Source organism: Phodopus roborovskii, unplaced genomic scaffold, assembly GCF_943737965.1.
Source record: "Phodopus roborovskii unplaced genomic scaffold, PHOROB, whole genome shotgun sequence".
Classification (NCBI taxonomy): Eukaryota; Metazoa; Chordata; class Mammalia; order Rodentia; family Cricetidae; genus Phodopus; species Phodopus roborovskii.
Genome location: NW_026126571.1, coordinates 25926034 through 26070212, shown reverse-complemented (window position 1 = coordinate 26070212; position 144179 = coordinate 25926034). Strand labels below are relative to the sequence as shown.

The 144179-nt window shown below is 41.7% G+C and overlaps 1 protein-coding gene, 1 long non-coding RNA gene and 1 other non-coding gene across 5 annotated transcripts; 2 read left to right on the top strand and 1 right to left on the bottom strand.

Moving 5' to 3' along the window:
* Positions 1-233: 233 nt before the first annotated feature.
* Positions 234-304, top strand: LOC127235900 (small nucleolar RNA SNORD93). Its single transcript, XR_007835740.1, has one exon. It is a non-coding gene; the product is annotated as a small nucleolar RNA SNORD93 (small nucleolar RNA).
* Positions 305-39111: 38807 nt separating this feature from the next.
* Hycc1 (hyccin PI4KA lipid kinase complex subunit 1) lies at positions 39112-132646 on the bottom strand. 3 transcript variants are annotated; one of them, XM_051202889.1, is made up of 12 exons: positions 132500-132646; positions 104992-105070; positions 98388-98489; positions 92227-92406; positions 90689-90769; positions 90059-90174; positions 88899-88994; positions 86348-86464; positions 81323-81410; positions 80672-80831; positions 67391-67686; positions 66422-66570 (listed from the first exon to the last, which is right to left on the bottom strand). In XM_051202889.1, exons 2-11 carry the CDS (start codon positions 105040-105042, stop codon positions 67418-67420), a joined length of 1260 nt encoding a protein of 419 aa, XP_051058846.1. In that variant the 5' UTR covers positions 105043-105070; positions 132500-132646; the 3' UTR covers positions 66422-66570; positions 67391-67417. The 3 variants fall into 3 exon arrangements, with proteins under 3 accessions (XP_051058847.1, XP_051058845.1, XP_051058846.1); XM_051202890.1 differs by lacking the exons at positions 66422-66570; positions 67391-67686 and adding an exon at positions 39112-39320; XM_051202888.1 differs by lacking the exon at positions 67391-67686 and having other exon boundaries at positions 62047-66570.
* LOC127235560 (uncharacterized) lies at positions 39721-43421 on the top strand. The gene is made up of 3 exons (XR_007835724.1): positions 39721-40999; positions 41598-41707; positions 43232-43421. It is a non-coding gene; the product is annotated as an uncharacterized LOC127235560 (long non-coding RNA).
* Positions 132647-144179: the final 11533 nt, after the last annotated feature.

Sequence of the window (144179 nt, the reverse complement as noted above, 5' to 3'; positions counted from 1 at the left end):
AAATGTGAAGATCACAGCCTGTATAGGAGTGTTGTTCAGGGGCAGCTAGGGGCTCCAAGAGAGGTTGTGTGTAAGGAATAGACAGCTACTGTCTGGTACTTAAAACATTGTTGACTGTTGACTTTTTTTAAAGCAGGTGCTGTGGTGCTTCTCCCGGGATGTTAATGAACACAAGGTATGGGTTAAATGAACTAATTTGACTTGTCCCAGCACAATTCCAGGAACAGAATTCTTGGCCAAGGATGAGAACTCTAACCTGATTGGATACACTGCTCTGATGGGTTAAAGGATTTACCTGAGGCCAACTTAAAGGAATTTAATGCAGCCACACCACCCCTATAGATAAGGGGGAATGTATACTGAGAAGGCTTAGCAGTGCCCACCCTCACTACCTTTGGGTTTGCTGCTTGGGCCCTATGTGGTAGAGAGAACCAACTTAGAGTTACCCTTGGGCTTTCATGTGTTCTGTGTGCGTACACAAAACAAATGGAGAGTTGGTCAATGAAATAATACAGAGAAAGATAAGGCTTTGCATTTAAAACTGGAAACACTACTGAATAGATGAACCAAAAGTACTGGGTAGTAAGTACACTGGGGATCGTAGATGTAAGATAGTTATTGCCTGCATATTACTATCTAATGGTTACTGGTCTAATTACCTCTGGTTATTTTCTCTTGCAGCTCTAATGCTTGAGATGATGAACTAGTGTACCTTGGAGAAGAAAAGGTATGTAATTGTATTTATGAATTTTCTGCCTGTAGAATTTATTTCCATTATTTTAACGAGTCATTCCTACCCTGAAACTTGTCACGGTGCTGACACAAAATACTTTTGAATTTTTTATTTATTTTTGCCTACATGTGCCAGGACCATGTGCTTTCAGTGCCTGAGGAGACCAGAAGAGGGCATCAGATCCTCCTGAAGCAGGAGGTACAGTTGTGAGCTGCAATGTGGGTGCTGGGAATTGAAACTAGGTTCTCCAGAAGAGCAACCAGCTAGGGCTTTTAACTGCTGGACCATCTCTCTAGCCCTAAACTTTGGCAATTCAGAATTGTGCCCTTGGGAGAGTGAGGCGTTTGATGGGATCCATTTGTGTCTTGGCTCAGTGCCTGCCCTGTTAGTCTTAATTGTCTATAGTGGAGACGAGCAGACCACCTTTGTGTTTTCCACTAACAGATACTGCATTATGCTCAGATGCCTTGTAGAGAAAAGAAGCAAGTTGAAAGTTAACTGGGTTTTTTTTTTTTTTTTTTTTTTTTTTGGAGAACTTGATACTCATCCAGGGTGATGCACTCCCAGACATAATTGGAATAATTGGACAACCTCCATGGCTTCTATGGGTCTGTTCATGTGCGGTTGGGGTGACCAATCTGTCCCTCTCAACATCTCCACCCAACTGGCAGACACTTCAGGAGGCAACCTGGGCCTCACAACTGACTGCTCCAAAAGCAGCTTCTGTCTCTGGCAACATGGGCCAGAAACAAAGGGCTCCCAATTTACTGACATCAATACAGAGAATCACAGGCCTCTTCTCAAAGAAGAATGCTGTTATTATTTATAGAAACAAGTCTGGCTCAGGGGAAGAGAGTATAAAACAACTTAGTAGGCCCACAAACTAGCCAACTCCAGTGTAAGAATCGTCCTGGTTTATTCCCCTCCTCAGCCATGGGTCTCTTAAGTCTCACAATAAATGTTCTTTGTTTCTAGGTTTTTCAGCAAAGCGGCAGTGGCATTACCTGAGGGTGAGTATGCCAGGCACCTGACAGTTGCCTCAGGTCTACCATCACATGTCCCCCTAACCTGCTTTGTGCCCCTTATAATGCACTGTTGCTGCCTGAACTTAACCACAGCAGATAAACACCCCCCCCCCCAACTTTTCTCAGAGTCTGTTTCACATTCCTCCCTAAATGGCCAACTCACTGGCAGGGGACGATCATAAACAACCAAACTAGTTACATCAGGTGCAGACCCCTCCCGGGGGCCTGGCTAGGGCTTCTGTTGCCCATAAAGAAAAAAAATTCCCCATAAGAAAGGAATCTGCCTAAACCCTTCAAAGTTCCTAGAAAACCTAACCTGCCCTCAGCTCTGGTGGCAGCCCCAACAGCTGGTTTCCAATAAACTTTTCTTGTCTGGAGTGGTCTTGTCCTGTGGTTTCATTATGTCAACATACAAGTTCCAGGGGATTGGATGTCTTTCTGCGCCCCACCGCACAACAGGCATATTGGAGATGCATATACAAAACACTGATTAACAGAGTTTTAATGTGTATAACTTGTCTACATATATGACTAGCACCTTTAGAGGTCAGATGGTATTTTGTTTGCCCTGGAACTGGAGTTAGCAATTGTTAGCCACCTGTGGGTGCTGGGAACCAAATCTGGGTCTTCTGGAAGGCAGTGCTATCTGCTGAGTTCCCACTTTGGAGGGTCTTAGCTTAAACTATAAGACAAATTGGCAAATACTTGTCTTGTGGTAAACTGCCATCTGAGAGTGCCACACAGCCTTTTGGCCATGTAAGGTGGGGTCAGCAAGCCAACATTTACATACAGACTTGTTAAAAGGGATAATTTTACTTGGGTTTTGGTTCATGTGAAAGGTTCAATTGTGAGGAATGAATTCCTAGTTATGCAGCTTCCATCACATTCTCACAATAGCTTGGGATGGTTTATCAACAAATACTCAACTGTAATTAGAGGGAATGAAAGCCCAAGGAAATCAATTAGGTTTCATGGCTCTGAGCTTCCTCAGCAAAGAGACCGCTCTCAACCGGCTGTGACAATGGAGCATCATTTCAAAGCAGCCGGGAGTAGCCAATCTACACTAGACTTCTCAAGAAGATACCTTCCCCTGTGATCTTGAGCGCTGGATAACTAGAGGATCTAGAGAAAGTGGAGATGGTTGCATTTGACTCAGGGCAGGGAGTCAAAGGATTGTAGGAAGCCTGAGTCCACTCAGCTGGATACCAAGCTGAAGAGAGGCAAAACGTGGGACTGAACAGGAACAGTGGGGTATGCTTGAAGAGTTTGCTTTTATTCTGTATTCAGAAAGATTGCCTTTGCAGGACTTTTATTTATAATCTGAAGAGTTCAGAACCCAGTATTGTATGATATAGCAGTGGTTTATCATATGAACCAATGTTAAACAGCAACTGCAAGAAGCCAAACGTCCACGTCCTGGCCCTCCACTGACAGTCTGCATCCCCAGGACTCCAGTCTGTTTCAGAAACAAAGATCAAACTCAGAAATGTTCGGTGTGTGTCACCTTGGTGTGATTTGCATTGTATTTCTACTGAACAATACTGGTCTAAGATACAAAGCAAAAAAAAAAAAAAGTTGTGGCCCACAGTGTAACACAACAATGTTGCTGTTCTACCACGCTGAACCCTAAGGAATGATAAATTAGCACTTAAGAAGGACTTCCAGGGAAGCAGCTGTCTTTTCCCATGGGAGAATTTGAGAGAATTTGTGAGGAGAGGGAGCCAGTACTGCTTGGCACAAACCATTTCATGCAGCTTGTAGTCCTGGAGATGTTAAATAAAAGACTTAAGTATATTTGTTAAACAATCTTTTGTCCTCACCCAGTCTGCATAAACATTTGTGTTCTTGTTAGGGAAATCAAGAGCCAACATTTAATGCATGACGCCGCTTGAAAGTACAAGTTTCCCTAGTGAAAAACAGATGCAGGGTCATTCTGGTCCCTCCATTTACTGTGTGTGTGTGTGCGCACGAGCGTGTGTGCGTGCGCGTGCGTGCACACTCGTAGTAATGTAGTCTTCCAGGCATTTTTACAGAAGGAGGGAAATTGGGGGAGGTGGTACATTAAATATCACCAGGACTTGTAGAAAGTTTTTTTTGTTTTGTTTTTTTGTTGTTGTTGTTGTTGTTTTGGCCTTATGTTAAGCAAAATGCTTCACAAAAAATCTCTTTCCTTCATTTTCACTTAACTACTCCAAAAAGCAGGCCTGTGAAGAGTCCCTTTTGTAGTTTTCTTGCTACTAATGACATTTTGTTTTCTTCTGCAAGATGGTAAGAATAAAACCCCAGGGCTCCAACCAGGCATGGTGGTTCAGCTCTAATCCCAGCACTTAATGGAAGAGGCAGGTGGATCCCTGAGTTCAAGGCCAGCCAGGTCACAGAGTGATTTCCAGGACAGCCAGGGCTACACAGAGAATCCTGTCTCGAACCGCTGTCTCTTCCTGAAAAGTGACTTCCCATGGAGTTAACTCTCAGCCTGTCATTCTCTAACAGTGAGAGAATTCTTTGGTTTTCACATATTATTAAGGGGTGGGGGGGGGGGGAGGCTCTTAATTGGGGAAATGCTTGGTAATATCTGGAGGCATTTAATTTTCGTAACTGGATGAGGGGTGAGCATCTATAGGGTAGTGACCAGAGGTGCTACCTATGGTTGGAGGCAACCCCTACGACAAAGGATGGTCTGACCCAAGATGTCAATAGTGCAGAAGTTGATAACTGCTGTTTTAGAAGATGTTGCTCCCCACCCACCTGCCTAGGTGCTAATGTTACAGGTGACTCCTGCCATAGAGAGAGGTTCCCTGAAGTGTGAATCCTACGGGACTTTATTGCTAGCCACATTGCTTTCACTTCCAGATGACCTTATAGTGCATAACACATAAAACTGTAATTAATCACTATTTTTAAAAAGACTTGTTATGTATACAGTGTTCTGTCTGTAGGCCAGAAGAGGGTACCAGATCTCATTACAGATAGTTGTGAGCCACCATGTGGTTGCTGAGAATTGAACTCAGGACCTTTAGGAAGAAGAGCACAACCAGTACTCTTAACCTCTGAGCCATCTCTCCAGCCTCATTAAACACTATTTTAAGCCTAGAGATATACAGGGGTTTTTCTAGTTTCCTCAAAAAGCTAGCATCAGTGTTGATTAAATAAATGGTGACTAGAAATGTCCCATATTCACTGCAAACTACATGGTTTCTTACTCAAAGCTGATCTTAGCTTGATTGTTGAAGTGAGGCTTGTTCAGTCCAGCAGACTGTTAGGAACAGACAAAAGAAACCTAGCCGAAGCGCTGCCATTTTGTTTCAGACTCCATTGTAATCATAAGATCAAGTTCCTAGGCCCTAGGGGAGCAGGGGACTTTGAAGTAATTGACCAGCTTCTTCATCAAACAATAATAGCCCGCAAAAGCTCCTTATTCTTCAGTTGTTCCTTACGAATAATAGATGTTTCTAATGACAAAAAGCAAATAAACTTGATTAGTTGTACATTTGGCATAGATCAGCCACATAAGGAAAGTTCCTAATCCCTGGATTTTGATTGGTGGAAAATTGTAACTGTTACTTGGCACAGATGGTTGTGGTTTTGTGCTTACACACCTACTGAAATGAACGCGTGTGAACACAGTTGGCTCCCAAGTGTGTGCCGTTGTCCCTAGATGGTCAGTTTCTTTTCCCTTTTCCTTATTTTCCTGCTGCCCAAATCAATAAAATCTTGTTTTGTGTGGACTCTGGTGCCTGCTTGGGTTATTTCGGATTCTTGAACCCTAACAAGACCACCAAATCTCTGGCTTAGCCCAAGGTTTGTAAGCCAGGCAAAGATTGCTTTTGTCTCCAGAAAATAGCATTGCTTCTTGAGGCACACTTAGCCAGAGAGCCCACCAGCCAAGGGGAACAGCAAACTCTTATCTAAATAGCCAAGACCAAACATCATTAGCTGTATCCTATGTCTGGCTAGAACGTGGGCCAGAACATTCTGATTGATTTAATATGAAAACACCGAGTTCCCCCCACACACAAAGTAGGGTCTCAAGTAGCCTCACATGATGTTGAGCTCCTGTGTAGCTGAGGTTGACCTTGAATTTCTGATCTTCCTGCTTCTACCTCCCAAGAACTGGGATCATAAGCATATACCATCACACCCATTTTCTATTTTACCTATTTTTATTGAAACAAGGTCACTCTGTACCTCTGGATGTCCTGGAACTCACTCCTGCCTCCCTAAAGCGTGTGCCACCACACTCAGCCACACCCAGCTTTTAAGTGGGGTTGGGGATTGAACCTAGGGTTCCATGGGATGCTAGGCAAGCACTCTTCCAACTGAGCCCAGCCCTGACACTGAATTTTTTTTTTCTTATTCTGGCAGAATTAAAACCAGTCCCTTGAAGGAGCTGATGGGAAGATCTTTCTGACTTCCATCAATGGGTGCTCCTCAAGTTGTCCTCCTTAAGCCTCCCACTCCAGGATAGTGCCAGGAAGACAGCCAGAAGCAGGTGACGTCCTGGGCAGAAAAGGACACGTTTGCTCTCAGCTGTTGCAGAGACACTAGAGGTACACAAAGCAGTTGCAAACGCTGTGTAGGAGCTGGATGGAGGCTGCCCAGCCCACTAAGGAGTGCTGCCTACCTCTCAGGTGGGGGTGTCCACGTGCCTTTCCCAGACGCCTTAGTCACTTAGTCTTACACTGAGGCACAGTGAGGTCAAAGGACCAGAGGCCTACAGGGCAGCCATGCAGGGGGCGAGTAAGCATGAAGATGTGTCAGAGCCCAGTAAGATTGTGGCTTTGGAGTGAACTAGCATTGTTGCATTCCGGAGCTTTCTGCCGCTATTCTTGATCTGTGAGATAGAGGTCTTTCATACAGTAGCCACTGGACAGTTCCATGAAATCGCACAGTGTGGCATGCTGCCTGCTTTCTGTGCTTGGTAGGTTCTATCAGGGTCTGAGGTGGCATCACTATTAGTTATTGGTGGTGGTATTTTCAGATAGGGCCTCACTGTGTAACCAGGAAGGCCTCAAACTCACAATCCTGCCTCAGCCTCCCAAATACTAGAATTAATAGCCCTGAAGCACCGGGCCACAAAATGCTTATTTACCCATACCTGGACATGGCCTTACCTAACCTGCAATTGTTTGTCAAAGAATAAAATGGCTTCTGAATAGAAGTTTCGGTTTGATTCACCTTCACAATAGCACCATCAGTTACATTGTAACTTCACCTTGCATGTGTTTCTCTATGTCCCAGAGTACAGCAAGGACTGTATAGCAGAGAGCAGTGTTTCCTGCTCTCCCCCTGGGATAGAAGGAGGATCTGGCTTCTCTCTTCCTGAATTTTAACCATAGAGGAGATTACCTTCTCCCTTCCCCCAGGCAGGCTTTCTCTGTGTAACAGTTCTGGCTGGCTTCCAGCTCACAGAGATCCGCCTGCCTCTGTCTCCCAAGTGCCGGGACTAAAGGCATGTGCCACCTGCACCCAGCAAGAGATCAGACTTCAGAAGCAACCTGGGGGCCTGATGTTCAGTCATCCAACAGGGTCAGAACCACTAACTGCACTGCTGCTGCTGCTGCTGTCCCTGAGCAGCCACAGCTCTTGCAGGGCTCTGGTCCTTTCCCCTTTGGAGACTGCCATTCAGCTCCTGCCACCATTGTTGGTTTCCCAGTCAGTTAGTTACTTTCTGGATTCTTCCCTGACACTCAGCATTGTCTCTGCAGAGGCTTCCAATCTGCCACTATCCCAAATGTCGGGTTTAGCTCTAGACTCAAAAATTACATGACATAATGTTCCATGCTTTCTGTTGTCTTCGTTTGCAGACCCTTGCTCAAGCAGGAGTTCCTAGGCTGGGCTGCCCTAGTCATGTTGATATGACACAGGCTCTGATGTTCTCTTCCTCCCTTTGGGCTGTCCTGATTACACTATATGACCTCTAGGTCCCTCAAAGCTTGTTGGACAAGGGCATCACCCAGGGCTGGACTATGGCCCAGAGCTCCATCTCCCTGCCTGGCCCTCAGGGAAAAAAAAAAAAAAAAAAAAAAAAAACACTCACAAAGACAGAATTTGTAAGATGCTCCAGCAGCACAATGTGAAGCGTGGGCTAATTATACACTGAGAATTAGTTCTAAATTAAGGGTGCAAAGAGTTACAGTTCTTAGGCTTTAAAAAGGGAAGCCACTTGTGCTGTTTTTCTTTCTTTTTCTTTTTTGTCAACTTGACATAAGCTGAAGTTATCTGAGAAAATGGAGCCTCCGTTGAGGAACTGCCTCCATCAGATTGACCTTTAAATCTGTGGGGCATTATCCAGACTGACTGATGTGGAGGGCCTGGCTAGGCAGGTGTTCCTTAGTCATACAAGGTAAAGTGAGCAAGCCATGAGAGTAAGCCAGTAAGCAGCATCCCTCCATGGTCTCTGTTCCAGTTCCTGCCTCCAGGTTCCTGCCTTGGCGTCCTGCCTAGCCTTCCTTCAGTAATGGACTGTAAGCTGTAAGGTAAAATGAACCCTTTCCCCCTCTACGGTGTTTTTGGTCATGGTCTTTAGCAATAGAAAGCAAGTTGATACGCCATTGCTAAGTAACATGCTGGATCTGGCTGTATGCATAGTTCTGTGAGTTGATTTCTTTTGAAGTGGGCACATTTATTGAATAAATGCCTAAGACAGACCATTTGCTGCTCCCAGCAAGGGGGCCACTCATACTGGCTACCAGGTTTGACCATAATAACCATACTAACAGAGGCCTGTATGTCCTTCTGGACAGTGTTTTTTTTAAATTCTATAGTTCCAAGACCATACCATCAACTAACACCAAGGTTAACTGCAACCCTAACAGGAATAAATGTAAATGGTACTTGATAGCATTGGGTGGGCAGAAGTCAGGAAGCCTCAACGTAATCACTAAGCCCTGTGGTCCCTATGTCTTGCTACCCACCTCACACTTCACCCTCATATCACAGCACTCATGAAAACACTAAAATCACAGCCAAAATATAGCCGTGACAATGGCGACCAAGACGAGAGTTAACCATGGTTTCAAAACTGGCCCCATTGCCTACAGAAGTTACCGCAAGCCCTCCCTGCTGGGGAGGCACCATTGTCCCACTTACAGACCAGCAGACAGTAACTAAGGGGCCTTGCCAACACCACTGGACAACCAGGTTCTAGTAACATCCCCCAAGAGAGTCAAGACAGCTCTAGAACCCTCATCTGAGATACAGTGAGAGAAATGTCCCTGCCTCAGGCTTCCAGACTTTGCAGATGTATGTTAGCATTTCCTCCTCATCAGGCAAGCCCAGTCATTCCTGGTACACAGGAGTTGCTGGGAATGTTTAGTTTTGTTTTGTTTCAATTTTCAACTAAATACTTATCACAATGTGTTATGATACTCTTTCCTGGGCAGACTTCTCTCAGCTTGTGTGATGAAAGGGTAAAAATGGATGTTAAATAAAAGGTAATTCACCTGTCAGGCATCTAGCTCAAAATGCTTGAGGTCAGATAATGTCTAGACGGAAGAATTGGTTTGTTGTGGTCTCTGTGTAACCCTGACTACCCTGGATCTCATCATGTAAAGCAGACTGACTTTTCACTCACTAAAATCTGCCTGCCTTTGTCCCCCAAGTGCTGGGGTTAAATGTGTGCACCACCACACCCAGCAAAAACTGATTTCTAAATCAGTTGTTTGGAAGCAGAAGCATACTGTCCTTCTTCTGCATATATGTTACATTGGAGGAAGGAGGTTCTGGAGCTTGCAACCTGCAAGACTCATTTCTTCACTTTCAATATTCCCAAGCTTTAGCAGAGTGAGGGGTTCCTGGAATCCAAGACAGAACTCGGTAGCAACCATCGCAGTCCCCTGGTCCTACCCCACCAAGGCCCTAGAGATGATGTGATGCTCTTGGGACCCAAAAGGGCAGAGTCTTTGCTTCAGTTCAGTCCCTGAAAAATGTGGTACCCAGGAGAGGTCTGTGCAAAGAAACAAGGAATTTGGTTTTTGATTCACATCTTCTACTCACTGCCTTATGTCCCATCCCCCTAGTTTCCCTGATAGGGACTGGTCTGGGCTTTGAACATGATGACTTTACATTTGGAAACTGTTGCGTTTGACAAAGAAACGGCCCTGCTTGCTTGGAAACCCATTCACAGGGATCCATGTCCCAGACTCTATCTATACAGCTAGGAAACTGCAGGTCTAATGACAAGGGCCAAGGTGTTGCTAATTGTTTTCTGTCACCGTCATCCCTGTTCTACAATGACATTTTAGGGTTGTCAGCATCAAAAGACCAACATTTAGCTATAATAAACATCCTAAGAAAAACAGGTATGCTCTTATTGTGAGGTATGAATGGCATGGTGAGATGACAAAGCACAGATAACTGTGTGGGGACAAGAAGGTTGTAGAATCGTGGTTAGCCCCACCCCCATCTCTGGGAGGGGTGCCCCAATGCTCCCCGATGAAGTTACCACCTCTCCTCCTACTTCATCTCTGTTCTACAGAGAAGGGGTTCAGTGAAAACATGGCTTTCCTGTACATACTGTCTGTATGCACGACTCTCAGGAAATAACTAGCATTTCCACCTCCCCAAATCTTGAAGTGTTTACTTTTCAAACTAGTCTTCACCCCACTGTTCACCATCTGGAGCAGCCATCCCTCTCCATGGCATGAGTCTAGCTTTATCCTTGGGAGATCTCTAGCTGTGCCTTCCTAGACAGAGACTTCCCTAGCCCCCGAGACCAGACCTGATGTCCTTCATGTGTGTTCTCAAGCTGCCTGTTCTGCCCTATTTTGATCCCTTGGACGCCCTACCTATTTGTAACCATTTACTTATTGCCTCCCATTGAGACTATCACACCATGGGATGAAGGCTTTTGTCTCATCAAGTCACTCTTGTATCCCCACCCTCCAGGGCAGTTCTTGACACATAAGTTTTTGATGAATGATGCTGAAGATAAGTACAGTGGCTTAATGGAGGGGGGGGGACCAATGCTTCTAAGATTACTTATCAATACCATGTGCTCTAGAACCCTATACCCCATGTGATCTACTGCTCACCAATTCTTGCCAGGATCACACCTGAGAAGAGCAAGATGATAGAGATGTAAGAGTCAGGCTGCTCGGGGTCCTGCTGGCCATCAAACAGGACTGTGCTATTGGTCCAGTGGATAGGAGAGCTGTTGGGGAAAATGGGTTGATTGAGGCTTCTTCCAAAGGTGTAAACATGTACCTGTTCATCTTTTAGCATCTCATGATTTGAAGAGGAATTCTTGCTTAATGGGAGGGAGAAGGTAGCCATATCAGAAGGACTTCTGGGAGCAAAGACAGAAAGCACACAGAGTGTTAGGCTACCTACATGGAGCCAACTGGGAATGATCCCTGTGGTGACCAAGCCATAGAGCTTCCGGAGCCAGGGGAAGAGAATTGTTCCCATTAGGCCAGGTACAGCTGAGAGGGCTGTGAGGATGCTGAGGAGGGAGCCTCCATCTCCCATCTCCATCTGGGTGATGCAGTCAAACCCCAGAACTGTCATGTAGAGGAAAGCCAGGCCTAAGCCAGCCAGGAAGACAGTCTGTCGGCAGTATGCTTCCCATCCCTCCCGGCATGTGTGGAGCAGCCTGCGGGTGTTTTACAGGCATTGGAAAAGCCCTTTGGCTGTGGCCTATTGCTCTTCAAGGCTAGAATTGTGGCCCTTTGATTTTTCCACAGTTCTGGATTTGTTGATGAATCTGTCCATGGTTTCCCAAAACTCTGTTTCACCTAAAATAAAATCCAGATAAGCTTAAACTCAATACACAACCATCTCCCTCGGCTGTCCACCCCAGACTCCTCTGCTTCCGTGCTGGACAGTTCCTATGGATACCCCTAGCTTCCCTCTCTCAGGCACCTGGGACTTGTTGCTGATGCTGGAATGTGAGTGGTATTCTGTAAGTTCCCTAGAGAACAAAGCTCACCAATGAGTGACAGAAGTTGCTGGATGAACACGCCCAGTGTGACAGTCCTGGGGTACATCATACACAGAGTGTCTGCAGGCCCCTGATTCTCTCTGCGGGCCCCTAATCATAGCCTTCCCTTCATCAGCTTTTCTCCCTGCCCTCTCCTGCCCCACGTCCTCTGCCCTCTTTCCTGGATCACATTCTAAACAGATGACTTTTCACCCTAGGGTCTTGTATCAAGATGTGCTAAGCTAAGGCACAGGGCAGGCATGGAGGTGAAGGCTGGTTCAGGGAGTACACAGACAAAATGCCACACACTTGAAATGTGAGGATGAGCGCCTGGAAGTCGGTGTGGGTGCTTGCTTTCCAAAGAAGTAGATACTTGAGGAGGTGGATTAGAAATACACAACTATTTTAGAACTATTCAGCACAATGAAGACAAGTCTTGCAAAGGTGTAGAGGAGCTGAGTAGGGCTCTGAGGGAACAAGAGGGGCTGGGGCAACAAGTCACAGGACAAGAGATGGGAGTTTTCCATTATACAACCACTGTCAGGCAACTAGAAACAATGATAGTAAGACAACAATGGAAATACAGCCAACACTGACTTCAGCCTTTCTATATGGGAGGGGATAAAACTAGGCTTTGAATAGACTGCCCTACTCATAGTATCCTGGTGAAATTAGTTCTGTAATCGTTCTTACTTTGCAGAGAGGCAAAGAATATGAAATAAACTGCCCCTGAAAGATTACACAGGCAGCACACCCCACCTATTGACCTACCAATTACGTGTCCATCTAGCCATTCACCATCTAACTACGCAACTCTGTGTGTTTATCTCTCCAAATACATGCATTTTGTTCATGAATTTGGTCTAGTGGTCTTTATCTAAAAAATAACTTGAGAAAAATGAGTACTGGTCATAAACACATAAAGATAACTGGATCAACTAGTCAGATGGGCGATATTGTCAACAGGTGAAGATGGCTCTTATTGGATAAGAGTGAAGTCATGTCTACTGACATGTTCATCCCCTGCTCATCCTCACATACTTTAAACAAACACCGCAGGAATACGCTATATTGCCTTGATCAAAGGATAGCCCGTACTCCTTGACACATTTGCTTTGAGGAATGTGTTCATGAGCAAGGTGGGAAGGAGTAATTTGTCTCCCGAGATGGTGGGATAGGCTTATGCAGGTTGCATGCTCCATTCCCATGGGAGTGCTACTTACACTGGACCATCTCTGAATGGAGTTCCCGAAGTTATACACAATCCATTAAGCTGTACAAAGTAACCCTGTCTGCCACCACCAATGTGGTCAAGCCATGTGAACTTCATGGCCATTGGCACAGTTGCAGCCCTCTTGTTCATTATTGTTTTTAGGTATGCTTGCAGACAAGATATTAAGATTGTGGTTGGACACTGGGTCTGGAAAGAAGAAATGAAACACTAACATAGAAGGAGTAGCAAGAACAAGAAAGAGCTCCCTCTTCGTCTGCTTTACCTTGGGTGTGCACAGCCTCCTGCTGCCTCTCTAGGAAGCACCCTGCTGTGTGCTGCTGGGGTTTCACAGCCAATTGGGGAACTAGTTGATAAACCCTGGACAGAAATAGAAACTCTACAAGAAGTGAAACCAAGTTCCATCCAAGAATGAAACCACAACCAATCACATGAGATGCCCATGTCATCACCTGGCCCACAGAAAGGGGCACAAATATACTGATGACCTCACTGCTGCACTCATCCCTGCAAGAGAGAGGAGACACTGAGATGCAGTGGACGGATACCTCCTTCTTTCTGGTGAACATGACTCCCACTGAGATACCGGGCTTGACGCTCAGCCCAGTATCAATGCTAGGGACAGCAGGTTTGTCTGCGAGCAGTGGCCTTTTCAACCTGGAAAACAACTGCAAGAGCAGCTATAGTGGAATGTGAGTGATTGGATTAGTAACCTGACTAGGTTACCCATGGTCTTCACTATGCTAATAATATTAATGGCCAATAATTAATAACCAGTGGTGTGGGAAGGGGGTAGTGGAAGGATAGAGGAGAGTGGGTTGAATTCTTTTTGTGGGGGCATTTTTGAGGCAGGGTTTCTCTGTGTAACAGTTCTGGCTGTCCTGGAACTCTTTGTAGACCAGGCTGGCCTTGAATTCACTGAGATTTGCCTGCCTCTGCCTCTCAAGTGCTGGGACTCCAGGTGTGTGCTACCAGGGACTGGCTGAATTCTTCATTTATGATAGGCATACAGTCCCGAGGCATATACCTACACTCATCTCTGTTAATCCTCACAATTCTCCTTCCATGTTACAAGTTAGAAGACCAAGGCACACAGAGGGGAAACTCTTTTCTCAGGATTGCAGAGAAAGAACATTATGGATCTGAGACTCAAAATCCAGCCAGTCTGATTCCAAAGCTTATGGATTCTACCACCATTGAAGAAAATGGTCACAAGTTCACCTTCAAACTTGTAATAAACTTGAGTCAAAATCTACTTTACCTTGAGGTCTTTTAAAATGAATTAACAAAGAACAGGAAAGTTTTCTTGACCCCAAGACAAGAGGACACATTGAAGTGTCACCCTGCTTTTATACACATGGCTCTTATCTTGGGTGACATTATTGAAGCCACAGTACATCCAAATGGGTGTGACTTAAAAGGAAACATGACGATAGGGCTTCTTCTCTGCAAGGCGTGTATTTTAGACTCCTTAATAGCTTCCTTTATCTTGGCCATCAACACTCAGGCTCTGCAACTGCTCAAGTATAGGGTACTGTGAGATCTTCAGCTCTAAGAGGGCAATTAGAACACACTGCAGCAGGAGCTGTGCACGCTTTGTAAATGGGAGAAAAAGACAAGGTGTCAGGGCATGCCACGGCACTCCTTTACTAGGAAGCTAATTTCTGCTTCTACTATCAACCATAACCAATAGTTACACCTGGAATGATTTGTGTGTGGCGGATGTGGGAGGTTGTCACGGGTGAGAATTTAGAGATCTTTTCATTCAGTTACTGTCTAGGTCTAAAATGGCTCCAGACCATCTGTATGAGAAGCTCCCCCAACCCACCCACCATCAACCTGTGCATTGGGTGAGAACAGCAATGGTCATTTCTTAAGGGTTCTTTCTGTGCAGATTTGTGCTAAGCATTCACAAAATCTGGATTTTATGAAATCCTTCCTTCCCCAAAGTGAGCTCAGAGAGAATGCATATGTAGTATGTGGACATGGAAGCATGTATGCATGTAAGCACCGGTGCGTGCGTGCATGCGTGTGTGTGTGTGTGTGTGTGTGTGTTATGTGTGTGTGTGTGTTTTGGTGTGCATGCAGGCATGTATTTTCCCCATGCCACAGATGAGGAAAGTTGAATTCAGAGAGGTTAAGAAATTTGCCCCAGTACACGCAGCTGATAAGAGAGAGAGCAGGTTTCAGCTGAATTCAATCCCAGATCTGGTTGGTTTCAAATTCCCTTCTACAGGCTAGAATATTGCCTTTCCTAGAGCCCTGAATGGCTTGTCACCTCTGCTTCTCTGCCCGTCAGAGGACTAGTGAGGGTGGCACTGCTTACCAGCCAGCTGGCCTCTGTTGTACCCTGTGAGGCTCACAATCCAGGCTCTCTGAATGGTGATAGTCAGTGCAGTGCCAGCCAGGTTGGCCACAGCTGCTAGGGTAATGACCACTGCAGAGCAGACCACCTACCAGAGGAGGGAAGAAGAGGTTGGAAGGAGGCCAAGAATAGACCTCTGGCCCAGGGTAGAACACAGTTATTTATCTGACAGCTTGAGAAACATATAAATGAGTCCAGTGACCTTTGAGAGGAAACCGCTCTGTGTTAAGTCTAAGCCAAATGCACTTTCTTCCTCTCACCCTGTCAGCATCAGATGAGATGCTAATTTGTACCTCGAAGACAGATGCTGCTGATCTACTGCCATGCTCTCTGTGGGGTTCAGAAATCAGGGGCTAAGAGTACTGGGATTAAAGACAATGAGGGAGCTAGGTGGAGAGCACCTCTCAGCAGGCACTTGGGCATGTTCATGATGTGCATTCTAAGAGGCAAATGGAGAGAGCAGACACAATGAGCCAGCCATGCCAGATTTGCTCTGTCTCCCTCCTGTAAGAGAACACCAGCATCAGGACCACACAGCAGGCAGTGACGCGACGGAGGCATTCTGAACGAAGAACGAGGCATGAGCAACTGCAAATGGAAATGCCCAGGGCCCGGCATTTACTGTTGTTTTAAGAGGCAGATCACAGCTGCATCACACCTGAAGCAGAGTCATTGTGTTTGACCATGTGCTGGTACCCACCAGGCTCATCATTTCCACCAGTGGTCCCAGGCCAACCAGGCAAAACCAGAGCTGAACTTTGCAAGTGAAGGAGAGCACACTTGGCAAGAAATGTGACGAAAACAGAACCAACCAACCAACCAGCCAGCCAGCCAGCCAGACAACCAAACACAAAACTAGGTCCCAGCTCATTTAAATAACTTAAGTAAGCCTTAGGTCCAGGCTTATCATCTGGACCTAAGGAGTAATACTCTAGGTTTTAAAGAATTGACTTTTTTATGATCTATCTCTTCAATTCTGCTGTGTGTGATTAAAAAAAAAAATGGCTTTGCTGACTAGTCATCAAAACAGCAGGACAGTTTAGGAAGGTTTAGGCTTTTACTGGGCACAGGAGATTTTATGAAGGTATTATCACTAAACACTAAAGGAGAGCTCCATTTGAGCAAATGAGTCTTCTGATGCTGAGGCTAGATATATGGTACAGGGGAGATCTTTTACACATAGAAATTGTCCTGACTAAAATAACACAGGTACTGACTGCACAGGTAATGCTACAATATTAAAAGGAAACATGCTTCCCAGCAATCCAGTACTAAAAAGTTGTACTTAGTAAGAATCCAAAACCCAGGTTGGGTGTGCTGGTACATGTCTTTAACCCCAGAATTCGGGAGGCACATGCAGGCAGATCTCTGTGAGTTCAAGGCCAACTTGGTCTACAGAATGAGTTCCAGAACAGATTCCAAAGCTACTGAGAAACCCTGTTTCAAAGGGAAAAAATTAATCTAAACCCCTTAGTCTGTCAGTGGTATTGCATGCCTTTAATCCCAGCATTAAGAATGAATTTCTAGTTTACAGAGCAAGTTCCAGGACATGGAGAAATACTGTCTAGCAAAACCGAAACCAAAACCAACCTACCAACCAACCAAACAAACAAAAATCACCCCCCCCCAAAGAGAAAAGGCTGTTTTTTTAAATATTATTTTTTTAATATTTATTTTTTTTAATGTTCAAGGGCTCAGGGACTCAGGCATGCAGCTCTGTAACCATGCTCCTCCAGCACATGTGAAGCTCCATGCCTGATCCACAGCACTGAACAATAATACCAACTAACTAAATCATATCGATGCCTTTAAAATGAAGAAATCAAGAATGTGACCCAAAGCTGAACAACTCTTTCCATGGAGCTTTTCAGTTAAGCCCCATTGCTATTTAGCATGGTTTGGTGATTTTATCTCATGATGCTGAAGCTAGTGAGGTCATAACTGGCCACATGTCATCTTGCATCCCCCCAAAAAGTGTTACCTTTATTTCTTGGTTTCCTGTCGATCCAGTCACCAATTACAACCCCAAATAATAACACAGAGCCAGCCACCACTAAGCCAAACACAGCTGTAAGGAGAAGATTGTGTCCATATAGCTCTATCAGGAACACAGATATAGCAAAGTGCCACATTCCTTCTCCCTGCAAGACAGAAAAGGCAAAGCTTTAGTCATTGAGAAAGGTGGAGGAAAATTAATTCCAGAAAGATTCATCTGTCCCAAAGGGAGCACCAACTTTAAAAACAGAGTGTCAAAAACATACTTTTACGGAGAGTAACTATATAATCTTATGTACTGTACTTAGAACCTTAAGTATATTTTAAAAAAATCAAAAGCATAAAAGAACAAATGAGCTAATGAGACCTCTCCTTAGACCTGGATTAACCAGTGCTCACCAGCATTGTCATTCCTACTTAGGCAACTGTAGCCTAAAATCAGGGACAAATAGCTTGCACCCTTCATGCATCTGAGAAGAGGCAACTACCAGCTTTCTAAAAGAAAAACCATTGCTTTAGGCGCCAAAGTTCTCTTGCAGTCATTTTTAAACAGACTGTCTGGCATATAGTCCAAGATAGCCAGTCAGAGAAGGCAAGGAAAACACTGCAGATGAAACCCACACTAAGCAACAGCAGAGACAGACTCACATCTAGGTCATCAACCACAGGCTGTAAAACAATGGTTATTCCATCAAAAACAATGCTAAACCTGACAATCTGAGCAGGGGGTCAGAAAGTATTATACATAAACAAACAAATAGAGCTAATAATAGGACAATAGGAAGCCAAAATGAAAAACTCAATTGTTAGCAACTAGATATGTTGACCCACTTGTAATCCTCAGTCTTAGGAGGCAGAGGCAGGAGGATGGAGAGGTAGTAGATTAGATATAACTAAAGTTAGTTTAACTGCTGGTATGTCTGAAGAAGCAACTTATAATGAAGCATGGAAAGATAAAATGATAAGGAGAGGAGAGGAGAGCAAGAGATACACAATAAGCCAGGTAGAAAGAAAACAAAGTACATAGCATACTCAAATAGAACATTAGCTACTGTTAAGTCTCAAACCTGGGACAAATGGCTGAGATGCCCATTAACATAACAAAGCCAACCTTGCTTCCAGGTTCTCCCAGTATCCCTCAGTCTCTGCTTTTTACAGGGTCCTCTTGGCTGGCATACCCTGCCCCTTAGCAAGGTATGAACTCTCCAGCAGGGCTGGGCTGCCCTTCCCCCAGCTGTTCTTCCCTATACAATCCAGCCATTTTGGCAATGCCAGTCCTTTTTACCCTTCCCTGGTCTCCTGGCTCTCTCCTCCCTGTCCTCCACCTCACATGGCCAGACTTAGGGTCGTGTTCACTCTGGTCTCTCCCAGATGTCTCTGCCTCTGCCTATGTTCTCCCTAGTATCTACAATAATACTTCTCCACCACACCTAGGAGCAGTCGTATCCTACCTTTTTCTTTCTTTCTTTCTTCCTTCCTTTTTTTCTTCCTTTCTTTCTTTCTTTCTTTCTTTCTTTCTTTCTTTCTTTCTTTCTTTTTTCATTCAGTTACCTGAAAACCAGTGCCTTCATCTTAGGCTTAAAAGCCATGTCATACTAAAGACAAACTATGTTCATTCCTGTTTATGATTGAACCTCTGTTTCTCAAGGATTGGGCTATTCCCACACAAATGGTTCTGTACTGAATGAAGACAATCATGTGTTTGTTTCAAAAAGTTGTTTATAAACGTCTTGCAATCCTACCCTTGGTTCAAAAGATTATGTGACCACCTATGACTACCTTTTTCTGACCAACTGTTGTGATGCCTACCTTGTTATGACCTCCCACTGTTATGACCATCTTGTTATGACTACCAGTTGTTATAACTACCTTGTTATGCCTACCTTATTATGACTACCTTGTTATGCCTATCTTGTTATGACTACCTTGCTATGACTACCTTATTATGACTGTCTTGTTATGACTACCTTGTTATGACTACCTTGTTATGACTGTCTTGTTATGACTACCTTGTTATGCCTACCTTGCTACGACTATCTTGTTATGCTTGCTTTACAACCATGTCTTTGACTCAGGAGGTTGTTTTGACTAACTTGTGATGTTCTGCTCCTGTAACCCTGCCTATTTTGCCTGCCAAATCCTCATTTGGAAACCCACTACCCCTGAGCTATAAAAGTCTTGTCTTCCTCACAACCAATGCCCACATACCACACTGTTATAAGCAGTTTCCTGCCAGCTTGGTCCCAGAGCTGCATCAGTCCCAAAATAACATGCAGTGACACTATATTAATTATGAAACTGTTGGCCAGTTACTAGCATTTCTTATTGGCTAGCTCTGTCTTAAATATCAACCCATTTCTATCAATCTAAGTGTTTCCACGTGGTCTTCTCTTACCAGAGAGAGGATCCTGACCTCTTCTCTCACATCCTACATCTTGACTCCTCTCTACTACATCTCCCAAAATCCTCCTTGTTTCCTAGCCTCACCTATCTTGCCTTCCTATTTTCCAAAGGGGCTTTATTCATTAACCAATAAGAGAAACGCATTTACAGAATGACATCTCCCATCACCCCACCTTAGGGGAAGGCAGCCTGTACATACCCCCCCCCAAAAAAAGCTTGCTTTAATTAATTGCTTGCTTTAATTAGTTTGGCCATGATGATTTGGGTCAGTGGTCTTTCTCCTCCTATCTTTGGGATTAGCATAATAACCAGTAAAGGTGAACTAACTATGCTAGTTAAAGGCTAAAATTGACAAATTGGTCTTTACAATATAATTATATTCTGTACAAAGACAAGTATTTCTAAGAAAAAAGAAAAGGCAGAAATAAAAGCATGAGTAATAACATAGCATGTAAATGCTATCCCAAAGAAATACACATCACTAAATTCACATCAGGCAAAGCCTATTCCAGAGGTAAAAGCTTTACCTGAAACAAAGGGAATTGCTTTATATTGATGAAAGATTAATTCACTAGAAAACTATACAAATTCCAGTTTTCCTTGTATCTATAAACAAGGGCTCAAACACATGATGGAAGGATGTACCAAGTTAAAACGGGAAACAATCATTGGAGGCGTTGTTAAGTCCCTATCTACTTCTTCCTAATTGATAGAATAGAAAAGTAGATAAATATGTATTAAATGTTTATATTGTATGTCTGTATGTGGTCAGCCTAAAAGTCATAACATGAACAAATTCAGAATACACACCATCTAAAGCACATGCAGCATACTATGAAATTAGTCATACGATCTCCATGTTCCCTGATCTTAAAGCAATTACAGTAATTGCTTTAAGAGCCAGAAAACTCTCATAGGCTTATAAATTAGTTTCTAACAAGCCCATAGGTCAAACCAATAACAAATAATAATAAATATCCTAGCAAACTATATTAGAACCTGTCGCATCCATGGTTAGAGGAATTTGTGATCTTCCACGTTTCTATTAGAAAGGAAAGTCAAATTTTAACAAGCAAATTATGTATGTTTAGAAGTTAGAAGTGGGTGGGACATGATGTTCATGTTTGTAATCTCATTTTTTTTTTTTTTTTTTTTTTTTTTAAGGCTGAAGTAAGAGGATCATGAGTTCATGGCCAACTTAAGCTACATAGAGTCAGCTGAGAGCCTGCCACAAGAGAAAAAAAAAAAAAAAACAAGTGAAAAACTGAACAATAAATGAATCTCTGAGGAAGCAAAAGACAGGTAAAAACAAAAGGAAGACATGTAAGCGTAGAGGGCTAGAACTCTTGCTCAGTGGCAGAGCAGTTGCCTTGTGAGAGGGACACTGGTTTCTGTCTCAAGCACAGAAAGCAAACAAGCAAGCAAGAGAGAGGGAGGGGCAAGGGAGGGAGAAGGAAGGGAAAGAAAGGAGAGGGGAGTGAAGGGAAGAGGGAGACCAAATATAAACACACAAAGGAGAGCATATGAAGCTGGGCGAAGGAGAGAGGATCTGGAAGGAGTTAAGGGCAAATACTATCAAAACACGTTACAAGACATCCCCATTAAAAATAAATTAATTTTAAAAACCAACACAGCCCAGAGCTGGCTTTTGAGAACCTCCTGATGAAGTCAATTGTGCTATGCTATGCAAGGAAATAGACACAGTAATGAAAAGTTCCAGGGCTGCTTACGACAACATAAGCATTAGGAACATGATTGTGAACAAAAGAAGATAGAACATACACGGTAGGATTTCATTTTTATAAATTTCGAAGAGTAAACAACGGCATCATTGAGGGTTGTCTACACCAGAGCTACTCTGGGAAAAAAGAAAACCAAAACAAACAAAAAGCTAGGAAAATGCCATAAAACAAGACTTGCAGCTACTTCTCGTTGGTGAGGAAGGGGAATGGCTGAGAACATCCTTGAGAGATGGCTTTGGAGCTGGCTGCACCCTAGCTACTCCATGGGCTTTCATGTGACTCTATAATTGTTTTCAATCATGTTTCTACATACGTTTTGTGCATTTCCTCTATTCATTCTATAGTTGGTCATTTAAAACATTTTTTAAACAAACATTTATTTTGCACCCATTATTTTGAGACATTCCAGTATCTTTAATATATAAACCCTCTTAACAGTGTAAAAACATTAACTTCATGATTCGTCTTACCCATATTGACAAGACACAGCTAACATAAATCAAAAATCTTGGACTCATGAGGTAGATCAAAGTTGCTCCTGAAATGCAGATATCCAAATCATTAAGATTATTAAATTTGGGCTGGAGAGATGGCTCAGAGGTTAAGAGCACTGGTTACTCTTCCAAAGGTCCTGAGTTCAATTCCTAGCAACCACATGGTGGCTCACAGCCATCTGTAATTGGGTCTGGTGCCCTCTTCTGGTGTTGAAGCAGACATGTAAACAGAGCATTGTAAACACAATAAATAAATCTAAAAACAAAAAAAAATTATTAAATTCAAAATGAACATATATTCAAAGCAAATTTGCTAGTAACTCTGAGAGAGCAAACTGTTGCTGAACATGACTATGCTTTCAGGATCAGCCTAGGTAAAATAAAAATGCAGGCAGAAGAAAAATATAAGGAATATATATGAATTAGGGAATTCCCAGAATTTTTTCCCATTGGCATAAAGTAGTCATTTCTCCTTGTTCTGAATGCACTGTGGAAATATTCAGCCATGTTCCTTTCCTCAAGTGCACAGAGAAGAGAGCAAAGCCTGATGCTGTACTCCCTATTTCAAAGGAAGTGGCCCACTGGATACCTTTAGTAGCTTCAGCCAGCCCAGCCTGGGGAGGTAGAACAGGAACCTTGGGTTGTATTACCCCTGGACAAAATCAGAGAGCATGAAGGAGATGAGCTAGGAACAGTACTAGTGTGGGCCTAGCTCTGGTGTTTGCAGAACCGTGGTGCAAGGGTCTGGGAAGAGAGACTCTAGAGGTTCAGGTGTGCGGTGCATATTGTGGATGACGAGGGACCGGTGTGGTGCTTGCTCTGCAAGCCCCTCACCCAGGAGGCTGGGGCAGGAGGGTTGCCACACGGAAGGGAGAAAGACAAAAGGAGAGAGAAGGGGCAGCATGTCTCCCTCTGGATGAGGACAGCGGTCCCCTAACTCATCCCCACTTCACCTCAAGACATTGTTGGTCTCTCTTCATCACTGCAGCCAGGGTAGTAGAAAACCAGGTCATAGACCTCTGTTCAAAGACCCTAACACTGGCGTCCTTACCGTAGCTCAAAACATCCCATCCCTGACTCTTCCCTCACCTTTCATCACCCTGCTCCCTTTGATGACACTCATCAGGGTGTCATATTCTTGCAGGGACCTCATATTCTTGCTTTGGACTCTTCCATTTGCTGCTTCCTCTGTCTGGAAGGCTTCTTCAGGCCGGGCACATAACTCCACCAGACTCTAACTTCTTCATCTCCTTATTTAAAAGTCTTCTTTTCAGTAGGTCATCTCCACCCACCCAACCTGAAAAGTGTAACTAGATCTGGGCAGAGTGGCACAGGTCTATAGTTCTGACTACTTGCGAGCCCAAGGCAGAAGAAACATCTGTATCTATCAGTTTGAGACCAGCCTGAGCAGCAAGAACATCTGACCCAAGGAAGGAAGGAAGGAAGGAAGGAAGGAAGGAAGGAAGGAAGGAAGGAAGGAAGAAAAGAAAGAAAGGAAGGAAGGAAAGGTGGGAGGAAGGAACATGGGAAGGAAGGGGAAGGGGAAATATTTTCTACACCAATCCCAAGCAATGGGACTTTCTGGAATGGGAGGGAGATGTAGCCTCAACTGCTAGGAAAGCACGGTGTGGCTACTGAGAACAGGAAGTGAGGTGGGTGTGATAGGATCCAGCCTTTTCATTTTAGCATTACTGAAGGGGGAACTTGCCACAGAGCTTATGATGGGGCCAGAGGACAATCTGTAGTCAGTTTTGTCCTTCCCCGTTTATATAGGTTCCAGAAATCCAACTCAGGTCGTCAGGCTTATAGGGAAAGTGCCATTGTATCAACACCAAGAGACCTGGCCAGCCTCATTCTTTCTTCCATTTCTCCTCGTCCTCGTCCTCCTTCTCCTTCTGAGAAAGGGCTTCTCCGTGTAGCCCTGACTGTCCTGGAACTCTGTAGACCAGGCTGTCCTGGACATCAAAGATTCTCTGCCTCTTGAGTGTTGGGATTGAAGGCATGTGCCCCCACTGTGAATTTTTCATTTTAACCAATTCAAATACAGCCACAGAGGTTTAGCAATGTCTATGTTCTCACTGCAGTACCTACACACTTGCCCATCTCCTTTGTTAGTTTATCCCTACCATCTGTCACTAATATACTACATAATTCTATATATTCTACACTATAACACACTACACCACGCTATACTATGTAATTCAATTCTGTGTCTTATTTATAATTTGCTCTTCCTGCTAGAAGGTAAATTCCATAAGGAAAAAGTTCACAGTCAGGTTCTCAGCACCTAGGGCAATTTCTGTTGCATGGCCTATACTTTAAGGAGGATTTGTTTAGTGACTAAACAAACTAGAATGGAACCTGTATGTTCTGTGCTGACCTAAGTCTTCTCTCAGCTCATCTCCTGCTTGGCTGTTTTTACATTCTTCCTGTCCTTGGCTGTGATGTGCCCGTCCTTTCTAGTCTCTTCATGGTGAACTCACGGTCTGAACTTGAACACACTACTCTGGCCTCCTGGGCTTGTCTCATCAGAGGCTCATGGAACCAGCCTCAGTTTACCAAGTTTCTTACCTGTAACCCAGACAATGGAGTCCCATCAGCTACTGTTTCTCTGTGCTGCTTTCAGAGAAGAGCACAGCGCTTACAGTTGTTAGTGCTTGGCTGTGGACCAGGGGGACCTCAGGCAAACCCCACACTCTAGGTCGCCAGACAAAGGCCATCTACACACTCAATAGTACTTGTCTGTCCTGCACCCTCTCAAGATCCACAGCCACACCTCCTCCCCTGAGGGGTCTGTGACTATTACTGGTGATTATTTATCACAACTCCGGTACAATGTGTGTATTGCACCTTTTGTCAAAGAAAGTCAAGGGAGGGGACATTGGGCAGCACTAGAAGAGTATAGTTATGACTCTTGTTAGGATCAATAGATAGAGTCCAGATGGGGTTGGAGAGCTGGCTTAGCTGTTAAAGAGCCCTGGCTGCTCTTCCAGAGGACCAGGGCTCAATTCCCAGCACCTATATGGCAGCTCACAACTGCCTGCATTTCTAGTTCCAGAGGATCTAACATTCTCTTCTGGTCTCCGGGGACTTCCACACATACACATGCTGTGCACCTGGGCATGTGCGTGCGCGCCTGCACACACACACACACACACACACACACACACAAATCTTAAAAAGAGCCCAGGTGTCGAGTTTCCAGCTGTAAGATCTCTTGGGCCGGAGGAGATTAGGATGGTTATGGAAGCTTTCAGTTTTTCTTTCTTCTTTAAAGAAGTGACTAAGGTTTAGTTAGGACTTTGTGTAACAGCCAGGAGCATCCTTCTTGCATAAGTGAAGCACATGCTCCCGCCTTTTCCGCCTTTTCCAGTGCCTTCACTTAAAGGACCCTTGGCCAGTTGTGGCTAATGATGAGACAAGACAAGAAATAGTTGCCAATCTGAATGAGCAGAGTGACAGCCTTTAAGAGTTTACTGTCTACTGAAATGCGTAGCTAAGGAAAGTGATGCAAAGGTCAGTTTCCATTTCATCGGGTTCAAGAGACTTTGCAGTTAGGAAACCCAGAGTCTCCCTTTTCACGCCAGTTATCTGCAGTCAGACATCAACAGGACACCTAGCACAATGAGTTTTGGTTTCATTTAACCGTACCACGTCAATACCTAATGAAACAAGAACCATTTCCTAAGAAAGGGGGCACTTTTCAGTTTAGGAAGTCACAAATCATTTCTCTTTTTCCTGTGTAACAGAGGGCCGGGTGTTTGCTGAATTGACAGTGTAAACCACAGGGGAGGCATTGAATCACAATGGATGTCTGTCCTCACTGGTGAGTGTAATTTCAGACTGCCTTGGAGCTAAGATTGGCCACATAATTGCTCTGGCTACTGAGCACTCAGCTGACTGGGGATTCTGGGGGAAGATGTTGCTTTCAGGGCAAGAGGAGCGCTTTCTTTGCTCTACCCAACCACATCTGGTCCTTGACTGTGGTCAACACTGCCAGCTGCAACAGCTGCTATTCAGTCATGACTGATAGTCAAAAGCCAGACTGCTGAGGGTACGGCACAGATGGGCAGAACCAGCTGGAGATCTGATAGCATCCCTGAGCTGCAGAAGCAACCAACCCTCCTCTCCCTCCCTGCCTCCCTCCTTCCCTCTGTCTCCGGTTCTGCATCATGATCTCATCTTGTAACCAGGGTGGGTTTAAACTCACTGTGTGCTGAGATTACAGACACGCATGCACCCCTGTGCCCAAACTGACATTCTCAGTTGACAAAGAACACATGTTCTTCAAGTTCAAGTCAGCTGTGTACTGTGTGTAGCCACAGCACTCCCAACAGTTATGCGATCTTAATTACTGTCTCAGTGACTGTGCACATGGCCAGTATCTAGATTTAACTATTTCTAATATTTTCCATATTTGCTTTGTTTGAGCGTATATTTGCATTTTAGTTGTATTATTATTGTTGTTGTGCCTGTAAGGCCGGTGGAGACCGGAGGACAGCTCTAGAGAACTAACCCTTTCCCTCCTCCTTTAAATGGGAATAAGCAAGCAGACATAGGACATAAGGCTTGGGCAACAAGTGCCTTTACCTGCTGAGTGGCTGGCCAGCACTCAATTGCATTTTTAATGTGGGGAATAAGTTGTAGGTGTGTTATCCTTCAGCACTCATCTCCTAAAAAGAACACTTTCCTTCATACTCACAATGTGTGTATCTAGCTCCTCCCCCAAATAATACTCTTTGAAACCATTAGAGAGCCTGCTCATATTAGTTTCCTCTGTTGTGTTCTTACAGATGGAGAGATTTGTCATTTAAATGAGACTGATGAGATTTGGGAGTTTTTCACTTTTTCTTCTAATGAGAAAGGAAGATTCACTAGTCCTTCCTCTTGTGAGGCTAAAGTCACTTCCAGAGCAAGATGACTTATGAGGCTGGAAGAGCCCCTGGGACAGTATGAGTGAAGACTGTAGCTGACTATCTAAGCACACCTTGTAAAGAAGTTCTCACTGGGAAAAATGTGTGTGTGTGTGTGTGTGTGTGTGTGTGTGTGTGTGGTGTGGGGCTCCCGGGGAGTGTGTGATCCCTGGAAGTAGGGAGTGTGTGCTCCTGGGGAGCTCCCAGGGGTGTGTGAGTTCCCAGGGAGTGTGTGCTCCTAGGGAGAGCGAACTCCCTGGGAGTGTGAACTTCCAGGGGTGTGTGAGTTCCCAGGGAGGGTGTGCTCCTGGGGAGAGCGAACTCCCTGGGAGTGTGAACTTCCAGGGGTGTGTGAGTTCCCAGGGAGGGTGTGCTCCCTGGGGAGTGTATGCTCCCAGGGAGTGTGAGCTCCCAGGGTATGTGAGTTCCCAGGGAGGGTGTGCCCCCTGGGGAGTGTGTGCTCCTGGAGGGTTGTATGTTCTTCTCAGATAGCCATGGAAAGCACCTTGAATGCCTAATGCAGAGCCAGGGGCAAGCTTCCTGATAACTGCATGGTCATACTCCACAGTTCACAGCAGCAACATTAGAAAAGTGTTTGGAAGCCATTCCAACCCCCCTCCACCTCCACCTCCCACCCTCCTACCCGGCAAGGTGCCTCTCCTGGAGTCACCTTAGTCCAGACTCCGCCCCTAGAAAGCCCACCATTGTTGGCTCTACCCCCCCACCCCACCCCAGGGCATTAAAGCCCCCACTTTTGCATTCACCTGTGGTTCCTGGTCCCCCCCCCACCACCACCACCCCAACCCCAGGAGCCACCCAGGAATGCTTTGTATGATTAGCTTATTGTATCATCGGTGGCAGGTTTCCAGTAACCTTTCCACTAACCAGGATTTTTAAACATAAAAGTACCAGGAGACAGTGTTTTTAAATGCAGTATTGGGGTAATTATACTGCTAATTGTGTATATAAGTCAGCACTGTTTATGAGTATAATTAAAAAGTAGACAGCTCAAACTTTGGAAGAAAGAGATGGGAAAACAAAGCTAATTGTGTTATGACATTTAAATTAGTAAAATCAATTATAATTTATCTAGAATGGTACTACAAAGTTTGACAAAAGTAGCATTAAAAGGACAAATGTTATTTGATTATCTTTGCTTGTTTTTTAGCCTTCGTTTTGCATAGTCACAGCCTTTGTGTTCAGAGAGACTATAACCTGGGCCAATGTGCTATCCCCACAGAGGAGTGAATGCACCTCAGGAGGGATTTACGGAAGTCACAGCTAGGTAGAACTTCCCTTTCTTCATGCATCTGTTGTTTGAGGCTGTAGTCCCTTTCTCCTCCTTTCCAGAATTTTCCACATCAGTCAATTTTCCACCGTAATTAAATGCTAAGAGGAAATAGATTTCAAACAACAAGAAGTGCATTCCAACATGCTTAATCAACTTAATTCTGATTGGCTTCCGTTACACCAATTAATATCACCCTCATGTCACTGTAGAGAGTTAACTGTGATCCATTATAAGTGTTTTATCGCACATGAATCAAGTCATGGCAGTTGTCGTCAACATATACTGGCCCATTATTGATGCTCAAAACCAATTATTTGGGGAAGCATTCATCCAGCTGTAATGAGAGACTCAAGAGATTAATCATACACACACAACAAAGGTTAAAGATAGCTTCTGGCCAAGTTCTCTTCGTTACCATTCAGCCCAGGATCCACAGTGTATGCAATTTATCCTCCTTTAACATGTTGTTTTTTCCAACTTTGAATTTCCAGCAGGGTAAATGAATTAAAACTGGCAAGTCATAACTGATGAAAGTCATAAATAAAGCTTCTTTTCCCTTTTCTACAGAAGAAAATGCTTATTTCTGCTAACGACTATTTTGTTTCTAAATAGGGTGAAAACTGGGACAGTCTCCCAAACATGATCATTTTGCTTACCAAACACAGACAACAGTAGGGTTCAGGTCTCTCACCAGAAGGCCAAATGCAAGGTCAGGGCAGTTGTTCAGTTGGACAGCTTCGGAACCACACAGGGGTCTTGCTACCAAGCCCTGCTTTGTGTGAGTGTTGGAGGTGCAAATGTGTCCGTCCTGTGGGCTATGGAAAGAGAGGCCAGCAGTTCCCGTGACCGCCCAGCACAGTATGCCCTGGCAGGGGCCCTTCTGGGCCTATAGTTCAGTGTACTAGAAGGGTACCTGGAGCTCAGCCACTCCTGCGGGCCCGGACAGGGATATGCTCAAAAACCTGGACACATACTATAACATCCATTAAGGTCCGTAAAGGGAAAAAAGCCTACTGGTACTTTGAAATATGTCAGAAATTGCTTAGAGGAAAATAACTGGTCATTGGTAGAGTCAAGGGTGCAACAAGTCACAAGATGTCACAAGACCTCTACAAGACTTGTGACTCCCCCCCCCACCAGGGCTACAGCTTCCCAGCCTTTCCAGAAGGCGGTTCCCCAGCACCGGTCTACCCCCTTCTCAAAAGGCAGACTCTCAAATGCTGTGACTCATTCCTAAGTCAGGGCAGCCCCTGGGCAGAGGAATCCCACAAGTCAGTACTAGCCACAGGCTTTGAGCTGGTCCTTCATGTGGGGTGGCCTTCTTCAAGTATAGTGCCAACCTAACCTAAAGAGTTCCAGTTTAAAACTGGAACTTCAGGAGCCTGAGCGGGACTAGAGAACATATTGGTTAATTTAACATTGCTGTGACCTGACCAAAAAACTTAAGGGAGGGATATTTGTTTGGGTCCACAGTTTCAGGGGGTTTTAGTGCAACATGGCAAGGAAGAGAGTTGGGGGGGGGTGATGGTATCAGAGTGTGTGGCAGAGCTTGCTAATATCAAGGACACCAGGAAGCAGAGGAGGGACCTGAGGCAGGTGGGCAGACCCTTCAAAGGCCATCCTTAACACCTCCTCCCACCATCTTATGCCTCCTGAAGGTTGTTCCTTGGGCTTCCAAAACAGCAGCACCAGCAGGAGAAAAGCAGTCAAAGCCTGAGCCTGGGGGCATTGCAGATTCCAACCAGAGTGCTCTATCTCTATCTCCAGGTATATGTGCCACAATACAATGGGTGGCATCTGTCTTTAGTATCCCAAGCATTCAGTGCTGAGTAACTGAATGCCTTGATTATTTTCAATAATTACCTAAGATAGTCCCTTCACATTCCTGAGCCTGCCTCAGAAATCCTGGGTCTGTACCTCTTGTTTGCAGTTAGCAGAGAGCTGAGATATCTAAAATAACAAAGTTTTCAGATCATAAATGTTTTTACAGAGAAATAAGACTTGCAAAAGCCTTGTGTTTTACATGTTATGCACACAGCGTTTAACTTTTGCTGCAAACATTTCAGCCTAACACAAATGGTTTTATTTTTAGAAATAAGTAGCATGAATTTGTCAAAGCTCTCCCGTTTAGAAGAGTTATAGTACTGATGACTGATGAGCTCAGTAGAATGGGGAGGAGAGTCTTAGAGGCTGAGAGAGAGAGAGAGAGAGAGAGAGAGAGAGAGAGAGAGAGAGAGAGAGAGAGAGAGAGTGTGATACAAATCCCACCATGGTGGGGCTCTTAGTCACTAGGCCATCTTCCAATTGGGCCTCAGCCAAAAGATGGAAATAGTGCAAGGAGCCCGCCCCATTTGCTGAACTTACAAAAGTGACCTGGGGGAGAAGTAGCTAAGAAGGAATGTAACATCCCAGTTTCGTCTTTGAGGAACACATGTGTTCCCTCACACGGAAGGAAAAAGGGAGGAAATAGAATTGCTCCATCCAGGAAAACACTGTCAAGGAACATGGAGATAATAGAGCTACATTGGGGCAACAGGGGTCTCCCATGCAGAATTAGGGAGGAATCAGAAAAGGCCAATTTATAAAAGAAAAAATACAAATGGCCAAGAAACATATTTTGTTTGTTTGCTCTTGTTTTTTGAGACAAAGTTTTCATGCATGAGAGATGATGATTGAGTTGAAAAGAGTGTTATCATATGGCTCTGTCATGCATTTTCCCAGTTGAAAAGCTGATTGATTTCCTCTAGCTGTCTGCACATCTTTCCTGTAGCCTTTGAAATTAGGTTAAGGACATCTTGGGAATTTTCTTTTATCAATAGATACATTATCGAAACATACATAGATAAGAATGAATATTGTATATGCATATATACATAAGTGTGTGTAAATACACTTGAATACAGATTCCTGTCATCTAATTCAAAAATTGGGTCATAAAATTTTGGATGCTTTGACTATGACCACAGAATTAATAAAATAAATTCTCCAAATACAGATGGAGAAAGGACAAAGGGGGAAATGCAATTTAGGGTAAGATGGCCAGCTTCCTGAAAAACAGGAAGATATAGGAATTATTTCAAAGCATGCCAATTTATACTTTCCTTGTCATTAGGAAGCAGAACTGATATCCAAACTAAAATCAAAAGAAGGAAGGGAGTTGGTCACTGGCCCCGGTGGGCTAGCAGTGATCACCACTAAAGGACGTTTCTTGATATTTTTGTCTTCTGTCATTGTTCCATAGAGAGTAAGCTGGTGACGGAGACACTGTTATATGTGACAGCAGACAGGCTTTTACCCTGCAGTTAAGATTTCACCCCCATTCACATCGCCTGCTAGAAGGACACAGTTGGATGGAAACCGAAGGGAAGGCTTGAAGGAGCTCAAGGAGGAAGCAGTGAGACGCAGATTAGACGATGGGGGTCTGCAAAGTCCTATACGTTCCAGAGCTCGAGTCTGTGCAGTCTTCCTAAGACACTGACAGTCTGCCTTCCTCTAAGGAATGGCCGCTTCTCAGCCCACTCTGGGAGCACACTGCCTAGCTTCAGACCCAGGCTTCTCCACACACAAGGCACACAGCCACACTCAGCTTGGCTGGCTTCTCCATGCTGTGTTTGCTCAACTCTAAAATAAATATGATAATAGTAGTTAGAACGGTGCTGAAGAGCAGTGGAAATGATACTGCACAAGGCGCTTAAGATGGGGTCTGGTGGGTTCGTGCTGGATTGAGCTTAGGGAACGGTATGTAGTAATGGCAGTATTCATGTTCAATTATTATTATTATCATCACCATTATTATGTTCAGAGCATTAAAGGGCAGTCACTGTGGAGGAGGGGCAGTGAATCCTCCGGGAAAGACCCTGTGTTCCTTCCCTGTCTGTCAGGCCCCAGAGATGAGGGGTTAATGTAGACATTCTTTTGGGATAAAGGCAACAGGATGAATTCCACAGATCAGGAACACAGTGGCAGGAACAAAGCCACTAGTGTGGCATAGAACACAATAAACAATATTGTTTAATACTTAAGCCATACATGCACATGCACTTGCTTACAGATACTCAAGTAACATAGACGAGGGACCTAGGTCCAGTCTTCTATGCTCTGCACAGGAAAAAAATACACATGATTTATTTGATTGTCATAAATGGATGCAGTTTCCATACTGCTTCGTAATTGCATTCAGTGGCGTCTGGAAAGGGTCCCGTATTGCCATGTGTAAATAGTCCCACCTCCCTGATTCTTTTCCATTTGCATCTATTACCACTAATCATAACGGATGGCATCTGTTGCTTTCTTCCCTCTGTCTGTCCCAGAAATCATGGCTTCATGGGAGAAGTGCCACATGCTCGAGACTGCTAGCTGCTGTTCATTGGTCCTAACCATTCTAAATAGAGACCATGAGCTCATCATCAAGATGCTCTGAGCTTCAACTTCCTGATCAACTGATGAGAGCTTGCTTTTTTAAATTTCCACACACCTATGCTAATCTGTGTTTGGGGCTTTGAGACAGAGGAAAAAACCAATCTCTTCTCAAAGTCAGAAGGAAGAAAGTCACATGAATGGGCAGAGCTGATGCCCCTCTTTCCGTGTGAGGTTCTTCATGCTAACAGGACATGTCTCCCACAAAGGGAGGTTGGTTCCAAAAGCCCAACTGACTTTGTTCTCCTAATGCATATAGAGTATTTAATAGAATGTGGGCCTCACTCTCTGTTCCAAGAGTCAAGGAACTTTAATGCATTCCCAGATTAAGCAATGCAGTAGTTGGATTGTTTGTTGAGGGTGCTAGATCTGAGAAGTATGTGCTACAAAGGAATTTGAGGGCCCCCAAAGGCACTCAGTGTTTATTGAGCATCTACTGTATGCAGTGGTGGAGACATTGAGATAAAAGGTCTAAGAACATTAACCTTTGTGCCTCTGAAGTTTTAGTTACTGCTATTGTCTACCTGTGGGGTGTGTGCACCGCCCAGCCCATCATCAAGGTATCTGTGTGCTGTTAAAGAATTCTGGTGAAGCCTTTGAAAGTGGTTGTCAGCTTACTCTTTTTGGTTTTTTGAGAAAGGCTGCTCTTGAATTCAGAGATCTGTTTGCGTCTGCCTCCCAAGTGCTTCAGCTTGCTTTCTTAATGAGGTCCCTCTTAACCCCACCATTAATGTTCACTCACTGAAAGGGGAAAATACCAGTAACCCTTATATTCTTGCTTATTTTTAATCATTGCTTTTAGATCATACAAAACACCATTACCAATAGCAAAAAGGAGGTGCTCTTTATCACCAATACATGGGAGAGTGGACTATTAGGATATGAATGAGAGGTGTGATAGTTAATACTGTCAACTTGATGGGATCTAGAATCAACTACAAGGTACACCTCTGGGCACATCTGTGAGGGAGTTTCTAGCTTAGGTTAATTCAAAAGGGAAGACGGAGCCTAAATGTGAGCAGGACCACTCCACGGCTGAGGTCTTGGGTTGAGTAAAAGGAGAGGAAAGGCTGAGCACAGGTACTGCCTTGGCTTCCTGGTTGTGGCTGCAGAGAGACCAGTGGTCTCACTCTCCTGCTGCTGTCCCCCCTCCACAAAGTGGAGCCAAATCCATGCTGCCTTTGTCCCAATAATGGGAGCAGTCATTAAATGCAAACAATGTGACTGAGTGTGGGGAGCATGCAGAAGTTTGACATGGAGGTGGTGGTGTTGGAAAAGGAGGGAAAGTCGAGTAGCGTTCTTCCTCATGACAAAACACCGGAGATAATCAATGCAGAATTGCACAATGTACAATGTACAAGGTTTATTTTGGCTCAAGTGTTCAGAGGTTTCAGTCCATGGTCACTTGGCCCAGTGACTTTGGCCTGTGGTGGGGTAATACATCGCTTTCTTCCATGAAGCCAAGAAGCAGAGTGAGTAAAGGTGTCAGCCATTCTCTTCAAGAGCCTATTCCCAGCCACCAACATTTCCCCAAAAGATCCTTAAAGTTTCTGCTACTCTCCATAGTCTGTAAAATTGTGACCCCACTGGTCACATGAGAGGTCAGACCTCTCATGAAGCAGTCACCTCCCAAACACCCTCTCCCTTAGCATTGCCACCCTGGGGATAAAGCCTCTGAGGTCTGAGCAGAAGGGAAATATTTTGGATTCAAACCAGCTCCCCCTCTGAATTGCAGTTGGTTGTAAAGACTTGGAGAACTCACAGCATCCTCTGTCCTCACACAAACGTTGGTGCCAAGCCCTGTGGAAGCTAAGGTCAACCTGGAAAGGACTGGCATTGGCACTGGACACTCCAAGACAGAGTTCTTGGTGATAAGTTTCTGCTGGTGCAAAGGGCCAGATCAGAGCAGATTCAAAACAGATAAATGCAGGTTTATTGGGCATGGCTCCTGGGTGGGTTCACTGGTCCCAAAGAACTGAGTCAGAGAAGTTATCCATCCAAACTACGGCTTTTATAGACCTTAGGTGAGGGGTGATGATGTGCCAGCCAGGGGCTGGGATTGTGCCCAAGTATAGTCAAAAGCTGTGTCCCTGGGCGGGCACTGGGGTCCACTCCCTTGTTCAGCATTTTTTCAGTGTGGGAAGGTTGGGGGAAGTAGAGCAGCAGGGGTTTCCAGCTTGTGCAAGGAGCCAGGGTTCCAGCAGAGCACTCAGTGCAAAGAAGATAGATTCATTTACCTCAGAATAAGAGACAAAGACAGGAGACAGAGGACAAGAGAGGAGGGGAGAGTAAAGGGAGGGGGAGGGGTATTTGTCCCAGAGGGGCAAAGGACTGCCTCTGGAGAGAGAGGAGGCAGATGTGGCCCATAGGCAAATGGCAGGTTATGAAGGGAAAGGAGGAAATCCCTGTGTTAGGATGAGTTGGTTTGTTTTGATGGGTTGAGCCAAAGGGGGCTTTTGATTGCTGGACTTCAGTACGCTGATAGTTGGACCTTGGTGGTCAGCCTCAGGAAGTGGCCAAAATAAGGGAATAGAACTTGGTGGTTAGCTTTAGGAATGCAATCTAATGGTTTAGCAAGGAAGATGGAATGGGGAAGGGCAAGACTTGCCAGAGCCATGTGTGCCATGCTGAGGTCTGCTAGCATTCTTCAAACCCCTTGTCCCTACCTCACATTCTGTCAGTCATGTACACTACCCGACTGCATTCTGGCCTCTTAACTGTAGTCTTCACTCCTTCCCAGTACTTTACTTCATAGTCCCCCAGGGGAGTAAGACTGTTTGTTCAAGACAGTCCTTGGAGAAAACAGTTTTGTTTGGTTTAGTTTGGTTTTTTGAGACATAACCTCACTATGTAGTCTTGATTGGGTTGGAACTCGCTATGTAGACCAGGTTGATCTCGAACTCATATTCACCTGTCTCTGTCTCCAGAGTGCTAGAAATAAAAACATGAATACTTTTGTTTTTGAGGCTGGGTCTGGTTGCATGGCCTATGCAGCCCTCAAGTTTCCAGTCTTCCTGTCTCTGTCTCCCTGTGGTGAGATTCCAGGCGTGTATCAGACCAGGAGAAATGATAGTTTTAATGGCATGCTTCGGGCAGGAGCAGGTAAAGGGGGGTTGGGTTATTTTAAGTCACAGGGTTTGGTTTACTTCTGTCTGAAGCCCTCCAGGTCTCCCCAACGTGCCTTGCTAAGAACAGCAGGGCCATGAGTTTGTGTAGTCCTTCTTCCAATCTTAAAACTCAAGAGGAAGAAGAATGGGATAAAGTCGCCATATGCCTGTAATTCAGCAAGATGGAACAGATACAGACTGTGAGTTATTTTTATGTAAACTGAAAACAAGCTCATCAGTGGATTAAAATCAGAATATTTGTATACTTTGGCAAAAGTACTCTAAGCCCCTAAATCTGTGTTGGTTTGAAATTCTTAAAACTATCCTATGTAGATTGCCTTGTATACATATGCTCATTTTCTGATAAATTATTATCTTTATATTAATTTTATGTCAGAAATAATAGTGGACTAATTTAAATTTGTTCTGTTTAAAGGGAAATTTAAATGAGTTATTTAAATGATTTTTTTTCCTTTTGGTTTTTCAAAACAGGGTTTCTTTGTGTAGCCCTGGCTGTCTTGGAATTCACTCTGTAGACCAGGCTAGCCTTGAACTCACAGAAATCTATGTGCCTCTGCCTCTCAAGTGCTGGGATTAAAGGCTTTTGCCACCACCACCTAGTTTAAATTTCATTTTTGATTGAATTAAAACTCCACTGTTTTTTGCAGGTGTGTACATTGAGTGAAGTAATTCCTTAAATTAATGATAGTGGTTGATGTTGGTGAACTGAGAAATGCCTAGAGAACTAGGAAAGAACTCCCTTGGAAATGTCTGTGAGGGACATTTTTCCAGAGACAAGTTTCCAGAGAGGATCAACCAAGAGGGGAAGCTCAGAACCTTCCTATAAGTTGGGGGACCCAGACTGAACAAAAAGGAGATGAAGAAGTCTATTTGTGAAGCCAGTCTCTCCCTGCCCCCACTGCCCTCTTTCCCCTGACGCATCTGTCTGTACCACCGTATGGTGAACTCTTCTAGTCCTCCACACCTTCCCATCCGTGTGAAACCATGAGCCAGAATACATCTTCTTTCCTCCTTTAGTCATCTCTCTGTCACAGTCTGACTTACAAAGGACGTTCGCCCCAGAGAAGTACTGTCACAGTGTGACTGCACCTGACTAGGGTTTGGAAGCCCTTGAAACCGATTTGTGAGAGGGATTTGGAAAAGTCCAGAAAAGCAGGCTAGAGAAGCCACGGAGAATGCTGTACACTCTCTTCCATGGTTTATTATGGTGGGCAGTAATGTCTATGCTCATGAGGCTTCAAATAGAAATGAAGACTCAATTAGGGATCAGACTTACAGGCCAGTTATTCTGGCAAAGAATTTGTCTACATTTTGTTTGTGTCTTGAGGTGGTCGGGAGTCTTGAGTTTAAAGGTGGTGGAATAAGAAGCATTTAAGGTGGCCTGTCATTGAGTGTGGCCTGGTGTTCAGGCTGTGTATGGATTGTGCTGATTGCTTTTTAGCCAAATAGATGTTGCGAACTTTGAGCACAATGAAAGGTGTGAAAAACTAAAAAGACTTTTCCAAGACAGAAAGGAAGGGAAGCCCGGGGCCAAGGAAAGTGTGGCTGCTTTCCCTGTCATGTAATTAAAACAATGCCAGGACAGTAGGGTAGAGGCCCAGAAGACTCCCTCAGTCAGCTGGACCCCACACATCACATCACAGGCTCAAGGTATGAAGGGTGTCTGTTGTTGTTGGACTTGTTTCTGTGAAGCGGATGGAGTCAAGGTTTCACTATGTAGTTCAGGCTGGCCCAGAAAATTCATAGCAATTCTCCTGCATCAGCATGCCACTGAGTGACGAGACTGGAGGTGTGTGCCAACATGTCTGGCTCAAGGGTAGAGAAGTCTTGACTCAGTGGGAAGACTACATTGAGGAAAGAGCTCTGGGGAACCCTGATTGCGCTTGTACCCCTTACGGAAGTATACCCCCCCATCCTAGTCAGCTACCCAGGCACATAGAGACCCCACAGCTACTTCCCAAAGGGCCCAGCTGCTGATGGCAGTACTTGGTATCCACATACTGCTAGTTTTGTAGTCATGGAGGCTTCTATCAGATTGAAAAGGAAGCCCTTAGAGGTGTGTGTGGCAGGGTTGGGAGCCCTTGAGTGAAGCGATGTTAACCTTAGAGGCCCGGAAAGTAGGATATTTGCCAAGATCAAATGTGAGGCTAGCTGGGAGCTGCCCACCCCGCCCTCTGCACTCACATCACACCACTGTGCCCAGTGTCAGACACAGGGGATTGAACACCCCTCCCGCGCCCAGTGCCAGGCTTGCTTTGGCCGCCTCACCTATCTAAGACCCACGACTCTGCTTTAGAATGGGGATGCTTACTCCGTGCCATGGTGTGCTAGAAGTATGTAATCTGGTGTCAAGGCCAAGCATTTGCCTTAAGTCTCAGAGAGGACACTTTGAACTTGGACTTTCAAACGGTGTTGGAGCTGTTAAGGCTACGGAGCCAGGATGTAATGTTACAGTTTAAAGAGACGGTTTGTGCACCGGGTTGACACAGGTCGATATGATGATGAACCTTGACGGTCACTTGATTGAACTGGAAAGGGCCCTGGAGGTCAGAACAGCACAACTTTGGGTACTTCTGTGAGTTCCAACAGGGAATAAATTAGTGTGAGGGATTCACCCTGAAGGTGAACAAAACCATCTCCTGGGCAAGGGCCCAGGTGGAGTGAGATGGAGAAAACCCAGCAGCTCAGGCCTCTGCTTCCTGGCCACGGTGATGTGGGCTGCTTGGCTCCGCCATACTCTCCCCAACATATGGACTAAGACCTCTGAAGACACAACTTACCATCACTCAAACATATTGCCTCTTTCAGGTATTTTGTTACAACAATAAGTTTACACAGCAGCCAAGACCATTCTTAGAGACGGCAGAGAGATGGACTAATGAAGATGTTTTCATTCCAGCAGGATCCGGTTTTGTTAAAATTTAGTTCTGTTTCAGGTACTTACATATAAATGCTCTCCCCCTCCCCCAAAGTATTTCCAGATGGATGAGCAAAAGTTAGAGCACACAGTCTTGGGGAGGGACCGACGTATACCGAAACCTTGGCCAGATTTCAGATTTCACACCAGGATTCCAGACCAGTGCATGCTAAAAGCCTTCCTTCCCTACAGCTTAGCAATCTGTGTGATTCTTACACCCTACATGGCTTTCAGCCTCTCCTAGTTTCCCCTTACATAAACCCCTGGGAGTGAGGCAAGCAGCCTTGAGGTCTTAGAAGCATTGTTTCCGACAGAAATGCCTCCTATTTCAGCTGCTGAAAAGCACTCATGACTGCCTGGCTATTTGTTATAACTTCATTTCCCCCCTTCAGAGCTCTCACAGACCATGCTGTTTTTCTAGCCCACAACATACAAAACTTGGTATCGGTCACAGACGGCACTAAACACCAGCAAGGTGAGGAAGCCATTTTTATTACCATTGCCTTCTGTTGTGAACACTGTGAGATGAGACCCAGTTAGCTGAGCCCTGGGGTTTATATTAATGCAAAATGAAAAGATTCCAAGTTCTTCAAGTTTGGCATTCTCAGAGCTGTCATCTTGCCTTTCTATATTTTAGAAACAGACTTCTGGACGCTATGATCATATTTAAATCGGCTTTGCAGATTCCAGCAGGAGATTGTGTCCGAATCGATGCTGACTCGACTCTGCCGACTTCCCTTGTTTCCTCCTAGCCAAAAGATAAGTCATTTTTTTTTATAATCATAACTTTACTTGTAAATCTGTTTAAGCATTCAACACACAGCTAGCTAGGTTCCTTGGGAATCATGGTACAAAAGGGAAAAGGACAGACTGGGCAACACCAGGCAGAGTTCAAGTGAGACTCTAATAAGACAAAGCAATGGAGCAAAGCGCGCTCTAATGGGTGGGCTGCAGTCCTGGCTACTCTAGAGGCTTTAGTTATTTCTCAGCTAACCTTGGGTTAATTCATTCAAAATGCTCATCACAGAGCTGTGGAAGTCAGCACGGTACCCCTGGGGGCGGGGGGGGGGGTTGAAGCCTTTTCCTGCGGCATCAGGCAGCAAGGACTGGCCTACAAAGCTGTTTAGCACCTACAAAGCTCAGGGAGAGAAGAGGACTTTGAATCAAGTTTCCTTAGAGCCTCCCACCTTGTCCAGGTTTCTGTGCCTTGGAGTTGGCTTCTACACAATTCTCTTTTATCTTTTCTGTCTGTTTTTTAAATTTTTCAGTTCTACTCCTTGTTGGCTCTGAACTCTGGGCAAGCAAGAGTCTCACTTCTCTAAGCCACCATACAACCAATACTTATCAAGCTTGTATCTGTCAAGCACTTTGCATAGACATAGTGGATGGCACCAAGTCATAAATGGAAGGCAGGGCCAAGGGAAGAGAGTGGAGGAGGGAGCAGTTTGGTGGTAGGAAAGGCAGAGCTCTCGGAGAGGAGGTTCAGTCAGAGAACGAACGAAGAAAGAGGGCTGTGTCTGAGGAAGGAATGGCAGCTGCAGTCTTCAGGGTGACAGCAAGCCTGGCTTGTCCCAGGAAATGAAGAGACAGCGTGGGCAGAGCAGATACGGGACCATGTTCTATTGGTCCGTGTGGGTCTTCAGAGTACACTGAAGGACTGGGAAGAACGGAAGAGTTTTAAATCGATTCATTTATATTCAGTGTGTGCGGCCTATGAGCCAGTGTCTGAGGAGGGCAAAAGAAGGTACAGGATCCCAGGGAGCTGGAGTTACAGGTGGTTGTGAACCACCCAACATGGGTGCAGGGAAATTAACTCAGCTCTTCTGGAAGAGCCACAAGTGCTAGTAAACACTGAGCCACTCCAGCTCCACACAACAGGAGCGTTTTAGCAGAGGAATTGCACAGAGCTTTTGTGAAGCTGGGTACAGTGACAGAGCGGCATTTTCCCCCTCCAGGTCGTTCTTTGGAGGTGACCCTTCTGCCCTGCTGTAAATGGTTCCTCATCTTTGCCATTCCTATTGCTCAGGGTGATGCAGCCGAAGGAAAGCCTCGTTAAGGGGAAACTGGTCAAGAAGATGAAATCTCTGACCTTGACCTTGGTGGAGATCTAAACATATAAACCCATTGCAGTCCCTACATGCCGCCATGTGGTTCTGCTGGCTCTGCCCACCTTTCTGAGTCTTGGCTCAGAAAGATGTAACTTTTTCTTTCTCGGGGCCAGAAGCTAAGTGTGCTTTTCCTTGTACTTTGGGCTTCTTCGTCTTTCTCCAAAGGCTTCTTCTACTTCATGAGGGAACTGGTCTGCCACGTGGCTGGCTGTTTGTTTGTTTGTTGATTTTGTCCTTCTCCATTCCCTCCTGTAGCTGGGAACCCTGACTGTGTAAAGGGGAATATCTGGGACAAACGGTGCAGGATGGGGCCGTGCTGGTACGTAGTGGCTGAGGTCTGGGGGAGCTCCATGAGATAGTCCTGCACAGTGTGTACACTGAGGGCACGGCGCTCCATGGTTAAATGGATGGTTTGTAACTATCGACAGGAGGGGGAGCACGGCCAGAGGCATCTGGGAGAGTTCCGAGCTGAGTGAGAAATAGACTGAACATGACCAGCAGAGAGAGGGAGGGGGAGGGAGGCAGGGAGGGAGGGAGGGAGGGGAGAGAGAGCAAGAGAGCTCATAGCCAAAATAGCAGGGTTGTAAGAAATGAGGGGGGGCCCATGAGATGGGGAAGTTTAGGGAGGGGAGGGCCAGGATGCCAGCATGTGGTCAGGAATGCGTACCAGGTATGTGTGATTCTTTGGGAGCTGGAGGCCAGCTGCTCTTTGGTATGCTAATAGTCACCACAGATAGTCATTTGTCCCTTCTGCCAGTCATAAAGAGAAATGGCTCCTTTGGTACAGGGACTAGCTTCACAAATTCCTGAGGAATGCTGGCTTTTGTCTAATTGCTCGATTTGGGGAAATGGAATTTCCTTTGGACCTGACACACAATAAATGATTTTCCCATGTCATCCCTCTGGGAAATACACAGGTGGCAGGAAGTCCTGCATGAAGTCCAACTCTAAGGAACCTGTGAAGCCCCAGAGGAAATAGTACGGAGTCCAGACTGACCCCTAACAGTGGCAAAACTGGGGATCGGAGGTATTTCACTGTAACTATTTATTTTTGCCTTAGCTTCTTTACCCATACAGTAAGAAACTATCTCTCTCATCAGCTCCTTGGAAGGCTATGGAAATTCATTAAGATGTGTACTGTGCATGCTTTTATTATATTACAAATCTTAAGGCTAAGCAGACTACCCTTCTTCATACACAAGCTGTTAACAAGATAAAAATGCAGTCTGTGCTCCTGAGAATTTATAATTCAATCAGCAGAATTAAAGAGCTGCAAGCCTTTATTAGATGACAAAGTAGGAAATATGCTTTCAAAATTATAGGTTGTTGTCACAGACCAAACATCTTATTTAATTAAATTTGCTAATGTCATTTTTTTTCTGGAAAAGGATATTTCCCAAAGCATAATCCATTCTATAATAAAATACATTAACTCACAGATACCTAAATATTACTTGGTTTTTAGGTACCATTGTTTATGTCACTTACTTCCCTTTATTGTTTTGCTTTTGTTGAGAATACTGCTATTTCTTATATAACAAATTAGTTTCAATTGAGAAAAATTCTGATCTGCTAAAATAAAACTGAACCAATCCCTTACAACATATTATGGAAAAACATTTTTAGGTTTATTTATTCTATTTTATGGCTATGATGGTTTGGCTAGCATGCATGTATATATGTGCAACCATGTGCATGCCTGATGCCTGAGGATCCCCTGGAACTGGATTTACAGATGGTTGTGAGCTGTCATGTGGGTGCTGGGAATCAACGCTGGGCCCTCTGCAAGAACAGCAAGCGTCTAGCCTCCCAAACTTTATTTTGTTCATAGAAAATAATGGTGTCCGGGCAGATGTCTCAGGCAGGAAAGGCTTGCTATGCAAGCGTGAGGACAGTGCTCACATCCCCAGCGCTCATGTAAAAGGTGGACACGGTAGCCCGTGTCAGGGTGGGGGCAGGGGAAGGGGTAGAGGCTGAGACAGGGAGAGCCCAGGGCTTGCTTGACAGCCTGTTGAGATGGTGAGAGCAATGGAGGCTGTCCTACTTAGGGCCACTATGACTGTGAAGGAACACCATGACCAAATGCAGCTTGGGGAGGAAAGGGTGTATTTCAGTCACAGCTCCATAGTTCATCCAACAGGACAGACATCAGGACGCAGAAGCTGATGAAAAGGCCATGGAGGGAGCTGCTTAAACCCTTCTTCCCTGTTCCTCCTGGCTTGCTCAGCCTGATGGTCTTTTTTTTATTTTGGTGGGGGGAAGTGTTCAAGACAGGGTTTTCCAGTGTAGCTTTGGAGCCTGTCCTGTAACTAGCTCTGTAGACCAGGCTGGCCTCAAACTCACAGAGATCCAGCTGCCTCTGCCTCCCAAGTGCTGGGATTAAAGGCGCACACCACCGCCTGGCTTTCAAGTAACCTTTCTAGCATATGGTTCTGGTTATTTATAGGGGGAAAGTAATTACTGATTTCTCAAATCATCTACAAAATTAAGTTGAATCTTATGTAACAATTGTAAAACCTTAAACTATAAAACTCTTACAAGAAATTACCAGCTTTCTAGATAAGAACACAAGCACTATGGAAAGTCAATGGGAAGAATATGATGTTGGATTTTAGTAGCCGAAGGACAGTGATCATGCAAGGACTGGAAGTCATTCAGTGCAACGGCCATGAGGCACAGATCCGAACCACAGCGAGATCCCTCTCCCAATATTCTGCTCAGCAAGAGCAGACAAGTCAGAGCTGGCAAGTTAGCAAGCAGGTGGGAGTGGGGTGGGGTGGGGTGGGGGGGGATGGCCATGGAGACACTGAGGCCAGCACAGAGTGGCATGGATGCTGGAGAGCAGCCTACAACTCGCCAGAAGGAAAAGCATAGTTACCACAGAGCCAAACAGCTCACTCCCAGGCACAAGCTGAGGACAAATGAAATGAATGTCCAACACTGCCACACCCATCCCAACAAGGCCACACCCCTAATGGTGCCACTCTCTATGAACCTATGGGGGCCATTTTCAGTCAGACCAGCACATTCCACTCCTGGATCCCGCAGGCTTGTAGCCATATGATAATGCATTTAGTACAGCTTCAAAAGTCCATAGCCTGTCAAAGTCTCAATGTTTAAAGTCCAAATTCTCTTTGGAGACTCATGCAGTCTCCTAACAGTAATCACCTGTAAAAGTAAAATAAAAAAGCAGATCACATACTTCCAACCTCCAGTGGCACAGGATATATATTACCTTTCCAAAATGGAGGGAAGGGAGCGTAGTGAGGAATACTGGACCAAAGCAAGACCAAAAACTCCAAACTCTGCACCTTCATGTTTGATGTCAAATGCTCTTCAGATCTCCAACTCCTTTCGGCTTTGTTGGCTGCAGCACACTTCCTTCTCTGGAGCTGGGGTCTCCAAGGAAATCAGGCTTCGCCTTCACAGCTTCACACAATGGCCTCTGGGCCTCCGTGCAGGGACACCCCTGACCCATGCTTGGCCTCGTGGTATTCCCTAGTCACAGAGGGAGATTCTACAACTCGTATCTTGTCTCCTTAGCTCTGAAGCCAGAACCATGTGGTTGAAGCTGTCAAGTCTTGCTGCTTGCTGGGGCTGAGCATGGCCCCCTTGTTCAATTCCATTTTCACCAGCTCCCTGCTTTTGATGGTTTCCTTCACTGCCTAATCTCGACTGTCCTGGAACTTGCGCTGTAGACAAGCCTGGCCCCAAACTCAGAGATCTACCAGACTTTCCAGAGTGGTGGGATTAAGGATGTGAGGCACAATACCTGGCCTGAAACTTTTCTTTAACTCCTTTTCACAGATTGGAAGTTTAGTTGGGCGAGGCCTTGCCCTGAGGTCACTTCTCCCCTTATTCCATTTAGTAGCAGGTTTTTCTTTAAAGTTTTTTTTTAAATCTCCTTGAGCACTAGACTTTAGTGCTCCTTTTCTTTTTTGTTTTGTTTTGTTTTTTCTTTTCTTTTTTTTTTTTTTTTTTTTTTTTTTTTTTTTTTGAGCCAAGGTTTCTCTGTATTGCTTTGCTTTGGAGCCTGTCTTGGAACTAGCTCTGTATCTGTAGACCAGGCTGACCTCTAACTCACAGAGATCTGCCTGCCTCTGCTTCCCTAGCTGGCCTGGAATTCTTTTTTATTTTTTAAATTTTTTATTCATTTTACACACCAACCACAGCCCCTCCCCCTCTCTCTCCCTCCCTTCCCCCCCTCCCCTGCAGCTTCCCCCACAATTCACCCCCATTCACTGCTCAGAAAAGGTAAGGCTTCCCATGGGGAGTCAACAAAGCCTGGCACACTCAGTTGAGGCAGGACCAAGCCCCTAACAAAGTATCCCACCATAGGGAATGGGCTCCAAAAAGCCAGCTCACACACTAGGGATAGATCCTGGTTCCACCGCCAGGGGTCCCACAAACAAAACAGGCTGCACACTGTTGCCCACATGCAGAACGCCTAGTTTGTTCCCATGCATGACCTGAAATTCTTTATTTAAACTAGAGTAGCCTCAAAATCAAAGAGATCTGCTTGCCTCTGTCTTCCCAGCATTGGGATTAAAGACATATGTCATCATGCCCAATCATGTGTTTTATATAATTCTTTTTCTTTCTTTCCCCAGATACAGACATTTGTGTCATCAAGCATTTTGGATTTTTCATCAAAGATATCAAATGTTTATGTCTACTTAATACAAATATTAACTTATAGAGGTATTGTTTGTTTTTAATGGTACTGGGCATTAAAGCTTTGCAATGCATTCAAGCAGTCTACCACTGTCTACATTTCACTGAGGCTTTCTCTCTTTCTCTTTTAAATTTACTGGTTTATTTTATGCGAATGAGTATTTCATCTGCATTCATGGATGTGCATCACTTGCATAATCCAGTGCCCACAGAGATCAGAAGAGGGCATTGGATCCCCAGGAACTAAAGTTACAGATGGTTGTGAGATACCATATGGGTGTTGGGAATCCAATCCAGGTCCTCTGTAAAAGCACTAAGTACACTTACCCTCTGAGCCATTTCTTCAACTCTTGGGGCTTTTGCTGTTTTGTTTTGTTTCTTTTTTCTTGGTTTTGTAGTGTGTGTGGTGTGTGTACATGTGTATGTTGTGTGTGTGTCCCTGAGCAGTGCTTGTCCTACAACCCATGATTAGAGTCAGAGGACAATTTTGTGAGGCCTGTTCTACCCTTTCACCTTCACTTGGGTTCTGAGAATTTCTTTTCTTCTCTTTCTTTTTTTTTGGGGGGGGGTTGAGATAGGATTTTTCTCTGTAGCTCTGGATGATGTCCTAGAACTTACTCTGTAGACCAGGCTGGCCTCTGCCTCACAAGTGCTGGGATTAAAGGCGTGCGCCACCACTGCTAGGTGGGTTCTGAGAATTTAATTTATGTTACTGAATTAGCATGACAAGGGCCTTTACCACTAATCCATACCAACAACTTGAAGATTTCTTAGATTAGTAATTTCATAATTCATCTAGTGTAGTGGTCCATAGCTGTAACATCAACACTCAGGAGAACTATGAATAACAGCCCAGCCCAGCCTACATATCAGGTTTCAAAAAAGAAAAGAAAAGAAAATGAATAATTAATTTAATTTTACATTTTAACAGGAGGTATTTATTTACAGAAAAATACAAAACTCTAACAGGAGAGAAAATGAACTCATGGAGACAAATGTCCTTTTTCTTCTATAGAAGACTATGTAACATGTATTATATTCCTTCAGTTCATTAAATACATGTTGCAGTCTCTAGCCCACTTCTTGACAAAGTTCATATTGCCCTTTATCAACAAGATTAGGTAAAACTCTTGTCCAGTGCTGTTGTTAGTGATGGTGGTGACAGTGATGATAGTGATAATAATGGTGAGGGTGATGATGGTGATGATGGTGACGATGGTGGTGGTGATGGTGATGGTTGATGGTGATGATGGTGGTGATGGTGGTGATGATGATAATGGTGGTGATGGTGATGGTGATGATGGTGGTGATGGTGATGATGGTGATGGTGGTGATGGTGGTGATGGTGATGATGGTGACGATGGTGGTGATGGTGGAGATGGTCATGATGATGAGTAATATCAGTAATCAAGTACTGTCAGCATCTTAACTGACAGTGGCCTTGATACTCACAGCCCCACATCATTTAACATCTCATTTCCATTGGCTCCTTTTCTGAGCAGAGGACCATTAACAAGCCCACATATGTACCTAAGAGGTAAAAACAGGGTATGTTCAAGAGGAAGAAGGTTGGAGTATGTGCTAATGTATCAAAGTCTGATGAATTAAGCCAGGCATGTAATTTTAACCCACAGTCTTGATACTTGGGAGACTGAGGCAGGAAGATCGTTGAAGCTCCAGGTCTGTCTGGACTACCCTATAAAATCCTGCCTTGCCCCAAAAAGAAGGATTAGCTCTCAAAGGAACTTTAAACAGATAACATTAAACACTAGAAACTATTATTAAAATTAGGGAAAACAGAGTGGTATGTATTTATTTCAGCTGTGGAACAATGATACATTATAAAAAAAAAAGGTCATTTTTCAGAATGCATAACACAGTAAAACTTTGTACTAGTATGAAATATCCAAAGAAAAGTAATCAAAGAAGTAGAAATACATAATGCATTAGTGATAAGGAAACATATATATATGTATGTATATATCATATATACCATGACTCCTGGCTCCACAGTTTTCTTGAAACCCCTACTTCATTGTTTCTTCATTTTAAGAAAGTTCTTCCTTGGCTAGATTTTCTGGCCTGGCACTGGTGTGACACACCCAGACTTTTATTCCAGCACACAGTACACCTAGGTTGAGTCTCCTTGCTCTTCCTGCTTCTTCAAATCCACCCCCCTCCACAAACACACACACACACACACACACACACACACACACACACACACACACACACGTCTTATGATTTTGGTTAAGGGAAACAGCGCCGTGAGGGAACCTCGAGACCAACTTGTGTTGAGGGGAACAATTATGAAAACTTCATTGCCCGAGTCTATCTGTTAATTCCTTGAACTATGTCTTCTCTCAGTGGCATTACTCCCCTTCTCATTTGTCAACCCATCAGTGTTTCTGTCTGCCCCCCACCACCTCCCTATCCTCTCCCCAACCTCTGCTACACCACACTCCTGTTAGTTTCAACCTTTGGACATGGGTGTGTAGTTAATCACTCCCGAAGCTCCTGAAAGGGAGCCAGCCCTAAGACATAGACTGTGTGGTAATGGTGGGGCCTATGAACATGCAGTGTCAGCTTACTTACCCTCTAGACATGCCAGGGGCTACAGGTCAGCTATGTGGACAGTCAACCATAGCTACGCAACTCAAGTGTCTTCAATAAAACCTGTGTGTGCAATTGGGTGAGCTACTTGACGATTCTCCATCTTGTCTTACACCATTACCAGGAGAGGTCAGCAGTGTGCTGAGTCCACTGGAAGAGGAGAGGAGGCTTTCACACAGAGATTCCTGAATTCTCCATCCTGCATGCTTTCCACTGGCTGTTTTTTAGTGTATCCTTGTGCTGGAATAAACCATAACTGTGAGTGTGAACCTCTTCCTGTGAGCACCTCGTGTCCTAGCCAGTTGTGGAACTGAAGTTGGTCTTGAAGCTCTCTCACTGTGCACTGAGACCCTCTAACATCAAGGTCTTTCACGCCCCCAGACCTTCACTCCTATAGATCCTCCACCTGAATCTCCACGACCCTCCTGCCTCACAATATAGTGAGCTGGTGTCTCAAAACAGAAAGAAAAAGCAGAAACCAACAACAAGAAGACACCTAGTTAATGTTGCTTTCTTTCATCTAAAAAAAGTAAGCTTTCTTTTTGTATGAGAGATTTGAATAGACAGGTACTCAAAATTAATTACCAAAGAGTCACATTTGTAACTGCAAGGTTAGGAATGTTAACATATGATGTGAAAAGTGTTACCCTTAAAAGGAGTTAAATTTCTGTACTTAAATTCATATGCAGATTTCTTGTAGCAATGCAATTAACTTTAGCAAGGAAATATATCATTACAGTTTCCTATTTCTTCTCGGCCAATTAATTTTAGTTAACTTTTAGTTGTGAGTTACTCTAAGAAAATACTTCAGGAATAGGCTCTTTTTCTTTTTTTCTTTTGAGACAGTTTCACACTGTAGCCTAGGCTGGCCTGGAACTCACTACATAGCACAGGCTGGCCTCAAACTCATGTTACTACTCCTGCCCCAGCATTCTAAATGTTGGGTTACACATAAGAATGTCCCATGTTTGACGTAAATGTACATTGTTGTGGGGTTTTTGATCTGGTTAGCCCATATGTCTGTGGCAGCAAGCACAAGGGTGTGGTTTCGTGTGGTCTGCACGTGTGATGGTGTATAAGATGAGGGATAGGGTCTCTGGCTCTTTGTGTCCTCTGGGTGGTTGGAACTGAGCAGGTGGCTTGGCTGTTAGTACTTTTCACCCCTGGGCAGAACAAGCAGATGAGAGCAACTGGCTCAGTGGCCGCGTCTAACCTGTCCCATATCAGTGACTGTTTATCCCTATTTTCACCAAACAAACTCTTGAGAACCTTTACCAGACTCTTGTAGTTTCACACTACAGTGCTTTTTTCTTCTAAAGCACTGGCCACCAGCCCCCACACACAACTTACAGAAACGACAAAGCTTTTGTTGTTTTATGCTAATGTGTGTGCTTATTACCTTGGAGCAGCTACATAGCTGGGGCTTGTCTTTCTGGATGCCTCTAGTTTGAGTACCTGTTTTTATTCTAATGATGCCTACAGCCTACAGCAGTTCAGGAAGGGTAAAATAACTAGTGTAGAAAGTGTTTGTGAGCACTTGATTTCAAGAGCAGAGAGGCAGACATCCATGACACACGTTTGTACAACAGCCTTCATAAGCAATCCCAGAGCCCAGTTCTTAGTGATTGCCAACAAACTGGTGGCTGTTCAGAGGCCTTAGCCCTAGAAGGCATCAAGAGATCTTGTAATAGAAAGCAGCTTTGAGTAAGTGGGGTTTTGTTTGTGTTCTGGCTCATTCGTTTGCTGTTAGTCATAAGCCGTTATGCTGGGACTAGTCTTGTTTTGTTTTCCAGGCTCTCTATGATTTAGACATAAACTTTAGCAATGTCTTTGTCAGCAAGATAATTCACCATTAAAACTATCCGAGAACCCACATACTGCTGTTTCCAAGTCTACCTTCAAGTCCAAGTTCTTGTAATGCTTCTGGTCCCAGCACTGTACCCTTAAGTCTATCCTAACTAAATGTTTCTGGTTCCATAGCCCCATCTCAGCAGAAAAGTCATAACTCCATCGTTTCTGTTTTGTTTGCTTTTTCCAAAAAGGGTGTTCAGATGGTCAGCATCTGAAGACTGGACAGTGATAGTGTCACAAAAGTATATCCATTGGTCTCATAGGAGCCACTAGCTACTTTGAAACCCAAGAGATGACAGCAGTTTTTCTTCTAAACTTCTTCTCCTTCTCCTTCTTCTTCTCCTCCTCCTTCTTCTCCTTCTCTTTCTCCTTTTTCTGGGGTGACAGCATGAAGAACTCTGAGGACCCCTCCTCAGAAAACAAGCACAACTAGTGAAAAATACTAAACACACCATTTAAATCAGTGGTTCTCAATATGTGGATGGAGATCCACAGGGCCGCATGTTAGATATTTACAATATGATTCATAACAGTAGCAAAATCACAGCTGTGAAGTAGCAATGATTTTCTGGCTGGGGGTCACCACAACATGGGGAACTGCATTTAAGGGACGCATGTTAGGAAGGTTGAGGGCCACTAGTTTGGACACTCTGTGAGCTGTGCTAAGCATCCAGCAAATGATGGCTATCATGAGCATCCACAAGAGTCAGAAAGCACACTGGTGCACTTTCACTCACTCTGAGTAACTGGCTTTGCTTAAAATGTAGTGTAAGAGAGTGCAGGCATAAGGAAACTCTAGACAACAACGGCTCCTCTAAGAGCAGCAGCTAAACCAGTGACTAGGTAGCTCACAAGGAGAGCCCAGCAAAGTGAGAGTTAAAAACTGCTCACCTAGTTGGGACTCAGAGATGGCTCAGCAGTTAAGAGCACATGCTGCTTTTACAGAAGCCCTGAGTTTGGTTCCCAGGATGCACACCGGACAGTTTGCAACTGCCTATAACTCCAGCTCCAGATCCAATACCTCTGGCCCCCATGGACTACACATACACAAACACACACGCACACACAATAGGCTCAACAGGAGTGGTATTATTTGAAAGGATTGGGGGTGTGGCCTTCTTGGAGGAAGTGGTCACTGGGGTGGGCTTTTTGGTTTCCAATGCTCAATCCAAGCCATGTCTCCCTCTGTTCCTGCTGCCTGCGGATCTGGAAGTAGAACCCTTGGCTACCTCTCCAGCACCATGTCTGCCTCTATGCCACTTCCCACCATGATGATAGTGGACCAAACCTCTGAATTTGTAAGCCAGCCCCAATTAAATGCTTTGCTTTATAGAGTTGCTGCGGTCATGGGTCTCTTCACAGTAATAGAAACCCTAACTAAGAAACACATAATTTAAAATGAAATAAACATTTTCTTAAAAAAAAAAACTGCTCTCACTATTGGGGCAGGGTGTGTAGTGAGGGTGGAGGATCTTGGAGGAGTTAAAGGAAGGGATAGAGGGTATGATCAAGATATGCTGTATTGTTATATGGGATTCTCATAGGGGAGAGAGAGAATATTAAATGAGTTCATCAGGCTGAAACAAAATAAACTCAGATTAATTTGAATGTATCTGAAAGCACAGAAAGTGTGAGTCAAATTAGAACTATATTCCCAAGTAGATATAGAACTCTTTGTTATTTTAGTACCAAGCCAAGTGTATAAAACTTTATACATGTAAATATGTATGTGTTTCTGAGCCTGTGATAATGAGCAATGCAGTGTGCTGGCAATAACAGCACAAAGGGGTTGACAGAGATAGAAACTCAAACTCATGAGAAAAGCAAGAAGCACAGAGTGACAAACAAGAGAGCTAAATATAAGTACGAACCTTACGGACATTATTTTTTATCAGCAACACGTATACAGTTACATAAGCTAGCAATTATGGCAATGTCTTCTTGACTTTGGAGAGCAGAAAAAGCATAGTATGTGTAACAACAGCATGGAGGGAGAAGACAGAGACTATGGGAACAGTTTTCCCTTTCTGTGGGGTTGAGCTAGTGCGCATCCGACAGTGACTCTGACAGGTTAAAGTGTATCTAGTGAACTCCAAAACAACACTGGGACAGACAGAAGCCCACAGTCCACAATCATTAATTAAGTTTAAACATGATAATAGACAATGCTCTTTTTTTTCCTTCCTAAAGATTTATTTTCTTTGGTTATGTGTATGGGTGTTTTGCTGGCATGTGTGCCTATGTGCCATGTGTTTGTAGTGCCCACAGGAGCTAGAAAAGAGTGTTGGACCTCGTGGAACTTGTTACAGACACCTGTGAGCTTCTGTGTGGGTGCTGGGAATTGAACTCAGGTCCTCTGGAAAAGCAGCCAGTCCCCTAGCCACAGAACCATCTCTCCAGCCCCAGACAATGTTCATTTGAACATAAACAAATAAAACAAAAAGACATGAGACATAGGGGCAGAAACTCAGATTGGCAATGGTTAAGTCCAACTGTATTAATAATAACATTAAATTATGAATCATTAATTCACCCAGAGGCAGAGATTGGCAGACCAGAATGCAACAAAACCCAACACATTTCAGATTGAAGGACCAAAAAAAAAAAAAAAAATCAAGTTGAAAGCAAAAGTGTAAGGAAAAAAATGTCACCCAGACAGCAAGCACGGGAACCTGCAGCGATACAGTCTGCAAGCACGGGAACCTGCAGCGATACAGTCTGCAAGCATGGGAACCTGCAGCGATACAGTCTGCAAGCGTGGGAAGCTGCAGCGATATAGTCTGCAAGCGTGGGGAGCTGCAGAACTACAGACTGCAAGCATGGGAAGTGGCAGAGCTACACTGGTCATATGCACAGCAAGCGTGAGAAGCTGCAATGCAACGCAGGTGGCAGACAAAACAGCCTTTAAAACAAAGGAGCACTAGAGACAGCTGCACTTGGCCACGAGAAGAGCAATGAGCCAACACTGCTAGCTATCAAGAATCAAGGAAGATTTTAGAGCCTTCCTCAGGCACATGGTCCTCATTACACTTAGGTTTCAGGCTGTAAGAGCTGTGAGAACACACACTATGTTGTTTTAAGCCAGTGAGTTTGTGGGACTTGCTACAAGCGCTCCAGGGAACTTGAGCCCCACCTTCTGAACTCTGAAGTGAACATTTGATTCCTATGGACTTAATACAAACATCATTGGGAGTGAGCTATTGAAGTCTGTTATCGTTACCAGAGAGTTGTCACCTTCTCCCTTCAGCTGTCAGTTTTTAACCTCATAAATTTTGAGACTTTTCTGTTAAGTCGTATGTTTTATAATTGTCCTTTCTTCATAACAGATTGACCTTGATCTTTATCATAGAATATCTCTATCTGAAATAACATTCCATAGTGCAGTTATTTATTGAGTGTGTGTGCGTGAGTGTGTGTGTGTGTGTGTGTGTGTGTGTGTCTGCACACACCATGGTGCATGTGTGGGGAGCAGAGGGCAGCCTGCCAGTTGGTCTTTCCTTCTGTCACGTGGGTTTCATGGATCAGACTCAATAGGATTGGCTGGCATCAGTCTTTACCTGCTGGGCCTTCCCCTATGGCAACATTCTTATTTGCTTTAAAGTACAATGGGATAACGTCAGTACAGCTCGCTGACTCCGTTGTGATTTCTATCTGCATAGTATATCTCCTGGCGGTATAGTTTGGGTTAGGGGTGTTAGGTTAAAGGGGGTCTGGAGGTTGCTGGCCAGTTAGTCTAGCCAGTTGGTGAGCTTTAGGTCCAGTGACAGACTGCTTCAAAACAGAAGCTGGAGAGCAATAAATGACACCTGAGACACCTGACATCAACCTGTGGCCTCCCATCATACACATGTATACATGGTTAACACACGCGCACATACACATGCACGCGATTCTGGGTCTCACGATTCATTGATCAAACCTTGTTTTAAGTCCATCTCTGATAACACTAATAATTGGCTTATCTGTGGGTACAATTTTTTTGTCTGTAGATTTTTCAATAAATGTATAAATTAACATGTTTCTGTATGACTTTTCTACATATTTTCTGTTTCCGAGACAGGGTTTCTCTGTGTAGCTCTGGCTGTCCTGGAACTCACTCTGCAGACCAAGTTGGCCTCGAACTCACTGAGATCTGCCTGCCTCTGTCTCCCGAGTGCTGGGATTAAATGCATGGGCCACCACTGCTCCGCCTCTCCACCTATTATTTCCAATTACCTCACCTTCTTTGTTACCTTCCCACCCCTTCCCTACTTAGAACCTTCTGCCCAAAGTGTTCTACCCTCCACCTCAGGTCTTCAGTGATCTACCATAGCCTTCCCCTCCCCTCCCTCGACAGTCCCTTCTGGCTTTCTGGTCGTCAGCCAGTGTTAAGAACAGTGTTAAAAACCCGTAGCTAGGATCTGCCTATGAATGAGAACATGCATTTGTCTTTCTGCAGCCGGTTACTACATTCAAGTACAATGTTTTTCAGACCCTTCTACTTTCCTTCAAATTTCATAATTTTATTCTTGTTTATTGAAAAAAGTTCATAGTACATATTTTCCTATCAGTTTATGGACAACTAGGCTGGTTCCATTTCCTAGATTGTGAACAGAGCAGCAATGAACATGAATATACAGGGATCTCTGAAGTAGGGGTAGGAACTATGTCCGGGAATGGTAGGGCTGGCTCAGGTGGCCATTTTAGCTTTCTGAGGAACCATCGCACTGGTTTCCATTGTGGTTGTACCAGTTTTGTTTTGATTTTGTGACAGGGTCTCAACATATAATCCAAGCTGACATGAAACTCACTATGTAACCCAGGCCAGCCTCAGCTCTGTAGTTTCCTGAGTGCTGGAATACAGCTGTGCACCAACATGCCTGGCTCCGAACAGCTTATTTCCTTAAGGGCGTGTGCATGTATATATGTATGTAGGGGTGTGTGTGTGTGTGTGTGTGTGTGTGTGTGTGTAGGGCTTCACAGAGGCCAGAAGAGGGCATTGGTCCCCCACCTCCCAGCTGGAGTTGCAGGTAGGTGTCTGTTAGCCTCCTAATGTGGGTGCTGGGAACTGAACTCAGGTCCTCTGCAAGAGCAACAAGTACTCTTAACCACTGAGCCATCTCTTTTGCCTCTAAATGACTAAAAAAAAAAAAAAAAAAAAAAAAAAAAAAAAAATTCAGAAAATTAAAAAAAATCATATTCTCCTGAAGTTCTCCATGTGACCTCACTCAAATCTTAGAACAAATATCAGGGTCATCTGTAGATCAGCTGCTTTTTGGTTATTTGAGACAGGGTCTGAAAACCCAGCATGGCCTGGAGCTTGGCATGCAGTCCAGGCTGGTCTAGAATTCTTAATTCTCCTGTCTCAACTTCCCAAACCCTGGGATTACAGGCATGCACTACTGTGCCAGGCTTTGTGATTCTGTTTTAATTCCATTTTCCCCTCAACACATTTGTAATTCTCACATCATTCTACAGTTGTAGAATGTACATTTTACACCTGATTTCCTACAAAGAGGGATCATGGTATTTCCTAGTGGGAATGTATGGATCACATTAATCTATCAATAATTCAGTTGACTTGATTCAGGTTGCAACTTTATAAGGCTTAATTTACTCGGACCCACCTGTTGCTAGGGTCAAGCTCTTTGGTGTCCTGTGGGCTTTTCTGTTGTTTTGTTGTGTTCTTTTGTTGCTGGGCATTGAACCCAGGACTTTATACATGATTAACCTATGCCTTATCACCATGCTACATCCCCAGTCTGATCATGAGTGGGCTTCTGAGATGTACACTTGCATCTTCCACATTTACTTATTTATTTGTGGTTTTTTTGAGACCGGGTATCTCTGCAGCTTTAGAACCTGCCCTGGAACTCACTCTGTAGACCAGGCTGGCCTCGAACTCACAGAGATCCGCCTGCTTCTGCCTCCCAAGTGCTGGGATTAAAGGCATGTGCCACCACCACCTGGCTATGCATTTTCCTCTTAAATACATACTCTTTTCTTTTTTGCCTGTCCAGGCTCACAATGAAGAGAGCAAAACCAAAGCCTTGTTCTGGTCTTCAGCCTCTGTCTCTGCTTCCCTCTCTTCCCTCTTTAGTCTTTCTGTTCTGAGAAGTTGATGAATTCAGCAGCACAGCCCCTCAGGGGTCAGCCGTCAGGGCCGGACTTGCTTCTCTGAGTCTCCCCTTACTGGAGTCATGGCTCTCTCAAGTGCTGGCTGGTTTGGCGGCCTTTAATTTGTTTCCAGTTCTGTGTGTGGTTGCCATAGTTTGTTTGCAACTCTGATACTTAGCACTAACTCTTCTCAGAAGTCTTTTGCCCTAATTGGTGTCAAAAATTGGCAAATTCTAAAAGGAAGAAATAGCTGAGGAATATGGTCTCCTTCTTGAACTATCTATCTTCTGCACGGGGAGACCCACATCTCACCCCTGTTCCACAGTCAGTAACTCACAAAAGGATTCTGAGGGCTCAGCTTACAATTATGTTCAAGGCTACCATTTATTACAGCAAAACAATGGGAAGCAAAGTCAACAAAGGGAAGAAAAAACGCATAGGGAGCGATCTTGGGGAAACAGTGCCTGAGCTTCCTTTCCCTAGGGGACAACACCTTGTGCTTGATTCAGCCAGCACCGAATTGTGCCTAGCTCTGGATGCTCATTAGAAACTTACGGTCCAAAATTTGTGTTATGGCTGATGCACATACCACAATTCCATACCCCCCAAAGAAGGTATTCAACATAAACCTCAATGCTGAGCATAGAAGGTTTGCACAGAGTAGGGCAGGTGGAATGTTTTAGAAAGCTAAGTTCCCAGACCAGAGCCAAAGCCCCACTTCAAGTTCTTCAGTATCTTCAGACTTGGGTTTTAAGCAGTTGTTTATTTTTCTAAGTGTTGCATTGCTATGAAACCTCAGGTTCTATGCATTGATTTCGAGAAACTGTCAAGCTGTTAAGTTCAAGATGATGGGCTGTTGACCAACAGTACATGTTTACTATCAGGCAGCTAAAGGAGTGCTTGAACGGGGTTCCAGCAAGTGAGATGATCTGGGGAGGGCTTGAGGCCGTCCTGCTATGCAGGCGTGGCTGATTCTGAGCTCACCATCCTCCTGCCTCAAGCTCTCAGGTGCCGAGTTCTCTGCCCCTGTGTCTGTGGAAGAGCTGTACTTTAACTTCACTTTTATTACTATGGTGGAGATGTTTAAGGCCCCAAGCCAGGGCACAAGCATTTTCTCAGCCCTCTCTCATGACTTGGCAGTCACTGCCATCCAGTTTTTAGCTCCCTGAAGCAGTAAGACGAGCAGAAAGTAATCTCACGTCTTAAGTGTTTCTTCTAGAATCAAGCCAGCATTCCCAGGAAGTAAGTTGGTTTTGACAGTTTGTGTTGGGCCAGTGAGATGTGAGTGGGTGGAGGCATCTGCTGCCATGTCTGAGCTGAATTTGATTTTAAGGACTCACATGGTAGAAGAAGATCAACTCCTGAATACTGTCCTCTGACCTCCGCAAGAGCTCATAACATGCATGGGTGTGCACGGGTGCACACGCGCAATAAATTAATAAGTGTAGAAAGCCTTTCCCTAAGTTCTTATTGTCTAATGGGAGGTTGGGTGCTAATTACTCTGATTAAGCCAATGAGGGTGTCCCCCCAGCATGTGTGTGGCCCCATTCTCTTGGCTGGGGTGTCAGACTGAATGAGAGAGAAGCCAGGGAACACCAGCACCCTCTTTCTGCTCCTTGGCTGCAGACACCATGTGAGCTCTCATTCCTGATGCACAGCTCCTCTACGTTGATGGACGGGCCCCTGCCTTCACACTAGAGCCAACACTGGAGCCAACACGACCCCTTCTTTCCTCATGTTGCTTTTGCCACGTTTTGTCACAGCAATGAGTATAATTGTCTGCTTTGCTGTTACTAGAAATGGAACTCCAACTCTCTCTGGACATTTTGAGGCGAGGCTCTTCAGGAAGCTTAGGAGAAAACCTAGGTGGTAAACAGGGTATCTGGTATTACACATAGAAGCCAACCTAAATCCAGACTAAGAGTGATCGATGTGTTTGGGGAAGACAGACAGCTGCCTCTTTGAGAGGGTGGTATTGATGGAACCTGACATTTGTGCACAGCCTTGATCCAGTGTAGCCACTAGTCTTCCCTCATGGTGGTCCACTGACTGAACAGGGATACCAAAGAGCACCACGGACACCCCGCCCATCCTCATCTTGATGATGTGCTTGTTAACGGCCTTCTTCCCAACAGGGCCTGTGCCTAGCTTTTATGTGGCAAACAATTATTCTTAAGATATGGATAATTTTAAGAAGTCCAATCATACCTCCATCACACGTTCTCTAGTTCTATTCTTCCATGTCCCCAAGCACCTGGACGGACAGAGGGTGTAGATCTGCACCTCAGGATGGCTCCCCTGAGCAGACAAGAGCACAGCTCACATTCCCCAACCCGCCCTGCTGCCCTCTGAAAGGGATTTAACACCGCAGCTTCATCCAACGGTCCCAGTGCGTGGGCATTATTGCTTGTATGGTTTTTCCTCTGTGGTGAACTCAGTGCATTATTTCCCATTGCAGGTGCAGTTCATGGCTTACTTTCTTGATGTTTTTTTCCTTTCAAAGGTCTTATACAATGTCAACTTGACGTAAATAAAGGCTTAGGGAGAGAAGTAATTACTAAAGGATTCAGAATTAGTGTGGCATTTCAACAGAAGGCAGAGTGGTGGCCTATATTCTAGGGGGTTCATTTTTAAAGGAATGGAGAGAAGAAACCATGATCAACAATGACACCACGGGAGAGTCAGGCATAGAAAGGTTCTGGCTAAACAGTAAGGAAGAGAGTTCAGATGAGAGCTCGGATGGCCCAGGGCATTACACAGCATGGGACTCCACTACAGACACAGTTATTGAGGCAAGGAGAATGTGTAATATGGAAGTCAGGTCTTGCCTATTTTGTTGTCTTATTATCACTCAAGTGCACCAGATACACGGGACAGAACGATATGGTAGAAAACAACAACAAAAAAAGTTAATGCGAAACATTAGTGTAGAAAAATCATTCCATTCCACGATAGCTCTGAAGAAAAAGAAACATGATGTCAGGATTTGCAACACATTTATGCAGATACATGCGTAAGAATCACAGTGATCCCATTTTACAACCTTCTCCATGCCGACAAATGGGAATTGGTTTTCCAACTTCCCTTGAATGCATGAGAAGCAATGTGTTTCTGCTGCCTTCCTGGACTAGACTCAGAGCCCATCTAGTAATACGCACCTTTACTCTCTATAGTGCAGTATGTACTAAAGTCTCACTAGGGAAAACACAAGCACAGCACAATGTAGTCACCCTACTAACCCTGAGACAGCAGAAAAGACACATGGATACATTCTGCCTACACACTGACTTACCACCCTTGTAAAAGAGCAAGAATTCAAGCCAGTGAACTGGCACAATGCGCAGTGCCAGAATGGCTTAGAATGGCCTGCCCATATCAACCTGGCTGAGTTTTACTGGTTCCAGGTCCAGGAAAGAGTAGAATGTAAGTGAATGAAGTAAACACACCAAGTGTCTCCATTTCTGTCTTTGCCCTAAACAGACTGGAAACAATAATCTGCAACCCTAGCAATTGCTTCTCAGTGGTTGACTCTGCAAGGCTGCTCCCACCATAGATCCTAAATACTGGCTCTCCAAAGCCAACCCCCCCCCCCCATGACAGAGATGCTCATTTGCACAAGGTCTGCTAGTACCTTACTCCAGTGCTGCAGGTGCACCTGGAGATGCCAAGGCCACCCTTCAATAGTAAGCTCTGCTTAGTTTTGCTTTGTTGGTAAGTCATCTGAAATTAAACACTAGCAAAGATGCTTTAAAAGGAGACTGTTCATGGGTATGTACTCTCATACAGGAAGTAGTCTTTTTGTTTTAATGTCGGGACAGTTTGTCTTTCATTACAGGTCCCTGTCAGTAATGTCACTGACAACTGCTCTTAGGGAAGCCCCACTGAAAATACCACATCTCTCTGAGAAGGCTTTCTTTTCTCTCTCTCTCTCTCTTTAAAATATTTTATTGTTTATTTTTATTTGATGCGCACATTTGTCTGTGTGAGGGTGTTGGATCCCCGGGAACTGGAGTTACAGACAGCTGTGAGCTGCCATGTGGATGCTGGGAACTGAACCTGGGTCCTCTGGAAGTGTTGTTAGTGTTCCTAACTGCTGAGCCATCTCTCCAGTCTGAGAAGTCTTTCTGACAACAAACCACACTAAATACCTAATCCACTGTTGGTAGTTACTGGGCCAAACTTTTGTGTTAAGTTGAGGAATTTACTAGAAATACAGGTTTTCAAGTTTCACCCAGAGTGATTATGATTCTTGGAAACTAGCACAATCCCCAAGAATCTCCATTTTTAGAGTATCCAGTTTTCACAATGTAGGTTGTTGTTAAGAACCTGTGTGTGTGTGTGTGTGTGTGTGTGTGTGTGTGTGTGTGTGTGTGTGGTCATCTGTATTAGTATGTGCCATATGTATTTGGGTGTCCACAGAGACTAGAAGGGGGCACTGGATCCCTTGGAACTGGAGTTGGTTGAGCTACCAAATGTTGGTGCTGGGAAATGATCATTTCTTGAGCCCCAAGCCTGTCTTTAAGTCACATTTTGGTAAATAATGTTCTTTCATATATGTGTATGTGTATATGTGTATTATATATAATGTACATAAAACATATACACATTAACTATTCAACATAAATATAATGAAATGGGACCCACATTTCTAATGGCTATATAATATTTCACTAAATGTCCACTAAATGAGACATTTAAAGTCCTGGCTTTTTTTCCTATTACAAACAACGCTGCAATGAATACCTTGCATTTATACATTTGTGTCCAATTTAATGCAAAACAGAGTAGAACAGATATAGGGTAGGAATGCTAGGTCAAAGGGTATGGGGTAAAGATTCTGATGAATTGCTCACTAATTAATTTGTAGCAATTTACATTCCCAATTGTCTCAGGAACTAAAGATTTCTCCTGATAAATACAAATACCAGTTCCAATCTTATCAATCTGAAAAGCTAAGGAAGCATTTAATTTGAATTAGCCTATTTTTAATATAGCAATAACAAACATTCTGATTACCAATGAAACAATTATGTCATATTCTACAAATGATAGGATCATTTAGTTTCATGAAAATTTCATTTTACTTTTAAGATGGAGTAAATAAATTTTTTAAATACATGTCCATTTTGACAGGATTTAGGATCCTTTTGTTAAGCAATAACAAAGCTGTAAGGCCAGCTTGTGTTCAAGGTTGGGCGTGGCCACCCAGCACTTGGTGACCTTGGGCAAGGCACCTGCTCCCTCAATACTTCAGTTTCCTCTTTTGTAAAATGGGGTGCTGCTCACTTTTCAAGATTGCTTGGAGTATTGAAGTGACGAATCGGCTATTACAACCCCAATAATAATCCAAGAGATATTATGGAATGACTAGCTATTTATAGTCCTTATTAATGATTATAAGATAGGTATGCAGATATTAACAAAGTCTGACTCTACTAGGGGAGCCAGGGACATGTCAGGGACTCTGTAGTCACTGGAAGAATGCACATTTCACAAGGTACTGTTACAAGTCTTTAAACTGTCATGTGCTGGTTCCACAGGCCATCTCCTAAGAGTAGCTAAGGAAGTATCTCCTGACCTATTTCCTTAGGTCAGCTGGGATGATTCACATATGCAATCAATCCCCTCCCCTGCCCATCAGAATTGTTCCTTTTTAATGGGATTTGTTTCAGTATTCACAATGCAGATCAGGAATGCCACTGTGATCTCCTGCAGCCAAGAAATGAAAATACTGTGATGTGCCCTACCATCCGGAAGCTAGCAGCAACCAAACGCTCATCACACCTGAAGGCCTGTGCTCAGGTCTAGAGGCAACCCTCTTCACTAAGAGATAAGACTCATTAAAGTTAAAGGCAATCCTAATCAGCCACTGCCTCAAGGTCCCCCCGAGCTCATCTACGGATAGACACTGAGGCCCCCCAGTCCCTCATCCTGAGGCGTGAAGCCAGGAGTGAGCCGGCCAGCTAACCCCAGCAGCTCCCAGTGGCTCAGCCCACCCAAGCTCTTATAGCAGTTTCTAAAGAAAAAAAAATGATCTGGAAAATCATTTTTTAGTTTTTATTTCAACAAAACAAGAGTAAACACATGTATAAAGTACTGCATATGGAGAATGTTTATACAAATGTACGAAACTTCAAAAAACTCAACTCCAGTTTATTTAATACCTTAAAAACATAGAGAGCACATAAAAATATCCAAAGTTGTGTTTATTCTTAGGAATGTAAACTCTGGGAATACAATGACAAACAAGTGTATCTGAGAGAAGAGTTTAGCATTACCACGTGATCAGAAGGGAAGGTCAGAGGTGCAGCCAGCTCCAACAAGAGATAGTATGGGGAGAGGAGAAGAAACCACCCTTGAGACCCGTGTCCACTAGCACGCTACTGTGAAACACAGAAGCCTCTTCAGAGTGTTCAGTGCACAGTGACAGTGTGTGGGAGCGAGCACACCGTGCAGTCTGGAGAGCCTTGAGCAGGGTCAGGCACACACCTCAGTGCCCGCTGGGTCAGCACTCTGCAGCAAACCTGCAAGTGGGACCGTGTGCTCACTAAAGGACTAACTGGGAAGACAACACCGCACGCTAATTCTATCTACAATGCCTTAGTGCCTAACATTGTGTTTTTAAACTATTTTTCTGTTACAATACTTAATATATGCTTCCTTAATGTGCTTTTCCTGTATGGACACTTAATGTGCCTACAGACCTAATCATTAAGCTGCCTTACTTCAACTCTTTGCTTAAAAATCAGGTTTCAGAGTAAACACTTTCTTCCATAATTTACCATTCAACATTTTAGTTATGACCCTTTAAATTGGGATCTTTTGCATATGCATATACATACACACACACACACACATATATATGATCTCCCTTTAACTCAACTTTTAACACCTAAGTATTATTTGCAGAGTGGTTGCTTTATAATTGAAAGGACAATGAAATGTTGCTGTTGGGGAACCCTGCTCTTTGTGCTACAGAGATGGACAGTTCAGGCAATGTCCCAGTGATGCCAGGGTGCTCTTCGGAGGCTCCCAAGAGAGAGAGGAAGGGAGGCACCCGAGTGGGAAAGTCTACTCTTCTTCTCTCTTGACATGGGTCTCAGAGGCTAGTGCTGGGCACAGCTTCACAGGAGTGTCCAGGCAGCACAGCTTTAAGAATGCAAGGGTCAGGTTAATGCAAGAACCTATCCTAGATCTGAACTATGGGGTGCTGGGCCCCAGCTTTGTGTGGAATCCTCTTGGAATGGAAGCCATTACTTTGGATCCACAAAATGTCTGCACTTAACACCTTTATAGCAAAGTGACCCACAAAGCCACTCAATTTTTCACATTTGAAAGATGAGTAGGGAAAGAGTCATGAGTATAACAATTGTTGCCATAGTTAATATCATCTGACTTTGATGACTATAATAAAAAGCCTCCAATGTATACAATCCTTACTTGAAATTGTATCAAAAGTAGTATAAAAGAATTTATTGTTAACATAATCCCACCCTCCAGAGAATAAATCGGCATAAATCATTTGGAGAAAAAATTCAGATTCACTCCATGGTGTAAGCTGTTACAGATTTTGTAAAAGAGAATGAACACATGCAAATATGCTGTGCATAATGGAACTGACCAAGAAAAACCGGCAAGGCCTTTCCCACTTAAAACCTGCAGCATCCGAGGCTCTGCTTTCATTCATAGTCAACAAGAGAAGCAGAAGAGACTACATTTTTATTACAGAAATAAGAGGACTAGGAACTTAAAATGAGGTGTAACAAGTCATGTTATTAGAAAGTTAATTAGCTGTTAAAAACAGTGACGATTATGACAACCTAGTGTCTAATATCTGTGCTTGAGGGCTGTGAGACCACTGATACTTCTGCATATTAGATAATGATTAGCATTCCAAAACTGAGTCGGGCGTTGGTGGCATACATTGCCTGGCTCAGTTTCCCAGCACTCGGGAGGCAGAGGCAGGCAGATCTCTGTGAGTTCGAGGCCAGACTGGTCTACAGAGCTAGTTCCAGGACAGGCTCCAAAGCAATACAGAGAAACCCTGTCTCCAAAAACAAAAACAAAACAAAACAAAACCCAAAGCACTCTGAAACTGTCTTCACAAAGACGAATGCACACAAGCGTCCTTTGGGACCCTGTAAAAATGCCAGTTTTGATTTACTAATCTGCCCCTAAAATTGTGAAGTCTTATTAAGATACCAGGTAACACCAATGACCTTTGAACCACATGAGTAGCAAATGTCTTGAACAATATTAAAATGAATTTTCATTATAGTAGCTGAACATTATCCTAATCTCTCATTTATGCCAGATAATGTTTCTTTACACTTATTATATGCTTAAACAAACACTTCAACTTGCCTAATGACAATCTTCAATTTCTTCTTAATATTATCAATACTGTTAGAAACTATACGTAAGAAAATTTTTTCATTAAAGAATTACAAGACAACAGGAAATTCACAGTGACATTTTACAAACATTTTCAACTGTATATAAGATTACTATTAAATCATTCCAATATCAATTTTACTGTCTAGTTAACTTATAACTTTTGAGAACAATTTAAGCCAACAGTTCATTCTGTTACTGAAACTAAAATGTTAAACTTATTTATGCTAAAAAAAAAAACACCCTCAGATGTTGAATAATTAGGCTGAAACTGACAGGTAAGCATTTAAAACTGTATCTCAATTGTAAATGTGCTGCATTCTACAACTTGTGCAGTTTTAAAAGGGAAACATAAGCACATTCTGTGACCACAGCTAGGGACTAGAAATAAGGAGACCTTGGTGTACTAAGACTCAATGGAACCAACAAGTGATGCTTCCTAGGTCTCCCCGGCTGACCTTGCTTCCTCTCACTCCAAGCTCACCGGCTTCATTGACAGCACAGGCACCGAGCCTTTCAGTCCGTCCAGAGTCGCAGAGCTCTCAAGAGCGCCAGATACATTTGTTTAGCCTCTGCCTGATTACCTTCCTTGGTTTAGGTATAGACTGGCAGGGGTGGGTGTGCAACTGAAGTATACTTTCTCTATCATTACAGGGACACTGGAAGCTCACAAGCAAGAAGTACATTTTTCTTTTCTTATGTTAAACTTTAGAAGACAAACACAAGCAATCCTAAGATAGCGCACAAATGTCCTTTGTCCATATTCACTATCTTCATTTTCTTTTTATCACATTTTTGTAGATGAAATGTATTTCCTTCATTTGCAGACGATTCACTATTAAATGCTTGACACTGGTATCGTGGGAGCTGTGTTGCAAGATTTACAGTGGTTTCCAGGAAGTCTTCTGTGACGAGCTCTGAACTCTAAAATACAGACTAAGTCGAGCAGCACAGTCAATCAGCTTCATGGCTGGTTACACTTTAGAGACCCAAAGGGACTTTCACCTGTGGAATCCACACCAAACACTCAAAACATTATCTACCAGCCATCTCAGTTTTGCTGTTTAATGTTCTAAGGACACCAACAGGAGTCCTTCCACCTTCCCTTTGCCTGTCCTGCCAGGCAACTTGCAGTGTGTGAGCAAACCGTCCTCATCTGAAGGGTGATGTGGTCACTGAGCTTTTCCTGGCACTTGACATCCTCAATGCTCTCATTGCTTTTTTTGCTTTCTCACATGCCTGTTTGTCATCGTGGCTTCATGGACTCGCTCCTCTGTCCAGGATCCACAGCCGAGTCCTCTCACACAGAGACTCTGACTTCTCAGGGCAAACACACAGATACTAAAATACGAGGTGTTAAAAACCACCTCACTGAGGAAGTAACCAACTCCACAACTGTAAGATTTATTGTCACACTGACCATCTCAGAACAACAATAACAACCAACAGAAAAGAGGAGGAAAAGAATACAGAACTCAAACCAAGAGGAAAAGGGTACCCAAGAGATAACAAGACCATGCCTCAGCTTACTGCAAACTAGACATTGTTCCCTTCATAGTCCAAGGAGCCATCAGAACTCGAGACACAGGCTTCCTGCTAGGACCAGGCATGAGGACTCAGTACTTTCATAAAGGAGCAAAGCCATCTTTCCAGCTTCACTGCTTACAGGACAAAAATAAGTTACAAGTTAATCTGCAGACAAAGTGATGCTAATACTGGGAGGTCCCTGTGGACCTGCTTGATACTTCATTGCAAGCTCAGTCCTTTCTGACACATAAGTGAGCTTTTCTTCTTGGAGACTACAAGCAGAAAATCTATGGGCATCTGCACCAGCAACACAGCCAACAGCAGGAGAGGGGCTGCGTGGGACTGGGACACCACTGACCTGTTCAAAGGATTTACTAAACACAGTGGCCGCAGTCTTAGCCAAGCCTTGGCTGCTGGGCTTGGGCAGGGACTGGCTGGAGGTCAAGGTCAGTCTCTTCAGAGAGAGAAGCTCAAGGTTCTCACTCTGGGCTCTCTGGGTTTGTTTGCGAGCAAAGTGATCTCTGCAAGATTCCCCTGCAGTTTCTCTCTCTTTTGCTCCAGCTTTGCTTCCTCCCGACCGTCTCTGGTTCTTCCCTACACTTGTCTTGTTACTACAATTGTGACTACTGTTTGATAGACCCGACTGGCTGGTGCTAGACGCAGCCCTGGAATAAAATCCCTCGTCAGCTTCAGTTATCTCCATCAGCTCTTCTTGACCTGTTAATTCTGTATCTCCTAAACAGAGAGATGACAAAGATTAATTAACATTAAGTATTTTAAGCAACTTTTAAAAGAATACCAAATCAATTACATTTAAATCAGTACCTTAGCAGAATTCCTTAAAGCAATAGATTATAGAACAAAATCAAAGGATAAATTGGAACATTTTGTAAATATCAAAGAAAACCAGTTCATTGCAATCAAATGACAGTGATTTAGAGTATTATTAATCCAAAAGCATGCTGTAAACTATCCCCCACTACATTTTTAGACAGAGTTCTCCTATTATGCATGCAAAGAGCAGAAGCAATTAGAAAAACCATTAGGTGTTATAAACTGGGGCGACCTCTCTATCATAGCTCCTACCAAGGAACTTAAGTTAAAACAGGAGAACATTTAAAGAGGTCTTTCTTTTTCTTTTTTTAAAAAAGAAGGTTGTATTCTCCATTCCAAATATTCAAAGAATTAAAAACATATATATATATGTATGTATGTATATATACATACATACATACATATATACACACACACACACTGTAAATACCACAAGTTAAAAACTTGTTAAAATTCTATACACATTACTCTTCATATAAAAGATGGCAAAAATCATTTTGGTTCCAAAACTTAAGCAGAAAATTATATCAGAAGCAAATTTCTGCCTCAGTTTCTCTTACAAATTCCTCAAAGACCACATAGGGGTTATCATTCTAAAGAGCATTAAAAGTCATTGAGAAATTACAATGCACAATTCATGCACTTTATTAGATGGCATGCAAATCGTCTGTGACTGTGCAACTGTTGCTTGGCATGCACCAGTGCCCTTGCCTCAAGATACCTTGGGGTGCAGCTATAAAGTGCTCTGCTAAAACTGCACTCTGCCAGCAGTGGCCATTCCATCCTCCATCATTTTTCTTACAGATTTCTGCCTCCTGAGCTCAGGCAAGCCTTTGCTCTCACTTCTAGGGTCTGTGGCTGTTTCCTGCATGCCCTGCATATGCTGGGCATCAATGTCTCCTAGTGTTCTGCCTTTCTCCCCATTCCCGGTTCTCTCTCCGGACACATTTGTGACACTAATCTCAGGAATGACAAGGATGCCCACTTCAGTAGCATCGTTACTGCTGTCAGGTTGCTCTAGAATTGAAGATGATAAGACAAAATGATGGCTGAAGACAACACAAAAGAAAATGCAAAACAAAACAAAACTCACAAAACTGGATGACTGAATGTTGTGACTTAAGGCAAACACTGACACTGTGGTTCCATGACTTACAATCCTGCAATAGTACAGGGGACAAGGGCTCTGGCTCTTTAAAAGTCTGCGGAACATCAGCTCATGTTCTGCATTTTCCACACACAATTCACATGGAATATGAAACACATCTTTAATAAACAAAAATATAATTTCTTTAAAAAACACTGTGACCAACCAAACACATGCAAACTTTAGGTAGATGCTCCAGATTATAGGCAAAAACTCCGGCTCTTGCCAACAATGGTAACCAAAGCACTCAGAAAATCCCTTTTGTACACATCACCTCTTATTTATTGTTAACTACATTAAGCCTGACTTAACTATAATATTTAGGGAAATGCTTATTCAATCATGGCACTGTGGTTAGTAATCCCACAGCTCTAATTGTGGTCTCACACACTCAATATCTTATCTATCAGTAAACATTAATGTGCATAAGGTATTTCTTCAAGTTCATACTGAGCCCATGTTTTTTGATCAGTCCTTATAATTCAAAAAAAATGAACAAAACTCATAGCTAATGAATATGACTTTATTTTGTGCTTTAAATCCAGACAAATATCTGTAATAAATGGTAAAAATAATATAAATATGTAAAAAAAACTGGACCAGTGGTGAAATTTAAACCCCACAACCACAAAAAACACCTAAAATCAAAACCAAACAGTATATACCCTTAAGAAAATTTAGCACACAAATGTTTGAGAAAAATGACTTTCAAAATGTTTTCAGAGGTAGACTAATCAAATTGTAAAGTCTGAGACAGTGTATACAGTAAAAGAACAGAGGCCACTGCTGCAAATCCCTAAGGAGGCCCTAGCTTTGCAGCATCAAGGACACCTGGGCATCTCTGAGCACCACAGGTGCCTGCTTTCTCACCAAGCAAGCTGATTCACAGGTAGTATGGGGTAGGAAGGTCATTACAAGTCTGGAGCTCCCAAGTGACTAACATGCAGCTGAGTTTGGAAATCAATGCTCTGATTCCTTCATATTTTGAAAATGGAATTTTCACAGGTGCCCTGAGTCCCACATCTAGCCACACACAGGGAACACTTTTTCCCATCTCCTCAAAGCTCCTATTGTCCTGCAGCCATGATCATGAGCCAATACAACTATGTCCCCTAAACTGGTGCTTCACACACCTGTGGCCACAGGCGCTCCACACCAAGTTTCTCACTCTCTGGTAGGCTGAAGGATGTGAGGCCCTAGCACCCTGCTGCTCCCGCTGTAAACGTGCCAACCAAGCCTATTCCCAGCTGCTAACAGCTATAATCAAAAGTAAGGGCAAATCAATTTCCATTGAGGTACATGCCAGAGGTCGTGGCAACACACAGTAAAATCACCATGGCACTGTTGGGTAGCATCCAAGACTTGTTCATTTACATTGTAGAAGCCACTTCAAAAAGAAACATTACAGGCACCTCCAGTCCAAAAGGCAAATCAAAAATTTTGGCAGCTACCCAGGCATAAAAAACTTAAGTAATATTTAATTTTATAAAAAATTTAAAAGCTACACATAATTCTAGAAGAATAAGGAACACTCAGCGGCACTATTTTTTTTAAAGCACATTCTCAGATATTCTATTATATTCTCAAAACAATATGATAGTGAGACTCTTTAGTAGCCGTTTAATCCCCATTTGCATAAGAGGAAACTGAAGTTCAGAAAGTATACAACTGTTTAAAGGGAGAGGCTAAGAAATGAGACTTCTGGTTTCAAATGTTCTTTCACATATCCAGTGAATTCTAACTCAATTTGTTAGAATCAACTTGAATGAATGTTCTCTGCCATCTCCCAACAATGTTTAATTTATTTGTTTAGATTCTTGGTCATTTCAAAGAAGGCAAATAATTTACTTTGGCTGAACAAAGAGCCACAGTAAATACACTCTAGAAGAATACACAAGGAATTAATAAACTCAAGGTCGTTTACTTTTGTTTTTAATTGGTTTTATTTGTGAAGATATGCTGATGGAAGTTAATGGTTTGACAGTGGCGATTTACCAGTGGGCATCTGCAGGGAAACTGAGAAATGGCAGAAGAGTATTAGCAAAGTAGCAGTGGCAACTGAACCATTAGTCACTATCAGGACAGCAGTCAGGGGCTGAGCAGAGGTCAAATCATGAAATTAAGTGGCATTGAAAAGGGGAGTGAGCACTTTCCTGAAACAACAAACTCTGGTTAAATGATACATGTGGTTGTTCTAAAGGTAGCTGGACTGTCTAAATTACTCATTAAATTCACAAAAAGAGCATGTTATCTGGACAGCGCAAGAAAGGCAGGATTATTCTCCAGGAAATTAGGTAGGAAAGAAAGATGATTACATAGGCCAAGCATTTATTATATGATCCTTTCCTTCATGTCTTTGGCATTTCCCACTGTGTAACTCTCGAGACAGGCCCTGGCTCCCCAGAACTGTTGGACTGGCCCTGGGTTTCCCCATTACCTGACAGGCATATCTTACTCCTTCAAAGACTTTTCACTGTAGCTGTCTGCATCACCGAGTCACAAGTCTCAACACGCCTACATTCTATATGCCCTCCCCCTATTCTGTTTCTTCTAGAAAAATCACCTTTAACAAGCTACAATTACGTTGTCTCCCTAGTTGTATATTCCATAGTGACACTGATTTTTGACTGGCCACTGTTAAATACTTAACACTAGGAACTTAACACTTGTATATAGAATATAGTGGACAATAAATTTTTTTTCATTATTTTTTCTTAAATTAAAAAAGTTTATTCTGTATGTATTTTGTCTGCATGTATGTGCATGTATGTGCACTACTTTTGCTTAGTGCTATGTGCGCCAGAAGAGGGTTCCAGTCCCCTGGAACTGGAGCTAGAAATGGATGTGAGTGTCCCTGTGGGTGCTGGAAATTGAACCTGGGTTCTTTGGAACAGTGCTCCATTTCCTGAGCCCCCCCCCAAATGTATTTTTAATGAAGTGAGTGACTCTCTAATACAGGATAAAATTATTACTTAAATGAATAAAGATGAAAATGGAGAAGATAAGAAAAAGATAAGCTTGGAAAATGTTAGCTTTTCCTTTCAGTCAAATAGTACACAGCTTAAGATAATTTTTCGATGGCAAGAAAAGAGTAAAAGTTCTTTGTTTGAGAAAAATGAAGTAGGAATTTCTAAATGTAGGTTTATTATAATGCTTAATAACACCAAAACCCTTTTTATAAGCTAGTTCATTTTTATTGTTATCCAAAAAATGACATATATAATTAAAGAGAGATAATTATTCTTTTCTGTAAGAAAATTATATAGAAGATGTTTTAAGGGAATATAAATTATATAACAAAAGAGCTGCTTTTCCTTGGAACTTAAAATGTATGCAAAAGGAATTATGATTATTTTATATCCAAGAAAGAAATATTTACATTGACTTCAAGTAATTAAAAAATTGAAATAATCAAAAAGAAAATTCTGAGACTATTTTATTTTATATTGTATACTGTATGTACACAAGCACACTTCATGTATGGAAATAAAGAGAGTTAGAGTACTATTTACTCAGGGTTACAAGACGCAGTGAGTACTCGCCATGCAAGCCTGATAACCTGATTTTGTAACTCAATACCCATGTGAGGAAGGGAGGGAGGGAGAGCTAACTCCACAGTTGTCCTCTGACCCTGACATGTTCACGATGGCATGCAGGCCTCCCTCCCCTCTTATGTGTACATGCAAACACACACATATGTGTACACAAACACACACACACACTTTATAAAAATTTAAACTTTAAGAATATCTACGATGGGTGGGCATTGGTGGTGCATGCCTTTAATACCAGCACTTGGGAGGCAGAGGCAGATGGATCTCTGTGAGTTCGAGGCCAGCCTGGTCTATAGAGCAAGGCCTAGGACAGGCTCCAAATCAACACAGAGAAACCCTGTTTCAAAACACCAAAAAAAAAAAAAAAAAAAAAAAAAAAACTTTAAAATTACAATGTCCTTCTTTGGTATGTCTATTTGAACACAGACTCTTGTTCTATTGCCTCCATTCTGATTCTCTCCACTCAGCCTCTTGAGCAGCTGGAACTACAGACCATGCTTGGCCACAGGACACTTTCAATAGACAATTCCAATTTTGTTTTCAAAGACAACTCAAAGAATTTCACCCTAAACATTTCTTTTGATTTTTGAGGGGCGAAAGAGGTAAAGTGAATTACAGACATTACTAAAACTGATTTCTCACAAACATAATTCCATAAATCCAATATCTATTGCATCTGCACTGGTAAAATAACCTTAGGTTCTGTTCTTACTTGCCTTCTGGTTGTTCTGCTTACTAACAGTGATGATTTTTAAGAAAAACAATTTAACTATTAATAGAATTTACATATCTTTGTATTCAAACTACCTTATAAGCTAAAGTATGGTATGAGATGAGGTTCCTGAAACTTCTCTGTGAAATAATAACCTGCAGCATAAAACAACTGAAGATCTCATCACACAGCTTTGACAGTAACTGTGAAAAGTGCTTTAAATCCCCAGAGACAGGCATATACATCATCTGCAACTTACAATGGTGTAGACCTTCCTGCATCTGTGTACAGAAACGGTACAAAGAAGGTGCCTGAGCAATTCTTATTCTTTAGTATTGTCTTTTAATGATTATATTTTATTCCATTCAATGGAGAAACATCCTCTATGTATTTACTAGGTTGTACTTTACAGTATTATTTATAACAGGAAAAATTAGAAGCAAATTATTTAATATATGAATACAGATAAATGATAAGTTATCAGCTCAATGTGAAATATATATTATGTAGCTATTAAAATACCAGAGTTACCAGGAGAATTTGGAGAAACTTTTGAAATGTTAATTAAACAAACCAAAGCACCAAACATTTTAAATGAGGTGCAATTATGAAAACTATACACATATGAAAGAATAAAATGAAAACTCTTAACTGACTGAAATTATAGATGAACAAACCACACTTCACTTCAGCTTTCCTACATCAATAAAACAATTAGAAAAGAAAGGACAAATTGCTCACCCTAAAACTTTTCAAATCATCCATTCATTCGCCCATGAATGTAACTACAATGAACCGAGCACCTATAATGTGTAAGTCATCATTTTAGGCACTGAGAAGTCAATGGCAAACATAATAGATGCTAGTCCTTCCTGCTATGTAGAAAGGCAAATTTGGATAGCTGAAAAATGCAAATAAAATCAGTGGAGCCAGTAAGCAGGGTAATAAGGGGCCAGGCTACTTCAGATGTGCACCTTGTGAGGCTTCTTGGTGTAAGGGTTACTTGAGATGTGAATGATGAAAAGATGTTGGCCACAGAACAATCTGGAAGAAGGAAGACTAGGTGCCTTCTTGTTATTCAAATTTCAGCCAAACATCCTAAAGAACTAGTCAAGGGTCCTAAGCAGAGATGACTGGATGTCTAAGGGTTAGAAGGAAAAGTCTAGGGAGCCAAGTGGAAATGCTCTAACGTGAGGTGTAGGCAGTAGGTAACTTGCATTTCAGACTGTAAAGGCAGCCACGGACAGGCATGTGGATCAACCACCTGCATACCTTATTATCATTTTAACCCAACAGAAGTTACACTGTTTAACACAAAACACTAAGCACAAGATTTTACTCATGCTAGAAAGAGGAAGCACCTTGGCAAGGCTCAGCCTGGGCCAGTAATCTTCAGAAGAAGTCAGAGCCTCCCAGAGGAAGCAAACATGGACTGGGAGCGAAAAGGGCTGCTCCCTGAGCACAGAAAGATCAGAGATAGAACAAACGCAGATAATAACCAATTCCCAAGTTTAAAATAATCACTATTTTTCAAAATACTAAAAAAAAAATCTTATCAGCTTTCATGTCCCTCCTTTTAAGCCCTTTCTCATTAAGTAATAAAATCAGACTCACAAAACAAACACTCCACTTCAAGATTTATGAGTTTATCATCTCCAGTATCTACAGAGACAATTTTAAGTGGTTCAAGATGCTTATTAAACAATTATTTTAAAGATATTTTCCTACAAATATATTTATGACTTTACATTTCTTCGAGTTAGAAAGTAACTACTTTCTTGCTTCATCCATGGTATACACAACAGAAACTTATTAACACCATCTACAGCACTAGCCAGTTTAAAATAAATTATTTTATAAACATATTGTATCTTTTGCATTTGTGTGTCTGAGTATTCATGTGTGTGCCAGAGTTCAGTCACATACCTTCTTCAATGGCTTCAACACCTTGTTCTTTTTTTAAAGACAGAGTCTTTCACTGAACCTGCAGCTCACTAACTCAGCTAGACTGGCTGACCAGCGAACTCCAAGGATACTATTGTCTTCCACACCAGCTCCCAGCCCTGGAGTCACAGGCCCACACCACCAAACCCAGCTCCTATATAGGTGCTGGGGCCTGAATTCAGGTCCTGATGCTTGCCTGACAAGTATTTTACCTACTGAGCTATATCCCAGCCTCTGAATCTTCTTATTTCTTTTTTACTCATCTAATAAGAGAACACTAAATCACCGAGCAAATTATGACACAGACCACTTTTTCTGGTATTTTTTATGACATAATTACAAGTCTCTTTGAACTATGTTATTTCACTTAGCTTTAAGTACCATGGTATCTATTAAATAGAAATAATTTTATAAACCAAAATTGTAATTAATCAAACTACTTGATATAATAACTTTCAACTGTGCTTTCTTTGGGCTCAATATATCTAAAATTGTATTAATCTGATTCTTCCATATAGTAAAATATTCTAAAATTCTCAAGGTAATTGCTTTTGGTCACCATGTTAGGACATTTACAAGCACATATTATCTCTTATTTATAATTATTTTCACAACTTACAAGTTTGTATTCCTGGATATTCTAAGTCAAAATGCTTAAAAAGTAGCACTAATGAAAAATATCCACTAATTAAAAAGGTATCAAGAGGGCTGAAGACAGGAACTACATACAGAGATCCTACCCCCAAAACTCAAAGGTTAGGGATTTAGCACATGGGACTCAATCCCTACCATCACTAAAAAGAAGACCAAAAAATGTTTTTAAATTAAGCATTTAGCATATGCTAGGGCCAAAAGTAGGCTGAACTTCAAAGGATCTAGTTTAGAAATACTATTTTCATTATTCTTTATTATTGACACTTTCCTTTGCAAATAGTTGTAACTGAGAATCCAAGTGAGATTTATTTCTTATTTTGACATTAACAAGATAAAGTAAGATACTAGGTATTAAACAACATTTAAAAAATACTGGTTCTAATAATGACATGTCAGGTACTTGAGGGCATTTCCACAGCAACAACAAACACATTAGACACTGTTGGCATTACATGCACACTTATGCTGGACAGTACTCTCAAAATAAGCACGTTCATTTCAAGTTAAGAACACTCAGAAGTTCGTTTTAGGAGGGGATATCATTTGAACATCAATTAGCTAGTATAAACTTATTAAGAACACAATTACTGGATATCTAACAAAGCAATTCTTAAGGAACTAGTCAGCCTTTGGCTGGTTAGCTCTTATGTGGCACTTCAAAGTATACAAAATGCCTTGTACTTACTGCTCCCGTCACTGGACAAATATACAGGATAGGATGCCAAGATGAAGACTTGGGAGTTCAGTGGATTATTAGATACTAGTTGGCAAACTTGCCTGTGCTTGTTATTTGCAACCATATGTCAGTCCCCTAACTTAATTAGGGGACTTATATAAAATGGCAGTGTTATTTCAGTAATCATTTTGAGAAAACAGAAAATAGCTTATGTTATTCCCATGTAGGTGATTTTTTTCTTTTAAAGTGGAGGAAGAATGAGTCATAAAGGTGGTAGTTGTGGGAAACAAACAAAGAAACACAGCAGCTAAATTTGCTGTGGAAGAGAGGTAAGCAGGGAAAGTCGGGGTGGTCAAGTACAGATAACACGGTGGAACTGTGGTGCCGGGAACTCTGGGAGGACAGGGTCCCAGAATAGCAAAGGCAGGAGCAGCTTCTGCTGGCTTTACAGAAACTCTCAAGACCACAGAATAAAGCATAAAGAAATGCTTTGTTTTGTTTTCCTTTTTTTTTTTTTCCTATTTTTACTTTTAAAGAAAATATTTATATAAAATTGCCTTTTGGGTTTTAAAAATAATGTTACTGTTTTATCAAATTTAGCTTATTTTTCTTACTGTAATTTTCATTTTTAACTTTTTATCATCACAACCTGTATATCCTTAATTTAACTTTTTAATCGTATTTTTTCCTCTACCTACCTTTTAGTTTCTATATAGCCTCAACATATAAGTGACTTAAAATCTGTATTTGAAAAATATCTTTGTCTTGAATTACCATAACAGGGTTGAAAATTAAATTATTGCCATATAAATAAGGATATTAATCATGACATTATGAAAAGTCAAAGCAAATTCCATTTCCAAACTTAAGCACTGACATAGATTGAATCACTAAAACCTTCTCAAAGACTTAAAACGAGACTTGAAGAGTTTGAAAGGCACAGCATTGAATGAAGTACTTCACTATACTATTAAAACAAGAGGAAAAAAATGTGGAGATCAGATCAACATGCAATTAATTGTCTAATAGATTTCTCTAACGTAATACCTATCTGTGGAAATTAGCCTTCCGTTACTACCTACTGAGTTGAAACAGGATGAATTATGATCAAACTGTTAATCCAGGGCTTTCCAGCACACCATGGTGCTGCTGGATGTCAGCAGAACCGTGGTGACACTGACTGGCAGCAGACATGAAAAATCACATCCTTTCTGCTTAGATTTGCTGTGAATCTGAACTTGCCCTGAAAACACTAGTCTTTAAATAAAAAGTTAAACTAATGACCAAGCAAATGAGAAAACTGGTCCTAATGCAGCCAGACAGAGGGAGGGATTTGGGTTCTAGAAGGCTTGCAAATGTTACAACTAAAGCCGCTTTCACCTTCATGGATACTTTCCATTGCAACACAAGCTGTGAGCAGGCAATTCTTTAAGAAATGAATATCACACCCATGACATTTCAGAGAATCCTGAAATACATTCTAGAATAGCTCAAAAATACTTTGTTACAAGTAATTAAAATGGTTCTAAATTAATAAATAAAAAACAAGACACAAGTCTGGACCAGGAAAATAATTTATACTAATAGTAGAAAAGAATCAGTGTGATGAATTGCTAAAACCGAATGTATTTGTTTGCTCTGTTATATCTTTGATGACTCAGATAAACTCCACGCTACATGGCATACCGGCCTGTTTCCCTGAATTATAAACACAGAAAGAAAAGTTACATAAAGAAAGTTCTGCCTGCTTTTTCCCTGGGAGAAGCTCATTCACCCACTCCTTCTAATCGGGTATAAGGGAACGAGGAGGAACAGACAAAGAAGCACTAAGAGCAAATGAACACAAGAGAAAAAAGGAAAAGACTTGGGATGGTCTCTTCATCAGGTTAACCAAGGCGGGAAAACCACCCACTCTGTGTAGTAGCACCACACCCTGGGTGGAGAACAAGCAAGCATGCTTCACCTGCCTTCTTCCTAACTGGGGGCATAGTTTGAGCAGCTCCCTCACACTCCCGCCACGGTGACTGCCCTCATGCAGGACTGTGCCCTCAAACTGTCAGCCAAATCAAGCCCCTTCCCCCTAAGTCTCATTCTTCAGGGTATTTTGCCACAGCAACTGTGGTTTTGAGTAAGAATGACCCCAATAGGCTCATATACTTGAATGCTTGGTCCCTAGTTGGTGGAATGGTTTGAGATTACATGTGGCTTTGTTGAAGGAGATCAATCATTGGAAGTGGGCTTTGAGGGTTCAAAAATTCATGCCTTTCCCAGTTAGTTCTCTCTCCCTCCCTCCCTCTCCCTCCCTCCCTCTCTCCTGCTTGTGAAGCAGGGATGAGCTCTCAGCTACTGCCCCTGCACCATGCCTGTCTGCAGGCAGCCATGCTCCCCATGATGGTCATGGACTCTAACCTACTGAATCTATAAGCCCCCAGTAAATTCTTTCTTTTATAAGTTGCCTTGATCATGGCAACAGCAATAGTAACTAAGGCTTAACAGAAGAGAATTGCTGCAGTTTTTCTCACCAGTGTATAAACAAAGGAGTCAAGAAAGAAAACAACAGGATATCCCTTAAAACTGATGCTGCTTTTCCCGCCTTCTTTCCCAGGCTCCACCACCACTAGTGTAGTTATAGATTCCTAATGCTAACTGTACCACAAGGTGAAAGGTTTAGAAAGAAACACACCCTCCCATGAGGATGGCTGTGGTAAGAGTGGGAAGATGAGCTGAACAGAAAGCATATTTAGGGTTCCACAAAACACAGGAACTCTCAATGTCTTTGTAGTCACAACCTGAAGTGACCTCCACAGTACAACATATAAAAGGGCCACCCTTGAATCTACAAGTCCTTTCATACTATTTCTTTTTTTCTTCCTTCATACTATTTCTAAATAAATGTTTTACTTATATTTTGTTGCAAATTTTTACATAAATATGATACATGTAATTATATAAAGAAAAATTAAAATCTATTTTTAATTTGAAAACTGTCTATATATTTAGGAAGTATATAATGATAAACATCTTTTCCACAAGATCAAGTACTGGCTAGACAGCCAGGAAAAAAAAAATATGTCCAGGCAGACATGATAAAGGATACAGGAAAGGACAGATCTGAGCAGAATGTGTAACTTCAAGAAGAGTGCTTTTCTAGGAAGGCGTGGTTTCTTTATGATTTAGTTCTGGATGCTAGGCTACTAGTGTGATGTTGGGAGAGACAATGGAATCTTTCAGAAGTGGGGTCTAGTGGGAGATGTTTAGAGTATTTTGTTATAGCAACAGAAACTCACTAAGAAGGAGAAGCAAGACTAACTACCCTTAAAAAGGATACTGCAGCTTACCTATAGAGACAAATAAGACTAAACAAGTACCATTTTATTATATCCCAGTGGATAAAAGAAGTACACACTACAGAAGGTGACAAATAAGGCTAATCCATATTCTCTATCTGCTCATGGGTGGCCTTTTTTTCTTACTACAGATCATTCCCTTCTACTTTCTCATCTATGACACTTTTGCTATCATAAACAAGAGGCGTTCAAGAGATGTGAATGCTAAGTAAACAAAGGAACAAGAAATAAAAAGGCTTTTTAAATGACATTGTAGTCCGAAATAAGAGTACAAACCTGCAAGTAGCAGTCAAAATGGAACACAGGCTCATAAAAGCATAAGAGACACAATATATACAAATAGGCTTTTATCTTGTTTTGGTCATTTTTTCCTATATATGTTTCTGAAAAATAACTTCCATCTTGTTGCAGAATATGTATCTTTTTGTATTAAATATATATCTGGACACATGCACACATACACAGGTGCACGCACGCACGCACACACACACACACGCGCGCGCACACACACACACACGAGCATCAATATTTCTCTCATGTTTGAACTTGTATGACCTCCCCCTTCCCAATATGTCCATCTAAACAGTAAGGAGGGAAAACAGAAAAGAAATTAGAATTCTTTCTTGCACGTTTCAGAAGCAGTAGTTTGAGAGTAATTATTTCTACATGTCCATAAAGGCCAGTATGATCTGGTTTGTTGTATCTCCATCTACTTTCATACAATGAAGCTGGACAAAAATCATTGATCTTTAGCGTACCACATATTCATTAGATTACTTTTGTTCTGTAATGTATTCTATTTAACAGCATAACTTAACTGAAGAAAATGAAGTATGTTTGGGGTTGGCAAGTTTTAAGTGGATTTTGTACGTCTATTTGTCTAATAGCAAACATCTCCTTTGTCTCCCTGTTGGACCTTCAGGGCTATAGTAATTTTAATAATGAGTAGGATCAAAAATGATCATTGGTTAAATTGTATAACTTCAGTCTTTTTTTTTTTTTTTTTTTTTCCGGCATATTCTCTCTTAGCATGTCTGATGGGAAATGGCAAGCCTTCTCAGTTGGGATCAGCTTTCTGCGTTATGATCTGTTATGATGCTTCTTTTTCCCATTCTCTCCTGAGGGAACTCTGATAAGCGTTATAGACTACCAAGCTGAGCTGCAATTTTCATTTCAGTGTAGAGGAGGAAGGAGGCAGAGTAGGTTTTTCCCCTTAACACATACTGCATGCTCACTTGGGGCAAAGAAGCAGCTTTCTGACTCCCATGCTAAGGTTCCTTCTGAGGAAGGTGATAGTATTAATCCTCCAGTACTTGCTACTATAACTGCTAGGAGAGAAGATGTAAAAGGAAGGAAGAATTAAATAAGCAGTAGATTAAAAGAGAAGAGGGGAAATGGGAAAGCAGGGAGATAGCAGGGTGAATGGAATTAACTTCCAGCAACATTTTAAAATAATACGAGGCTGATAAGGAATACTGACCCAATCTTGAATGAAAATGAATTTGTAAAATAGAAACACCTGGTGTTGTATCAACAGCATGGCATTCTTTGCCAGGGATTCCAGAAAGAATGTAAGTAGGTTACTGGTAATTTTACTCCAATGTGAAAAAACTTGCATGCTAAATTCCTGACTGAGGAGTAAGAACATTCAGTAAGGGCCGTGTTCAACTACTCAAGAATAGCAACTTAAAATGCATGAGTAGTTAAAATGTATTTTTCTTACTCTCCTACTCTACTTCAGTAAGTACAATTTTACACAACTCTTCATTCCCATATCTAAGGTAAGACCATCCACTCCCCTCAATGTCTATTGCCCCTGGATGAGAAGCCAGGAGTCAAAGAGGGTGAGACAGCATCTTCTTTTCCATGTTACGATGGTGCTATTTCCTAAAGTTACAAGTCCTAGCACCACAGTCTCAGAGTGACACGTGAAAGAGCCACCAGTGCTCAAATCTGAAGAGTTCTTACCATGTCTTTTCCACCTGTGACCTCTTATTGACATGCTGGTAACTGCATTTCTTGATATTCTAGAGGAAGTTGGTGTGACTTCAACTTGAATACACCTTGTACCTTCCTTACTAGATTTCATGGCACCACGAGGCAATGAAGCCTTTATTGCATTAGCAACCTAAAAGGAAAAATAAAGTTTAAGATAAATGAACAGCTGTAGTATTTACTTTTAGATAAAATATAAGACTAAGTGTTAATAAGTTTATAAAAAGAATACTTTCCCCAAGGTATTTTATATGATGATCCATATACCCACCAATAAGGAGTAAGAGGGTCAGAGAGATGCTTATGCTTTAAAACTTATGAATGGCATGAGGTTTGTGATCGTTAGATACTAAGCTAAGTTTCTTTCTCAGTATTAAATGCTAATGGACAGATGTATCTATATGTTGAAATTCTTATAAGCAAAAGAAAATACTATCAGTTAAACATCTTAAGTGAGTAATTAAATCTCCAAATTATAAACAAGTGCTTTAAAATGTATTATTTCTCAGTACAACAAAGCATGAGTAATCATGACATTTTAATATGCTAAAATTACTTCTCAATGCATAGTTATAAACTGAAAATTATAAATTAAAAATTTGCATACTTAATCTAGGAACCTACCAGCAGTGGCTCTGGATATAATTCTAGCTGGGCTCTGTATATAATATCATCCAATGCTTTCTGAGCTAGATCCCATTCTCCATTGTAGCTACAAAGTCATGGGAGTTAAACAGAGAAAGTATTATTTTTAATTTATCTTCTATAACAGAACAAAACATAATGAGGACTATTTGTCTCTACTAAAGAAAGCAACATACCACATTTGCATACTGCTTACCATCCTTGTCTCCTTAAGAATGCATTTTAAGTCATTGAGTTCCTATTATCTGAAAGCCTATTAATAGCAAAGAATATTTTATACATGTACATTTTTTTCTCTAAGGAACATGACTATTTATAGAATGAAAATCAAAGAGCAAAGGCAATTTCAAAACACCTTACACTGTCAAAGTAACTCAGAAGAACATAATAAATTATATACTTTAGAATAATGTTCTGAACAATTTATGGTCAAATTACTCTGTAGTTTCCATGGCTTTAATGAGAACCCAACCCTATCCACTTTCTTAACTAGCTGTTTCTTTGCATTATGATGGCCATTTAAAAAGGAACAAACATGAGAGAGAAAATAAAGAAAATAAGCATGTATATATTATATATGTGTAACTTTCAACAATATAACACACCCTAAAAAACAACTGAGATATAATGGTTTGGTCATTTGTCAACAAAATAAATGTGAATTACATCAAGAGCACAAGTGGGATCTGATAGGGAAAGGCATTACTTCCAGTCCAAGACCAAGATAAACCCAGGCTATCTTCAAAATCATAACTTCTAATGAATCCATTGAAGAGCTGAGGGCACAGGACAACCAAATAGTCTGAACCCAAAGGTGGGAGGGCCATTAGGCATCAAATAGGGATAATTCAGCTAAGCTTTTTAACAAGTTCTAGCACACCACAAAGCTGGTTCACAAGCTAGCAGCACGTACAAAAACTCTGAACCATATACATGGACAGTTCACACCCACACACAGGCTTCACACAAACCTCCTGTGGGTATGCACAGGGAACACGAGAAGCAGGGCTAGGGACCAGAAAAGGTGGCCTTTGGTGGAGCATGTAAGCCAGTGGGAGTGCCCGGTTTGAGTGCCCGCTTTCTGCACTACAAAGTGTGAGGGTGAGTGTTACTACTCTGGAGCTGCAAAGGTATCCTGACTTGTTGGGAAGCCGGGCTACCTAGGACAGCTCTGGATGTTGGAGCTGCAACGGGACAAGTCAGCCCTGGAGAGAACGGTGTCCTGCCTTATAAGGAAGCCAGGCTAACTCAATCTGGGGTGTGGTGGGGGATGATCTCCTTGCAGTATATAGCAATCCTGCTGTGCTCTGCTGTTTCCCAAGATGTTAAATCTGCTAAAAGGAAAGCCCCTGCAAAACCTGTAGCAATCTCCTCCAGCTCCGGTGAAAAGTTGTTAACTTTTTCTACTACAGACTTGCTCAGTCAGGTAAGGGAACATCCCAGCAAGTTTCTTCTAGGCCTTGCTCAGTTGGGTAAGGGAACGTTTCAGCAAGTTCTCATGTTCTGCACCAGCAAATAAAGATCTTCACCTAAGACTCTTGAGAAAGAGATTTATTTGGGAAGGAGTAGTCCAGGAGAGCGGCTGCCTCTGCCAGGGTGGGAAAGGACAGCCAGCAACTGAACAGGCAGTGGGGCTTATATATATATATACAAATTGTATATATATTTGTATATATATATATTTGTATATGTAGATATATATTTGTGTATATATATATATTTGTATATATATATATATATATATATATATATATATGGGCTTCTTAGGGGCGGAGTTTTCCTCCCAGGGAGAGGGTTTCCTGCTCAGGGATTGGTTAGTTTCGGGCATCAGGCACAGAGATGGCTCTGATTTCAGGGTAAACTGTGTTTCTTTCTCTGGTCCTTATTAGCCCGTTGTCTCTCATTTTAGGGCCAGGGCGTATTTCTTTCACTGGCTCTGATTCCAGGGACAAAGTATGTTTCTTTGGCACTGGTTTCAAAGTCAGGATATTTTTCTTTGGTTCTGGGTTCAGGGATAAAAGTGTGTCCTCCAGTGGCTCAGGTTTCAGGTCCTGGTTGTGTTTCTTACACTGGCTCTGGGTTCAGTCAGGCTGCTCAGGGATTGGTTGGTTTCCTGCTCACGGTGCTCAGGGATTGGTTGGTTTCACGTTTCAGCTAATCAGGGGCAGAGATGGTTCGGATTTCAGGGCCAAAGTCAGTTTCTTTGGCTGGCCCTTTTACCCTACAGTGCAGGTGGTCAATGCCATGGGAAAGTACAAGGACCCTACCAGACACCTTATTCCTACAATCCCTATAATTTTGGGGGAGAGAATAGCCAATCAGGGCATAGCTGATGAGGGACTGTGGCACCAAGGGGAGAAAAAGAGTATATAAACCCCATTCTATGCTGACAGAACTAGGGGTTCTCTACTTCTGAGGACCATCCCCTACCCTGCCCTCCACCCCTGCACACACATCACTCAGGGACAATAAGTCTCCCTAGAACACTGGTTGGCATTCCATCCCCATTACTGCCATGCTAGTGCACACTGCGAAATCAGGAATAACATTCTATTGCTGAAGGGGGCTTACAAAAAGGGGGGAGGGGAGACACCCTCTCCAAGCAGCAGGCATACGGAGAGAGCTGAAGGACAGAAGCTCTTCAGCAATCCAGCTCCCACTGAAATACTAGGTAAGAGCAGGGGGTTTGTAGTATGAACGTAACTATGGCAACAGTAAGGCAACTACTGTTGAAATCATCCTGGCAAGAACAAAGACAGACACCTGTGCCCTTCCTTCCCTTTGGTATCTGCCCATTGAAACTGGGGGCCCTAAGGAGCTTAGTTTCCCCACAGTCTCATGCTGGGAGAAGAGAAGAACTGAGGCAATATGCCAGAGGGGGAGCTTATCTCCCAGGAATACAAACCAACAGTCTGACAATTTGTCACCACACCTTGCAAGAGAGACTGGAACAGACGATGACGGATCCACAAGGGGTAGACAGCAGCTGTGTTTCCTTTTGTCCTCTATAATCTGCTCCTTTTTCTGCTAATTCTTGTTAAGGCTGCCGGGACCCTGGGCTCTTACTCTAACAATGTCATAGAACTACCTATAAAATTTCATTAGTATCTTCGAAAAAGAATCATTCCTATTTTCAGGCATAAACCATATTTACATCAGTTTCTACTGCCCTATTATTGACTCAAATAATGAACAATCAAAAATTACAAGGCATACTAAAAACAAAGAACCCTGTCAATAAATGAAGTAATTAATTGAATTAAATTCAGGGCCAGAGATACAGGTAAGTGGTAGTTATATGAGACACTGGGTTCAATCCACAGTATCACTAAATAAATAAAAGAACCAAATCCACAGGTGACCCAAATATTTAGGGTACAGGGTAACTTAAATTGCTACGATCGATATTTTAAATACTCTTGGAGAAAACACTAGTAACACACATAGAGATTTCAGAAGAGATATGCTCTATAAGAAAGAGCAGAACAAAAAGAGTAGAAGCAAAACCCAGTAAGAAATGAAAAACCTTCAACGGCCTTGGAGAAGACTACAGATCAAGTCTACTAAGTCACAGAGAAGTTACGCTAAGCATGGAAACAGATCAACAGAAGACACTCAAAATGGTTCTTTTTTAAAAAGTCACTCATTTTTTTATGTGAGTGCGCTGTCTTCTTGTATGCCTGCATGCCAGAAGAAGGCATGAGATCCCATTACAGATGGTTGTGGGCCACCACTCAGGACCTCTAGAAGAGCAGCCTGTGCTCCTAACTGCTGAGCCATCTTTCCAGCTCCAGTACTCAAAATGAAAATGAGAAGAAAAAATAGAGCACTCAAGCCCTGTGGGGCAATATTAATGACCTAACACAAAGCTTTAAAGAATCTCTTTCAAGGGCCTGTAAAGAGTATTTTAGAGCTAGGCATGGTGACACATATCTGTAATGTCAGGACTTGGGAGGAAGTATAGCATCAGGAGTTCAAGGCCATGCTGTCTCTAACAACAACCCAAAACCCCAAATCCAATGTTTTAAATTGTGGACATGCCCTCTCTTATCAGAACTACTCAACTCTGCTATTGCAACAGGAAGACAGCCACAGCCAGTGCACAAACACAGGAATACAATTCTGTCTCAGTAAAACTTTACAAGGTGCAGGCCAGATTTGGCCTAAATCATAAATTCTTCCCCAAGTCAAGAAGCTTATTATCTACCAGAATAAATAAAGTATCAACTGAATATAATGTAAGTGCCTCACCATCTGTGTAACATGAGAATTACACAGTACAAGACAGGATCCAGATAAGTGCTTTTGAATAGCTAAAATTTCTAGAAAAAAAATATTCATTGGGATTTTTAAAATCCAATTTGAAAATCATAGCAAAAAAGTCATGTATGGAAGAGCTAAGCATACTGACAGTTTAGCCATTTCATTCTGACCCTAAATTAAAAAAAAAAAATGGTAAAGTGTTTTAACCAATTTGAAATTCCACACAAATTTAAAATACATGTTTTAAATGATAAAAATTATTAAGAACTTGACTCCTATTCTTTCATAAAAATACGATGATTGGCCAGGTGGTGGCAGCGCATGTTTTAATCCCAGCACTCAGAAGGCAGAGGCAGGTGGATCTAGGTGAGTTTGAGGCCAGCTTGGGCTATAAAAGTGACTTCCAGGACACACAGGACTGTTATACAGAGAAACCTTGTCTCAAAAAAATAAAATAGAGGTGATTATTTATCTTATTGAGATTACATTATTGTAGAAACAGACTGGTACCGGGCAGTGGTGGTACACACCTTTAATCCCAGCCTGTTCTACAGAGCAAGTTCCAGGACAGCCAGGACTGTCATACAGAGAAACCCTGTCTCAAAAAAAAAGACAAGGGAGGGAAAAAAAAAAAAAAAAAAAAAAAAAAAAAAAAAGAAAGAAAAGGAGGAGAAGGAAACAGATTGGCAAGCTATAATATGCCAAAGAACCAACAGTGCTGTGTATATGAGACACACTTACAAGGCAAAATAGACTCCTGTTAGCATCTGCACCATGAATCCGGATGAAATTGGTACCCTGCTACTTACGCCTTTGTATTTTCTTATGTGTTGTCGGGGATATCCACATACACAGATTCTGGAAAGACCAAGATAAACATATTCGTTAGTACAGATGATTTTCTAATATTTATGAGACAACAATAAAAATAACAAATATAGTATCAATAAAACAATCTCCCAAAACAGAACATTTGCCTGTAACATTCCCCTGAATATGTTAAACTAGAAGAAGCTTGTAAAGACAAAGGCAATATAATGTATGCAGCTGGTGAATCAGACATTCAATGGTTGGTTTACTAATTTTGATCAATTTAATTATCAATAATTCTGGGGAACATTACATGGATCTTGTCATTTACAGATCTTTAGAATAATCTTTAATTCCTGATTAAGCCCTTGGTACAAACCACAGATCAGAAAGATTACTATAATTTAGACTCGTTTCATTAAATAGCCACAATAAATTTCAGGTAAAAAAAATTGAATGTTCCTGCTAGACTTAGTGATGCACACCTTTAATGTTAGCACTTGGGAGGCAAAGGCAGTCAGATATCTGTGAGTTCAAGGCCAGCTTGGTCTATATGGTGAGTTCCAGAGCATATATTATTTATACCCTGTCTAAACACAATACCTGAGAGAGAATTCTGAAGAGAAATCAGCAGGATTTGCTACTTTTTTTTTCAAAGAAAATAGCTTGAATAAAACTAAAAAGAAAAAAAAAAAAAAAAAAAAGCTGGTGATGAGAAGCAATGCAGGCACAAGCGGGCGGGCGGCACCGAGGCCTCCTCCTAGCCCTTCTCGCCTTCCCAACACTCACCAAGATTAGGTGCATGGAGTGGACCTGGGGCCCTGCACCCCCAGGCTGCAAGGACTGCCACTTGGATGCATGGCACCTGTGAAGGCTGGACCCATGGCATCTGATGCAGGGTGCCCGGCAACTGGAAGAAGGAATCTGAGCCACTGCAAACTCAAGTTTGGGAGCACAGGCGCCAAAGCCCACGGGGGCACGCCAAGGAAGGCTGGTACAATGGCCAGGGGCGGGAGACCATTTGTGTGACCAGCCTACACTGCAAAGGCCAAAGCTGAGAAAGTGACAGGAATTGCCTAAGGCCAGGCCCACTGAACCACTGGGGTCTAGCAGCAGCCCTGCCCTCCCACAGTTAGACTCACAAGAGTCCACCAGTGTCCATAGCCTAGTGAATGTTGTTCACCACGTCCTATCTCTGCCTCCTCACTTCTCACACCAAGTGCCCAAGGTTGAGGTGGGGAGAAAAGGGCCCCTGGGAAGCTTGAGCTTCCCTCAGAGGACTCCGATCCCAGAACCCTCATTTATTCTTCTGACACCGGTTACTAAATTAGGTAAATGAAATAAACCGACTCCCTCACCCAAGGTGGAAGCAATGCAATGTCAGAGGGCTTTCTGGAAAAAGATTTACTTCACAGTGTGCCGGAGTAGAGTCACCTAGGAAACGGGGTCCTGCAGCATCTGTGAGATGCTTTCAGAGGGGTTTAACTGGGCAGTACTATCCCATGCGCGGCCTCCTCAGTGAAGGTATGAAGGACCGGTGGTCATGTCTCTCTGTTCCCTGCTGTGCCAGCCCACAGCTACAGTGTCTCAATGTCAGGCCTTCTGCCACGATGGACTGTGTTCTGAGAGTATGAGCCAAAACAATCTCTTCGTGGCTTAAGTTGCTTTTGTCAGAATTTTGTCACAGCAATGAGAAAAGTTAGTCAATATGCCCTAATTGTTACTTACTAATAAATTATTCAAATATGAATTTCCACCTAACTTCCTTAACTCCACAATTGCTCTTATTTACTTGACTTATAAAAGGTAAAAATCTCAGTTGTTTCTGTTTTATTGTTTTGAAAATGGTAATCATAGAAAACTAGAGAGTCATGTAATATCACAAAGGAAAATAAAATTCCATACTGTTCCCAATAAAATGAAGTATTATTATCATTTTGATCATATTTAGCAAATGCAAAAGCTGTAACATACCATACCACATATACTATTAAGTGTTCAAATTCTAAAAACTCTTAAATCATTATTTTTAATATTTGTATAATATACCCCAAATTTTAAAAATTATTCAACAAAAAAATTGAACTCTACTTGTTTAAAGGAAGAAAAACACAATGCTATGTTTCTCTTATTTTTTGGCACCACAAAAAAAAAAAAAAAAAAAAAAAAAGATAAAAAGGAATACCCAATCACAGTCCACAAATTTAAAGGTTATGATCATGCCATAATTTAAATGTAATATAAGTAAATATAACCCTTCTGACTTAATATTCCATCTGAATATAAGTTGGATATTCATCATTGTGGTTTTTGATAGCTACTATTTCTAAGCTACCTTCTATGTGCTTGGTGGACTGAACTGTATATTGAATTATATAATGTTTTAAACAAACTACACCAAACAAAAATAACTTAGATATGTAACAAACTAGCAGTCCTACATTCATATCCTCCAGTATTAAAAATAGGAATTTACATTTACCTTGAACAAATCTGACACAGTGATTGAAGAGAAACACTGGGCATATAGGTTAAGGCAGCATTGTAACACAACAAAAGGAATGTCAACACTTCAAACCTGAAGGCAAACCAAAGGAATGTTAACAGATATTTTGTGATGGAACTGACTTACACATTACAAAAATAAGGAAAACTCAAAGGAAAAAGAAGTCTTTGCAAGTAACAATCATACATCATAAAAATTTAGTGTTCCAGATAATATGGAAGGACGTACAAGGACAAATCTAGATATGTTTGTTCTTTTATAAAATGATTCAGTATCCACATAATTGTCATGTACAACTCATTAAACACTATAAATTTACTGAAATAGTTTTCTTCTGTTTTATATTTTACCAATCCAGTCCCTGCTCCCCCTCCTTCCCTTTCTCCCACCCCCTTCCCACCCCACATTCCCTACCCCCTCCTCAGAGAGGGGGTGGCCTCCTGTGGGGAATCATCTCAAGTCTGTCACATCATTTGGGGCAGGACCAAGGCCCTCCCCCACTGCATTCAGGCTGAGCAAGGTATCCCTCCATAGGAAATGGGCTCCAAAAAGTCAGTTCCTGCACTGGAGATAAATACTGGTTTCACTGGCAGCGGCCCCATAGACTGTCCACCCTCCCCAACTGCAGCTCACATTCAGGGAGCCTAGTTCGATCCCATATACATTCCCCAGCTGTCAGTCTAGAGTCAGTGAACTCCCACTTGCTCGGGTCAGCTGTCTCTGTGGATCTCCCCAGCATGGTCCTGACTCCTTTGCTCATATTATCACTCCAACCTCTCCACAACTGGACTCCAGGAGCTCAGCCCAGTGCTTAGCTGTGCATCTCCGCATCTGCTTCCATCCGTTACTGGATGAAAGCTCTATGATGGCATTTAAGGTAGTCATCAATCTGTTCATAGGGAAAGGGCATTTAAGGTACCCTCTTCACTATTGCTTAGATTCTTAGCTGGGGTCATCCTTGCGGATTCCTGGAATCTTCCCTAGTGCCAGGTTTCTCATTAACCCCACAATGGCTCCCTCTATCAAGCTATCTCTTTCCTTGTTCTCCCTTTCTGTTCTTCCCCCAACCTGACCTTCCCCTGAAATAGTTTTTAAACAACTTGGTGTGGTAGAAGAGCTGGCTCTTCACAGTATACCTGTTCTGTGCTGTCAGCATCTCCCTCTGAGGATGGGGCCCACTGTACACGACTTTTGATAAGCCATGCTGGGATAGCGCACTCTCAGTCAGAGCCATAGACCCAATGCTGGAAGGCTAAGGAAAAGATGCTGTTCTGTTGAATGTGACATTTAGAATACACAAAGCATGAAGAGTGTCTACTGGGGTACCATATAGCTTATGAATATTCAGACTGCCTATCAAATTTCCACTTCAAGATTTAATAAAAATTAAACACTTTCACATTTTCATTAATTAAAAATTAAAAACATTTTCACCAATGAAAATCATTAAGTTTAATTTTCAATTTCTATCATGGAGTACACAACTGTCCATCCCCCCCACACACACATATAAACTAAGATGAGTCTAACCCATTAATTAACATGAAGATTAAAACAAACGTTCAATAAGGTTCTCACTATCTGAGTTCAGTTCACTGCTTAGTGATTTTGACTTATTTTTGGAACAGTATATACTTTGTGTGGTGCTAATTAGTATCTTTGGAGGTACTAATAATTCATCTTTATGCCCAGGTAACTATACCCTAATTTATGGGACTATGAGAGCTTAGGACCCAATAAATTTACTTTGATAAAAAGCTACTTACTTCATGATATACAGATGGTTTGGATAAAGATGGAATTGTAAAACTCAGTACTTTACTATGTCCCTGTTTGTCAACTATTTCCTACAAAAGTAAAAGAAAATATCTTAAAATAGTCACCTTTAACACATAACATTTTAAAAATAAAATTAAGTTATCAGGACATTTTTCCAGGTCTACTTTTTTGAGATAATATTAATTACATTTCTCCCTTCCCTTTCTTCCCTCTAAGACAAATTGTAAAAAACCAGAATAAAAGGAATTTTAAAGTCAGTTAAAAATCTTTAACACTGGAGATGCACTATCAATTACCCATTACCATCAGTGGTTAGCATGCACACTGCTGTATTTTAAAAACAAAAGCAGAGAGAACTGTAGTTCAGCATAGAAAAAAACTCAACTAAACTGGGCGTTGGTGGCGCCCAGCACTTGGGAAGCAGAGGCAGGCAGATCTCTATGAGTTCAAGGCCAGCCTGATCTATAGAGCAAGTTCCAGGATAGGCTCCAAAACAATGCAGAGAAACCCTGTCTCAAAAAAAAAAAAAAAAAAAAAAAAAAAAAAAAAACTAAATTAAACTTCCATTGTTTTCAGGATGTCTACTGCACAGATAGCATAGTGATTCTTTGCTAACAAGTTCTCTCTAAGTCGGTTAAACATGAGGTGTGTCTACAAAAGGGCCTCCCTTTCTTTTCCATCTTAAAGAACACAAACTGTAAGTATCCAGAATATCATTTTGTAACTGATACTCAAGCTATGAAAGACACACACTTTTAATAGTTCATGCTCAGGAAACAGAGGAGACTTACAAAGTGTGACTAGTGAGTCTCAGATGAGGTCTTTCTACTGATTTTTTTTTTTTTTTTTTTTGTGAAGGTAAAAAACAGACCACATGTAGATAAACTTAAAAGCATAGTAAGTAAAACATTTCAAATGCAATAGTAGCAAGACATGGCAGCACAGGCCTTTAATCCTAGCACTTGAAAGTCAGAGACAGGCAGATCTCTTGAGTTTGAGGCTATTCTGTTCTACGTAGCAAGTTCCAGGCCAGCCAGGGATACATTGTGAGACCCTGCCTCAAAACACATTGAAATAAAACCCCACTGGTGGTATTGTTATTATTGTTGTTGTTGTTGTTGTTATTGTTATTATTATTGCTATCTCTATTATTATTATTATTATCGCTATCTCTATAAGAGCACTCTATCATTATTGCTACCTCTATATAACTTTATTATTACTATTGCTATTTCTATAACTCAAATGCTCTGAGTTTTAGCTTTCATTCAATCCATCCAAGTTTGTTTAGATAATTATATAGATGCCCCAATACTATTAGGTTCTTTTTTCTTTTTTTCTTTTGCTGTCCTGAAACTCACTTTGTAGACTGGGCTGACCTCGTACTCAAGTAGATCTGTCTGCCTCTGCCTCCCAAGTGCTGGGACTAAGGGCACATGTCACAATGTTATTCCTTCTTTTAATGAATAGTGGTTTTACTAAAATGAAAAGCAGCTTTCCAAAAAGCATTTTATTAATTACAAACCAGGTTGTAAATTCCTAGAAGAAGGGCCTCGATGCAGCCACTGCTGTGCACATTTCTGCTGGCCGACACAGCCAGGTAGCACCAGATCAGCTCCGGGAGGAACTGTAGGGTGAACCGCAGCAGCTGCTCCTCCCCACTGCGGTAGAACTCAAAGAGCTGGTGACACACAGGCTCTAGCAACTGGAAGAAGATGACATGGTAATCATGAACTGGACTGTATCTGAAGGACACCATTGAATGAGTTATGGTTTCTCAGAATGGATAACTCTGAAATATACAAGTACTTTCATTTTCCTGGAGCAAAACTAGTCACTGCCCAGCTGTTTCAGAAAGCTTTAAATTCTAGTGGAAGGAGGTACAGTATAACACATCAGCAAGATGTTCTACGGTTCTCAACTAGTACTTTTACTTAAGTCATTTTGTCTTACCTCTCACCTAAGTTATACGGCATCTCTTCCTTAATGCCTTCCTTCTTAGTAAATTATAAGTCAACATATACGGGATCATCTACAGAGCAGAAGAAGCTAAGATAGAAATTCTGGCCCATTGCTTGCTCCCATGTGTGCAACAGTTGGTGTGTAGAGCAGTTATAGGGACAGTACACCCAAATCCCTGTTGAAGCCATGGTTACTGCCCCTGGGTTTACACATAAGTTGGAATCATCTACAGCCTTCTTTCCCACTACACTCCCAATTACATTATGTTAGTACAGCTAACTCTACCTTTATTAAAGACTCCTGAAAGTCAGAAAATCAAGTTAGGAGACTCTCACATCTCTCAAGTGTTAATTAAGTCAGACACTGTGATCAAACACAAAGCATGGTCAAATGTGTCAGGAGAGTCACAGGTACTGTTTTTCAAGGAAACATGAATAAACTATATATCTCATCAGCAGGGCAACAAATTAAGTCAGGCTATCAAGTGGATTTCTATTACTAATAATTACAACAAAGAGACTGCAATGAAATAGTATAAATTGTGATTTCAAATAGACTAAATAAGTAAACCAAGTATGAAGTCAACCACATTCACCTCTGACAGCTATGCTTCCATATCACAACAGTAGTTAGGAAGCAAAAGGTAAGACTGTCTCAAACAACACAAAAGCCTTAAGTGACTGCACTGTAGTCCAACACTCATATTCCCTAATTCCCAAGCAAGTTTTAATTGAATCCATTCATGAAGCTTGGTTAAGTTTAACAAGTATTTGCAATTATGAACCTTGCTAGAAGACACTCTGTAAGAACACATAATCAATTTTAATCAAAACACACTCAGAGTCTTTATAACCAGTTTCAAATGCCAAATTAAAAGATTTTTGCTTAATGAAAGCAGAATTAAATGAAGACAGATTTAAAGAGAAGGAAAAAAAATCATGTTGCAAAAAAATTAAATAAAATTATGCATTTGAAGCCAATACAGATAAATACCAACATCTGTTTGATGTTTTACAGCTTGCAAAGTACTATTCATACAGAAACATTAGTTACCATTACACTGAAGTAGAATATCAACCATATTGTTCATATAAGGAAATGAAGACCATGACAGACAGCACACATTCACAAGAGCCAGAAAGGAGCTAAATCTTCTGATTATTACAAATGTCACAAAATAATAATATATAAAGTGAGAAATATAGGCATTCCTAACTTGAATATATTTTAGGCATGAAATTGAACATGTTGGGTTACTAATGGCTCAGTTACAATGTTTCCCCCATGGAAACATTGTCACATGGTCATTAGGTTATTAAAGAACTGTTAAGATAAGCCTGTACCTCAAATCATATATTAAGTAAAGTGTGTGTGTGTGTGCTCGAGTGTGCACATGCACTCATGTGCATGGAGGGCAAAGACCAACCTTGACTGTTGTTCTTTAGGCTGCATCTATCTTGGTTTTTGAGACAGCTTGCAGATTAGGCTGGCTGAGTGGCCAAGCCCCAGGGATCTCCCTCCCAAGCACCAGGATTGCTAGTATGCGACACCATTCCAAGGTTTTTCATGGGCTCTAGGGACCATGCTCAGATCCTGATGCTGGCATGGAGGGCACGTTACAAGCTAGCTCCTCAGCCTCCTAAATGACCTTTTTATGAGTCTAATGAGAACCTAATCATCACATATCCCGTATCTGTTTTAAAGTACACCTGAGTTCTGGATAGAATTGTATAGCTTAGTGGTAATGCACTCGCTTAGCATGAACTGGCCCTGGGTCAGTTTCCAGCACTGAAAAAACAAAAAAGAAAAAACTCTCAACTTTTCCAAATATTAAAAATAGAACTGTGGCTGAGCAGTGATGGGGCACACCTTTAATTCCATCACTCAGGAGGCAGAGGCAAGTGGATCTCTGTGAGTTTGAGGCCAGCCTGGTCTACAGAGTGAGTTCCAGGACAGGCTTCAAAGCTACACAGAGAAACCCTGTCTTGGAAAAACAAAAAGCCAACTGTGATATATTACTTTTGGATATATACCAGTTTATGATAAAGACACCTGCAGACTGACCCATGTTTACCTCGGCACTGTTCACAATTATAGACTTGGTCTAGGTGCTGCAGCATCAATAGGTAAAAGGCAAAGAAGTGTGCTTCATAGAGAAAATGGAGTTTTTATTCAACCACAAAGAACAAAATTAAACAGATGGACGATAGATCATTGTCACAGGCACAGCAAATGCTCTCAGAAAGCCAGGAACTGATTGCATAGGTGGAATTTAGAAGGAACAAAGCACTTGAAAATCAGGAGTGGGGGGCTTTGGGGAGATAGATGAGAAAAAGAGGGAGGCATTCAGAAAAGTAGTACAGAGGGTGACTATGATAAACATATACATATATGGAAACATATACATATATGGAAACTCATTACTTTGGAAATAATGAAAAAGAATACTGAGTTCTAAAACAACTGAGTTACAATGAGGCTTTCATGACATCCACTAAAGAGATATGTTTACATATAGAAGTGCAGCACAAAATGCTAAGGACTGAGAAATGTTCCTAACTAAGCAAGGAAAGACTCAAGTTCACAAAATTCTTATTGAATAATCCCTGATGAACACAGTGGGAAAAAGGCACAGAAAGTTGGAAGGCTACTTTTCAGGGACTGGTAGTCAACAGTACCCATCATTCCTTGCTCAACAGACTTGAGCTGTGTTAGCATTTGACTATATACTAGAAACAGTAGAATACTTTTAAGCCATTGTATATATTAAAGTTACAGTTAACTAGAGCCACCATTTGAGCAAACTATACTACACATATGGTACTTGAATATAAATGTGTACCTCAGGGCCTTTGCAGCTACTACCCCTGTCCCTAATTCATTATCTCTCTGTCTCTCTGTCTGTCTCTGTGTCTCTCTGTTTCTCTCTCTGTAAGTGTGTCTTCCTCTGTTTCTGTCTCTGTCTCTCTGTCACTTCCTTAGTCTCAACATACACTTCCCTTCTCTGCTTTACTAAAACCACTATATATATATTCAGGTATTTACTTAATTTCTATCTCACCTACTAGAATATAAATTCTGTTCTCTAAGATCAGGAATTTGGTCTACTTTTTCTTGCCTATATTCCTTAGTAGTTCCTAATACATTATGTTTACTCAATAAATAACTGTCAACTGAATAATGGAAAAATTCCAGTAGTAAAACCCAAATGATAAAGTTGCTAGGCCTCACATACCAAAGAATCAATGTCTCAAGTTTCAAAATGACCAAAAGACAGTATCAACTCCTTACAGTTATTGGAGAGCTGTATTCCTTACAATTACTCCAATAAAAGAAATGCTCTAAACTAAAACCTCTGGACAGAAACTGACCCTACAAATACTTTCTACAGCAGCCTGCTCAAAACCCAACCAACAGAAACATGTTTCAAGCCCTTTAAAACATTAGAATAAATGATGATATTTAATTATTTAAAAATGTACATAGTATATTTATTTTATTTGGTGAAGTAGTTCTAAATCAAACTAAGAGAACTTTAAGGTTTTCACCCCTGTCCCCACCACCCTCCATTATTTAAAGTTAGAGTCTGGCTCAGTAGCCCGGTTCTTGAATTCACAATACTTGTGCCTCAGTCTCCCAAGTGCTGAGACAACTGCCTAGATCACCACTCCCAGCTTGCACCCAGACCTCAGTTGCCTATAATTTACTGTGTGGGCTGGGCTTTCTCCTGTCCACTTGAGCATATCTATCGCTGTCCTTGTTCTGCTCATGTTCAGGCAGTCATGTTGCTGAGACTCATGGGTGCAGCTTCAACATCACTAGGAGATGCACAGCAAACACCCCATCCTCTGGATCTGCCAGTCTTTCTGACCCCTCTTCCTCAGTGCTCCCCGAGCCTTCATTCACAAGAGTTTTATAGACACAGCTGCTGGGACTGTGTTCCACAGGTCTGAATTTTGACTGGCTATGGTTTTCTGATAGTCTTCCCCAGGGTTATTCAATATAAAACATTCAGCCCCCAAAACATCATACACATAACATTATAAAGACTGAGCAGGTTGTACTTATGTATTTATGGAAAAATATATAACATACACACATACGTGTGAAAAAACAATTAAGAAAAAGAGGCTACAAGTTTGAAAAAGAGCAAGGGAGTATATATGGGAAGGTTTAGAAGGAGGAAAAGGAAGGGGAAATGATGTAATTTTACTATAAGCTCAAAAATTTTATATATACATACATACATACATACATGTAATACACACGCACGCATGCACGAACGTATGTAGAAAGTGGGCCAAACAGACACGGTGGCACACTACTGCAGCCTGCGCTCTTTGGAGGCTGAGGACTGCAGTCAAGGATCCCTGGGCAACTTCACTTCACTATGGTGAAGTGAGACAAGGTGAACATAGTTGTTTGATTAAGTTATTCTAGATGAAGTCTGTGGCTTGTCAGGAGATTCCCAAGCCCACTAGCTCCTCATTACAGTGCATTCTACAGAACAAGTAGAATCTGGACTACCCTATACTCCTTCCAACACAAAGTAATGACCCAAATAACAAAATCCCCTAGTCTGGTTGCAAAGATCCAGTGACCCACATAGGACTGGACTCTGCAGCATATTACATACCACTGAATAAAGAGATTAGTGGTAGGCCAGCAATGGAGGTGGATGCAAATGGATCTCCATGAGTTTGAGGCCAGCCTGGTCTATATAGTAAGTTCCAGGGCAGCTAGAGCTATAAAATGAGACCCTGGAGAGGTAGACAGACAAGCACACAGAGAGACACTGACATCCTTTCACAAGCTTAAAAACAAAGGCATCATGCAACTTATCTCCATCCCATTTACCCCAGGGCTCTGACTCTCTCAGTTCCACAATAGGAAGGCACTAGCCAGACCCAACGACCATCCAACAAATGCCTTGTACTTCCCCAGTCTCCCTATGCTTTCCCGCTGCTAGGAGTGTTTGTTTCACTTGCCACAGAAAACCTGTATTTGCCCTTGGTCTATTTTTTGTTTTGTTTTATTTTGTTGTTGTTGCTATGATACCTGGTAATTTATAAAGAATGTATTGCTTCACAGCTCTGCAGACTGGGCAGTCCAAGACCACGAGATTTCTTTCTGTGTCGCCTCACAACAGAAGACAGAAGAGCAAGAAAGCTAAACAAGTCCAGCTCAGTTTGAGAACAGCACCGAGCCCATCATTCCAGTCTCTCCTCCCACTCTTTACACTGGGCACCGAACCCAGAACCTAGTGTGTGCTAGGCAAGGGCTCTACCTCTACCATATTCCTGGTCCATTTCTAATATCTGTTACAATGGTAAGTTTTCAGAAGAGTTTTAGAGGGAGAGACTCAATGACACATGGTTACTTCTCTTCCACTTTTCTCTCTTGGGATAAAGATCTCCTATTGCTGATCTCTGAGCCCCTAATGTCCACCACAATACTGGCTCATAGTAGATACAGAAATACTTGCTGAATTAAAAAAAAAAATGAATTCAGTGACTTGGACTTTTCAAAGCTATGGAGAGCAGACACACACAGAAAGAAGGGGGTGCTGAGAAAGATGGACTCGGGGACAAAGTAGGGGTCCTAGGGTTTGGTATTATTCTTGTTTTGCAAACATCTACATTTTCTTACTTTACATATGTGTGCTATGTTTTATAATTAAAAAAATCAACTGAATACTATTAATACAAACTGTAAGGTACTTACCTCACTTTGTGGCTCCTGGATAACTTTATAGAGAGATGAAACTAACGAACCCTTGTCTTTCAAATTTGTGGCATAATTTGGCAAAGATGTTTCTGGGAGTGTCTAAACAAATTTAAAAGAACAGCTTTTATTTTTATGCAGTTCTAGAGAAAACAAAATTTTAAAATTATCCATTGGTCATTAACATAGACTGAAGAAGTATCTGACAAGCATGGAGTTTCTGGAATTCCATGCTGGTGTTTGGTGCAACCTTATAAATATTTCAAAAGAACAACAACAAAAATAAATAAGACCAACCCTGCTTTCTCTCTTACGGTAGTGAATTTTATGTGATGTGAATTGCTCAACAACAATTTATTTTATTTTATTTTATCTTATTATCGAGACAGGGTTTCTCTGTAGCTTTGGAGCCTGTCCTGGGAACTCCATCTATAGACCAGGCTGGCCTTGAACTCACACAGATCTGCCTTATCTTTTAGAGCACTTCTCATTAGAAGTACTTGTCTTCCAATCATTGCTCCCGCCCAAATTCCTTCCTTCACTCACCCACTAACCCACTCACCCACCCACTCACCCAATCAGTTGGTTAATCACGTGGCACACATAACATGACAAGATATTTCTAAGAGTCATTTAAGACATGCACTATATCTCACATATCCCATAACCAAGTACTTCACGACTTAATGTGGGCTGTGGCTAGAATACAGAGCCTTATGTGTGCAAAAGTATGCACAGAAAATTAAGCTGCACCATTTTTTATAGCAGGGTTATTTGATTCTTCCTGCTTTACTGGGTCTCCTTGAGGGAATGAGCTGCCCTACCCTCGCCCCACCCCCACCACTCAGCACAAAGCCTCATAACTCAGACCCCTGCTGAGAGAACATAAAGGGAGGGAATAAGAAAGGGAACTTGGGCAGATTCTTTAAAGAAACCGCCTCATATTTTGCCTGAAGACATGTAAGTCAATAGGCTTTTCTAATTTAATAAGAGTTTTGTTTACCAGCATGGCACGTAAGTGTGAACCATTTGGGGACCTTCCACTATTCTCCAGAACAATAGCAGCCACCACCACAACAAACACAGTCACTGCACTGATTACATAAGGCAGAGATTAGGGCATTCTTCAATATTTCAAAAGCAAGTAACAAAAGGCCTCCAGGCAACATTCCATTCCTGTCATTTAATCAAGAGTAACCCAGTACTGGAGAAATTTATATAAAAGGGAGTGATAATCAAATAAGCATCAGAATTCTAATCTCCTAAATAAAATAAGCCTGAAGATATGTGTAAAGCATACTATGTAGTCTGTAGTAACAGTCTTCTGTGAGACAGTCAGAGGCTTTTAGTGTTGTCTTTCCCCATACTGCCCTCCCATTCCCCCGCCCCATTTAACCCTAACACTGAAGACTCTGGAAACCATACAAGTTTCCTAAAATGTGGGTGTGTGTCTCACACACACACACACACACACACACACACACACACGCGCGCGCACACACACACACACACACACACACACGATGAGATACCGTATAATGGGGGGCATTGACACCCCTAGAGACCATAGTTATCAAATAAAAACCCCAATGCAGTGTATTGGCTACCTCATTCACTAAGATCTCACCCTATCCAAATTATAGGGTTTTTGTTTTTTGGGGGTTTGTTTTTTTGCCATTGCTCTTGGTTACTGTCGTTTTTTTTTTTTTTTTTTTTTTTTTAATAAAAATGCCCCTCATAGGCTCATAGGGAGTGGCACTATTAGGAGGTGTGGCCTTGTTGGTGGAAGTCTGTCACTGTAGGTGTGGTCTCTGAGGTCTCAGAAGCTCAAGCAAGGCCTAGTGTGGCATTCACTTTTGCTGCCTGCGGATCAAGATGTAGAACTCTCAGCTCCTTCTCCAGCACCGTGTCCGCCTGGATGCCACCATGCTTCCCGACATGACAATAATGGATTGAACCTCTGAACTGTGAGCCAGCTCCAATTAAATGTTTTCCTTTATAGGAATTGCTGTGGTCATGGTGTCTCTTCATAACAATAGGAACCCTAAGACAGTTACCTTCCAAAATTGAGGTAAAACCCTCAAAGATACCACACATCTGAGTAACAGACATGAGAAATCAAGCTGGTATACCCTGGAAGCTTCTTCACTGCATAACTTTCATGGTGCTGGAATGCTCACTGCATCCTACCAGGGCAATGTCATCAATAGTCCTACTAGTGAGCACTGCCAGCTACAATAACAACTAAAGAGCCAGAGGGAGTGGATGTCTGCAGTGAAACAGTGCTTGTCAGAAGGGACAGCTCAGTTCACACATGGACTCACAGCAGCTAGGACTGCACAATATTTGCCCAAGATCAAGCAACCTGGGTCCCAGCAGAGGTGGGGGAGGGGCTCGTGAAGTCCCACCCCTATCTGAGGGGCTATTAGCAACTGATGGCTGCAAGGGTGTGGGAAAGTCAGTTTTCTTTAGGGATGCAGCTCCAGTGGATGGTCCCACATCCTTATACATACAGGCAGTATTAAATGGATCCAGTGGGTATTAATTTTTTCTTTTTAAGAAAAAGCATATAAAATTAGGAGAGAAATGACTGGGAGGACAGGAAAGGAATGGAGAGAAGAGAAAGGGGAGGATTTGATCTAAACATATATGCATATATGAATATTAAATAAAATATTTTTAAAAGAAAAATATATAGCCAGAGACAAATGATCATTTCTTTCTGGAGTCAAACACTGAAATACAGTGTCGTGGGCTGCTGCTGGTAAACAAGAAAAGAATGCCTTTAAAATCAGAGAGGTGGCTGTCACACTGGGTTCACACTCCATCACTACCGCATGGTATGGATGTGAGCAAAGTCACTTTTCTACAGAAGGAAGGGTTAACTACTGTGCTCATGGTGCTTTGAGAGGAGACAGGAGAGGTGGCTCAGCATTAAGAGCACTGGCTGGCATTCCAGAGCACGCGGATGAATCCCCACTCTCAGCACCTACACAGTAAGTAGCTCACAGCTGTCTGTAACTCCAGTCCCGGGGATCCCACCCAACACACACACGTACACAGAGATGCATGCAGACAAAACACCCATGCGCTTTGAAACAAGCAGTGCTTTGAAAAATGCACCTTATAGGACCAGATGAACTGAAGAACTACTGGCTTCCTCAACCAACCACCAGTTAAGGTTTCTCATGTTACAGAAGGCAGAAATGGAGATGAAAATAAAAATCATGTTAAAATTATTCTTGGCAATTTTTTTTTTTTAAGGAAACAGATGCTTCATACTAAAGTGCCGTGTGGCAGATGGCTTTAACATGTGAGGGAGTGATATGGGCTGGGTGAAGAGAATTAATGAAGATGGGCAGATGGACGAAGAATCAATAAACAGAGCAGCCCCGTTCAGCAGCTTCACACATGAAAATGGGTTCAGTGACCACCAGAGAACTGAAAACAAATTAGGAATCTAGGGTCTGTTAGATAATATACACACTGCATTAAGAAAAACACAAAGCAATCTGAAATTTCTTTTTACAAATAAGTCATTGAAAATATTACATATTCAATGAAATTCTAGTTTAATTGCTTTGTTAGTTTGTCAAGGAAATGCTAAGAGATTATCTAGTGCAGACACTAAATGCTTTTCTACAAGTAAAAGACTTTTTCATTTTTAAAACATTTACATTTCCTTTTGTATTTATTTAGTGTGTGTGTATGTGTAGGTTAGAGGACAACTTGTGGAATTTGCCCTCACTGTGGATTCCAGGGATCTAATGCAGACTTGTCATCAGACTGGATGGCAAGCTCCTCTGCTCCCCACCCTCACCCTATCTTGAACCATCTTTCCAGCCCACTAGAAAAAAATTTTACATGTGTTTATTTTGTGTATAAAGTTTTAGTTAAAGCTTTACAGGGGTAAACTGCATTGTCTGTGGGTTCCAGAGGCTGCTGAGTCAGGCTGTGCAGGGTACATCATGGAGCTGAAGTCACCTTTCCAGGCCATCTACTTCAACCTCTCTCGACTAATTGAATTGTAATGATTTACTCAAGAAAACCACCTACTGGAATGGGGATCCAATCAACAGAGTTGCTGACTGCCCACTCGGTCAATTACAATAATGTTGTCAAAACAAACAAACAAAACAGCGTTTTCTTTAGAAATGAACACACACGCACGCGCACACACACACACACACACACACACACACGCACACACACACACACACACACACACACACACACACACACACACACCATAGGGCTTTTCTTCCAGAGGACCAGAGTTCCATTCCCAGAACCCACATTGGGTGGCTCACAACCATTTCCAAGGTATCAGATGCTTTTTACAAGTGCATATGTCTTCCAATTCTAGTCTAATTCCATTCCTTGATTTTCTATCAACAAAACCTATTCCAGCTTTGCAATGCCTTTCTCAGACAGAGCAAAATTTAATTCCCATATTCTTAATATATGTATTTATTTACTCAGTGGTACTAATCTGCCAATGCAGCCTCTCCAGCCAGCTCTTGTATAAGTCACCTTGGCAATCCTTCCTAATCAGATAAAGATAAGTACTCTGTTCCCTCAGACACCAGGCTGCACCACTGTCAATACTGCTGTCCTGCCCTGTGCCCTTCCTACTGCATTTCTGAGGTATCTGAACACTAATGGCAGGAATGGGAAAGAATTAGCAGGTAGGCATTGCCTAAGGTTTCTATCACTACAATGGAACACCATGACCAAAAGCAAACTGAGGGGAAGGGTTTATTTGTCTTATGCTTCCACAGTACTGTTCATCATCAAAGTCAGGACACTCAAAAAGACAGGAACCTGACGGCAGGAGCTGATGCAGAGGTTATGAAAGGGTGCAGCTTACTGGCTTGCTCCTCATGGCTTGCTCAACCTGCTTTTTTAATAGAACCCAGGGCCACCAGCCCAGGGTGGCAGCACCCACAATGGGCTGGTCCCTCTCACATCAATCACTGATTAAGAAAATGCTCTACATCTTGCTGGCAGCCCAATCTTATGAAGGCAATTTCTCAATCAGGTTTCCTCCTCTCAGATGACTGTAGTTTATATCAAGTTGATATAAATCTAGCTAACACAGGCATCATGATTTTCAAACATTTGCCATAATCATTGACACACTCTCCTCCCACCCCTTAACCCCCCACCCCCACCTCCCGAGACCATTATTTAGCATGTCTTCTATGTACAGTCTGTCTTAAGGAATCAGTAAATCAGTAACTAGCTAGGTTGTCTTTTCCACAGTTTTTTTTGTTTGTTTGTTTGTTTTGTTTTTGGGTTTTTTGTTTGTTTGTTTTTTAGAGACAGGGTTTCTCTGTAGTTTTGGAATCTGTCCTGGAACTCACTCTATAGATCAGGCTGGCTTCAAACTTATGGAGATAGCCTGTTTCTGCCTCCCAATTGCTGGGATTAAAGGCATGCACCACCATCCACAGCCAGCCTTTCCACATTTGAAATAAGAATGGTTTACAAGAAATGGTACTCAACAATTAAATCAGAAAAGTTTCATCAACTGGCCCTCACTCCAAAATCCTAACAATGTGTAGCAAAACATAAATATTTTTGAAGCAGAAGAAAAGCTTTAAAACTCCTCGAATGATCATTTACAAAGCTAACATGAGGGGAACATATACAAGGTTTAATCCAAATATTAAAATTTGTAAAAAGCACTATATAGTGTACTTTTACAACATTTCACACTGCTTCATGGTGAATTAAGAAATCCAAAGGATACTCAATTTGTGACAATAAAAACTAAGAAAGTAGCTGGGCAGTGGTGGCACACGCCTTTAATCCCAGCAATTGGGTGGCAAAAGCAGGAGGATGTCTATGAGTTCGAGGACAGCCTGGTGCATAGAGCAAGTTCCAGGTCAGCCAGAGCTACACAGAGAAACCCTGTCTTGGGGTGGGGAGGAAGGCTAAGAAAGTATCAAAGTTTATCTAGCATTCATGAGGATTAGACAATAGAAGCAGATAAAGCCAGCATATGGTTAACAGGTCACTTAGCAACCGGAGTGTAGTAACACTTCCTTTTCTGAGTGACTATTATATTCTGAAAAGCCTTGTCTAAAATCACAGATCATTCAAACTTTGTCATTTGAACACTTATCAGCAAGGATGAGACATATGCCTCTAGCCTGAAGAATCTAACTCGATGACACAGAGGACCAGCCTTGGTTTCCATCTAGAGACAGAGTCCTTGGTGAAGATTAAGTAAATATCTTGCTGCCCTCCGCTTTCTGTCAATCATGAACAGGTCTACTATTTCCCACCCTATTTCTGACAATGGATCACTGATGATCACTGGGGGGGGGGGTGACATCAACATTCATGACCATGGTAATATCACGTGGAAGGAAGAGAATACACAGATAATGAGCTCTTTGAGACACTTGGGGGAAAGGAATTAAATCTTCCACAAAAGATTACTGTGCATAAATAGCTCTCTACTACGATACAGTACATTCTTTTTCCACAAATGCTTTAGCATGTTAGTCACATAAAATATAAAAAGCCACTAGAATTTAAATGCAGGCAAACTTTGTTTAGGATAAAATTTCTGTATTAGAAGAGTTGCTATTACCTTAAATTCTGACAGCCATTCTTCCACAACCCCCATTTCTGAAGTGAACATCTTTCTACATTTGTTCCGAGCCTTCAGTCTGAAAACGAACATAGGAAAGTATGAAATGTTTGAATTAGCTCTATTTCATTCTTAATACTCTGTATAGAAGTGTTCCTATAGTTACCCTTACTTGGGAAACTAGTTGCAAATATAAATTACTACATTCATTTAAAAACCAATCAATGCCCACAAGCAAACCTTAATGCAAGATTCTAACAAAAGTATAAACATTATAAAATAGTAAAATGCCTTTACAATTTTCATTCAGCTTTCAGGAATGCTAGTTGGAAAGCATTCAAAATTCTTCTTTACTTTTAATTAAATCATTTTGAAAAGATCATCTTAAAACTGTGAAAAATACTTGAGAACTATTAAAGTATAAAAAAGACGTACCCACAAGAGACTTTACAGAAAACATTAATTTATTTTGCATATATTTCGCTTAGCTAAGCAAGCCATTTGATCTCTCCCTCCCTCCCTCCTATTCCCTCCTAATATAATGGTACAAATCTTATAAATGTAGATGTATAAAGGAACAGCAAAAAGAAACTCCAGAGGATGGGAGGGGCTCTGAAGGAGCCCCATTTTTGGCTTCTTTTGATAGTTTTGTATCAAGAGAATTTTTTTTAAAAGAAAAGTGATAATATCCAACATAAAGCTATTCAATAATGATTATTCAGAAAACTGACTTTAGTATAATATGACATACACTAAAGGAAATGTAAAATTTCTATCTCATGTAAAATCGTTGTTAATGTACAATCAATTTTTCTTCACCATCTGTCCATCTGTGTAATAGACTTAGACATGGGTTTCCTGAGGGAAAACACTCTAGTCAAACTTTGAGTTGCTTTATTCCAGCACAAGTTTGACCTACAGTGGGTTCTTATCAGCAATGCCAATGTAGCAGGAAGTGAGGCCCAACTGTCAGAAGCCAAGTCCTGAGTCCACTGCTTACTTGTAGTATGACTTTGACAAGACGTTTGCCTCACGTCTATACCCATGAAGAATGAAAATCACAGATCCTACCCCAAGGGATTGTTCTGAGGATTAAATTTTATAATGCAAATAAAAGCACTTATCAGTGTCTGGCAGTAATAAAGAATACCACAAACTCACAGACCCTCTGCTCCACTGTCTTTCAAGTATGCAGGCATATCTAAATAAAAAATACAGGTTCTTGCCTGAGCTGAGTGATATACATCTTACTTATTTTCAATAAAAATGAAGCCCATTATCCTTGGATCAAGTCAAGATTATCAGGAAAACACATATTTGTACTGTTGAGGATTCAATAGACCTGTCTAGATAAATGGGGTTTGGAAATTATGTTAAAATATTATCCAAAGTACTGCAGGATCAGGTTATCACCCTTAAAATTCAACAGAGGGGGAAAAAAATCCCATCTTCAGCTCAGTATTGGGGAAAAATTTCCTTTAAAGCAAATGGGTTGTTTTTGTATTGATTCCTGTTAATTATAACTGACTGTTTTGTTTTAACTCCAGTGAAGTTGATATCAAAAGTTTCAACCTTAACTGTCTACCAAAATGGCAAATCTACCTTAATTTTATCTACTGCTTTAGTTTACATTCTTCCTTGTTGTTGGACTGTTCTGTTTTTGTTTGCCTTGTTTAGTTGGTTAACTGGGTGTTTTTTGAAGCAGGATCTTACTGTGTAGCCTAGCTGCGCTCAATTGCACAGCCCTCCTGTCCCAGCAGTAACCCACACACTCGGCTACTTTACATCGTTCCTCATTTTCTTTCCACCTCCACCTACTGCCATTATATTTCCTTTTGTGTATATTTGCAAAACAAAGCAAGTAGATACATATATTTTCTTTTTTATATTCTACTGCTGAATAAATGATAAAAAGTTATCACAAATAGGCTATCATAAATCATACAAATAATAGGGATGGTAAGATTTCCATAAAAATTCAAACAGCTGCTATTAAAATTAAGACTATTTTTATACTATTAAGAATCAATAGGATGTGGAAAAGGCACAAGATTAGTCTTGAAAACAGCAGAGCTGGAAGACCTGGGTATGGTGATAAATTATTTGTGATTTATTAAAGCTTGCCTGAGGATTCAGAAAGCAAAGACAGCTTCAAGCCATAGAGGTCAGGCAGTGGTGATACGCACCTTTAATTCCAGCAGCCATACTAGCTAGCCAGGCAGTGGTGGCACACAGCTTTATTCTCAGGACTCAGGAGACAGGCAGATGGATGTCTCTGAGTTCAGGGCCACCCTGGCCTACACCAGTGAGGAGTAGCAGAGCTCATGCCTTTGATCCCAGCACTAGGGAGGTGGAGACAGGAGTGATATGGCTGGGTAAAGAGAGGAATGAAAGGAGGAGGAGACAGGAACTGAGCCTTTTGCCTCTGAGGATCCATGTAGACACAATTGCCTTTTCAGGTGGGTTGAGGTAAGATCTACTGGCTTGGCTGCTTTGTTTCTCTGATCTTCAGCTTGAAGCTTGAACCCCAATATCAGTCTCTTTGTTTTTAATATTTGTGCTACACCTGGGCTTCCAGATAGCAGAGTTCACTCTAAAACTCAACAAATGTACAGCTAACTCAACATGGTATTCTCAGAGGGACAGGAAAATAAACCAGCAGACCAGAATGGAGTAGTCAGAAATGGACCTACAAATACATGTCCATTTTATTTATTGCAATTCTGTGAGGGAAGGACTGTCTTTACAATAAATGTGGTGAGCCCAACCAGACAGCTGTGTGGGCACCAATAAACAAAGAACCATGATGCTAGATAACATATGCCAAACCCATTTCTGGTCAATTATAGGCCTAATTGGAAAAAAATGTAAGAAAGAACTTTCATTGGGGTAGGGACAGATTTCTTAAAAGGCACAGAAGTGCTAATCATAGGTGGGAGAATCATTAAATATAAGAATTGTCTCCTCGTCAAAAGATACCACTTAAAGACTAAGACAACAAAGTTATAGAGTGGAAGAAATTATTTTCAACTCACCCTGTATATACACAACCAGAAGTCTCATATGCAGAATATATAAAGAATGTTTAAGAAAAAGGCAGAAAACCCAATAGGAAAACCAAGACCACCACTTAGCCAGACGGAAACTTAACAAAAGAGAAAGTACTCAACTTCTTTAGTTACCAAGGAAGAGTCAGTAAAAATGTGCAACATTATGCACCCCTTCTCACCTCCTCCCTGCCCCTTCTCTCTCTCACACAATATAGCTAGAATGAAAGATAATACCATGCATGGCAGTTTGTTTAAGATGCCCCCATCATAAATCTGTCTCCAGTTGGTGGCTGTGTGGGGAAGAGGACCAGGGGGAGGAGTAGGTGTTACTTCGCTGGAGGAAGGGAAGTATATCACCAGGGGAAGGCTTTGAGGTTTCAAAAGCTCCTGCCACTTAAGCTAACTCTCTCTGCTTCCTGTTTGTGGATTGAGATGTGAGCTCTCAGCTGTTGATCCAGCACCATTCCTGCCTGCTTGCTGCCATGTTTCCCACCGTGATGGTGATAGACTCCTGCATCTCTAGAACCATAAGCCCCAAATGACCCTTCCTTCTATAAGCCTTCCCCCACCTTGCTGTTTATTTCCTTGATACAGGGCCTTGCTATGTAGCTCAGACTAGATTTGAACTCATTACATAACCCAGACTGGCATCAAAGTTAACCATTCTCTTGCCTCTGTTTCCCAAGTATTGAGATTACAGGTGTGCTCCATAACACTCAGAACCTATAACAATTTTAAACTATGAAGCCAATCCAGCTCCTGGAGGATATTATGTTAAGAAATAGGCCAATAAAAACAGAAAAGCAAATAAGCCAACCTCAAAACAAAAAGAGAGTGGAATGACAATGACCAATGAGTGGGAGGGTGTTAGGGGAGATGTTGGACAAAGTACATAAGTCCCTCCTTTCCAATGTGCATACATGAAAACTGTCAAGACAATAGATCTTAAACATTTTCAACACACACACACACACACACACACCAAATATGCTAAGTGACAGACTTATATCAAAACATTATGTTGGCCAGGCCAGGCACTTAGGAGGCTGAATCTGGAAAATGGCCATAAATTTAAGGTCAGCCTGGGCTGCATAGTGAGTTCAAAGCAAGCCTGGGCTACATAGCAAGACCTTTCCTCAAAAATAAGAAAAAAACAAAACAAAGCAAAAAACCAGAAACATGTTGTACATAATAACATACATGTCTTTTGTTTTGTGATAGGTTCTGGCCTCAAACTCATAATCCTGCTGCCTCTACCTCCTGAGTGCAGCTTATACAATTTTTATTTGTCAATTACAGCTTAGTAAAGCTTTGAAAAAATCCAAATCTACATATGGTAAAAAATTCTTTCAAGGTGACTTTTTAACTTAAAAAAAAAAAATGTTATAATTGCAACATTTCTTCTTTTACTGTCTTTCCTCCAAACCTCCCATTTCCCTCCCCACTATCCCTCAAATTCGTAGCCTTTGCTTTCATTAGTTGTTATTGCATGCATTTCTGTATAATGTATATACAGATATATTCCTAAATATAACCTGCTTAGTCTGTATAATGTTACTTGTATGTTTTCAAGGCTGACCATTTTTCATTGGACAGCCAATCACTGTGTTCTTCTCTGGGAAGGACTCTCTTTCCCGTTTAGAGCTTTCTCGGTTGCCTATAGTCCTCTGGAAGGTTGAGGCCTCATGGACTTTTCCTTCTCCACTTCAGCATTAGGGTTGTCCTTGTTCAGTTCACATTTGGGCAGTCATGTTGATGAGACTTTATATCTTCTGACATCACTAGGAGACACAGTCTCACAGAAAAGCTCCTGATCCTCCTGATCCTCTGGCTCTTATAATCTTCCCACATTTTCTGCAAATTCCCTAATGGGTATGGGGGTGTTTTTCAGCTGTATCCATTGGGATTGGGTTTCACAATTCTGTGTATTGATTGGTTGTGGTTTTCTGTAATGGTCTCCAGCTGCTGCAAAGAGAAGTTTCCTCCATGTTTCTCAGTTATCTGTGAGAATAAGGACAAATGTTTATAGACTGTTGTTAGGGATTATGTTGGTTTAGTAAAGTAATGGTTGTAGATTTTCCTCTAACAGCCATGATTTCACTAGCATTTAGTAGTTAGCTAGTTTTCCAGTACCAGGCACAGTTTCTCTCTTGTGAGCAGGTCTTAAATCCAATCATAGAGCTGTTGGTTACTGCCAAGATATGCATACCACCTCTGTACCCTTAGGGTTATTGTGCCATGCTGGTTGTTGATATGGTTCATAGGTGTTGTAGCTGGGTAGGAATGTTGGTTGCCTCCATCATTTAGAAGCTTGCACGATGCCTACTGGTTCCATAAAAGTTGGTCCTCAGGAAGGAGGTATCCAGGTCAGTTCAGCTCAGGGGTCTCTGGGTTTCTGAAATGCATGGTATCTTCAGCCACAGGGACTTCCCTTTCATCTCCATGGAGCAATCAAGGGCTGTATATTTTGGGAATGTCTTGGACAGCTCTGGACAACAACTCAAAAGAGGGGTTCTCATGCCTGATATTTGCTAGGTGGCCTTTGACTCTTGGAAAGAGAATCATCAACCCATATGAAGGAAGTTCATTAAAATTATAGATGATATCTATACACAGAATTACATGTATTATAGTTTTTCAGGTAGTTAATACTATTATTCCATGTGGCTCTTTCAGACATCCTTATTGTTATTTTACCCCCACCCCCTGTTTCTTCTATATTTGCTTCCCTCTCCCTTCTTAAAGAGTCCTTCCTTTCCCATTCCCCCATCAGATCGCTTACATCCTGGTACTCTACCCTCCTCCTGCCTTCTTCTGTACTTACCCTTCCCTCTCCCTAAAGCCCCTTCTCCCATTTCCCCAGTCAGATGACTTGCACCCTGCTATTCCTCTCTATTGTTCCCCAACTCCTCATCCTGGCAATGGTTCCCTTTTACTCCCTGGTTTCTACAGGTTATGTTCTAACTTCTGACAATGTGGAGATAGGAACTTCCAATGAGAGAACACACATCTTTCTGGGTTTAGGTTATCTTATTCAATATGACCTTTTCTAGTTCTGTCCATTTATCTGAAAAGCACATGATTTCATTTTTCTTTACAGCTGAATAGTATTCCACAGTATATATGTACCATGTTTTCATTATCATTTGTCAATTGAAGGACATTTAGGTTGGCTCAGAAAGTACAGATGGAATTGGTTAGCTAGTCCTTTGGGCATATCCCAAGAATGGAATAGCTAGATCTCAATGTAGATGTAAGCCCACATTCCCAAGGAACCACCATGCCAATTTCCATAGTGTCTGTACAAGTTTATACTCCCATCAGCAATAAATAAGTGTTTCCTTTCCCCACATCTTAACCAGTATAAGCTGTCATTTGTTTTATTGATTTTGGTCATTGACTTGGCTATTCAACCTAAAGTAGTTTTAATTTGCATGTCCCTAATAACAAAGGATGCTAAACATTTCTTTGTTTCTAGCTACTTGTGTTTCTTCTTTTGAGAACTCTCTGCTTAGTTCTGTACCTCATTTTTAAAAATGAATTTTTTTCTTGATATCCAGTTTTTTAGTTCTTTATATATTTTAGATAATAACCCTCTATTACAGTGGTTCTCAACCCTTCCAATGCTGTGAACCTTTAATACAGTTTCTCATGTTGTGGTGACCCTAATTATAAAGTTACTTCATGGATACTTCACAACTGTACATTTGATACTGTTATGAATTGTAATATAAATATTTGATATGCAGGATGGTCTTAGGTCATTCGACCCCCCCACAGGCTGAGAACTGCTGCTCTATTGGACATGCAATGAGCAGAGTTTGTTTCCCTTTCTGTAGCTTGCTGCTTTGCCCAAGGGATAGTACCCTTTGCCTATCTGAATATTTTCAGTTTCACGAGGTCCCATTATTTATTATTGTTTTAGTGTCTGTGCCATCAGTGTCTTATTCAGCCAATGAGTCAAGACCGTTCATTTTGTTTTGTTTTCCTGTAAGATTCTGGGTATCAGGTCTTATGTTAAGGTCCTTAACTCATTTGGACTTGAGATTTGTGAAAGGCAATAAATATAGATATATTTGCATTCTTCTGCAATCTAGTTGGACCAGCAACATTCACTGAAGATGCTGGTTTTTTGGTTTTTTTTTTTTTTTTTTTTTTTTTTTTTGAGACAGAGCTTCTTTTATGTAACCCTAGAACAAGCCCTGTAGATTGGGCTGGCCTCAAATTCACAAAGGGAAGATGCTGTTTTTCTTTCCAGAGTATTTTTTTTTTTTTTGCTTATTTGTCAACAAAAATATCAGGTGTCTATAGATGTGTGGCCTTATGTCTGGGTCTATAATTTGATTCTATTGGTAAATGTGTCTATTTTTGTGCCAATACTATGCTGGTTTTACTACTGTAGCTCTGTATTATAATTTGAGATTGGAAATGGTGATACCTTTCACAGTTCTTTTATTATTCAGGAGGTTTTAGCTATCCGTTGTGTGTGTGTGTGTGTGTGTGTGTGTGTGTGTGTGTGTATTTCCACTTGAAGCTGAAAATTGTCCTTTCAAGTCCTGTGAAGAATTGTGTTAAACTTTGATGGGATTGCTTTTGACAGGATGGCTATTTTCACTATATTAATCCTACCAATCCATGAATCATGGGAGATCTTTTCTTCTCCTAATGTCTTCTTCGATTTCTTTCTTTAATGGCGTACAGTTGTTATTATATAGGTCTTTCACTTGGTTGTTTCCTGTTATCCCAGAATAGCTTTTTTTCAGGCTATTGTGAAAGATACTGTTACCCTGATTTCTTTCTCAGTCTGTTTGCCATCAGCATATAAGAAGGCTAGTGACTTGTATCTTGCTACTTTGATGAAAGTGTTTATCAGTTGTAGAATTTTCTTGGTGAATATTTTTAGGGTACTTTATGTATAAAATTATACCTGTAAATAAAGGTACTTAGACTTCTCCCTCTCCTATTTGTATCAAGGAGATTTTTTAAAAAATATTTCATCATAATGGTGGTGTACACCTTTAATCCCAGCACTCAGGGTGCAGAAGCAGGTGAGTTCAAAGCCAGCCTGGTCTACAGAGTGAGTTACAGAACAGCCAGGACTACACAGAGAAACCCTGTTTCAAAAAACCAATACAATAAAAATTTTTTTCATCAAAACAAGAAAAGGTCTATTAATACTAAAACTGAGATCTAAATAATTAATGCATTTTACAGGAAAGATACTAATGTAACTCTATAAAGAACAGGATACATAGTTTAAAGAAACACAAGAAGTCACCAGTGTAGGCTAGCTGGCTGAGGCTTTTTTGTTTTTGTTTTTTTGTTTGTTTGCTTTTACCTCACGATCATAACATTATGCCATTGTTTTAACAGTTCCTTCCATTAGGCCCAGGCACCAAGATGAGCCACAGTTACAATTAAATGTATCACTAAGGACTAGGAAGGGCAAAATGTAAAGTGACCACAGACTAAAATAACGACTTAGAGACTTTCTGCCTAGCAGCAAGCAGCAAGAGACTTTTCACAGTTGCTCCTCCACCCCTGCATTGCCTTCTGAATATGGAACCTATTAACACCACAGCAAAGCCCTGATTATGGAACAGTCGGCTCTGCACAAAGTGGGGTATATCAAGCAGCATTCAAAATATACTCTTACATTTTTAAAATGCTTTATTCTTTCCCAAGGTGAAAGGAACAAAATTAAAATACAAGTTTCCCACTGGGTAACTAACTTCCTATTTTTCTCAAATATGTTCTGGGGCACCGTAGTTAAAAAATATATTAGACAGTTCAGTAAGAGTCTAAGTAGCATTTAGCAAGTGTAGTCTATGAAATTAATTGTTATATTTCTAACATAATAAAACTTACCCAAATCTATCATGGTATTTATTTCACGCACTATATTCTTGTTTTAACTCTAATAATGACCAAAATTCATCACTCAAAGGTGTTGTCATCAGGTACACACAGTGCTCTAATTGTTTTTGTTAGTCCCAAAGATCGAAGGAGAAAACCCACTGACCCAAATCTTCATGGCCAAACTAATTAAAACAAGCAATCAATTAAAGTAAGCCTTTTTATTTATGTACATAGACTGCCTCCCCCTAAAGCAGGGTTCAAGAGGTCAGCCCTGGCCACAGGCAAGATAATGGTTTTTACAGTTCAGGGGTAGTGGATTCCCAGATGGAGGATTTGGCAGGGTTATACGAGCTGCAAAGCAAGGTGGTCATAACAAGATAGTAATGGCAAGGCACTCATGACAACCTTTTCAAACAAAGGTGGCATTACAAGATAGTCATAACAACTTTTTGAAACAAAGATATGGCTGCCGTTTCATGGAACAGGCAATACAGAACTATTTGTGAGTAATGTTACATGTGGGCATGGCCAAATTCTTGAGAAACAGATTTAATAAGAAACAGAAATGAACCTCGTTTCAAGCCTAAGATGGAGGCAGGCTAGTTCATCCCTTTTATAATCAGCCAACTAAAGAATATAAAAAACTTGAACTATAAATCTAATGTTTTCCCCATTCCTACTATAATTTCATATAATCTCCATCATGAGGTATTTATTATAAAGTACAACAACAAATATATATATATATATATATATATATACACATATATATATCTTATTATTTTGAAAATCAAGTTTTCTATTCATGCATAATAATGTATAATTTTTTTACATGTATTTATTTAAATGGGGGGATGGGTACATACGAAGGTCAATGGATAGCCTGCAGGAGTCAGTTTTCTTGATCAACCTTGTGGGATCCAGGGATTGAACTCAAGTTGTCAGGCTTGGAATCAAGCACCTCTACCCACTGAGCCATATTAGCATCCCCACATCATTAAATGTTAAACTTCTTCCCTATGTGAAGAGCCCATTGTGACAGCTAATTAAGTGCTGTCAGAATGTTCTCACAGTTATAAGGTAAAATTCGGGGAAACAGAGTAGCGGTACTGTTCAAATTATGCCACAGAACAGAACTGATTCCATCTATGGATTTTGCTGTTAAGAGTGACTAAGAACTGAAATGTGGTATGAAGTAACAGAGGCTGAGGTACTGCTGGCTGCCCCATGAAACTACTGCTCAATACACAAGGAAGGAGAAGGTAGATGTGTGGGAATTTTTTTAAATGCCCATTGTGTAAACCTGCTTGACTATAAATCACAAATCACCTATCTGGTTACTGAAAATTGAGCATTTTTTTTTTTTAACTCAAGGAAATAGTTTTTGAATACAACATCATTTGCCTGGTCCACAGACAAATAAGAACATGCTGGAATGTCAGTGGGCTATGGCAACCAGCCCTGAGGGCTGGGAAAGTTAGGAACATAGAAGGAGAGATGGCAATCACTCCTCTCATTACCATCTCCTAGTCTCCTCAAATTCTCCAGAACTTCAGAAAAATACCTTGTCCAGGAAGACGATATCTGACATGAACTCTAAAAGAGAAGCTAGAAAGTATTTTTCAACAATCTTGTTGGTATCTGGACTAGTCTTACAGCTGCTTTGACCAAACCCACACGGCAAACACAGTATCAAGAATCCTGAGGTGGGGATTGAAGATGTTTGCCACTTCATTCCCTACACTCGGGGTCCCTCCTCTTGTAACTCAGGTGGCACAGTTAATGAAGTCCAAACCATGAATGCTGTATGGAAAAGAGCTAGGGCCCTTGCAGGGCTACCAGCCATGAGACCCAGCCAGCCTTTTTTTCTTTGTTAATTAATTTTTTACATTCCAATCCCAGTTCCCCCTCCCTCCTTTCGACCCCCCCACTCTCCCCCCTCCCATCTGTTCCACGGAGAGGGTAAGGCCTCCCCTAGGAAGTCTACTAAGTCTGTCCCATCATCTGCTTGAGACAGGACCAAGGCACCTCTCCACCTCCACACCCCTGTGTCTAGGCTAGGCAAGATATCTCTCCACATAGAATGGGCTCCACTAAGTCTGTTTGTGCATTAGAGTTAGGTCTTGGACCCACTGCCAGTGGCCTCATATATTGTCCCAGTCATACCATTGTCACCTATATTAAGGGAGTCTAGTTCGGTGTTATGCAGGTTCCCCATTTGTCAGTGATCTCTCACTAGCTGGGGTCAGCTGATTTTGTGTCATGGTCTTGACTCCTTTGATCATATTATCACTCCTCCCTCACTTCAGTTGTACTCCAGGAGCTTGGCCCATTGGTTAGTTATGGATTTCTGCATCTGTTTCCATCTGTTTCTGGAAGAGGGTTCAAGGTTCTCAGGGGTTGTGGATTGTAGGCTGAGTATCTTTTGCTTTATGTCTTGTATCCATTTATGAGTTAGTACATACTATATTTGTCTTTCTGGTTTTACGTTACCTCACTTAGGATGTCTTTTCTAGCTCTGTCCATTTGCCTTCGAATTTTAGGATGTCACTGTTTAACACTGAGTAGTACTCCATTGTGCAAATATACCACATTTTCTTTATCCATTCTTCAGTTAAGCGGCATCTAAGCTGTTTCCAAGATCTGGCTATTATAAATAATGTTGCTATGAACATAGCTGAGGAAATGTCCTTATGGTGTGAATGTGCCTCCTTTGGGTATACGCCCAATAGTGGTATTGCAGGGTCTTGAGGTAGGTTGATCCCTAATTTTCTGAGAAATTGCCATACTGATTTCCACAGAGGCTGTACAAGTTTGTACTCCCACCAGCAATGGAGGAGTGTTCCCCTTTCTCCACATCCTCTCCAGCATAAGCTGTCTTTGGTGTTTTTGATCTTAGCCATTCTGATCGGTGTAGGATGGAATCTCAAGTGGTTTTGATTTGCACTTCCCTGATGACTAAGGATGTTGAGCATTTCCTTAAGTGAGACTCAGCCAATCTTATGTGTCCTTGTCAAGTGAAGTCTACAAGAGGTTCTGCTGGGCTAAGCAATGCAATTTGATAACAGTTTGACAGGGAGCAACAGATACACAAAACACTAACTTGCCATTAGCCCCACCCTCGATCCTCTCTTCTGTCTTCTTTCCCTGTGTCTTGCTAAGCAGCTCAAGCTGGCCTCAAATTGGCAATACTTCTGTCCCCGCCTCTTAAATGTTGGGATCACAGGTGTGTGTCACCATGATCAGCCAAAACACTATCATTAACATTTAGAACGTACAATCTCTGTGCAAGGTATCATTGAAGAGCCCTCACAACAGACTTTTAAAGGTCGATACAATAAGGAATTCAGAGTTGATAGAATAACAAACAATAAAATGGGCATTGGGGGGCTAAAGATGGCTCAGCAGTTAAGAGCACTTGCCTGCCAGAGGACCCAAATTCAGCTGCCTCACCACCCATGTGAGACAGCTCACAGATGCCTGTAACTCCAGGTCCCAGGCAGTAAACACTCTCTTCTGTCCTCCATTGTCACCCATACACATCACACACACACACACACATCAGAAATAATAATAAAAATATTTTAAATTGTCATTTAGAGAAAAAGTTTGCTAAGTTCTTTAATAATACAGTGATAGATTTGTCATCTGTCTAGGATTGACTAAGTATAACTCATAAAAATAGGAAATAAACTAAAAGATTCTTAGTATTTTCATATTCTTATGTAAATCATTAAAATGAGTTGCATAAAATATGCAATGCAAAAACTCATTACTTTGTTAGACAGTCTCAATTTTAATACCTTAACATTTCAGAAAAAGATACACATGAAAGGCCATAATCTATATACTCAACCCATAATGTCTTAAAAGATGAATACACAGATAGTTTTCAAATGTTAATATTTTCCCAAGGGATAATTTCTTTTATTTTTATGACAAAACCAAGAGCACAATTTTATACACAGTATCTATAAATTAAAACTCTGAATTTTGAGACTTAAAACCTCTTCCAAAAAAAAAAAAAGTACAAAGAGGAGATAAACCACCCCACAGACTCCCCCACAGACTCTGGTGTTTGAATGCTTGGCCCATGGGGAGTAGCACTGTTAGAAGATATGGCCTTCTTGGAGTAGGTGTGGCCTTGTTAGGGGAAGTGTGTCATACTGCTGCCTGTGGATCAAGATGTAGAACTCTCTTTCTCTAGAACTATGTCAGCCTGCACACTGACAATAATGGACTCTGAAACTGTAAGCAAACCCCAATTAAATATTTTCCTTTATAAGAGCTGCCTTGTTCATGGTGTCTCTTCACAGCAATAGAAACCCTAAGATATCAGGCTTGGAATCAGTAAAATCTTGAGGTCTCTAAAAAGCAAAACAAAACATCTGCCAAACAGATCACTCTTGTCTTGAACTTAGACATATTTTTACCATTTAAGTTACAATATGGCATTGCTTCATTGGCACACACAGAACAGGTCCATAAATATTTGCTTCATAGATGAATGCATGAACAAATATAAATTTTTGCTTGTTTCGATCATGGATTCTGTTCTCTGAGTTGATTCTCAGAACCAACTCTGGTCTTCTTGCCGCTACCTCCCAAGTTGTGGAATTATAGGCTTATGCAACCATAGCTGTTTTATGCTGTGCTAGGGATCAAGCCCAGGGCTCCATGCATGCTAGGCAAGCACTCTTCAAATGAACTACAACCCCATCCCCAGTCTCACCTTTTAACAGTACATTTATATCATCAACTAACCATCCCAAGGTAGGTGGCATCAGAGCATGAAATAAGAGTCATCCTAAAAGGAAGTGTGTGTGTGTGTGTGTGTGTGTGTGTGTGTGTGTGCGTGTGTGTGCATGTGTGTGCTAGAGTCACTCCTCTCCTTCTACCATGTGGGTTCAGGGACTCTAACTCAGGACATTAGCTTTAAGGACAAGTGTTTTTTTTACTTCACTGAGCCATATCACCAGCACAAGAATTTTATACCAAAGAAAATGTAAGGATCAGAGTCAAAGACATACAAAGTCATTCAATAATAATTATTATGACTTTACCCAGACTAGGTGCAGTCTGAGTATAGGAGTTGTCAAACTAAATAAATATTCATGCCAAAAATCCATACCTTAATATAGTTAATGTAGGAAAGGAATTGGGTTCCAAAAAAGGCAATAAATTAGAAATCTCTGAATGAAAAACTAAGAGAAATGTCAAGAGGGAAAGCAAGAATTCTAAGGATCAAAAGAAAATCTGATGGCCTAAGAGCATAAAACAAAACAATGACTAAGCTCTAGGAGAGGGAAAATTTAAAGCAAGTATGTTGGCAATACATTTACAGTTATGAAGGACTGTTAGCTGTTTTTCTATTGCTGTGATAAAACACCATGACCAAGGAAACTTACTGAAGGAAGGTTTTATTGGGGTCTCACAGTTCAAGAGGGATAGGAGGCCATCATTATCATGACAGGGGACATGGCCACAAATAGGCAGTCATGGCAAGGGAGCAACTGCTGAGCGCTCCCATCCTGATCCACAGACAGGAAGCAGAGAGCAGACACACAGGGAATGACTCCAGTCTTTTGAAACTCAAAAGCAAGCCCCCAATGAACACACCTCCTCCAATAAGGCCATACCTCCTAATCCTTCCCAAACAGTTCCAACAACTAGGGACCAAGTATTAAAAGTTATGGGCCTATGGGGATCATTCTCTTTCAAACCACCATAGAAGGTAAGAAAAAATGTACTCTTTTTGCCTACTGTAAACAAAGACATTCATTGTGAAATATCCCATGTCTAATTCCTCATCAACAAACAATAAATGATTGCTAACAGGATGATTTGTAACTTCTTGGCCTCGTCTGCCCTTATATTTCAGCCCAGGATGCCAATGATTATATATTAATCAACATTTACTTATGGAAAACATTATTTTATAAGAAAGGCTAATGCCATGAAGTAGATTCCTACATATTTTATGTTATTGGCTCTAAGCAGAGAAAATGACTTTGAACTTAAAAAGGATTTTTCAATTTCTCTTAAACTATTGAACAGCTTGCTTGAAGTACTGCTTGAGGTAAAAATCAAGTTTATAACATGTTAAAAAAACAAACAAACAAATCTGCAAAGCTAAAGGAATTTTTCTTTTTCTTTAATCTTGTTTGTTTGCTTACGGTTTTCTGAGACAGGGTTTCTTTGTGTAGCCCTGGCTGTCTTGGAACTCTGTAGACCAGGTGGTAGACCAGATCCACCTGCCTCTGCCTCCCAAGTGCTGAAATTGAAGGCATGGGCCACTAAGACTGACTCAAAGAACAGCTTTTTATGTACTACAATATTCGTAATACAAATGTTAAGTTCTCCTTGGAAAGAACTAAAAGTACAAAAGTCTCATGAGGCGGCTGGGGATGTAGCTCAGCAGTAGAGCACTTATCTACACACAAGCCCTGAGTCTGGGTGGAATGTGGGGGCGGAAAATCAAGCTCTCCAGTCAGGAACTTCCTTCTTTCTTTTTCTTTTTCTTTCTTTTTTTTTTTTTTTTTTTTTTTTTTTTTTTTTTGCTCTTGACAGAAGACTTCTTACCTGCGTGATTAACTAGCTGCTATCCCATTTGCTAATCAAATAAACTATAAAATATTTGGAGAAAAAGGTTTTGCTCTACTTTCAAATTTTTTTATTTCTATATATGTTGTGTGTGTGTGAGGGGTGCTCTCAGAGCCAGAAGAGGGCATCAGATCCCTTTGAGTTAGAGTTACAGGTGGCTGTAAGAAACACAATGTAGGTGCTAGCTACCAAACTAAGGTCTTCAGGAAGATCAAAAGTGTTCTCAATTCTTGGGTCATCTTTCCAACCCTTGATTCTCAGTTTTGAAGGACCTATAACATTCATCTAAAAGCACAAACCTCCAAGAAAAAATATATTGAGAATTCTACTAACACCATGCATTATTTGCCACTTTATTATTATTTATTTACTTTCAGCTTTTTGAGATAGGCTGGCCTAGAAATCCTGGTGATTATGCTGCTTCAGCTTTCCAAGTTCTGGTATTACAAGATACTCACTCATCTTATAATTCTATTTTATTTAGTAATGTCTTATGTTTAGTTGTTGTTGCTTGCTTGCTTGGTTGAGACAAGGTCTTACTATGTAGCCCTGGCTGACCTGGAACTTGCTATGGTGGGCCAGGCTCCCATCAAACCCACAAAGATTCAGCTGCCTCTATATCCTGAGTACAGGGATTAAAGGCATGAACCACTATACCCAGCTAATGTAATATGCTTTCAAATATAAATTATGTGACCACCTTAGGCTTGAGATACAGTTCAGTAAGGAGACTCCTTGTTTAACATGCACAAGGCCCTGGGTTCTGTCTCCAGCACCACAATAAAATAAAATTTTAAATTAAAAAAAAAAACTAAAATTATGTAACAGTTGCAGAGCTTAAACTTGTGTTAGTAATTATAGGCAAAATTAGGCTCAGATATTATTAGCATAAATACATTCAGTATCTAATAAGTATTTGCTGAATAAAGGATTACATTTCACCCATCACGATGCTTGTCACATTTGCCATCTGCTCTCTATCTCCACAGCAACTCCGAGAGCCTGGGCTCCATTGTCTGCACAGTTGCTCATGCAGCCTCCTGCTCCTGGACTCCTCCCTTCTGCAGTGCACCATGCACATTCCTGCCATATTGATCTTCCTGAATCATCATGCTTTCTCTGAATGCATGCAACCACCACAGCTCAGGTCTTGCGCATCAAACTCACCCTACAAAATGGGCATAGTTTACTTATCTCAACTTCCCTCGTCCTGTCTAAAATATGCCAAGCCACTCCAGCCTCTGTGCAACTACTTCTCTCTGCTGTCTTCCTTTCTCTTGTCAGCTTTTTACAGTCTGCTCAGAAAGAACTCCGGGTTCATGCTGATGGGGTGTGTTTGCCAAGGGAAAATGTTCGGGGAGAGCCATGGCACTGTATCTGTGAGCCACCAAAGCCTCACCCGATGGCATAGAGATTGATTAATGAATGTAACCACTTAGAAAATCTCTTATTAGAAATAAAAATTATTTTTTCATTAAATATAGAAACACCATAAAATGAAATTTTCAAATATAATATTAGGTAGAAATCTGCAAGAACAATTCTTGGATGAACTAAATTAAAAAAATGTTCACATCATCTTTCACAAAATATAACTGTAATATGTTAGGTGATTCAAGTATCATCTCGGTCAATCAAACTTCATTTAACTCTGATGACTAAGACACAAAATTCTTAAAGTCTTCTGACAGATTTTAAGAGGTTGCTGTAAAAATTTTGAAGTAGGAATTATCTGAAGAGAATTCATTGACATGATTGTTATGTAAATGCATAGTAAGTAGCACAGTGATTAAGAATGCTTTTCCTACAGTCACTAGACCAGAACCTCAGGTTGACAGTTATTCAATCCCTGTCAAGCTCAAACAATTTATGCAGACTATAGGCTTAGGCACCAAAGTGGGAACAAAGAAAGAGGCTATGAATAAACAAAAACAGACAAATGAGGAGATCGTGCTAAGGGTTAATGCATTCAACATTTTTGTGTCTACAAAAAAAAAATCAATATTACTATGTATTCAAATTATAACATTAATATTTCAACAAGCCCTTGATTGCTTACTGAGTATAATGGAAGGTTTTCCTATTACTTTGCACTATTGGCAAAAAGACAATAAGGTCTGCTCTCTGTCCTTAAGGAGCATACAATGCAGGTGGCTGAGAAAGGAACCAGGGTAAGAGGAGAAAAATCAACCGATGGGGTACCGGCCTTTTAGTGGCAGGCTAATTACAAGTGCTTAGTTAGCATCATGATCAAATTATAATCTTAGCAAAGTCAGTAGTTTAAAACATTAATGTTTCAGTGGATTATACCACCCAAGATAGTTACAGAGCACCTACTAAGAAAGAAAAAAGCCACACACACAAAATACTGTGAACACTTTAGTTGAACATCTACCATCTTCCCCATCCTTTTCTTAAGTAGAGATTATTTTTAGTTGCTATACTTGTCTTTTACACATAAACTAAACTTTACTATTGAAAATTATTGTGCCTGGCATGCTGGTACACACCTGTAATCCCATCATTTAGGAAGAGGACACAAAAACACTGTCCTGCACCTATGCCTTTTTAAAAAAGAGTTTATTGAAAACTACAGAGTGGTTATACTTACTTTTATGTTAATTTTTACGATAGTGAGAATTTTAACAATATATATTAAGTGTTCATTTAAAACTAAAACGTTAAGCCTATTCCATGTCAATATAAAACAAAAATACTATTGAGATGAGTGGCATTGTTTCATATTTTTGTAAACCTCTTTAATATCTATGAAGTTCAGGCTAGCCTCAAACTCACACCAAGCCTCTAGCCTCAGCCTTCCAAGTACTGAGATTTATAGGCATAAGCAACCATGCCCAGCCTTATTTATTTATTCATTCATTCATTCATTCATTTACTTATTTATTTATCCCTTAGTGTCTCTACCTAAGCCAGGCTAAACTAAAATTCACAGTTCTCCTGCCTCAGCTTCCCAAGTGCTGGGATTACAAGCATACTAAACAGTTATTTTGTTTTCACTGAAGGGAGTGGGGAGAAGAAAAAGAGGGTGGAGAGATGTTAATGGTGGCCAAGTTGAAAATAAGAGGGACAGGGTCGGGAACTAGAGGAAAGAAAGGTCTTCAGTTAAGACTCAGTGCTAGCCAGGCAGTGGTGATAGAAACTTTTAATCCCAGCATTTGGGAGGCAGAGGCAGGTCTACAGAGAGAGAAAGTTCCAGGACATCCAGGGATACAGAGAGAAACTGGGTCTGGAAAAAACAAAACAAAACAAAAAAAAAAACAAAACAAAAAGACTCAGATCTGTCACTTAACCTGCATGATTTGGGGGAAAGTTTTCCAACAAAAGAAAGGAAAAGACCTAAAGAAACCGCATCATTACAGAGTGAGGATATAGTTCATTGGTAGCACGTGTGTGTGTGTGTGTAATGAACATAGTAGTAAGTATAAGGCTTTAAGTTCAATTCTTAGCATCAAAATATAAGTAATAAAATACCTCACTAGTATTTACCAGGGCACATCCATAATAAGGATGCTACAAAAATGCACAAGTTATGACCCAAGTTTTAGGCCCTTTGTTGCTTTTCCTTTGCTGGATGACAAACACAAGTTTGCTCCTCGCTGGGACCAGGACTTTTTATTCCATTCTGTGTTAATCACATTTACTTTCAGAATTCTAGTAAACTGTTTCCAAATGATGAAAGAACTGCTTTGTATATATTCAAAAGTAGGTTTTCATTGAAGAATCTCAAAAACACTGTAAAACCTGACTAAACACAGCACTACTTGAATATGACTTAATTTCAAAACAGAAAGAACTAAGTGGCTAAAAATCTTACACAAACTTACGTACCATATAATGGATAAGTGCTGACAGGTCTGTGGCAGCTCAGTGGGGCTGGTGACCAGAGGGTATCAAAAGCATCAAAGAAATTGGCATGAGCCAAAAGACACTGTGCTGCCTCTGCTGGCTGTAACAAGGGCAGAATAAAGTAGATAATACTGAGCTACAGCCGTACTAATGCAATTAGCTGGAATTAACATCATATTAGAAAGCACCACATTTGGTCTTGTATTTTCTTCCCTGAAAACCCAACCAGGACTGTTGGTAGTGGCTCCTTTGCCCTTAAGAACATAAAAGCCCACAAACACTTTCTCTTGGTCAAACTAAACAAACACAATTGAACTACAAATTTAAGCACTTGCTACTGTAGTACTGTACTGGGAAGCTGGTGGAGGAGGCAATTTCTTTCTCTGTTAAGCTACCCCATTTCTCTCCCATGTCTTGCCTAGAGGAAACAAAATATTTGGAGGTTTCTGCATTAAGCTTGGAAGTCCGTTTCTTGGGAATAAGCAAATGAAGGGATTTGAGATGCTGCTGCATACAAACATATAATCATTTCCTAGGACTATAGTAACAAAGTAGCACAGACTGGGTAACTTAAACACAGAAATTTACATTGGCAAGATTCTCCAGGCTAGAGTCTGAGAGCAAGGAGGAGTCCTGCTAAGCGCCACCAGAAAGGGATCTACCTTGGGCTTTTCCCTTTGGCATGTAGATGGCTGCCATCTTTATATCCTTACCCCTCTTTAACTGTCATGTTCAAAGTTCAAGGGCTCCAGTTATATTGGATTAGTATCCACATTAATGGCCTCATTTTCACTTAATTACCTCTGTAAAGATGCTATCACCAGTTTCATAGGAGCTAGGAGTTGGGACTTTCATATATTTTGGAGAGGGACCCAAGTCAGCCCATAACAACATAGAAGCCACAATCAACCAGCACCCAGCAATCAACCTGGCTCTTCTTTCCTTGTATTAATGCCTACATACCACCCACTTATTCATATCTATTAAATGTCTACTATGTTCTACTGGCCACAAAAATGGATATGACATAGTAGATGACGTAAGGGATTCAGTCTATTAGTAGAGACAGGTAAACCTAAAACAGCAGAAGTGAGTGTTCTTTAGCCCATTCCAAAATAAATCAAGATGAATCAGGGTATAAGCAATGAAACAAAACAATAAAAATAAACACTATTTATATAGGTTTAAGAATATAAGTGAAAACACAAATGTTTCAATCATTTTAGTATCATTCACTCCCCTCTTCTTTCCCAAACATAATAGCATGCAAAAATACGCTCTTCAAAGCACAGTTTTGCTTTAATTTCTTAAAGATTTTTGCATTTTAAGTGGCAGTTCTCACTCCTAGGGATAAAGAAAGAGAGAAATGTCAAGAGGACCAAATTCCAAGTAACTTGTGGGTTGATGTTTTGGAATGAGTCACTGCCCTTTAGTAAGCTGGAATGAGATTCAACTGAGAAGTTGGCCAGTGATGCCCCAGATGTTCAATGGAAAAAGATGAACAATGGGGACACAGTGAGAAAATGCAAGAAAACACTGTTAAGGGCAGTAATGCCTACTAACAAGACATAATTTTAAAATGCCACCGGTCTAGGCTGACAATGTAACTTAGTGGTACAGCACCCGCCTAGCACATGTGAGGCTCTGGCCCTTGATTTTGTTTCTACAACAGCCTCAGTCTAAGACAGGAGAAAAGGGATCGTTCCAATCAGAAACTTGGTGGTAGGTCTCATTAATACAGGTGTTTGTTTGTCTGAAAAGTTACAGTAATCAAAGCACATAGTTTAGTAAGACCATGTTGATTGGTAGAACAGTCAGTTTGGTTTAATAGAAGCTGAAGTGTAAAATAATTTAAAAATCGTTTTCAAAAATATTAAGCCATATACTAATACAACAAAATGTACCCTAGATGTTGCTTTATGGCTGATTAGGAAGCTAAAACTGGCACAGCAAACATTTTTTATCTTGGCTCTCCCAAGGTACTTAAAAGTCCCATAATAACTGTTAATCTCTAAAGTATTTTATGCATTTCTTTTTCAGCTGTTTTGATTCTGAAGGAAGTATTTTTTAAAAATTTGAAAGAAAAATAAAAACCTGCTTGAACTTCTTACCAATAATCCATGATTGATGAAATTCAAATTGAATTAATCACATTACATTGTAATCAACTCTTGGAAACTTTATAACATGATGACATGAAGAGCATCCCTGATTGATGACTTTAGGTCCCCTCATTTTTACTTCCATGACACTGCTGGCCTTTCTAAGGAGTGATCTAATACTACAGAACATACTTGTGGCTGTCATAGTGAAAAATAACAAGTAACAAGTTCTACTTTTATCTTTCTTAGTCTTTGTTGGCTGGTCTTTTCTTTTCTTTTTTTTTTTTTTAATCTTCTCAACCTAGCATTATCATGGGAACATACATATACATGTACACCTCATGAAGAGATATTTAAAATTAATAACAAAACTAATAAACTGATACACTGTAGAAGCTAAAAAAAAATGCGTCTATGAGATACTAACAAGAAATCTGTCACTTGGACAACTGGGGATGCGCTCGACATTTTAGTTTCAGAAGACCAGCTCTTCCATTCCAATGCCTGCAGGCTACGTCCATCCTCATTCACTCTTTACTGACCTCATGACGCAGCAGCCTCATCTGCCACCACTGCCTCCAGCTGCCTGCCATCAGCTGCGCACTTAACCAACCCTGTACTGTCGACTTGGTTCTCATCATAAACTCTCGCCAGCCTTACAGACAGCAAAACAGCCAGCTCCTCCTCCAGGCTCACCCTTTAACTTTGCATCAGGTCTCTTTCTTCCAAGCTGAACTTCTCTGTCTTGACCTCATGGAAGACAACACTCCAGTTACATTGTTCACATGACGGTTCTCTGTGTTTCCAAGGCTAACAGTCTGTTTGACTTGCAGGTTTTAGGTGCTGCTTCTTGCTCTACCCATTTGTAAACCACTGTCACCTTCCTCTCCATTCAGTTACCATGTACTGCTTTGCAGACGATGTTGTCATTCTGCCTGCCACTCCATTTGTAGGATCTATCAACTAACAAATCACTGTGAACTTTGAAATTTAGGTCAAACGAATAAATAATATATCTAGCAAGTTCAGTGATGTCAGAGTTGCAACTTTCTATAGCCAATGGGGATAAACCGTCTGTGGATACTGATTGGAATTGATACTCTGTATTTCAAAGGGGAATCGATACTCTGTATTTCAAAGGGGGGAGTTCAAAAAGTTCATAATTATTTGCCCAATTTAAGCACTTTTAAAGTTTACATTCTTCTCCTAGCTCACACATTACATCACTCTATTCTTTTTGTCTCAAGACAGGGTCTCAATATGTTGCCCACGTACTAGCTGCCACCTCAGCCTTCAGGATAGCTGGGACTAACTACAGACATTTGCCACTGTGCCCAACCCTTACACAGATATAAACAAAACTAAATACAAATCTTTCAGGAGCTGAAACCCAACATGATTCTCATAGTCTAAATTTAAGAACTCATAATACTGTGTTTATTAAGTCAAATGCAAATTACTGAATGAATTCTTAAGCACTAGAATGGGAAAAAACTAATGTTTATTAAGTAATCAAAAGACTCATTGTTCAAGAAAATGAGAAAACAAACTTAGCATTTACTACTGAATGCTATCCTGACACAAAGCTCAAAGAGAACAGACATTTGGACTACAATGGAAAAGTACTATGTCTTCCAAACTCATAGATCTCTGATATACAGTACTTTTACTGTAACATTTACAACATACAAACAGGACTCCGGAATACAGATCAATCTTAGAGACCCAACAAGCCTGGGTCCTAAATTTTAATTTAAGTCTGGGCACAAGTTCTAAACTGTTAAGTATATTGTGTATGTTTTATAAAAATCAATTTTAAGTTCTCCATCTCATCTCACACTACTACTGTCCACTACTACTATCAGCGCACTAGACCATACTTTATAGCAGCAGAAAGCACAATATCAACACAGAAGAGACCGGTAATAATTATAATGGGGATACCAAAATATAACTATACAAAGAGGAAAAGCAATAAGATTCCAAGAAAGTGATTAGATTTATTTTTCAGAAAAGCAAAGAGTGTCAAATCAGGAAAATGTTAGGAAACTGATGTGAATACAGGGACTTGGGGAGATAGTTGGTCAAGTTTTACTACACAAGCATGAGGACCTGAGTTTCTCTCCAGCACACCCTGGTAAAGGCTGGCATGCCTGAGATCTCAGTGCTGGGGAAGTGGAGACAGGAGGGTCTCTGGGGCTCTGCTGGCCAGCTAGCTAATCGTCTAGCTGCAGGTTTAGCAAAAGACCCTGACTCAATAACATAAAATAAAGCAGAGAGTGACTGAAGAAGCCAACCGATGCTGACACCTAGCCTACAGGAAAATATTCGCCATGCATGCACAGACAATTGAAGGTGTGGTTTTAGAGAATTGGGCTTCAGCTCCCTACACTTAACTTGAACTGAGACTCAAGTTTTTAACTGTAAAATAGGAATGAAAATCCTTATTTCATAGTTGTGCAATTATGATATTTACATTAAGAAAGGATTTAAGCCTAATTTGAGACCTCAACAAACTGCAAGGAAGACCTAAACATTTTTACAGCTAAACTATGTCAAACCTGCCAAGGGAAAGATTGCCAGAGCAGAGACAGAGAAAGCCCTTTCACACCTCTGTCCAGGGTCTCTCTTTCTAGTCAGAAAACAAAGCACTACAAAGTTTATAACGAACAGGGAAAGGTACACTGTGAGATCATTCTCACGCACATCAGAAACAAGCTACTATCAAGATGCCTGTATCCCCAGAAGAGCACCCCTTGGTGAAATCTAATAAGAAATCTAATACAACTCACCAACCAACAGGTTAAAATAATACCACATTGTCATCTCCATGAAGGCATGTGATCAGATTTAATATCTCAACTCAAAAAAAAAAAAAAAAAAGAAAGAAAAGAAAAAAGAAAAGGACAAAAGATTTTTAACAGATAATAAAATGAAAATTATGAATATTTGATGTGAAACCCTAAAGGCATTCTTAGGCGTTTAGGGCTGACTTCTTGGGATTGGCTAGCCTACCACAAGGCTCATCCCTGGGGAAACTGATTCTCCTCTCTCAAGTACCCACTAATTGCCTGTAGCTCTTTCAAGGAAGAAACCTCATGAGAATTCCCCCACCCACACTGACTTGGTATGGCCACTTTTGGGGTGGATTTAAGGAACCATATTGTGATTACCTAATACATGCGATTTCCTTGTCATATACAGAAGACATTGTCTCATAGCAGACATCCCAACTCTGTCCTCTGACTCTTAACAATCTTTCTAACTCCTCTTCCATGATGTTCTCTGAGCCATAGAGTAAAGGTTGTGCTGTAGACATATTACTTGGGGCTCAGCACCCCATAGTCAGTTTAAACAGCATTTTCAACTGCTAAATGTTCTCTTTCCTTTGTTCAGATAGGCAGCTAACTCTGGGAGGACAAAAAAAAAAAAAAAAAAAAAAAAAAAAGGTCTGGCAGTTCTTGGATTTCAAGTACTAAGCAATATAACAGACAAACTGTTAACTTCCCACCCTCATCCCACCCTCTGCAAAGAATGACAAAGCATTCCATAGTGATGCTAAGGGTCTCAGGCTCCACAGAACGTATTCTTCTGAAGGATATCTGTTCTCACAATATTAGGATGCTATCTTAGCTTTTTTGAGGACCTTTAAAAAACACTTCAGAAAACCATCTTGGTACTATTGACAACATCAACAGAGTACACTGTCTTTATTATCTTATTCCTTGTTAAAGATGTTGCTTCCAGAAATGTCCTTCCTTCTTATTGGTCAACCTTCTCTTCAGCTCCTCAAGGATTAAGTTTGAATAATTCTCTCATTCTTTCCCCCCAAAATCCCTTACCTTGAGTCTACTCTTTTTCTTCATGCATGCATGCAAACAAACATCAAATTCTTTCAACCTATGCTCTACTGTAGTGGACTTTTTATAAAAGATTTACTTTATGTGCATGAGTGTTTTGCCTACATATGTATTTTACCTACATACACATATGTAAGAACTGCATACCTGGTACCATTAAAGGTCAGAAGAGGGCATCAGATCTCCTGGAACTGGACTTACGGGTGACTGTGAACAAACATGTGGGCGCTAGCACCTAAACTGCAGCCCTCTACAAGGGCAACAAGTATTATTCCATAGCCAGCATTTTCTCCTTTCTTTACTTCACTTTTCTTGAAAAGCCTCACCCACAAATCTCAACTTTATTGCAACAGTAATCTGATGGCTGGTTTTGAGCTATACTCCTAAAAGTCACTTATGATGATTTTCTGGGCTTCATTACAAAATAAATAACAGGCAACAGGGTGCTGAATAAGAGTGAACTAGAAGACATATATAAACTTACTGTCAAAATTACACCATTCTTTAAAAATGCAACCAAAAGGGACTTTATAAAGTAGAAGAATCAAAAACTAGAAAGAGGAAGGACAAGGTCTTGGATATGACTCAATGGTAAAGACACTTGCTACCAAGCCTGATGACCAGATAGGCTAAGCATCCACAAGGTGGAAGTAAAGAATGAACTGATCCTGGTGTCGTTGCAATCACATGCACACGTACGTACACACACACACACACACACACACACACCACAAACACCACGCAAACACATCTTTTTAATTTTTCAAAGGAAAGACAATAAGAACTGTGCACTGGCCCAGTTCATTCCCCACCCTGTGTTTATATCCAGAGGCTGTTAGTTCTGATTACTAACAGGGTTTCCAATCTGTTTCTGGCAATAATGTTAATAAATCAAATTACTTTAGTATGTGTCAATTGTAGGATCTGTTTTCCTAAATACATGTGGGCTTCCCCGTGCCACTAATGTGATCAGATTATCTGAATATCTGTCTTTGAGGCTACTACTAACAAAGCAGCCCTTTTTCTTGTCCTTCACTGTGCTTCAAAGCATGTTTCAAACTAAGTTTCATCCTGTAAACCTTAAAAATGTATTCATTTAAAGGGGGAAAAGGTGCTCACAAATGACAGCAGGCTGGTTCTGTTGGCAGCAGAGCAAGTGGTCTCAGGAAAACACATCTACCAGAACTATCGCGTTGCTTCAAGGTTACACTAATCTTTATGGCTTTATGCAGATAAAAGTTTAAAAACTGGAAGCCTCAAACTGCAACGTGTTGCATGAACCACAGGGCTGGCACATCTCCTCCAAAACCTACTGTGTTGCCCAAAGGACACCCACTTTGCAAAAGGCCAGTGTAGATCTGCAACTGATAGCAGTCTCTAAGTAGTAGCAGCACTCCCCCTACCTGAGTAAAGCAGCCTCTGCCCGCGTGCGATAGCGTTTTATCCTAGAGCCGATTTTGTGCAGTGCAAAACCACTAGGGACAAATTTAAATCCTTCAGGAACTCTAAACGTACAAAGCACACACATGCACGCTGCAGAGCGGAAACCCAGTTTTGCCGAAGTGTGCAAACTTGGGGTGTTTTCGTGGTGAAAAACAAAATAATAAAAAAACAAAAGACGTTTAGCGGAAACCTCGACGATTCTCGAGCGCAGGCACTGCAGCCTCGGAAGAGGCAGAACTCCAGGGTCCAGGGCGGCGCGGGCAGAAGATGTGTTCTCCGGGAGATGGACAGACCAGGCTGGCACTCTGAACCCCCCAGCCCCGCGGGACCCGAGACCCGGGCGAGTACGGCTTTGAGGAGCACCGGGTCTACGGGGCCCGCGTGGGCCGTGGGGCCGGACGCTGAGCGGCAGGGACGAGTGGGCAGCGGCCGTAAGCTACGGTGGACTCCTCGATAGGCCGACCCTGGGGCGCCCCGAGCTCACCACCCCAACCAAGAACCGAGCCTCGTCGGTAGCAGGCAGCCGGAACGATCAACTTCGGCTTCCCGGGCGCCCCGACCGCCCGGCCTCGCGCGGGAGCCGTTACCCGCAACCGGCCACCGCCCCAGGACGAAGTCCTTGCCCGCCTCCCGCAGCTGCCTCAGCCCCACTCCTCCCAGACCAAAGAAAGTTCTCGGTCTCCCGGCGCCCCGGGGGCCGGCGTGCGGCTCGCGGCGGACTCACCAGAGCAGCTCCGGACCCACCGCGGCCTCGCCTCGCGACCACGGCGACCACGGCGACCGAGGCAACCCGGAGACTGAGCTCCGCCAGCAGCCGCGCCACCTGCCCCTCTCCTCCTAGCAGCGCGGGTCCGGGCGAGCCATCTTCCCTCCTCTCTCTGACTGACAATCCAGCCCCGACAGCCGCCACTGCCGCCAGCCTCTCTGACAGGCACCACCAGGGACCCGTCCCCAGGCAGCCAACCACCACCGCCCCACGCCTGGGCAGCCTATCACTGGCCTCCAGGGTGGGACCAGAACAACTTCTTCACCAATAAGAATTTGCAGCTGCTGGGACTCCGAGGGAGGGGGCGACCTGGGGGCGTGGTCTGGCCGATGGGCGTGGTCGGGGAACGCCCAGGGGAGATGAGTGACTGGGGTTTGTGGTGGCCCCTAGGCGATGATCATCAGCGAAGGTCTCAGACTCTCTGAGCCCGTTAGAGCTTATGGATTCTTAGAAGAAATTAAGCCTTACCAGATGCTGTAAAACATAACCAGAAAAGCAAAGCAAACTGATAATTACTCAAATCATCTCACAAAAGTATATCAAAATTTGATCAGATCCTCTGAGGGGGGAAATGTATGTTTGCAGAAACAGCAATGAAAATCCTTCCCCTTTGTTATATTCATTTCTTTTTGCCTTGGTGTTCAAATTTCAAACATGGGGGTCGAAGAAATGACTTAAGAGTTAAAAGCACTTACTGCTCCTGCCCCCACATGGAAGGAGTAGTGGTGTTCACACCTCTGTAATGCCAGTTCCCAGGGATCAGTCTTCTGGCCTCTGCAGTCATCTATGCATGTGTACATAACACACACACACACACACACACACACACACACACACACACACACATTAAAATTTTTAACAGTCAAAAGGGGAATGGAGAAATGTCTCAGAGCAGATGAATGGGGTTCAGTTCCCAACACCCACATCAGGGCTCACAGCGGCCCATAACTCCAGTTCCAGGGGATATGATGCTTCTGGTTTCAGAAGGCACCTGCACGATGTGGTGCACATACATACACTCAGGCATACACATAAACACATTAAAAAATACATCTTTATCTTAAGAAAAAGAAATTCAAATATATTTCTCCACTCATTCCATAATCCACTTTTCATCTTCCCTACATATTTTCCCCTTAAGATCATATTAAACTGCCCCCTGTGAGCCAGCTACTGTGTAAGTTCCACTGTGTCATGTGACCTTGCAAACCCCCTCCCCATTACAGTCCTCTTAACTCTAATCTGGTTAAATTAGACGAAGTTAAAAACAAAAGGCCAACCTCCAATCTGGAAGACAGGAAGCCATCCTAGCTTAACGCTACAAATGAAAAAAAAATTTTCTCCCAATGCATTAAGCAACTTTTTAAAACATGCCAAAGAGATAACAATCAATCAAACCAAATTAGGTTTCATTAAATACATTGCTAATACAGAATTAGCCCTCCAAAGGCATAGTAGGATATATAAAAAATAAAATAAATGGTATTAAAGTAAACAGAACCATGTTAAATGGGTGAAAAGAATACAAGATAAGAAAAGTCAAAGAACGCCACGGAGATGTTTGAATCATCTCTGAGAAGACAATACAAGATGATGGCACATGCCTGTACTCCCAGCTACTAGAGAAGCAGAGGCAGAAGGATCGCCAATTTGAGGTCAGCCTGGGCATCTTAGAAAGACCCCAACAAGGTAAAAGTTTAAAAGGGCCGAGGGCATGGTTCCGCAATGGAGTACCTGCTAGTATGTGCTAGCCCCAAGTTTAAAGTCAGGGTCGTTTCAGAAAGAGAGCAGCACATCCGTCCAAAGTCACAGAGTTGTGGAAGGGCACAGAGTGATCAGACACACAGAAAAATGACTGGGACAAACAGATGAGAAGTCACAAACTCGCCTACAGCAAAGAGTTGAGATGGACCTATGAAAAATCTATATGCTTAATATAAGGTGTTTAAATCAGCGCCATTTGCAGTGGTGTCGGCCATGTTGGAAGTAGTCTCTATTGGATTGTCCAAAATGGCAACAACTCACTAAATATGGCTATTGAGCACTTGGACTATGGCACGATTGGGGATCTTGGGGTTTGTTTATTTAATTTAGTGTGTGAGAGAGAGAGGGGGAGAGAAAATAAGAGAGACACAGAGTGAGAGAGAGAGAGAGAGATGGGGAGAGAGATATGCATGTATGTAGGTGAATGTGCTGCAGCACATGTATGGAGATAATTCCTTTATAGAATTGCTTCTCTCCTTCCATCTCTGTGTGAGTTCCAGACATCAAACTCAGGTGTTCAGGCTTGTGTGGCAGTAAGCCATCGTGCCAGCCTAGGAACTCCAGTATTAACACAACTTTAATAATGCCCCTTTGGAGCAAACACCTTAGGTTTATAGTTTAGTCGATAGGCGAGGACAGCCCTGTGAAGTGTGAGTGGAGGTATGTGTTTGGGGTTCTATGAGACATGGTCTCACTGTGTAGCCCTGAGCTTGCCTCCTGCTCTGCTTCCAGGGTTGCACTCACGTCCAGCTCAGTAGAACTTTTACATAGCATGGCCAATATAGTGTTGCCTCATTTAAAGTGTAAGAATTCAAACACAGAGTAGAGTAAGTCTATTCCCTTTGACACTGTGGTAGTTTGAATGTAATTGGCCCCCATAATCTCATAGAGGGTGGCACTAGTAGGAGGTGTGGTCTTGTTTGAATAGGTGTGGTCTCATTGAAGGAAGTATGTCTCTGTGGAGGTGGACTTTGAGGTCTTATATATGCTCAAGATATAGTCCAGTGTCTTAGACCACTTCCTGTTGCCTGAAACATGTAGGACTCTCAGCTACTTCTCCAGCATCATGTCTGCCTGCATGCCACCATGTCCCACCATGATGATAATGGACTGGACCTCTGAACTGTAAGCAAGCCATCTTAATTAAATATTTTTCCTTTGTAAGAGTTGCTGTGATCATAGTGTCTCTTCACAGCAATAGAAACCCTAAGAGAGACGGAAATCTTAACGGATCAGCCTAGGTTCTGGCAGAGAACTGGAGTGATCATTTCTGTCCCCTGGGATAGGATGTGATGAATGGGAGTGTGTAGCCCCAAGGCACAGGGACAGGAAGTCTGAAAAGTTAAATTCTGCCTTCAAGCCCTGGGGAGTAGGGGAGTAAAGGTCCAGAGAGAAATCCAGACTCAACTGGGTCATAAAATAGATAAACAAGATATGCATAAGAAGATACACTCACACAATCAGTTTTACTGGCCATTGGCCATGCTGGCCACTAATGTGTTGGCCTGATTTAAAGAGCCAGGGTGTCGAGTGGCAGGAAGGACAGAACCAGGGCATATTCCAAAAGCTGAAGACCTGAGCCACAGCAATGGAATGAGGGATGGAAGGTGGGAGGAAGTATCAGCTTCCTGGATTGTACAGGCACTTGATTCATCACGCATACAATCACATGCTAGAAACCTGCAACACAGATAACTGGGTAACAAACATGACAAGTTAATGGTTAATCTTTTGATGCAACTGTAAATAAGATAGGACAAGACAGTACACAATTAATGCATTGTTCCAGCAGAGAAGCAAGGCCTCCAGTCAAACATAGTGAGGGAGGCTTCCTGGAGGAGGTGTCAACTGCAAAAAAATGGGAGGAATCTGAATCAGGAAAAAAGGTCTAGGGAGGAAAGTCTTGGCATGCCTGCAGAAATAACAGAAGTGGGCCAGCACGAGCAATGTTGGAGGGCATTGGATGCAATGCAGCTGGTCACAGCCTGGCATCTTGGCTGTGAACAGAGTACTCTGAGAACAAGCACGGTGTGCAGGAAGACCATTTTCTTTCTCTGTTCTGTCTACTTACTAGAATCACTTAAAGTGTATTCCAAGATTACTACTACTCAACTTGCTCAATCAATCAGAAAATTGGGGAGTAGAGATGAGGTCAAGGGTATGACATAGGAACAGTTCTCCCATGCTAAAGTCAGACTGTGTAGATAGATTGGCTGGAGAGATGCTCAAGTCTAAGTATACTTTATATAAACTTGTTTTCTTCTTTCAGGAAGAAATAGCTTACTGCCAGGCTTCACTTCCTGTTTTACATACAGTCATAAGCTAATATAAAGTCTACGTAAGTCTTCCTCTAAGTCAAAATCAAACTAAAGAACAAATTTCTGTTTGCCAACTACTTTCCACAAGTTATACACATTAATTTCTAAAACTAAAAGTCTAATAATAAATTAACTAATAATAAAAGTCTAATAATAAGTTAACTGCTTCACAAAACCATTTATATTTTAGTAGCAAAACGGGGGGGGGGGGGAGGCTAACAGAACATTCTGTTTCAAAGAGGAAATGCTTTTAAACCACTTTGTAAAAGTCATCATATCCCAGGCCCTTCGCTGCCGTCTTTGCTAGTCTCTGCTGTCTGGGAGCTATGAGAAGACCAGCTGGACATTTTCCTTATGATACTAAATCCCAGGAACTCTAAGAAAATGGGTATCTAAAATGGATTTCTATGGAAGTTGTTTGGAAACAAGAAAATAACGTGATTTTTTTAATGAAAAGAAAGAATTTTATTTTTAAAAATGTGGAGAAGCCAGCCATGGTGGTACACACCCTCAGCACAAGGGAGGCTAGAGCAGAAGAGTTGTCACAATTCAAAGCCACTATGAACTACATAGTGAGTACTGAATACCAGGTCAGCAGGGGCAACAGAGTGAAACAAACAAGAAACAGTAAGGATGTGTCCAAGTTTTGCTTCACTAGTATGTTAAACATATTACAATCTAAAATCTTAGTGTGCCTAAAGGGCCATTTAGAGGTTTTGCAGTACCAGATGCTGCAGACCCACCTCATAGAACTGTATAACCTGGGGCAGCAAAGCTAGGAGGTGACTGTAGGAACACAGCAGAACAGCATGAACTGTGGTGGCTACTTACACATTTTAAGAACTTGAATTGACCAAATCAATCACTCAGTGGGGGCTGAAGTTAAAACATTGGGTAGCGAAGGCTTCCGAAGCCAGCAGAGGGACAAGTTAATGAACAAAGTGATGCTGGGAGGGATGGAATGGACGCGGCAGAGGATGTAGACGTCAGTGGCAGAGCAAGTCACCAGCATAAAGATGGGGCCACCTAAAACCTTTATCCAGGGACAATGAAACAGTCTGTTTCCTACAGCTGCACTGGCTCACTCTGCACACACTCCCACGCCCATGTTTGCATGTCACATCTGGGAGGTCCAGCTGCAGCTGTTCACACAGCCCGATAAGATTCCCATCTCCATCATCTACAGTGTTCCACACGCCTCATCCTGTCTTTCACTTGCGTAGAAACCATTACGTTAGACTTCCAGAACTGAACTGTGGTGTGAGACACATTTGGAGTTTTGTCCTCATCCCTGGCTCATGACTCTCATAGCCCAGACTATGCTTTAAACGTCTGAGACCAAAAAAAATAAAGTGTTTGGCCTTTTGACTTTGATTTCTAATACAACTTTGAAATGGCATGAGAAGGAAAAAGGAGAAAGCCAATCTCTTGTTATACTGTTCGGATACCCTAGGACTCATGCAGGCTTCAGCAAAATCTTTCTTCCTGAGCCCCTCTAGCTTTCTTTCACCTGCTCTCTTTTCTCCTAAAGGCAGACCATGCAAATTAGAAATGATTGGTAATCTCCACCTGTCATGGTGGAGCTGGTCATAGAGAAATGCTCTCACATTCCCCAACTGACAGATAGCAGATCCTTAGGGTCCCCATTTCAGCAGGGTGCTATCCTACACCCTATAGCAAATAATGCTGCACAGAGAAGCCAAGAAGAATCTGAACAGACAGGCTTTGCTGGGTTTCCCCACTCAATCTGTTAGCATTACATCATGCCTTACTGTCCAATCACACTTCTACATGACTGTCCGTGCTTCAATCATGCTTATGCAACAGATTCCCATGAAAAGGGCCAGCTTCAGAAAAGTCTGGACAACTGAACATGTGGAGGCTTGCAGAAGTCAGCAAGAACGCATGTACGGTGATGCCCTCAACTGCATGGGAAGAGAGGCTTCCTGCCCGGGGTTCCTCCATTCCCCGCTCATGAATCTCTTTGCCTATCTGCTTGTGTATGCTTTTAAATATCCTTAGGAAGCTAATAGGTATAGTAATATTAATGCACCCTGAGTTCTGTGAGGCTTTTAAGCAAATTAATCAAACCTAAAAAAAGAGGTTATGAGAGCCCCAAATTTAAGTCCGATGATCAGAAATTTTGGAGCCCTGGATTTTTTTACTGATATCTGAGTCCCTCAGCCTTTGGGATCAGTGTAGAAAATTAGTCAGACCTGAAGTGTATTAGAAGGTACTCAGCTGGTGTTTGCTGCACAGCTGCTTGCTGGCTTACTGGTAGGGAGAAATCCCCCACATAATTAGGGATCATGGAAATGATCTGTGGTAGGCTTTCTCAAACCACCAGCCCCCAAATCATGACAGAGCTTTATTAGTTGTGAATGCTTGGCCTTACCTTATGCTTGTCCCACTAACTGTTATAATTTAACCTGTTTCTCATCGTCTACATTTTGCCTCAGGCTTTTTACCTTTCTTTCATTCTGTATGTCCTACTCTTACTGCTTCCTCTGTGTCTGTCTGGCAGCTGTCTGGCTGTCCCTCCTTTCTCCCTCATTCTCTCTCCTCTCCTTCTCTCTTGAGCCTAGATTCCTCCTCCCGCTTATTCTCTCTGCCTTCCAGATCCACCTTTCCCTTTACTTACTAGCTATTGACCATTTAGCTTTTTAATTAGGCCAATAGCTTTTTAATTAGACCTTAGGCAGGCAAAGAAACCTGTCTTTACATCATTAAACAAATGCAACACACCTTTACATAGTTAAAGTAATATTCTAAAACATGATCTGTGTCATAGGGCATAGGAGAAGAAACTGAGCTGAGTCTTGATATGTTGTCAGATAAAGTGAAAAATGCCACATGGATATCATTTTGCAAAGAGAATTTACCCTGCAAGGTTGGTCACACATTTTTCTATAAATAATGTCCCTGGAAAACAGAGAACATCAGATCAGCAGCGGAACATTGGTCTGGCACATATAAAGCTCTTAGGTTAAATACACAGAGCATAAGTTAAACTGTCTTTATGGGAATTTGATGGGAAAAGGTGCTTTCTCTGTCTTTTAGAAATGGAGCCAACCTAGGTGTCATTGCCATAAAGACAAAGCAGAGAATTCAATGACCAGCTGCTCCTCTCCAGTAACTGAAACTGAAAATACCAACATTGTCTTCTGATATATGTTATTAGCCAATGTCTTAATATTGTGTGGAGAGGGTTATCATGTCTCTTTCATAAATCACAATTTTTAAAAAATAATGTATAATCTTGTAAAAAGACATTTCCTTCATCATGTTAGACAGATATATATCTATCTATATATATATATATATCTATATATAAATGACACAGGAAGTTTCAGAAGAAGACAAAGCAGCATTGCAGAAACATGGAGAAATCATAACTTTTGTTTCCTTCTTTGTGTGTTTTCACTTTACCAAATGTTCTATTTACATTGTCTTTTTAAAGATTTATTTTATTTTTAATTATGTGTATGTATGTATGTATGTATGTATGTATGTATGTATGTACGTACATGTGTGTCCACGGGGCATGGGTATCTCTGGAGCTGAAGTTACAGGTTTTTGTGGGCCACCTATGGTTGTGGGAAATAGAACTCAGCTCTTCTGAGTATGTGTGCTTAACCACTAAGCCATCTCTCCTGCCTTCAGTGTTAAGTTTTATAACTAATAAGAGGAAGTACAAATTATTTTTTTAAGAGGGGGCAAAATCAGTCTGTGCATGCTAGTTGTTAATTCTTCCTGGGTGAACTTCCGTTGAACATTCTTCCTTTTACTCCTAGCCAATGTATTTGTTATTCAAACTTCTCTAAAAGGTATTTCTGAATCGCATAGGGAAGCTCCCATTGGTGCAGACAAGCAAAAAACCTCACTAGAAAATGTTCAGGGTAGAACTTGTAACTATATGTCAGTCTGCACTGCCAGATGGGAACTCAGAGAACAGAAAATATGTTGATAAATGTGATAAACAATGACTGCCCCAGAGGAAGTCGAGCTGCGGTTTGTCATCTTTGTGTCCCCTGCAGTAGTAAAATGCTTGGCCACAGAGGAAGTTCAGAAACACAAGTTAAAGGAGTACATGAAATGATAGCCGTTTTTGCCCCTTGTCTCGGTTTTGTTTATAGTTTCCACATTCACAGGGAAGTGTTGGGTCATGTGAGGCATCCGGTCTCCCACCGCTCACTCTGTGCATAAGAACAATGTATTGCAATTATGTTCAGTGTCATATCTCATCGTGTGTCACTTTAGTCTTCGAAAGTCACTTCCTATGTGTTGATTGTCTGTCAGAAAGCAGAGGCAGCAAGGAGCAAGGAATATACATCTTTGGTTGCCTTGCTGAGTGCTATGCAATTCCCAAAGCAGCTGGACAAGCACAAACACTGGAGGAAGGGTGGGTGACTCTGAGGCCACAAGTCAAGCCACACAAAGAGGGATGAACAGGTTAGCAAGAGGAGGCATACCCTCCGCCAGCTCTGGCCGCCCACTGTTTCTGGCTTCTAAAGGCCCAAGGAGTCCACCATATGAATAATAAATACTTCCATGTTTTAATTTTGTTCTCATCTGCTTAGTCATCATCACCACACCCCAATATGTATGCCAAATAACTGTCCGACACAGAGCAGAGCATCCCCACATGTTCAGTCAGAGCAAGCCAGCTGCCATTTCTTCTTCCACCTGTAAAAGTGACACAGTTCATTACCACAGTCTCTCTCTCTCAGCCCCCGGTGTAGGCAAAGCCGAAGCACATAATCTCCCACAGCTACTCTGTGTCATTTCAAGGGTGTCACTCTCAAAACCTCTATAATCTAAGCCTTAAAGTCACTCAAGGATTATTTTTTACAAGGTTGGATTTATCAGCAAGATCAGCTGTCAAAAACTTATCAAAGATTCAGTGGGAAAGAAAAGGGCTATTGGAAAGAAAATGGGGAGGATGGAGAAAGGGAGTGTGGAGACCTGTGATTCGGACAGTCCTAGAGAGCTCTGGAGACCATGGACAAGAAGACAGTCCGAGGCTGAGAAGAACCGGGGTGAGTGCTGAAGGAAACTAGATGAAATGAAGGTGAAGCAGGCTATACAGAGCTGGGTCCGTCCCACCAGTTCTGCTCCTGTGACATTCTAAAACCAAAATGCAGAGGCTGGAGAGATGGCTTAGTGGTCAAGAGCGCTGGTTGCTCTTTTCAGAGGACTCCGGTTCGATTCCCAGCACCCACATGACTGCTCACAACCTTTTATAACTCAAGTTCTGGGAGATCTCATGCCCTCTTCTGGCCTCTGTCAGCCCTACATGCATGTGGTGCACAGATATGCGTGCAAGTAAAACACCATACACATAAAAAAAATCTTATAAAACCGAAATACAGTAATCCCTTGCTTCCTGACAGAGGATGCTTTCTAAGACCCCACACCCCAGAGGACGCCAGGATATATGAGCATGGTATCAAACCCTATACATACTATGGGTTTCTTTCTTTCAGTACATGTCTATTTATGATAAAGTCTAATTTATAAATTAGGCAAATTGAGAGATGAGCAACAATAATCTAATAAGAATAATTATAACAATAGCCTGTAATAAAATTGCCAGCATCACTACACTTTTACATGGTGAGTCATTATTGAATAAAATGAAAGCTGCTTGAACACAAGCCTATGTTCCGGAAACAGTCCAGATTCTAACTAAGACAGCTGATGAGGAGCAAAAGGCAGAGAGAATACATGGTGCTGGACAAAAAGATGCTTCGTGTTCTGGGTGGCAACAAGTAGAACCAGCACGTGATTTCATTGTGTTGTTCAGAATGGCTCAAAGTTTAAAACTTGTAGTTACTTATTTCTAGAATTTTTCATTTAATATTTTCAGGTTACCATAGACCACAGGCAACTGAAAAGTTAGGAAACAAAACCTCAGATGAGGCAGGGAGACTGCTGTACAATATATACAATGAGAAAGGAAAACCAATAATACAATTAACTCAATATTGTTACAGGGGACACTCTGCAACCAGGTCAAGAAAAACACCACCAACCAACCAAGAGCTCTGCTGGACCTATTCCTAACCGCTTTTCCCACCCTCCCCACAAAGGTGACGTTAGTCTTTCTATGCCTGTTAAATTCCACAAAGTGGAGTCATATGGAATTTAGACTTGCAGCTATCTTTGTTTCTCAGTATTGTGTTTGTAGTTCTAATTTGTCCATTTTCGTTGCTGCATGATGTTTTCCTATATGAGTATGCCTTAGCTTGTTGGACCATTTGGAGACATCTGGGTGATTTCTAATCACCAGGCAAGGGAATGTGACAAAGAATGTCTTTGGGGGCGTTCCTATGAATTCCTTTGGTACACATGTGCACTCACCTCTATGGTACACAGCCAAGAGAGGAAACACTAGCTGTTAGATCCTTCTCATGGTTCTGCCAAATTGCTTTCCAAAGTACTTGTACCTCTTACACACCCACAGTGGAACAGGAGAATTCTAGTTGCTCCACATTCTTGCCAATATTTGAATTATCAGTCTTTTAAATTCTAGCTATCCAGGTGGGTGTGTAGTACTATCTTATTGTGGGTTTAATTTGCATTTCCTTGATGACTAATTCCCATCTTTTCATGCCATGCTGTTTTAAGGCATATCTGCATGTCTGTGTTACCGAAAATTACTGTTCAGCAACATTTAGATGCAGAAGCAACCATCATTTATTAAGTCCCAATGTTGAGTCACAGTCTACATGCCTGCCATACTCAATGCCTTTATTTCTGGTTTGCTGGTTACTCTTCATTAGTCCTGGTTAAAGCTTCCTGATATATTATCATAAACATTGTGTAGAAAGCAATTCCAAGTAGAGAGTGCCCTAGTAGGAGTGAAGGCAGGGGGGCATGGATGGGATGGAGTGTGGAAAATGAAAAACAGACAGACTTTCAAGCCTTACAGCTCTAAAAGACTGGAGGACAGTTTTGAAAGTGTCAAGTATCAGTCGTGAAAATGGGATGGTGATGAATACCGTTATGGATGACATCAGTTCTCATTAGCACGAGGAAGGTGAGCTGTGGTGTTGGGTGGTACTATGAATGAGGGTGGCCCAGGAAGACCTTGAGAACTCTGAAAGTGTGGTCTAGCCTCTGGTAACATGACATACTTTGAGAGCCAAACACAGGTTTACTGTTGCTCCACCACCTGATAGTTTCCTGTAGAGGTGGTGCCGAAGCCAATGAGAGGCTTGGAATGCTTTTAGAAGAGGCTGACTTTCCTTCCAGGGCATCTCAGCAGAGAGGAGATGCTGGTGGAGGCTCTCTATGCTGTTTCCATCGCAAGCTGAGTGTAGTGTTTGAATAATCCATTTGAGATCAGCTGATCAGACTGAGATGAGGTCAGTGTGGGGCGGGGAGCTGAGACTGAAATTGGATGAGAACATCGGACGGAGACTGGACACTAAGTGAAGGTGAACAGTGAGCCACGCCTCTGCTTAGCTGATCCCCGGCTGAAATCTCACTGAAAGCAAAACCCTAAAGACAGCCAGACCTTGCCTGAGCAGAGTGTCAAGGACAGACTAACG

What these genes read in the sequence shown, in the direction of transcription:
- Hycc1 (XM_051202888.1), bottom strand. Translation starts at nt 105,042, where the DNA reads ATGTTCACTTCAGAAATGGGGGTTGTGGAAGAATGGCTGTCAGAATTT. An exon ending in TTCTAGGAATTTACAACCTG is followed by an intron (nt 90,770 to 92,226) that starts GTTTGTAATTAA and finishes TTACTTTTGTAG; the next exon opens with GAAATAGTTGACAAACAGGG. An exon ending in ACAGGAGTCTATTTTGCCTT is followed by an intron (nt 81,411 to 86,347) that starts GTAAGTGTGTCT and finishes ATGACTTTGTAG; the next exon opens with CTACAATGGAGAATGGGATC.